Consider the following 106,783-nt stretch of genomic DNA (forward strand, 5'->3'; position numbering starts at 1 on the left):
TTGATGATCTTTCTAATAATCTTTTCAGGCCACTGGGGAAGAAATAAAACTGAACATTTTATTATCTGGCTTGCTGTGGGTTTGGGCTTGGTGTTTTTTCATTTCTTGCTTGAGAAATTCAGCCTTTCAAGGACTGTCTTCAAAATGTTTCTACTCATTTCCTTGGGTGGGGCCTTCAAAGGGAAATATAACCATGGTCATACATGCTCTACAGAAATGACTGTTGAACCATTTTTTATCCCTTCCCTGCTGAGAGGAACACTTCTCCATCCAAATGAGGAGAACTGATTGGAGTTCTTTTTAATCAGTCCTGTACCAGCTGCTATGTTGATTTAATATTCACTAGAAGAGAATTTTACCTGCTCTGGCTTACTTTACCCTGAGGTGGACAAAAAGACCTTGTATTTGCTCCACCTGGGGGAGCAATCCCATCTGAAATCATCACAGGTATTCCAGCAGGACTGATCTATCTCCAGCTTCAGCTTATGTTGTGCAAATGTTTAGCACAAGTTTATGTCCCAGAGCATCTGTTTGCTGCCAAAATTTAGTCCTAGTAATACCAAAAAAAAAAAAAAAAAAAAAAAGAAAAAAAAAGAAAACAAAACAAAACAGGTGCTGCTGTGTTTCAGTAGTTGAGTAGTTGTCAAACATTTGGGCTGGAGATGTTGGGTGGCATACAAACACCAAGAGATAAACAAAGTAAACTCCGGTCTTTATTCACATTAGGGTTCCCTGTCATACCTGTCTGTTATGGGAGAAAGCCAGCTTATTGCCTGTTTCTCCTCTCCTGTGAATCTGAATTCTGAAAACGTATGAAAAAAATCCAGCAAAAGCAATTCAAACATGAATTAAATCATGCTTTGTAAAAAAAGTGACAAATTTGCATGGACCAAAAAGGCCACACACAGAGAAAACATTAGAATGCAGCACACAGGCAATTCTCTCTTTTAGTTTAATCTCAAAATAATTTAGCTTTAGTGTTCTTAAAAAGCAAGTGTCACTGTAGAATACTGAATCAGACATGCAGAGCTGTGGCTGATGAGAAGCTCAAACAGCAGTCCAACCTGGCATTCCTGCTATTTTGCTTCATCAGACAGAGCCCCTGATGTGTCTGCTACTTGTCTATAGCAGTCATGAAAACAGCAGTGTAAGTACCACACCATCTCCCTTCAGCTTCCCTATCTGCACTGGTGGGAAAGGAGCCATGAAGCAACTGGAGACACACTTAAATTCTTAGAATCTCAAATCATTCTTCACAAAATAGGTTGAAAACCTGGAATCTTGTTTCAATCTATGGTAGCTATCAGATAACCTGATGTTTTTCAGGGCAGGTTTTTAGCTGTCTCACATCTTGGAGAAAAGCCATGGTGCAAGGAGTGTTCCACAGCCACATTTAGAAAACTGTGGTTTCAGACATAGCAAAGGACTAATCCCATTTCAGGCAAGTATAAGGAGAGGGAGGGGAGAACAGAAACCCACTTTCCTTTCTTCATCTCAAAATGCAGCATTTAATGGTGTAAGCACTGCAGTGGTCAAGTCTGGCTGAGAGCCCCTCACGTAAATTGTTCCATGGAAAAGAAAGAAGTTCAGGAGATGAAAGCCCAGGCAGGCATCACACCTGTGATTCTCTTCCCTTGGCAGGCACTTCTGGCTCTAGAGAGTGTAGGGGTCATCTTAAGGAAACTACAGCAAGCAGTGTGAATAAGTTTTTCCGTGCACTAGTTCATTTTAGATTTGCTGCCATTTTTTTTATTTGGAGCATTGCTATAACACTTTGATACAAGAAAATAATCACTGATGGGAGCTAGTAATTATCTATTGCAGAGATCACAAGGAGAAAAGAAAGAAATGATAAAACATCGGCTGTGTCGTAGCCCATTACCTTGATGCCTTCAAATTCTCCTCAGCCTTCATCTCATTTTTTTTTCATATGTTCTGCAACTCATCTCTGTGTGGCCTCCTATGGTTCCTGATCCCTTCCATCCAAAAGGCATATATTAAACCTCAGAACTGTGTCAGGCTTTTTCCCAATGAACAATTGTCAAAAAAAAAGAAGAGAAAAATATGACAAATCAACAACTTTTTTAAGTCACTGCATAACCTTACCCTCTGGCTTATCTTACTTCCAGCTCCAAACATCTCTTATTCATTTAAGAATCAAATAGGGAATATCTTTTGTTTTCATACAATGTATCTTCCTGGTCTTATTGCAACACGCATTTGTTGTCATCCTTGTAGAAATAAAAAGTGCAGCTGTTCATTATAAAAACATGAAGCTTTAGGAGAAAAAAGCCTCATGGGGCTCATATATCTCTGTTCCCTCTAGTCCTAGTCACTCCCTATGATCCTTGGGGTGAGGCTACAGACAATATGGCTGTTTGAAGGACACTATGACCTTATCTTTTCAAACCCCAGGTGGCTACACTGCTCCCTGATTAAGGCCATAAGGTGTCCTTCCTTGCAGCTGTCTTGATGCACAGATGCTTGACTCTCTCCACAGGACTGGTTTGCTGGTTTCAGGACAGACCTGTGTGCTCTGTGCCCCAGCCCCTGAAAGCCACCAAATGAACCAGAGCAAGGATTTAGATATTTAAGCAGCACACACTCTCTAGCCCTGAGCCCTGTGAATAATGACGAAGTTTAAATACCAAAGCTCTCACAGCCTCATACCTTTGTCATCATGAGTTATTTCACTTTGATAAACTGTATTAGTGCTTCTGTGTCTCTCATGACCAAAGCCAGCCTTGATCTAAAGACTCAGTAATTCTTTTGGTGACACTTATGCCCAGATTTTCACAGTGTGCTAAAATCTTTGTAATATCTGGATCCAATTATATCGAAGAGGAGATCTGGCCTCTTAATGGGTGTATCATAGTGAGACTAGAGAAAGTCTAATGAAATCCATGCTGGGATATTTCATTATCTTGCAGGCAATAAAGCCATCAAAACAAAGCCATTCATTATCTTTCCTATTAGGGAAGAAAACAAGTGATCTATATCATTTAGATTACCTCATTGTCCTCCCTGTTCAAAAATGATAGCAGCATAATGAACATTAAAAAAAGCAATGTATATTATTCACTTGTTTCTTTCCACAGTAAGAAAGCAGTGCCTTAGAAGGAAGAATAAGCTTGAGGGCTCAGCTGCATAAAAATTGCCTATTTTACAGCTCATTGCATTGTTAAGTAACATTATAGTGTAATTTGGCCTTTGGGATATAGTTTTACATAGGGTAGACTAGCACTTGCAAATTTTTTAAAATATTCTTTTCCCCCAAATATGTTACACATAACCAAATTCAATATTTGGATTTTCAAATCTGCACTAAGTGGAAATGACTATGAGCATACATGACAGTAGGCTGCTTCTGGACTCCAATTCAGAAAACATAATTGTTTCTAAAGTGATATATTAAACACTTCAGAATTGCTCATCTCTACTGTCTATCTTTTTAAAACAGATTATAGGGTCTTTATGATAAGAGCTCTGTCACATTGACATGCCATAAGGCTGTGATTGTAGTAAGAGATTTGGGATGTTAAAAAATTACAATTATTATAATAATTTTTGTCCTGTTTTCATAAGAAAAAAATTATTTCTGTGACTGCAGCATTTTTCCCTATCCCTTCTCAGTTTGTCAGTTCTCACAACTTCCAGGAAGTTTTCAAACAAGCGCAACACAGAAACCTGAGTGTCATAAATGCTAAATTCCTCAAAATCTTGTGGAAATAGGCTAGAAATGCCTAGGTAACAGGCAGTTATTACTGCCAAAAGAAACCAGAGAGTCAGGGAAGTGCATTGGCTCCACTGCTACCAAAGCAAGCCTTGGTAGGAGCACTTCTGGCCTGAAGTCACAGGCAACTGCTCTGGGCTTTCCCCTCATCTCTGATGGCAACAAGAATGCTTAAACAGGGCATTTAATGTGCTCCAAAACCCACATCTTCCACAGCTAGAACCCACTGTTCCACAGTCTAGAACACTGGGGACAAATAAAAAAACACCTCAGCTGCAGAATCGCCATTGGCAGCATGGGAAAGACACTCAGTATAGACACTGTAATGAAGACTACACTAGAAGTAGACCAAGGCAACAGTGAGGTAGGTTTAGCCAGTATTTGAATTCAACAAGGCTAGGATTTTACATCTAGGGAATGCCTTTTCACAGTTTCCATGGCATTTTTATTTCAATTAAGCCAAAATGAGATTCTGGTCTCCTTGGCTGTGGGAAGTAAACCAAAGCCAAAATATATTGCTTAGAGGCAGTAACTGAAATCAAATGGAAATTCAGAAGAATGCATCATTATATTGCCCATTTCTAGATGACTAAAGAAAACAGCATATAAAAGAGCAGAATCATATCTTTTACTTCCAGACTGGATTCTCTTACAAATAAATAGCTAAAAGTCCTGTTGGTAGTAAGGACAACCAGACTGTGTGAAAGCAAAAATGTTCCAGGTTCCCCCTAATAAGAAATTGCTCTACAAAGAACATGACCAGCACACATCATTTCTTTAAAAGCTCACTTGCAATAAGGTATTTTTATTTAATAGAAGAAATTAAAATTAGGAAGAAAATAGTGGTATTTCATCTCACAAGGGGAGTGGAAAATCTGGATTATATTCTGGAATTCAGTTCTTAATAAACAAATGGATTATTAAATAATTATTAATTCAGGCAACTAAAATGGTTATCCTGTGGTAGCACCTTAGTCTTGTATTACAGATTCACCATAATATACAAATCTTCAATTGTAAGTTGGCAGTAAAAGGTCCTTTGTGGTAACTTAGCTTTAAATCAATTAAGTTCTTAATGCCACTGTAACATATATTTTCCCTACCATTTTCAGCTTAGCTGAAAGGAGAAGGCCAAATTTTGCCTTTGGGCACCTGAAGGTGGAAGTAAGGAACGGGGTTTAAAAAACCTCTGCCTTGGACTTCCAGAGGGTGGCCTGTTCAGGACACTGGTTCAGAGAGTTCCTTGGGAAATAGCCCTTAGGGGTCCATGAAGGCTGGACATACTTTAAATAAGGAAATCTTAAAGGCACAGGAGCAGCTCATCCCGATGTGCTGAAAAATAAGCCAGTGGGGAAGACTAGTCTGGCTAAACAGGAAGCTTTCTCTTGGACTCAGGGGGGGAAAAGAGAGTTTACGGTATTTGGAAGAAGGGGCAGGCAATTCAGGCAGAGTACAAAGACGTCGTCAGGTCATGTAGAGAGAAAATCAGAAAGGCAAAAGCTCAGCTAGAACTCAATCTGGCCACTGCTGTGAAAGATAATAAAAAGTGGTTTCATAAATACATTAACACCAAAAGGAGGGCTAAGGAAAATCTGCATCTTTGGTTGGATGTGGAGGCAAACACTGTAACCAAGGGCGAGAAAAAGGCTGAGATGGAAAGGCTGGAAAATGCCTTCTTTGCTTCAGTCTTCAACATAAACATTTATTAGCCCCAGGGCAACTGAGTTAGCTGGAGGACAAGGATGGGGAGTAGAATAGACCCCCTTCAATCCAGAGGAAGTAGCTAGTGACCTGCTGTGCTACTTAGATGCTCACAGGTCTGTGGGGACAGATGGGATCTGAGGAACTACAGGCCTGTCAGCTTGTCCTCAGTGCTGGGGAAGGTCATGGAACAGCTCACCTTGAGTGCCATCATACAGGTCAACCAGGGGATCAGGCCAGCCAGCACGGATTTAGGAAAGGCAGCTCCTGCTTGACCAACCTGACCTCCTTTTATGACAAGGTGACCTGCCTGGCAGGAGAGGGAAAGGCAGTGGATGTGTCTACCCAGACATCAGTAAAGCCTTTATAGGTCTCCCACAGCATTTTTCTGGAGAAGCTGGCAGCCCATGGTTTGGACAGGTGGACTCCTCACTGGGTTAAGAACAGGCTGATGGCTGGGCCCAGGGAGTGGTGGTGAATGGAGAAACATCCAGCTGGTGCCCGGTCACCAGTGGGGTCCCTCAAGGCTCATTATTGGGGCCAGTCCTATTTAACACCCTTATCAATGCTCTGGACAAGGAAATCAAGTGCACCCTCAGTCAGTTTGTAGATGATACCAAGTTGTGCAGGAGGGAGTGTTTATCTGCTGGAGTGTAGGAAGGCTCTGCAGAGGGATCTGGATTTTTGGGGTGAAGTAGTGTTTTTATTATATCAAGACATATTGCTGGGGAAAAAAACCTAAATTTCAGGTACACAGGCTCTCCTTCAGATGACCCAAAAGCTTGTCAAAACACTTCTACATAAATATTTCCATTTCATGAAGACAGTTATATCTGCTATCAAGTTTGCTTCTCCTCTAACTTCACAGTCAAAGTGTTAACCCATGTGCAGAGTCAGCACAGCAGAGGGTATTGGTTCAGACAGCAGCAGACACTCATTCTTTTATCAGATTTATGTTCCTGAACACTACAGCAAATATTACCAGAATTTTTTAAGCCTGTGCAGTAGGAACAAAAATGACATAAATTAGCAGCCTTGTAAATTAGGGCTCCTTATTGTTAAAGAACAAAACAAACAGACTGAGTCTTTTATCTTTTTCACGCTCACATATTCTTCTCACACAATGAGACGACCAACAGATGTTGAACAAATCATCTTGGAAAAAGCAGTTTCAGAGGACTGCCACTGGCACATTTTGTACCTAGATTTTTACTTTGCAGTCATATTTTAAGCTATGATCTTGGCTGAACTTTTACATTTTTATGTACATAAAAAGTACATAAGCATGAACTTTGTGTGATTCCTCTGACCCGCCCTAGTAAGCTTTCTGTCAAAAGTCTCAAATAACACAATCGCCGTTCTTCTACACACTTCTCCAATTAACAAGCAATCATGTCTTTGTTCCCCAGCAAACTCAGAGTAAAGAGCAAATCATTACATGTATAATCTCATCCCTAATTCAATTAGTTATGTGAGTAGCAAACCTCCTACTTCATGCCCCTCAGGAGGTCTGATTCTCTCTAGCTCACAGTATTACACTGCTCTCTAACTTCATGTAGTTAGAGGAGAGCTCTGTATCTTCAATGAGTTGGAGAGAAACCTTTGTTGGTCAAAACCTTTCTTTCTTAAAGCTTGTGTAAAACTGAGGAGAGACTCTCAAGAGTGATATCCCTGTAAATTTGTAAACAAATGTCTGGCAGTAAGATAACATACACAGAAAGACCTTTAGATTTTGAACCTGCTTTATATTCCACTATACACTAGCACTGACCAAACTTTGTAAAAGATGGCACATTATGCTCCCAAGACTAAACACAGGGAAAGCACATTAGCCAGCCACAAGCCCTAGAAGTCAATGTTCAAAATTTTGGATGCTTTCTCAATTTCTCAAACCTAGAGACTCAACCAAGGCATATTATTAGGCAGCTATGTCAAGAAGAGTTCAAGCTCTTCCAGGCATTGGAACGACACTGAGAATAGTTTTCTTTTATGTGTACAGGCTTCCTTCTATCCCTTTTTGGAATAAACTAAATTAAAATCCTGGGTAGGACAGATGATGAGTAGCATATCCAGCAAAGATAATAAGCTAGTGCCTGAGGCTGGCACTAGCAGAAGTACAAGCTGGCACAGGCTCTCACAAGCCAGCAGGAACAATAACTGGATGGACAAAGCAATGATGCAGCAACTTCCATCCATAGGAGAGAAAAAAGAGGTGAGGTGCTATCACTCCTTCCTGTTCAGTCTGTGCCACCCCAGAGAACAGGGTTGAAGACTTACTTGCCCAAAACCAGAAAGACTTTGTTATGGCACTGGTTTAACAAATGAGAGTTCTGTGCTCTGGCTCCTTTTCCAATCACAGTTTCTGTCTTTTGTTCAGTATCTACTTAAAATTCATACACAGTCTAAAGACATGGGCTCAGGTGCTCTCCCTCCCTCCCAAGGAACCTCTTGTTGCCTCACCATATGCTGGCTGTTTCTCCAACACAGGACCAGTGAGGAATTTGGCAGATGGTCCTGATACTATGAGAGCTATGAATGCTGGTACTGAGAACTGGCTTTAACCTTGTGGAGTGGGCAGCCCCCAGAGGAGAGGGGGCCTGGCTGCTTCTGAAACTCAGGAAGAAATTGGTCATGTCTCCTACATCCTGGGGGAGTGCTCTGGGAAAAGGATTATTATTTGTCGAGGGAGGAAGGCACTGCACAATAACTCATGACAACAGACTCTGCTGCTGCTGTGTCTTGTGTGGAGCTGGTCCCAGCAAGGGCGGTCAGAACGTTTACCCAAGCACCCACACTGGGGACACACAGGGACAGGCCCCTGGCTGGGCTTCAGCAAGAAAGGGTTGCTAAATTCCAGACTTTGACTAGCACGAAAATGGGTTTGAGGCCCAAGAGAAGAATGAATTTTGTACTCTGGGGAAGTTCAGGCTCTTCAGGGGTGAGACTGTAATACTGTCCCTGCCTGGCTCCGTGGGGTCCCGCGTGCCCCCACAGATGCACGGGTGGGTTCAGTGCTACAGTCGGCAGCAAAGAGTCGAGAAGGGCATTTGTGTGCGTTCTGCCAGGAGCATTTATTGCTGCTACACTGTCAAAGGGTGCAGAGGCAAATCCAAACATGATCCCAAAACTCAGTTTTATCTGGGGGTGGGGAAAAGGCGGGACTGGGGAACAGGGACCAATGGGGAAGCTCTGGGGGAGTGACAAGGGGTAGAGGCTGACAGGCAACCGGGGAATCCAAACTGGGACAGATTAACATAACAGAACAAGCATCCTGGGAGAAGCCTTTCTGGTCACCCTAACATAAAGTGGTTCTTGTGGTACTGGGGACTTGTCTTACTGAGAACTCTCTGTCCCTTGTAATGTATGTTCACTGGCCCACCACAAGACTGCTCAACTGAGCCCCCAAAAACAAGGGAGACAGATATATCTAGCTGATTAGTAACAATGAGCTGATGGTAATGACTGATTCCCAGTTCAGCACCTATACATCAGAAATAGAATCATCTCACCAAACGTATGTATCTCAGACATTTAGGCCAGGCTCTTTAGTAAGGTTCATGCCAAGAAAAAAACAATACCCACAGGTGATTGATCTGATCTGCTAAGGATGACTGAAAAGTTCCTGGTTTGTCTGCCGAGTACAAAAGGAGCCTGTGGTGAGGAGCTCATATATAGGCATCAATATTTAGGTGCTTATGTAAGCCTGGCCCACAAGGCCCACAAGGACTGTCTGTGATGCTGCATTTTGCAGTGTCTCATCACTCAAGTAGGACACTTACCAAGCTCAAAGAGGACTCAGGTCAGGGGACTCCAGGATTGTGCTGCCTGGTTTCTGGTCTTAGTGAGAACACGTCCCCAGCAACTCAGAGCATAGTGCCTGTGTGGAAGCTTGAGGAAGCTTTCAACAAGAACGACAAAACAAAACAAATCAAAACAAAACAAAACAAAACAAAGCTGATAGGAAGGTGAATACAACACCCATACAGGATAGAAAACATTTTTGGGTATCACAGGAACATGCCATGGTTTGAAAGCTTTCTATTGGCACACACTCACTGGATGCACGTCAGAGGCATCTGTGGCAGTGTTCTTTCCTTGGGTGGGTTCAGAACCGAATCACACCAGGTTTTTGAACGAATCTTCGAATTTTATTTCCTCTGAAAAGATCTGAGGTCTGGTGCACAACAACTGCTGTGGGAAATCAATCACATGAAGTAAGACAGTTTGCTCCAATACTGCACTATTTCTCCAAATTGCAAATCTATACTGAGGCAATGAGGAGCATGTTCTAAAGGTAGCAAAAGTGTTATTCAAACAAAAAGACGCCTAAAGTCGTGGTTTTATTGCTCTGATTGACTCTGTGATATCAGGGGTTTATTGAAGCTGCTGTTGGATGAGGACATGTTATTCAGAAGCTCAGAGCAAACTATCCTAACTACTCCTTTAAACATATGGAGTCTTGGATTATGCTTTAATCCAAGACTTGGGTCAGTACTTAGGTGTCTTGGTTTGAAAGACAGGTGTCTGCTAAGGAAGGCAGAAGCCTCCCTTGGAATGGGAGATGCAACCCCCTTCCCTCCGAATTATTATAATTTTGAAATGAAGGGCTTTTAGGCAAAGATGTGGGAAATAGGAATAACAGTTCTTTGCTATTATATATCTATATGTGTATAACCAGTCAAACAAGCAGCAATAACTCTGGCAGTAACAGCGAACAATCACAAACCCAGTCCCAGCCTTCTCGGCTGTCAGGCCCTTTCCCCTTGGGTGCAGTTCCGCTCGCAGCCGGCAGGGGCGCTGGCGGCTCCCGGTGAGCAGGGCAGGTGCGATGGTTCCCCCGCGGCTGCAGGGGGCGCTCCGGAGCGAGCTCGGGGAGCACGCGGCACCGGTGCCCTGGGATCCCGGGAAGGGATGGGACAAAGGCTTCACAAACCCCTGGGCAGCCGATCCCGGTGTCCGGCCGGAGCCTCGGGAACAGCAGGCTGGAACGGCAGGGACGAGCACAAATCCCGGGTGGCAGACGAGATGTATCCAAACGGGGAACCCCCGGAGGTCTGGGCAGGCAGGGTGAGCACGGCTACAGCGCAGCGAAGGCTCGAAGCAGCAGCGGGGCAGGGCGGCCACAGCCCGGCTCCCAGCAGGGCAGGGAAGGCGGGCTTGGGATCCTGGGCTTCTCCAGTAGTGAGGAAAAGCAGCCGAAGAAGCAGACTCCTTCTCTCTCTCGAACGAAGAAACCAACTGCCCCCACACCCACGTGAAACGAAAGAGTAGCCAGGCGCACCCCACCCCCAGTGGGTAGCTCTTTGTTTTCCTTAAGTACCCAGCGATTTGTCCTCTTAGCAACAGTATGTGGGGGGGGGGGGAAATTCCTTTAACAGAAAAAAACTAGAACTCTTAAAGCCCCAACATTAGGTTATCCAAACTATGCTATTGTTAACTTCTCTAGATTCTTCCAACTGTTAACTTTCTTAAATTATTAACTTAGGGTCCATAGGACTAGAAAAGATAGCCTTACCTTTCCAGGAAAATTCCTGAAACACAGAATGTTGTCCACACTTCAGGAATAGCTGGTTTTCTAGACTCTGATCCAAATTTGTGAGAGCATGTTACCAGGAGTCCAATAAAGCAACCAATTTCTCTAAATGAATTAGGATGTTACAAGCAGAGAAAATATTCCATATACAAACAAATCATCAAAGTGTAAAGACTAAAGTACACAATTTTTACAAGATGAAAGACATTTGAATAGACTTTATTCTAGCAGTAGGTCAGCTAGATCACAGCAGGATGTCAAATCCTGCAATCCATGAGGTATTTTAAAGAGCAAGAAACCAAACAGTGCTGAAGATTACTTACTTTTATACGAATAAAAAACAATAGAACTGGTCCACTTTTGTGTTTTAATGAAAAGTTAATTCACATTAAAAAAAAAAAAGGTTAAAAAAATGTTTACAGATAAAATCAAGACAATCAACCAGAGACTGGAAAATCAGCATTTCTGGAATTGCTATTCAGAGGGAATGTCCAACTGAGGCAACACAGACATTTTCTTTGGACATCTAATAGTCACTGATATAAAGATTCTGAATCATTTTAGGGGAGCTATACAAATATGAGCCTTCTACATAGTAAAACACATGTAGACTCTTTTAATAGAATTATTTTAGATGAGTTCTTAATTCATTTCACCCTGTTAGAACATGGTAGTTACCAATTCAGACACAACTGAACACCTGAAAAATCTAGACAGTACCCAATAAAGGGAGAAATATCTGAGATACTAAGTTCACTGTCATCAAAAATACAAAGGCTACTACCTGGGAAACTGTGAGAAATCCTTGAACAAAGTCCCAACCAGTGGGGGACAGGGTGAAGTGGTAAGAGGAAGAGTTTGTCTGGAAGTTATCACAGAGCTAACAGCTACCAATTCACTTTGCTAGCAGGGAAAAACTAAGCACTGTATGGGATAAGATGCCGAGGCACAGAAATACACCACAACTCCCATGCAGACATCCCAGAGAAGAAGCGTCCTACTTGTGTGCAAGGATGAGGTGTTATTCAGCCCTAGGTACATAAACAATTGTATCATTTGTTTACTTTCCCTGTCATGTTGCAGTGAGTTTCTGCAGGATGCTGGAAGAGGCCACATGTTCTCCCAAGGGCAATATTATTCTGCTTCCCCCTTGCTCCACCTCGCTCCCTTTCTCAGCAGATTTTGGTCACCTCATGTATGCAAACAGTGAAGTTGTGGGAAATGAGCTTCAGCCAGTCCCACATAGGTTTGCATAGCTCCTGTTCACTTCTGTGCTGATCTGGCTTTGCTGCCAGCTCAGAAGTCCTCTAGGCTGGAATCAACACTCCCTACTGTCATTGATACACACAGGGTTTCAAACTTTCATTTGTATTGCCATGGCAGCTGTAACACAGCTCTCATGAGGAGGTTAGCTCAGGTTGGTAAGTCATTTGTTGCTTTTACACTTGACTCTCCCTTATCTCTTCCACATCCTTTTGGGCAGCAAGCCCCTGCCCTTGTGATTGTTGACAATCTGCCTTTTCTTTCCCAAAACCTTCCTTTAGCTTGGGGCTGCAATTCCTGCTTACACAGGTTCTTGCAGAGATCTCAACCTCTACTTTTAAGGCATTGCTAAAAACCTCCAGTGTCTTCCTGGCAAGCCAGGGCTTAGATGCCTCTAGAGGATTTCAGGAGAAGTATGCCAGAGTCCCATGAATCTTGGGTCACAGAAAGTCTTCTTTGGTACTACTCTGAATCAACAGTCACACTGATATTAATACAGCTTCAGAAAAACAGCAACCTAATGCAGCATCTGGCCCACCCTCCCACAAGAACTGCCTGGTGAGGAATAGTCTGTTTGGTCAAGCAAATCCTCCTCAATAGATCCAACCTCTGCAGGCATTAAACCCTAGCACATGAAGGTTATCTCTGAGCAGGTAAATAAGGGAAGGAGGAGTGGACGCATACAAAAGATCCAAAAGGACCTGAGGTCTGGTGCACAACAGTTGTTGTGGGAAATCAATCACATGTAGTAAGACAGGTTGCTCCAAAACTGCACTATTTCTCCAAATTGCAAATCTATACGCAGGCAACAAGCAACATGTTCCAAAGGTAGCAAAAGCGATATTCAAACAAAAAGAAACCTCAGCTCCAGGGTAGGACATGATAAGTACGTTAGGCAGGTGTTAAAGGACCCCACCTGTAAAGCTGACAGTGAAACAGGAACCCATGCTGCTGAGATGCAATACTTGACTGGAGATACTCACTTTCTCACAGACAATAAAACTGGGACATGATTAAATGATGAATTCTCTCCTTAACACCACAGTTCACAAATGGCACCATGATTCTTTAGTAGATACCCAAACACTTCCGAATAACACCATTTATTGAAAATGTTTTGAAAATACATTTGCACATTACAGACAATCTTAGGAAATCCTTCACTTTTCACAAAGCAGTGGCCAGTGTCTCTCATGGGGGAAGACATACAGTGACACCAATTCTGCTGTCAGTACTTCTAAGGCACATATTCACGAACTACTTGAGGAAAGTGCTGCCATAAAAATACATTTTGTTTCATTACCATTAAAGCTTCTTTTAGTGAAGAGACAAATTTACTGTGTAACCTGAGATTTTCGAGAGCAATGCACAGCCCTCAAACTCGCTGTTTTACAAAGCTGTAATAATGAACATGGTGCTTTTTATTTTTGTGCAGATACTGACTTTTGATGAATTAAAGAAGCCACTTTGCCCAAAACCAAAATGAAACACAATGGTCAAAATTCAGAATTTTTCTGTAAAGTATGTTCCAAGCATCTGGAGCCCATCAGTTCAGCTGATGTGACACGTTTGATGATGCCCCACTGCTGATGGGATCCAGCCTTACACCTAGAACAGCACCTCTCACCTTACTCTTCTGTCCCAGTGGCTCAGGCTCCAGCCCTGGTTTGCAGGGCTGCCTGCAGTTGTGATGCAGTGGAATAACCTGTGATTTCTAAATTAAAATACATCGTTCCAATCTACAGGGGAATAAGTGCCACGACGATGGAGTGGTCACAGGATGCAGGAAAACAAGGGTGAACCTTACTTAATTTGCTTCATACATATTTACTGCAATTAACTAAGTGTGGCACAGCTGGAGCCCAGATAACACCCCAGGGTTATGATTGGTTTTTCTACGACTTTCACACAAGTGTTCAAACTAGAGTTTAACATATGAACATATTTACTTTCTCTCTTACAAAACACAAATACAAAACCACCTTCTAATATCACTTCTGTAATTTTTGTAGGTCAGAATTACGTTCAGTATTATCAGGCTTCCAGGAGAAATAGAGCAAATGAATTTATATGAAATTAAATTGCTTATCAAAACAAAGTGAAAAATTTCGTATCCAACATTAATTATTATAATCACAAAGAGCTGAAATACAGCAACCATTTTTCATTTGTACATATTGAACAGCAAATAAAGTAAACAATATATATACAAGCTTAATAGGGAAAAAAACCTGAAACAGTTTTCTACTGCTCAAGAATACGACAATCTTCCCTTAAATGTTTTAGTGCATTCCCCCTCATTCCCAAGAACTAATGCATTTTGTCTTCCTGTTCTAAGGCAAACTGAAACCAGTCAAATTTTCCTTCAAATCAAGAACAGCTGTGAACCAGAGAATTGATACATATTCACCTGAGATCACTCTGAAATACAGGACAAGATGAATGATGATTAACAGCTAAGGTGCACAACTGTTTGGTAACTTTTGAAGAGAAACAGCATTTATACAGAACAGTTTTTGCTACAGAACAGTAAAACTGTCATCTGTAATGAGAATTATTGAAAACAGTAGACGAAGAAACAGTATGAGGACTGCAAGCATCTTACTCTTCTACTTTTGTCTATTCAACATTGTCCTGTTCCCAAGTTTCTGTAACATAAAAAGAGGGAGAGGAAGGAAAAATCAATGCAAAAAAAAAATCAATTATTAAAACTATTTCATCTGTAACTCAGTTTATTTCATGCCTTTGTAATTTTCACTCAAATTTGTTGACTGATTTCAAAGTAGTCCTATGTAAATAGCACAAGTAGTTGCATTTCATCTGGATCAAACAGCAAAAAGCAAAACCATGAAGCTAAATGCAGTCTACATGTGTATCCAGCTCTGATTAATGGGTAGAATTAATCACGAGATAAAAATAAATGAGACAATGCTTCTCTCATTCTTTTATATCTGGATTTAGTTATTTAATCCTTTCTAGAGTAATTCTGTTGAATACAATTGGTATCCACTAGTGACATGTTCCAACAAAATCAGCTTGGCTACGGATAACCATTTAAAAGCATCACAACAGTACATTCATCCAAGCACTGAGCAAGTCACTCTGAGACTGTAAACAGAGAACTACCATTCATAAATTCCATTGAGGGAAGCAAGGGCTTTTCCAGAGGGACTATTCTGTACCTTGTGTTGCTCTCAAGAAACAGAACCATTGTGATATTTGGACATGGGAAGGATCCAGGAAAGAGTGAAAAGGAACATTTTGTCTACTTATTTATTGGTTATTTTGGGACAGGCATCAGTACTGTATGTACATGTACCAGGTCATTAACTCATTCAACATTCTGTTCTTCACTCTCATAGTTTGGGGATGGATAATTATCTGTAACACATGGTACAAGAGAGCGAAAAAATTCAATTGAAAATCACAGAAGAAACCCATGCTGCATCTAAGGACTGAACTCCAATTTCTAGTATCTCATGCCACTACTTTGATCAGGAGACCATCAGGCAGAAATGCATCATTCATATGTAGCCTTAATTGTCTGCTTGGCACAGCTGCTTAGCATCTACACCATGTGAAACATAATCAGAGGGGAAAGCTGTGCCCTCCTTACAGAAGTGCTCAGAAATACTGAGAAGCTGAATGAGTGCCATACCAGCCCCAGCTCTGACGAATCTGCATAGGAAAAATAAAGTAAGACTAAGTTTCAAGTCCAGATCCTGCAGAGATCAGGTGTCTCACAGGAAATACAACCTCCAAATTGAAAGGAAATGTATTACTACCATGCTTACAGGTGAATAAACAACCAATCCAACACCACTCTGGCAAAGCCTATGGCAAACAAAGCTACAATTTTATAAAACTTGTTTGTATCTCTATCACTGCAGATTAAAACCAAGCATTTATGTTGGGATGTCTTTGTGGTATCAATGCATCAGATGTAATTACAGGTGAATATTAATGCAAAATTCAAAGTCATCTCTATATAGTGTACTTGAAGTGAATCCAACTTGTAAACTGAAGACATGAACTGTCCCCGTTCCCCCCCCCATAATTTAAAAATGTATTTTTAATGTATTTTCAAACTCTAACACATCTTGGTTTTGTACAGCATCCTACATATAAGATGTACCCAAAACACTTAGCAGATTTTAGCACCTCAATTGCAGATTTAAGCAGCAGAAACAAAAACAATTAAATGCTACAGACAAGAAAGAAGACATAAGCTCTCAGATGGGACTTTAAACAAAATTACAAGAATTAAGTCAACTTTATCTCCTGTTTTAAGTCTAGAATAAATCAGTGTCATAAAGGAGTACCAAAACATTTCAGCTTACCTCAATAGCATCATCCATTTCTGTGCTCTCATACAATCATTTCAGCTTGTGTCAGAATAAGGAAACTCTTTTTCTGGAGAGCTGTCATCGCTTAGGTCACTGTAGCTGTCACTGTTGGAACCAATAAGAATTCAGAAGGATCTAAACCAAATATTTTATTACAAGCCCTCCAACCCATTATGCATATGAAAAACACTTTCCTCAAATGCAACCCATTTCCAGAAAACTTTTTTAAGCTCATGCTTGAAGTACGGTATTTTAGAACACCTTCCTCTAAAGGAATGGGGTGAAGTTTGGAGTTTAAGACCTGATGCGAAAGAATGTTCTACCTAATAAATAGTATGTTCAATTTCTTTTTGCTTGGCTCCTGTACTTTCGTTCTCCATTTTTCTGGTACTGTGTGTCTATGATTATGGTTAACAACATAGAGAATAACAGGTATTCAGAGCTAAAATAAAAGGAATTTCTCCCTTATGGTAAAGAAAATCATTGTTTTAACAAAAAAAAAGTTAAGACAACTTTATTAGCTCAGAATTCTTCAATTTACACTTAAATTATAATTCTTGATCTTCTAGTCAGAATTCAAATAATTTTCATTGCACCAAGCAATATCCTGACAGCTTTTCTAGAGGTTTTATTCCTTTTCGCTGTGTCCTGCAAGAAGCAGACTGGTTTTCACAGACCAAACTGCCATGCAAGTGATTGTTTTGTAAGCAGCGAGAACAAGGAAACTGTGAAGAACAGGAACACCACAGTGACTGAGAGAAAGAAGTGCCCACAAACCACATTTTCAGTCAGTATGATGTTTATTGGATCTCCAAGTTTATCTTAAACCCAAGTGCACTTCAGAAGTGCCTCCAGCCTCAACCCCTTCCTACTATACTAAACTTCTACAGTCTGCTTCCCAGATACTTGAATTTCCCCAGATGAGAAGCCAGCAAAGGGAGCCCAGGAAACTGACAAGTACATTTGAGCAGCAGTAATTCTGGTCAGTCCTGTGACCCTTCAGAGCACATGGTTATCAGCACAGTACAGGTGGGGATCTCAGACCTCATTTGTGTGGGAACATTGTGACAGCCTTGGGTACCAACTCTACTGCACATCTGTCTTGTCACATCTCCCTTTCACCACACACCCCTTCATCCTCCAGACAACAGGAGCCCACTCATGTCGAGTTCTCCATCTCTGGGGATCTCCTACTGAGACATCAAGCACATGACCCACGCAGACAGAGCCTTATCATTGGATCCCAGTGACTGCCTGCTGGGTAGTGCTTCAAAGGAGCCATGCAGCCCCACAGCTGGAGATCTTTGATCGAGACTGCACTGTGGAACAGTGAACAAACTGCACTCAGCTACTCTGGTGCTTGTTACTGAGCACTGCTTGGTAGCCTGAATTTCACCCCCTCTTCTTTGAGAGAAAAGGAAAACCAAAGAAAGAATAGGTAAAAAACCAGACACTTAAACAGAGTGGGACAGGAGAAATGGCACCAACAGTCACCTTGTTTAATTTCTACTTCTGTTAGGAAAGTCTCCCACAGTTACAGCAAGTCACTGTACCAAATTTGTGTAAAACAACACAGATATTCTGGCTGTCCTAACATTAAGACTTTGTCTACAGCACTCTGCCCTTTCTCTGCATGCCACACACACTGTTGATGTGGTTCTTATAAAGAGTGTGTCATATCAGGCTAGTGTGAAATGCTCAATTTGATCATTTCACCAGCTGGTGATCAATTACACAGTTCAAGTGAGGAAAGTGTTGTTAACAGTATGATCAAGCAGGCCAGATGCACACAGACAAACACAACATCACCAATGTTCTACTTACTTTTTTCTGAAAGTATCCATGGAAACAGGGAACAAAAATTCAGTATTATTAAAACAGTTTTGCATTTTCACATCACAGCAAAATAGCAAATACTGTCCACAGAACAGACAGTAAAACCAATTGTAGAGAACTGCATAATCTTATGACAGCCCTGATTTAAGTCCAAAGTCTTCAGAGAACTTCTCTTTTTTAATTAGCTCTGCTGTCCACTGGCAATAGCAGCCCAAAAACATGCCAGAGCTCTGTATACAACACAGTATGGGAATCAGATGTTCAAGTAAAAGTGCCCATGGACCAGTGAGGTGAGTGGAGAACTGCCAAGCTTCATCTCCTGGAGGCAGTAAGGCGCTGATCCCCACCCAGCACTCTCATCACACGTCCTCCCCCACTCAATGACACAGGTTTTAGAGAATTTGCCCACAGAAGCAGTCATACAGCCTGGATTCCTCTGTGATTTCACTGACTTACCACCCCAACTTCCTAAGCCTGTTTTCAGTTTGCCGAAGCTGAGGCTCACTTGGCCACTAGCACAGAGGCTGAAACACTTACTCAGCTGGTGACAATTTTGCTCCTGTTCCTACACTGCCCAATTTCTGTACAAGATCTGACACCACATCCCAGAGAAGAGCTGTCATCATCACATTCTTGACTTCTGCAGTAGTACCTCACAGTCTCCCCTACTTTAGGGCTGCTCTATGGGGTGTAAGTCTCACAAGCAGGCCACAGGGCAAGAAAGGTAGGGGAAATACCCAGGTTAGGATCAGCCCTTGGGCTTCAGAATCAGGTAGCTGTCAGTCTCTCAGTTTCAGCTGCTTGAATGATATCTCTAAGCACACCCAGAACCTGTGGCATCATCTTAAAAATAACAACTTGGACCCCAAGGAAACCAGAACTTCAAGAGTTAAGCTGCCAGTGGACTTGAAATCAAAGAGGGACTTGTGAAACTTGGCATACCTACATCTGTGTGTTACAGCTTCAAACCAGCACTGGTGTCAAGTTTCTAAGATTTATTCTGATGTCAAACATATTAAACTCACGTAATCTGAAGGAAAACGGCAGGTGGCATTAACCATAAACAAGCCATCTTTTCTCTTTGGAATAAAAATGTGTACTTTGTTCCAAATTACAATGAGTTGTATACAGATACTAAACACAAAACCCAAATCGATGCTTCGTGCTCACAGTTGGTAATATTAAGTTACCTTTAAATCTGCTTGCTGTGAAAGTGGTAGGGGTGAGAAATCAAATAGACCCAGCTTCCCTTTATGAAATTCTTTTTCACACTGAGCCAACTACTGAAGAAATATACTTACATTTGCTTCAGCAAGTTTTCTCTCAGTTTGTGTTCAAATAAATTATCTTTGGCAGGAGCCTGACACCCACTTCATTTTATTTGTGACAATTCTTACAACAGTGGACTCCAACAAAAAGAAGCTGCTGAGCATATTTGAGGCCACCAGTCCTAAAACCTAACCCAAATGGGTTGGTTTTTTTGGTGGTTTGTTTTTTTTTGTTTGGTTTTTTTTTTTTGGGGGGGGGGGGGGGGTTTTTTTGGTGGGATCTGGAGTATAAAGAAGTGGCCAAGGATAAAAAAAAATAACAAAACTCTATGCAGTGTCACTGCATCTAATCAGTCACTTTAGTTTTTAAGATAAAGAATTTTGGTCACTTTGCTCCTGTAAAATGGGTACTCTTTGAACATTCTGTTTTTCACTTGGAAAATCCAGATCAATATTCTTTAGAAACAAAGCATTTGGCAGTTTCAGGGGAGCTTTTCTTTCATTCATTTTTAATGTAAAATTGACAAATAACTCCTTTTCCAGAAACATAAGGAATCTAAACAATTATTCAGTAATGCTATGCCCTGCAAGGAGCCAAGCAAAGTGCATTTCTTCCTCAGTGCAAATTAAAAATACATGAAGTACAGATAAATTTAGTGCAGGCTGCAGTTGTTTAAGTTGTTTAGCTTTTGAGGACTCACTGAAAGGAAATCTGTAAATTACTATCATTTATTTCTCCCCAAAAGCTGAATTATTAAATCGTTAAAACATTATTTTGAATAAATGCATACTTGATTGTGCAATTGTTACAACTGCAGTCACCCATATCCTTGGTGTGTATTTTTATGATCATTATGTGGTCATAAAAATCATAGATATAATTTATGGTCATAAAAATAATATATATCATTTATTATGATGGTCATCATGATACAATCATATGCTTCCATAAAACATCATTTCATTTTGGAGTCCCTCACCACATACCCAAGACTCCCCAGTTCTGACCTGCCAGCCACCTGCACTCACATAACTGGACTTAGGATAACATCTTCATCTGGGATAGGCACCAGCAGCTCCCTACAATCACTGGAGAGAAACAGGCACTTGCAGCATGTAATGCATAACTGACCCACAGAACAGTTATAATGAGCTATTTGCTTCTTTAAAGTGCATTTTCACTTAACAACTACAGAAAAAGACTTGAGGTGAGTAGCTCAGAAGGGTTTTCACTGTAAACATCTAACATTTAAATGACAAAGTTAGCTGACATAACTAACCATTACTAAGTACCGGTATGGCTCAGAAAGGATTTCCTTTAAAACTTTTCCACAGTTTTCTGTAAGAGCTCGGAGAGTAACAGGGTCTTCGTTGCCCCAACAGGGTCCTTGGTGCCCTCACCTGGGACCTGCACCACTGGAAGGTCACTGGAGCCAGAGCACTTGCCTTCTGTGGTGATTGTGTTACTGACTCCTGCTGGTGAGGATGCCATCCCTACCAGGACAGCTCCCACCCCCGGCTCCTGGATTGCCTTCTTTTGTGGAGCAGCCCTTCCCTTGCTGCTCTCTTGACAATCTTCAAATCACATTTCCTTCAATCATATGTCTGGATTTGGCCAATGCCAGAAGCATGATGCTGTGCCAAATGTGTTCTTGACTGGGGACAACATACAGGGGACATCAGGCACCAGAACATTTCACACGGGTTGTTTTCTGTTCTGTTCATAGGTGCTTTCCTCCACAGCTGATCTGGGAGATTAGCTGGACCATGATAATGCAGTAAGCACCATATGGGCAAATTTTCTGAGTTTTTTGGTGTTTTATTTAATGCACCACTCCTTCTGTCCTCTGGCCACTTTTGTTCCTTGTCTCTGAACACAGCTCATATGTCATCTTTCATTAATAACCTGCCCAGAACTCAAGAGTCCTCTGTGACTAGATGGCATTGGATTGGTGCCTCACATTAGCATATTCACTAATGCTTTGCCAAAGTTTCTTCTGGCAGCAGTCAGAGCTGCCCACGCTTACTTGCCTAGGAACACCTCTCACTTCCTACATTTCCTCCCATGTACTGGACATTTGTGTTGAAATTATTTATCTTTAGCTTATCCTCTTCCTCCAAAGATGTCATTATATTCAGCAGAGATGACTAAATTCCCTACATATTTTTTTGTTATTTCTTTGTTCTGAATAGCGCTTTCAGCTCTAATTCAAATGACATTATTTGAAAATATAATTAATGCACTCTGACTTACTCTTGCAGGCCATTAATAAAGGTGCTGGTTTTAGACAAAGAAGAAACAAAGCCTGCTGATGCTAAACTGGATAAGGAAAAAAAAACAAACCAAACCAAAACAAGCAACATGGCTTTATTGTACACCAGTGGTTTTGCAACCCACATTACACTGTTCCCAAAGATAAGTCAGTTTTTATTGATTTTTTCAAATGAAACTATGTAAGTCTCAGTAAAAGCCAACAACATTACATGTGAAGTTCTCCTCTTCATCCACTAGTTTCCTGTTAAAACCTTTTGTTTTCTCTTATAAAGCAGTGTATTTTTGGGTATTGTACACTTCAAGTCTCATGTGTTTTTTTCTCTGTCCTTGAAAATGCAAATGTAAACTAGCAGCCTCCCACCATCTTACTCACTTCTCTATGAAATGGAAACTTCAGTATTTCCATGGAAAGGTTTGGAAAAGGTCATGATCTAAAACCATTCACAAGGAAATGAAGTGCGCAGCATTGTTTGATGGTTGGGCACTCGTGCCATAAAGCACAAGAGGCTGAAACCACAAAGACAACTTGGGTGCCCAACTACCACTTCAGGTAAATAATTAACAATTAATCATCAAGTTACTCTGATCCTTTTGGTCAGTTCTTGACTGCCTCTATATACACCCAAGTTTCTGGGAACTAAATTTACCCCAGAGAATGCATTCCAGTCTCAAACTAGGTATGCTCATGCCTATGTAGGCCTATGTCTGTACCAGACTAGGCCTCACAAAAATTTAAGAGAAGGTTTATTCACTTTCATTTATTTAGGGCACTCTCCTGGAAGTTGTAATGCATCTTTAAATTTATTATTAGCTTTGCTTACAAGCTAGGGCTTCTGTCCAGGTGTCAAATATTCTAAAATTGCACCCTAATTATGGGGCTGTTAAATGTTCTGGAGTAATAGTTTCCTGTTAAGACACTCATGCTGAAATACATATTTCCTTTTGTCTCAGGACTTCATCATTCACTCTCTTTTTAGTGTTTATGGTAGCCTTGCATAGGTAATCTGCTCAACTTGCTGGTCTCCACAAATTCTCTTGCAGCTTCCTTTGCTCTAGTCAACAGCACAACCACAACTCATGTGGGCAGTGCTGGCTGAGGTGTGCAGAAAATCCTCTCCTCAGATTTCTTTCAGCCTTGTTATGACATGCCTTAGCTTTACAACTCAATGAAATCATCAGCATTCCGGGGTTTAAGGGTTTACACTGGCAATCTTTCCACTCAGCAGGTGGGTATGTTAGTATGACTGGGTGTGCTGTAACTAGCACTGACTCCCTCCTGAACATTCTTCCCTACAAAATGTTCCCCTTTTGGCCTCAAAATGCTTTCCTATTCCAGTGCTCTTTCTCAAGCCAGAGGGGTTTTGCTTGATTGCTGTGTAACTAGGTAAATAGCAAAATCTGTCATTTTAGATACTAAGTTTTGGGGTGTGGATTTTTGTCTTTGCTAAATGTTTTAAGATTTGGTAGAAGTTTATTCTACGAATACGAAGAAAAAAGAGATGGGTATACATTTTGAATGGTTAATTCAAGTAGGTCTGAGTGGGGCACATTCAGTAATGGCTGAAACTTTAGGTCAAGGTTAGATAGCATAGCTGCTATAATGCTAAGGGATATAAATTAGCAGGACACATGCAGATCACTCATTAAAAAAAAGTAATTTTTCTATATCTCAGAGAAATAAATAGGTTTACTTATGAGACAAAGCAGTGTAAGGAAGTATACTGGGAGCTATGAAGCAAGATGAATTGTGAGCCAGAGTGCCCACCAAGAGGGTAAGACTGAAGATAACTGTGATGGAAGACTCTACCTTGCCAAGCACCACAAAAATTTGATCTGTGTATTGCACCAGCAAAGATTTTAAAAGGTAGCTAACATTCTGACCACTACTAACAATGGCAGGCTAAGGTAACAGGAGTGTTTCAATCCAGCTGTAGTTCACAGATCAGAAATTCATTCTCTTTGTATGTACATCATTCCACAACTGGGCAGAGTGAATAAAGGAGTAAGGAACCAAAACAGATTGGTCTGGCCTGGCTATTTTCCCATTACTACTCAAACTTGAATAAAGTTTCTATTTCTCTCTTAACAAATGGACCTCATTTTAATAAAACACAAGACTCAGGAAAAAAAAAGAAAAAAGCCCAATCCACAGCATTAATAAGTTTGGTGTCTTGTTTAGAGGAAAAGCCAACATGCCAAAGTTGGATCTGTTCAATGTTATTATTCAGTCATTTTATGATTTTTTTTCATTTTTTGTTATTGTGCCCAAGGCTTCCCTCTGACTTATTATTGCTATTATAATGAAATAGTAACTGCTATTAATATCATTGAAATAAACAAGAATTAGTTAACCCTGGCTAAAAAAAAAACCATTGCCACATTCAATAAACCAAAGCCTCTGTGTCCAAGAGACCAAGGACAGAGTTTTGGCTGAACCATCCAGTTCTGACTGAGATCCAAACCCTGTAAGTCTAAAGGTATCCCAACTGTTTTATTTAAGGCCTGTCTCTGAAAGACAGTATTTATTATTTAGCTACTGCAAAATAAAATCAGTGTTTTCTTTGTTATTGCTATCATCATTCAAGTACAACTAGGTAAGAATTTCACTTCATTGCTTGATCCTCTAGCAAATCTCTTTCCCTATGAAGCCATGGAAGTTAACACAGGAGGCTGCTATCTTCATTTGAATTTACTAAAGGTTTTTTACTTTTTTTCTGATTGTAATGTGGGGTTCTGGCTTTAGCCCTAATAACCTCTGAAAAGGAAGAAGTGAGGAACTGTACTTCCTGCTTACAGGTTACTTTACACCTGGGTTTATGACAGGCACACACAGCAGCAAGCAAATCAATACATCCTTTTCCTCTTCTGGGCTTCTGAACTGAAGGATGGGATAGTCCCTCCAAAAATGTGACTGTCAAACTGCAGGCAAGCAACAAAGAAAGATTACCTTGGAGACAATTTACATCCACGCTGCAGGTATGCATTCAGTGTCCCAGTTGCTGCTAGCAACAGTCCAAGGTACGGAGGTGAAGGCTTCATAGGTCTTGAGGAAAATTCTGGGTGGAACTGAACTCCCACAAAATATGGGTGATCTACAAGACAGACATCAAGGAAAATTACACAATTTAGGAAGAAGATAGTAAAAAAACTTTCAGGAAAAAACCTTATTGAAGATTTCAGGCAGGTGTCCAGAAGCCAGAGCAGCACATGTCAATTTAAGGGTGAGGCAGCAGCAACCTTCTTTCCACAAAAAGCAACTGACAATAGAGGCAGAAGGTTAGTAGGTCAAACTAAGGAAAAATCATCCTGTGATTCATAAAAACTGAAAAATAAACCTGTACCAACATGTAAGGGTGGGAGGAGGGGGGCACAAGTGGAAAAGTCACAAAGTTTACATTTATTTATTTCAATTCCCAGTATCTATTTAGGCATGTCTATTCAGAACAATATGCTGCTTCATCCACTCTTACATCTTCACCTGTTTCTCATGCAAAGCACCTTTTTACTACTGCTTCTGCTTCCTTTCTGTCTTCTTCAAAAGAATAGAGGAGGAAGAAAGTTTTTGTACTCTTTCATGCTGGGAACCTGTTCTTTCTCTGTTTTAAAGGAGCTAACATTAACCACTTCTAGTTTTGTCCAATGCCCTGGCACTAACTGCAGATTCTTGTTCAACAGTTTCCAAAATAATTCCCAACATTCAAGGAAATACTCTGCAGTACAGAGTAAGTGATGAGAAGAAATCAGGGGTTTTCTTCTAGGAAGGTAAGCTATATGGTCTAGTATACTGTTCTCTCTGCTGCTGTATATTAAAGAGAACCTGGATCCTAAATTTATCCCATAACTTCAACAACAAAGCACCAAATATTTCCTGTGGGGATATTTTGCTTAAAAGTATGGCCTAAGCTAGCTGGTGTACTGTTATTTCTATGCTTCTACTCCAACCCACTCTACTCCCTATGATGATTGTTTTTCTTTAGTAACCCATCTCCTTGCAGCCCATTGTGAAATAATTTCAGATTTTACTGCTGCTTTTCTTTCTTCCACAGTAACGTGCAATTTAAAATTTCTGCCTGATTGATTTCTCAGTGCTCTCTACAGAAGTTTTTTCATGCAGGGCAGACAAAATAACCTCCCAACACCAGCACGTGTAACAGAGATAATCTGTCAGGAACAAACTAATCCAAGAACATCCATGACAATTAGTAGTTCACGAATTCACATCTATCCTTTGCTCTCAGATTACTCTCTGTGGCACAGTTGCTTGACATTATATGTCAGTGTCCATATTCCAACCCTGGTTCAAAATCACAGCACTGTTCTTCAACATACCATGGAATGTACTAAATGAATTCTCAGGTGCATCATGCCACAAGTAGCACTCCATAGGCTAATAATGTATTCTGATTATGATTTTATGTTTCTGTGCATGGAATTTATCTTGACCAATGGCAATTAGGGGTCACATAAGAAAGGGGAATAAAAAAAACTTGTAGTCTGCATCTTCAGGTGCCTGATAATTATCTAGCCAACAGTGACTTAACACTAAGGAGTTAATCAAACATCCAATTAAAATCAAAAAGATAGTTTTGAAAAGCTACTCTGTGTACCATTCAACGAACATATGCAGTGTAACTCTTTTTTTATTTCAGAACCTTTTAGAGAAGACATCAAGTCTTACTTGGTGAAGGAGTATTTCCAAAGTATCAAATACTCATCTCTCTGAATCTTCTTCTTCTTTCACTTCTGTGAAAGAAAGGAGCTTGCTTTCTATCTGACTTTCATACTTTCATTTATATGATTCTAACCACAGGGTAACTGAAAGAGACAAAATGATTGGATGGCACGTTGGGAGGTCTCTATTCCCTACCTCCAGCTCAAAGCAGGGACAAATTCAAAGTTAAATCAGGTTGCTGACAGCTTTGTCTAGTCAAGTTTTGAAGGTCTCTACTGCAAGGATGAAGATTTCACAGACTCTCTAGGTAATATACTCTGTTATGACAGCTAAATATTGTGCCTACATGTTGTTTAACAACCTATAGTTTATACAGTTTTAACAGATGAATAAGTATTACAAACAAGTAAGACACTCACTCTCCAGTTCAATAATTTCCATCCTGTTCCCTTCTGTATCATGGCCAACAAATTTCAAACCTTTCTCTTCAAAGCAGTGAGTCAACTCAGGGTTCACCTGAAACATTGAAAGCAATAATAATTGTCGTTCTGTTTATTTTTGGATTTAACAAACAGTAGCAGTTAATTGTAATGTTTTTTTACATGCATACAAGAATGAAAAGAATTGGGTAAGGGTTGGGAAATTTTCCTTTCCTGTTTTAACAACTCTGGCATAAATTTGTAAAAGTGGGCATGTTTATTAAATAAAGATATTAATCAGTAAAAGTTACTATGCAACATTCAAAAATTAAAGCCAGGGTCCCTTCTGCTTGCTGCCCACCTGAATCCAAGCAGCCTGCATTCCCCCTTTTTTAAATGGCCCACTAGATGTAGGTATAGACTGACCTCCCCTTCAAACACTGCATTTCAGTGGTTATGACAAAAGCTGTGATTCAGCTCTTCCTTCAAACTGAGGAGCTCTGCAGTGAGCTGTCTCATTTCCTTGATGATGTTCTACCCACTCAGTTAACAGCCAAACTTTGCGCAGGTTTACCACCATCACACTTTCCTCCCTTTTAAGGAAGGTTAATACTGTCTGAATCAGTTATAGCATGCACCTATCTGATAGTTCACCCCTTTGGAGACACTGATGGAGTCAGACCCCTTTTGAACTACCTCAGAGATAACTCCAGAAGTCCACCTCTTGCCTGCCTCCTTGAATGACAATATTTTGAAAGTATTCAGGCGCCTTTTCTCAGATATTTGCACACAGAGGAGTGGTCCCATACAAAGGAGTTGGATGGCAGGAAGCAAGTGATCTGAACCAGCCTCTGAGCTGCAGATGCCTGAAGTCTCCCCACATTTAGACCACAAAAGAATGTGCACTACCCAAACATAATCTGTGCCTTTAAATAAGCCAAACTGGCCAGCACATTTAAGCATTACAAGCCTTTACTTTTCAAATATTTCCCAGAAGGCCAAGCCAGGTAATCTCTAACACTGCTTTCCAAGACCATTTTTCTAGATACTGCATCTTCTCTCCCACAAAAACTGCATACAACATTATTCCCCTCTACTGAACAACTGCAAGAACACCTCAGCAATAGCTTGGGTGGTGCCAGGCCCCTCAGCACAAGAAAGAGATTGACATGAGTCCATAGGAGGCCCAACCACAATGGTTAGGGGCTGGACCACATGCAACATAAGAGGAGACTGGATGAGCTGGATTTGTTCAGCCTGGGAAAGGGAAAGCAACGAGTGGATCTCATGGCTGACTTCAGCTATCTATGGTATAAAGAAACTCTGCTCAAAAATGCATAGCATGTGACTGAGACCAAAAGAGAAACACTCAAGGAAATCTCCTATTAGATACAAGGGAAAAGGTTCACAATGAAGTGGTTAAGCGTCGGAACGAATTGTCAAAAGATGCTGTGGATTCTCTCTTCAAAGAGATTCAAAATTAGATGGAACAAAATCCTGAGTGATCTAATTTTACAGATGGCTCAGCTCCAAACAAGGAGTTGGACCAAAAGACTTATTGAGAGAGGTTTCTTTCAATCTAAATTATACTATCTAACCACTACTAAATTTTGGTTTATGTTTATGTAAGAAATCTCCCACTAGCTTTTTTTCTGCCTACCAAGGGAAACACAATATGTCAAGCTTTACTTTTGAGCACAAAGTACATTAGCAGTGCTTACCTCATATCGATGCCTGTGTCGCTCCTCTACAAACATTTCATCACCATAAAGTTTCTCTGAATATACAAAAGAGAAATTAATGCCAATGTGTTGCTTTAATAGTTACTACAATTATTTCTTGTAATTTAAACCTCAAAAAAGTCACATTTAGCACATGTTAAACATAACAAGACATTATTCATCTCACTGCACTTTTCAGTTTTTCCTGACTGATGACCAGTTTCTTTTCATTTACTGTTACCTGAGTTTATTCAGGATTCATATTCAACATTCCTTGACTCAAAATATCTTAGGCAGACTAGAATCTAAATAGGCTTTAACTAATTTAAATTGTAAAGCTCAAAGAAATAAAAAAATGTCTGAGTGAACCAGCAGTGTAAAATCCCTTTAGGGTTTTACAACAGTTGCGCACAAAAGATTCAGGGAAGGAAGCCTTAGCATCTGTTCCATTTTAATAGATTATGCATGGCACCTGGCATAATACCTCCAAAGAACAAACAGAGAATATTGCTTTTCTCTGTTTTCCTGATCTCATTACCCAAATGACTCTTGCAGTCCTCTGTGTGTAATCTTGAACACTCCAAATTTCACAGCAACAAGGAGCAAGTCAGAGGTAGGCAGTAAACCAGATCTTAATCATATCTCTCACTTATCATCATGGCTCAAACTTTGCTCTCAATTTATCCTAAGATCATTAGGATTACTACCTTGCTAGGGGGTTGGTACAAGAACTAGACTGCCAGGAACATCTTCAAAAATTGCAGAATAATAGTACTGCCATTTTTAAAAAAAATGGTGTATGTCTTAATTTTAAGACAAATTACTTATGGGATAATACTTTTTTTCAAAAGTATTATTTCCATTCAAGTTGTAGAGCATAACAAAAAGAAATCAGATTTCCTGATTAAACTACCAGAACTTTTTGACTCTTTCTAAAGAAAGATCTAAACAGACCTAAACAGCTCATAACATTGGTCAAGAGTTACAACACATGTTAATTTTTATTAACTTTTCCAAGAAGTGCTTAGGCCACAGAACAACTTGGACATTGTGATATATATATATATCTGTATCACATGTAGGCAAAGCATCACCCAGGTTCGTTAGATCACTACTATGGCCATCTCTAGAAACACAGATTTTTCATTAAATGTGCGTATTTATTACACTTTGGTCTCCTGCTGAAGTAGATGTCATTTTTACACACTCAGAAGGATATATTCCTTAAGTTCAACATAGCTTAATAGAGAACAGTTCAGCTCAGTATCAGGGGCAGGGCAATAAAAGAAATATGCACATATTTAATCAATAGACAAGAAACTACATTTGACACAATTGCAGCATCACCTGTATTACTACTGTATAAAGGGCTGATTAATAGGAGACAAGTATTACTTCAATTTTAAAATACACATAGATCAAATTAAACAATTTGTTCCATATTCTGGGGTTTTTTTATTTTGTTATCTGAAGCATCCTGTTACAGCAAATCATGTGCCTTTCCTGCAACAGATACTTTGCTTTCCCGAAACAAGACTGCTTCCAAGGCCAGGCTAGCAAATAGGAAGAAAGTGCTCTGACCTTCCCAAGAATATAATGAATTAAACTGCCATGAAATTAATTTCAGTTTTCTCAACATTTTACTCATTGTTTTTAAAAAAGCATTAGACCCTAACTGACAGTTTCACTGGGAGTTACGGATGTCTCTCATTTCTTTTTTACATTCCAATTCTCAATAAATGTAAATAACAGGATCAGAATGAATGAGCTCAGGGAAGCTGTCACTCAACTGTTTGCTTTAGGTTATAGCATTTTTGATTTTCCAGGTTACAAAGTTCCTATCCAAAAGGCAAGTCATAAGAGCAGAAAAATAACTTACTTAAAACAGAATTTTCAGTTTTGAAAACTGTCCTCCTCTTCCCCAGTCTCATTGTTCCTCCCATATCTCCAGGATTGTGTTCTGGCATGTCAATAACCTGTAGAGAAAAGTTGTATAGACACTGTTTCATTCAACAAATAAAAAATCCCTAAAACAAGCTTGCCTTGCAAGCTGCACAGATGTGTAAGTGGAACTTTATGTATTTTACCTCCAATTCCCAATTATTATTTCTCTTTGGTTTTTCTAATGCTTTGTTCTTCAGTACTGGCAGTGTAATAGACTGACATTGTTAACCAGTTGGTGACAAACTTTTTCAATTAATGTTAAGGTTAACAAAAGCAACTTACTAATTTCTTATTTTAATTTTTGGGGTAGAAAAAAACCCCTTCCTTTTAAATATAATACCCAAATGTTACCAGTAGGATAACTCTGCCCAAAGCTATTCTTTGTGCTAGGAGTCCACAGATTTTTAAAAATTCAAATTCACAGACCAAAAAAATCCTCCAAGTGATAAAGACACCATCTCTGGAAAAACAAAGTCCCTGAACCTCACAGTGTTAGACGCTGAAAGATTATCCTGAGCAAATATTCCTGTAAATTCTGCCATTTCTTATATTGCTCTTTCTTATGCTAAGAGGCCCAAACAGCTGTGTTATCAGGTGAGAAGACAATCTCCTTCTTGGGAAGTGGGAAGAGGGAAAGGACAGGCAGCAGCAGAGCGAAGAGGAAAGAGGACACTTGTAGAGAGACTGTAATGTTGTAAAAGCAGAGTATGAGAAGAGGTGACTCCAGTATGTGTGTGCTATTTCAGATTAGAGATGTAACTAATTTATCACAGGAAATGGAAAACCATTCCCCCCCTGCATTCACCTCTACTAAAGGGTTTCTCAGCTTGCTGAAGAGTTCACAGAATACTGGGTTGCCTTGTATGAAGAATATGCTTTTAACATAAAACTTAAAGACAAGGATATACAAATACTGGGTTTGAGGACTGAAGCAGATGGGTCAAATGGCTGCTACGTGGGTCAAGTGAAACCCAGGCTGGTGGGATTCAGGGTACATGAGAAACCACAGCTTAGTGGAAGAAGTGCACTTAGTTTTGCTCAGTTTGAAAAATCCTGCAGGGTCTCACAACCCAGTTTAGAGGAAACCCGTCCAAGAGAGGTAAAACAATTCAAACTTGTAGAAAAATGAGCCAAAGCTTTGACCTACATACTTGTATTCACATATACACGGTCAGTGAGGAATGTAATTGACAAAGAAAAGTTCTAAAAATACAAATATTCACATATATGGGTAATCTAGAATAGATTTTTATTAACCTTAATTTGCCCTCTGTGAGTAATGAAAACAATTTCTGATGATACACTTCATAAAGTGAAGTTATTCAATATAGGAGGGATGGTGGAAAGTGCTTAACCTTTGGCCTTGTGCCAAAGCATTTCAGCTGTGTAATTATCTCTGTACAAGCTTATTCCTTCAAAATGTTATTTATAAGCTATATACTCATTATAAAATGCTATGAGCAGGAGTTGTGATCAAACCAATGGGATATTACAAATCCTTCAATTACCACTCAAATCACAAAGGTGAGGACTGTGGCAAGACACTGAGCTACCCACCCTTCCACAAATTCAAAAAATATAAGAAAACCCGTTAATTGAATCCTTATTATTTTAAAAGTATGAAATTTACTGAATTTATTTTATTTCCTTTCATTTAATTTCACTTTTTTCCTGAAGTAATGGCCACCAAAAAAAGAGGGTATCAGAAACAGAGCATCTGTTCTGCTGAAGCCTTCTGTCATCCTCTGGGTCAGACACCAATGTGGGGCTGCAAGCCCTGCAAAATGGCCTCATAAGGAAGATTCAGGTGAGTTTCAACACCAAGTGTGTGTGTGTGTGTGTGTGTGTATGTGTTTTCAGCTCTCCATCTTTCCCAATACTTTTAGATTTACAGCAAAAAATGGACAAGGTTTGACATATTAACTTTTGTAGTCAGGTGACAAAAGGAGCTACTTATGAAGTAACACCTTGGAACTACTTTGGCTGTGTGGCTCAGATGAACTCCAGCAACTACAACAGCACAGCCCTCAATGTTTACGTATTACTTGAGTTTCTCTGCAACAAAGTCTGTGGAAGAAGCTTTTGAAACCAAAGTGGCACTGCTGCTCTACAGCCCAAAGGAAGTAACGAGAATCAGAAAAGCAACTCCTATTAATGAAATATTTTGCCATATTATACAGAATTTATTTGATCAGAAAAAGGTGAGCTTTCAAATAGTGGTCATTTTGAATAACTGTGCAACTGAATAGATTCTTCAAAGAGCTTATGCTTCCTGGCACAGAATAAATCAGCTCTTCCTATGCATTAATTCTTTGAAGGGTAGAGAACAACACAGAACAGGCACCACAAGCAACAAAAAATATCAGTAGGGAGGATGTAAGAATAAACATGGCATCAATTAGGTCTTTTTTACCCAAACCTCAACTGACAACACTACAGGGATTTTACAGAGAACATGTATTATACCAGCCAGCAAACATGAAATTAAGAATGAATCACTGTAACACCATACAAAGCACATTCTAGATATAAAGCAATTTGATCAGTATTAAATCATGTTACTAATGAATAGTGACTTCAACTATTCATGAATAGAAATCTTCTTTCAGATATCTACTGCTTGGATTGTTTCATTGCTGTTAGAAAACATATAAAAGCTAATGAGAAAACCTTTCAAGCCCTGACACACAACATAGAGCAGCCAAGGCCCTGAAAGCCCCACACCTATCATTTTAGTAATCACCCCAGGACCATTACATTTTATCTTTGTTTTGCCTCATGTCTTGCAATGCCATTTTGAGAAATACATCTACTCTGGTTACCTTGGCAGGGGAAGAGAGGGTGTGGGGGGTGTCTGGTTGGGTTTTGTTTGCAGGCCTGGTTTTTCAGGAGTTGGGGAGGGAGACGAACATTACTTGATTTGAACAACTCATTGCTGAACAGCTTTGGAAGCATGTTTTTACAAGTTTGGGGTCTGGGTTTTTTTGTCTTTTTACCCTGCCCTTGACTGGTGAGCAAAAGATTTATCAATGCTGAAATAAATTACTACACATGTAAGTGCTGATCAAAGCATCCGGAGATGCCACGACCCTGGAGATTAACTGAACCCTGAAAAGAGGCTCTAAACACTCAGCACACAAGAGATGTGTAGAGAGAAAGTTGACAGGAGCAGGGAATACAGTGACAGGTACTGATGAATACTAATCCCTGCTGAATACAGCTGTGAAAAAAAATGCAGCAGCACAAACTGACAAGGACTCAACCCAAACTTAAGGAACTAATCGTTTTATTGACTCTTCCATCATTTCTCTGCAGGATTTGTCAGGACTTGCTAGATTTGATCTGATCAATCAATCACAAGTTCATCAGTAAACAAACCCAGACACCTACAAACGGGATGTTTGTATTAACATCTACTCTGTTTTAGAAACCAACTTAGTACAAACATTTTAAAGAAAAAGCTGACAACTGCAACACTACTACCAGTGGCACTGAGAGCTTTCAACTTGGCAAGGAAACCAAAAAGACAGACTTTCCCTGTTCATTAAAAAAGAGGGTTACATTTTCAGTTACTGAAAGAATGTGCAAATATTACATCTGCCTTTTCCCCCAGAGATATCCTAGCTCCAAGCAAACCCCATCACTGCCCACCTATCTAAAGCACTCAGCCCACTAGGACTGAATCAGCTGCCAACAAAGCCACTTGCAGATTTCAGACTACTCAGTGCTCCATTACTCTGACTGACATAATTCTGTTTTTAAAAAGATGACCACCATCATGTATAAGATCAAAGCAGAAATCATCAACAGCTGATCCGTGCAGTTACATACTGATATGAGTAACCAGCTTGAAAAGTCCTGTTCTCTACTCTCTTTACTAAACTACAGCACAGTATCCAAACATTCCAGCAAATACCAGTTTAAATTTCTTAAAACTCCTAAAATCCCATAGATTACTACTGTCAATTATTTTCCAGTTTGGGTGATCATCTTCTCCACAGATTTGCTGTTTCCTATTTTAGAATTAAGTAACTGCCATGGACCATTTATTTATAAAAGTCTAAAAGCTCTCTAAGGATTCTCTCTGAAAAAGCAGAAATTCTGCTACAGAATGTTTTGTAACATTTTCTCTAGAAGAATTCATAAAGGGTGTGGCTTCTTTTCAAACAGTGCTTACTCACTTGTAAGCAGAGTGCAGCGAACTGAGGAAGTTAATGGAGATGTTGATATGCAAAGCCCATACAGATATTGCTTAACAGCATTTTGAGAACTCATTCAAGTTATTCCAAATGTATGTCACAGAGTCAGCTGAAAGACTTAATCAAGCAGAAAGCTTCAGACTGTTAGCATTAGTGAAAGGCACAGGACTGGATAGTGCTGGCTATAGAAACACACTGGAGTGTCAGTCACGCCATGCCACGAAGGGCAGGATTTGCCACAGACTTGAATAACTAAAAAGAATGTGGAAGAATGTTCTCAGACTTCAGACTGGCCCATCTCACATTATCATTAATCACTGAATACTAATTTAATTTCAGAAAGATCAGCAAATCTGTAGCTAGGAAAAATCCTTCATCCTATCACATACATCTTTAAAAAATTAGAACTCTGTTACTGTTTTTGAAGGGGACTTAACCAGCTGCAATTCCTAGTAGGTGAAATTTTGCCCTTACCAAATTTTACCCTTACCCTTAAATCTACATCAGGTATATCAGAAAGAGGAAAGCATGAAGCAAGTCTGTGTCTCTGAGCATCCTAAAGCATCCTAGAGAGTGAGATAGAGCCTGGTGCTCTCGTCATCAAACATCCCAGCCACAGTGGTGAGACAGGAACAATCAAACACAGCCTGTTTGAACAGTACTGTGCTTGGATGGTCTCTGACTCAAGAGAATTATTATATCCTGCAGGCAACTGCCATGGAAGACAGCGCCACGGACAAGCCCCATTACCTAAACCACAAAAAGTAGCCACACAAGCACGAGATTGTCCCTGGTAGAGACAAAGAACAGCACGTGTTTTACCCTCAAAACTGTCCAGTGTTCTATGCTTGCCCTTCCCCGAGTTATCATGCCTGAGCAAGCATCCATTCCACTTGTTTCTCGTTCACTAATAGAGCTGTGCTAGTTAGAACAACTTCATTATCAGTTATCTCTGCCTTCTGCAAGCAAGACAGAAGGAAAATTGCTTACTTGAAGGAAAGTAAGCAGGAAAACAGATTATTTCAAGTGTCACTGCTCCAGACCTTCACTGAGGAGAATTACTGAGATCAGCTTTCAGGAAATGCTCAGTGCCATGTCCTACACTATCCTAGTACTTCTTGAAGAAATTCTGTTCATCTGTCGTAAAAACGACTATCCTCACAGGGAAGATGAGAAGAACTAGCAACTGTTCTTCATCCCATTTCCCTAAAGTAATGACACCACCATCAGACTTTTAAGAAAGACTGCCTGGATTCCAACCACTGATCCCCCTCACAGAATGGTGTCACCAATCATTCTGATATTCTGTCCACCTTACAAATGTGCTCAGTGATGATTTGGTACTTGATAACCAGGGACACAGAAACTGAGGCATTTCTTTTAGAAAGCAAGTGAATGGGCAGCAAGTAGAAAATTACAGATTGACCCATTTTAATTCTTATTCTAGTTGGAAAGTACTTTTGTTGCAGTGTAAAACTTCCCAGATAAATGTAGAGCTGAGAACAAATCCGTGAAGGAAGTCCTGGATCAGCTGAAAGACATCCATGGACTATTTATTTTATTTACTGGATATGGAAAAACATCCTCTCAAAAGCACAAAATTCCTATTTGAATAGGAAAAAAAAATATATATAAGGTACCTTAGTTGAAAAGTTGAGAAACAGACTGGAAGTTTTCAAGTAAGAGCTCTACTCACACAAGAAAAAAGTGCAAATGCTATCTAGAGCGTGAAATCCATGTCAGTTTTAAGAACACAAACATGAACATCTGTACTTTTTGTGGTTTTGCTTCAGTTTTAAGAGAAATTACTTTTTATGTTTCAGCCTGATAAATTATTTTTACATTATCAGACAACACATGCTTGATTGAAGATTAAACAACTTCTAGCAGCTAAAGTGATTTCACCAACTAGGTTTACTTGCATCTGATTAATATATCATTAAATTGAGGTTTTGAACTGAAAGAAAAAAATACACAATCACACTGGTTGGTACTGACAAAATAAATTGCCTTACTTAAAATTTGGAGTAAATTAATGAAACAGAAAGAAAGGATTCTAGCTCCATAAGGATTTCTCTGCTACAGATACGTAGGAAGCAGCCCAGCACCACTCCTAATTAGGATATCTTGCTTCATATTATGCCCAAAGATCAGTGGCTGACCGTCAGCTTAATGGCTGATTGATCACCTTTTGAAACAGACATCAGAATTTAAAATCTGACATTTCCATATTAAAAAGAATTTTCTACTAGTTGGACTAAATTGGTATCTCTGATGAACATTCTATGAAAATCAGATGAATAGAAGGATAAACAATACATTTATGCAGAAAAAAATGCTAATTTTTAACTCTTTTAAGAACAAAATACCCATAATACAATTCAAGATCCCAGGGAAAAGCAAAGTAGTGAGAAAATATCTTGAAATGTGTTAAAGACACCACTGAGCAAGCATGCTAAACTGCTACAAGGTATTTTGCAGGCTGTATGTCTTTGGGAAAAAAATCCCACTAAAGATAACTTCAGACAGTTGTGAAAGTAAATCTTGATCTACACCCAGTGCCAAAATCTTGCACCAATCTGATTGCTTTAACAAGCAGCTCAGCTGAGTCCACTCTGGAAAACCACACAAAGCAGCCAGCTCATGCCAACCACTGTAACCTTTAATTGAAGCAATTTGTTCTCATACACACGTCTATTTTCTCTTCAAACTGTTCTTTTACATTTAAGCTGCAACTTTTTAGAAGTGAAAATAGATGTAGATAACGAAGCAATGTAGATAATGAAGGCTGGAGTAGTTCTCATACTAATTTACAGTATAGTCATGCCTCTTCCTACCTTCCACCCCATTCTTTTCTTCATTTACATCTTTGCATTTTGAAACAGCATCTCACTAAGGATCACAACCAGGAAGAATACTGTGCAAGCTAAAGTAACTGGTGTGGAAAGGCATGCAGGATCACTTCAACTGTTTAAACCAATTCATATCTACCATGTAGATATCTTGAAATATTTTACATGCATTTTTGTATTGTCATCCTTCTCTCTTCCTCTTTGAACCCCCCTGGTTTGGTTTAAATCCTGTGTCATGCCAGATGTCATGCCAGTTCCCTCTGCTACCTACTCCCCATAACAAAGCATACAAAATGAAAGGCCCTCTAGAACTGAACCTGACCACTCCATTATTTAGGTCCTCCCACTCAATTTACTAATTTGAGAAGTTCTAGTAATGTTAATCTTATGGATTAAGAGCAGAACAGACATATTATAACAGGGAATTTCTAGGAAAACATCACTCTGGCACAATCACTCTAATTTTAATTACTATTCTTGTCTTCCATTGCATGCCCAGAACAATAAATGTACTTTGACCTATCGGCTCCTTCATGTCTGTAACTTTTCCTAAATTACAGAGAACATGAATGCTGGGTGTCTTGTTAGGCATACAGTACTGACATTTATTCTTCTGGAAAGCTCTCCAGCAACAATGAATGGGATTTTCTTTCCCCTATGAATTCAATAGCAGATTACTTCCATGAGTCCTTACCCTCCCTCCCACATATACATCATCATGTCTCTCATTCCAGCTGAAGAACTGGGAGAACTAAAGGAAGAGCTGGATATCATATAATGGCAGTCAAGGTGCTGACTTGTAATTCTAGGATTTTCTAAATCCTATCGTTTCCTATTGTAAACTATATTAGGAAAAAAAGATAGCATAGGGGGATAATTACAATGCCACAATTTTAAACAGATTATCTTGCAAGTAAGTACTTTGGCATTTTCCTTACTGTCTATCCAGTAACAGTAAACATCAGCTTCAGAAAACCAAAAGTAATGATATAGCTTAATATCATAGCAGAGATTAATTACCTTGATTACCTCTGCCAAGCATTTCAGGGATGCTTTGAGACACATGCTCTACTTTACAATTAATAGCTTCCTGCTTCCACTTCGGAAAAGCTTCAGTTGGCCAAAGACCATTGTGTCTGAAAGAATCTTAATTCTGGTAAAATACACTAATTTTTATAAAATTCTGAAAAAAACCATTTATGACCTACAATCCAATTTTTTTTTATTTCAAGTAGAAACCATGATGTTTTCCTTCTGAGCAGGATCCCTCCTGTCTCACTTTGTCTGTCCTACTTCCTCCAAAAACCTGATAAACATCACTGTTCAGATCACAATTTAATTCTGCACTTCCTGTGATCTTTTCCACCAGCACATTAACTCTATTTCCTTCACCATGAAATGACAAGAATTCTTTGGAATTTGCTTTCCTTAACTGTGTTTATAGGGTACATCAGGGGGTCAAGTTCAGACAGCATTTAAAAGGACCAGTTGCACCCATGCCACCTAGATCAAACACTAATCGCTTCCTCCCCCAAAAGGGCACCAGTCAGCACCACTGGGATGCCTGGATTCATGTAACGAGGTCCAGAGTTAACACGACAGTACTGACATGCCTTTGCAGTTCTTGTTTGCCAACAGAGCATAAAACCAGAATTGCAAATCTTCATATTCATTTTTAGGGATTAACATGGTACACGCTTTTAAAATATAAACCAATAGGAAGAGCTACATGTGAGGAAGTAAGAAGAGAGAAGCAGAGAGGATATGTGCATGCATATGGCAAAAAGGTCAGAGAGGAGGAGAAATGGATCTTCAGATCACTTATTTACCAACGAGATGGTGAAAGCCTATAGGAAAAATTTTACCAATATTGTTTCCAATAAAGTAACAACTATAGAATCAACTTATACTAATGCAGATCAAGCAGGCATTTAATTAGCATGACATCAGCCCAACACACCCAGCAGAATTCCAGACACCCTCTGTGAAAAGTGTGGGTGGCCAGGTACAGATTAATTCAACAGATAACGCAGTGATCTACTCAAATGCTACAAATGTTTACTAAGCAACCAAAAGACATTGCCACACAGCCAAAGTTCCAGGCTGTGTAACCACAGTGGCACACAGCAGGCACCTAGCACAGCCAATCTCACAAAGACGAAGTTTTTCAATGGTGCCCATACAAAAATCATTTTTATCCTTCACCTGCACCCCACATAGTCTCCAACAGCGGAATGAAGAGTCAGAGAGCGTGAGAAAAAACTTACTTTAAAAGCACAGATCTACAGTGAATCACTGTCAAACCCATTGCAAATGCAGTTCTGTTGTTTAGTGCCTAACTCTCCAGTATGGAACATCATATTATCACATACCATGAAGGATGGAAGGCAAATAAATACAGAATTAAGAAAACAGAAAACCTCACTAACAAGAAGGTCCTCCTTTCGGGGAACTTTCATACTTTTATTCTATTTCACGTTAATTTTCTTCCATCAGATTAATTCCGAGGGGGGGGGGGAATGGGAGAGGGCAGAGTATTTATTAAAAATAAAACTTTAGCTACTAGCTTCTCATTCATTTTTAATAAAAATTAAATACTTCACAACATAATGTACAAGCTCTTCGCATCTCATAAAATACACCCTCCAAAACAACCATTCAACTGATTTGAATCCCTTGGTTTTTATTGCCCATGCACTTCCAGGCACATGTTCAATTCCAGTACTCACTCCCAGGTGTCTACAAGGCTATTAGGAAAAGGGTGGAAGTCCTCAGCTGCTGCACAGACCTTCCTCTGCAGCTACCAAGCCACTTTACAAAAGCAAGTGTGTTTCATTTCCTCCATTTGGTATGGGAAAAATAAGGTAGATAAAACAGATTTTTTTAACCTAGCAGAATCAGGACTTCTGTGATATCTAATCTTGTTCCTACACTTTAGAAACAAGGCAGCTAAGAATACAGAAACCACACATTCCCCAGTGAGCTTCTAACAAGGCCAGTGCCTTAATTTAACTTCATCCCTTATCTAGGTTAGGGAAGCTTCTACAGAAATGGCATTCATAAAATTGGAGAAGACTTCACGCAGTTTTCAACATATGAACTCCAGTAACGTATTGAATTATGCAGAAATCTGTGAACAGGCAACCTAGTTCATGTTCCTTAATTTTTAAATTTTTCAGTAATACATAATTTCTGCAAGCTTGTTTTAAGGCCAGTGGGTGGAGGAGATGTTTTGGAGGTGTTACATTCATCAATATAATCCCATCATTAAGGGATCTGGACAATCCCTTTCCAAACTTCCTTTCTTTACATTATTAACTTGTCAAACAGGACAATGGTGAGGAAGTTGTCACTAGTTAGACTGCTTCCCCTGTGTATGGGAATCATCTCACATAACTTCAGCTGCATAACCTTTAGATAAATAATTTAAGGGAACCACCTGAGTGCTTCTCTCTGTAGGGACCAGAACACAGACAGGGGCCAATACATTCCAAATCACACCAAAACATGTGGCAGCTTGAAATGCTCATCTAAGCCATGTGGTAAGGAGTGCTGTTCTGCCCTAACATGTACTACACGCTTGCACAAAAACAGATTTGTGAATGTCCCTTCAACATCCATTCTTTGTCAACACTATATATACCATCCCAGAGCATCCTTAGTTCATTCTGAAGTGACACACAATATATTGCAGCATTACCAATGCAGACTTGGGCATACAGCTCTACATTAAATACAATGTTCTCTGCTTGTTAAATCAAACACTGAGAGACACTCACCTATGTCCACTTCATCCAGAAAAATGTTTTGTACGTAACATAAATTTCCCTATTTGTTTTACAATTAGCTACACATAATTCGTTTTGTAAGTACTGGAAAGGGCAAAGCTTTTTTGATAATTCGACATGCAATTCTTCTTAGAAAAATGCTTTTTTATGAAGAAAATCTTAAGAAAGGAAAAAGGTGGGAGGTTATTAACAGGAAGAAGGCATTTTTCACAGAAACTAAATGTCTAAATGAAGAAATGCAAATACCTTTAAGTTAAAGATACAAATACCAAATCATTAATCTCATCCCCCAAATATTTAAGAAGAAACTTGTAAAAGGCATCAATAACTGAGATTTTTAATTATTTTCATTTGTTTTCATTTAAGGACAAAAATGGCATTGTGAAGTTAATCAATTATCAGGACTAAAAGATCAAACTCATACTCAGAACTATGACCATGGCATAAAAAACATGAGCATTCTGCTTGTGTGCAGTGTCAAGGAGTTGAAAGACATTCCCAAGCTAAAACCCATCCTCAGGGGAAACTTGGATGTGCCCATCTCAAATTGGAGTGTTAAAAGAAGTGGTTCCAAAACAGACAGTAAAGAATCACTGGAAACAGATGGTACTCATTCAATTTTGAGGCAGTGGAAGGGTGAAACAGCTGATCCAGTACCTGTGGTGAGTTAACTGCCCATTGGCCTTGTCACCCAGAGCTGCCCAAGTGGCAAATGCCTCAGTGGAGACACAGAGACCCACAGTCTGAACTACCTGATGGCCATGCCAGGCAATGTAGCTGATGCTTTAACAGAAATGTAGAAGTACAGGGCACCTGGGCAGCTATAACAGTTTGGGACACTGCCAACATAGATTTTGTAAAGGGAGAGACAGGTCATGGGCCAAGTGGGCCTTTGGTCTAGATGGAGCTGTGGTCTTACCCAGTGTGCTCTTCTTAAAGTAAAGGGGATACCATAATATGCCCTGTAGAACACACGCATTGCCTTTCTGTGATATAATCATAGGTGTGCTTAGCTCACAAATGTATTTCATCAGCTCAGTTTGGGTTCTAAGAGAAAAGCAGGGTTCTCTCCTTTTAATTCCTTATCCCAAATAAAGGTCCTCCCAAGTGCTGTTTGTCACTTGACGTTCAGGTTTTGCTGAGTTTGCAAGTATGTGGTGGAATGAAGAAAATAAGTTCACTGACAAAAGGATTTTTAGAAACTTTTTCAGTTGTTTGCTTAAGTATTGGCTCTCTTAATGCCTCCAAGAAGACAGATTTTATTAAATGTCTCATTACTTAAGTTTCAGCTCAGAAAATGCAGGTAAAAATGAGTTAAGTTGTATGAGAAGGTGATAATATAAATATATTCACCACATAACGGCGTTAATGATACTAAATCTCAAAAATGGTAATTTACTTTGTAATAGTGAATTCATGTATTTTCTTTATAGTATCACTTACAATTCCACATTCACAGTGAGAGAAACAGCAAGACAACACAAACCTTGCAAGAACTCTAATTATCTCTACTTAGAATGGATTATTCTGAGAAAGATTAGAATATTTCTTTGCCACAAGACAAAAAAGTTGTGCACAAAGTCAAGCTGTGCAAGAAAGCACTGTCACTGATCTGTGTTGATTGCAGACACAGCATGTCTGCTGTGATTTGTCAAAATTAATTTCTCATTTTACAGATTGAGCAATACTGAGGTTTTGGTGTTTTTCCCAGGCTCTTGGGCAACTATTGGGCTTCCTTCTCATCAGTGAAGACCAAAGTTAACAGTTTCATGGCAAGGTTACGTCTCTGATGCCTACACAGGCTCTCCCTAATTAGCCAGGCCAAATGACAATGTCAGTAGAAGCCACGGCTAATAAATCCTATTATCTTTCAGCTGAAATGCAATAATCACCAAGTGGTTTTAGACATATATTTTCCTTATTTTCAAATTTATAATTCCAGACTCTTCACAGCTAGATATTAGGGCTTTTTAATACTAGGATCCAGTGGGCAATGGAAGGTGACTGTGCAGAGGTGCTGGGAAAAACAGACTTTAGTAATGCCTCAGAGGAAAACCAATGTTTCTCCTTTTTTGACATTTTGGCATAGCATGCACAGGTATCTTGGGGTTACACATCAGTTCCAAACTGATGCCAGCCTTAAGGCTGAGCTCCACATGGCATCTGGTGCACAGCCTTACAAGCTACAGACACTTAAAACTTCCTTATAACATTCTCTCCACTCTTGATTTTGAATCCTAATAAATTACTTAAGGCTCCAATTTGTTACAGCTTAGCTCTGAACTCCTGTGTATTACAGGAAGGAAAAAAAAAAAAAAAGCAAAATCCTTTTGTGTTGAAGTGAAGACTAGTCACTAAACTGGCTTTAAGGTAAACTCAACTTAATTGATAGTTGGTTTCCCCACCAGCACAGCCGAGAAGTGACTTATGGCTGAGGTGGATAATTTGTTAATTTCAGTTTACAACAAAATGCAAATTTACTTCTTCAGAAGTTCTAGTTTACAGATGTTTATAAATTCCTCACTTGATGCAGTTGTGTAAACTGAGAAATTCCAAACTGCTACTGCTGTTACTTATTGAACTTAGCATAATTTGATTTTGATTTAATAATCAAATTGGGTAATTAGAAAATCTAAAATTAAGATAGGTATACAAGCATTATCCTTTCTTGACTACAATTACTGTAAGTAGCAATAACTTAATTTCTTTCAATAGGCCATAATCACTTATAAAATAGTTAGAAAACTGATTGCTCTATACTGTTAGTTAGACAACTGCTACTCTTCTCATAAGCCTCACTAGTCTCTCTAATTTCTTCAATTTTCCCTCATATCCCACTCTTAATTGGTCAAAACAGAGGATGGGGGGAGACTTTTCTAGCAGCTTCTTGCTTCCATTGTCCTAAATTCCCTTATCAGAGAGATCTGAAAGTTATTAATGGTAATTTTGACAGTTTTCCTTTGGAAGTAATTTAGCAAACATCTATTATATCTAGATATTGATACATCAAAATGCTAATAGATGAGGGATTTCTATGCCAAAGGTAAAGCCATTAGTTTGTAGCATCATTTTTGTTATGTTTCCCATTGGTAATGAAACATACCCCAGAATACCACTAATAATCTGATTTTACGTGGCATGGCTTACTTGTAGACTACTGACTGAGAATTAGTAACTTCTGGAGCTCTACTGGTGCATGTAAGTACCTCTTTCTTTGAATCAAAGAGAGAGCTCCACAGTTCTTACCACTGTCCTATTTATTCCCCTGCCTTTGCATTTTGTGCTGCTGAGTCTGATCAGGCCAGCAAGGGTGACCATGCAGGTACACAGCGCTGAAGGTGAAGAAATTGAACAGAGATTCAGATGTTTCTAGCCAAAAATGACCTCCATTTCTTTCTCCCTAAGGGCACCTCTCACGGTTGCTGCTGTTTTCCCAGACGTACCTGTTCGCGGAGGAACGCAGGCGGTCATTATCTAGCACAAGCGCCTTTAGCTCAGTGTTGTGGCACTATCTCAGTAATTCCCTTCCACTTCAGCAGCAAAGTCAGCACAGCTCCAGCAGGGTCACAGGGACTAAAGGGTCACTGCAGCACAACTCTGATAAAAGACCTCAATCTCTGATTTCTAGGGGCTTGAACATTGTTAAATGTGCTGAGAGCCCCCTGTCCCTACCCGGTTTACACCCACAGAGGAGTGCACACTGGTCCATGGGGTCAAAACACCAGAATACTCATTCTCCTAGCTTCTGCTGTTTAATAGAAAAGCCAAAATTGTTTTAGAGAACCCAGAATCCAGGATTCCTCATCTTTCCCACATGCACACAAAGCGAATCAAGAGCATCCTATCATGTCACCATACCATCATCTCAAACTGTAGGCTTTACAAAAAAGTTACACAAACTCAAATGGTATCAGATTCCTGTCTGTCAAATCACTTTAAATAAATCCTAAGAATACAAAATGGATTATACCCTTCCAGGATCAAGACAACCAGATACAACATTTCTGACTCACTAGTAGGATTATTACATTAACAGACAGTAGTCCTGGATTCACATGAAAACAGATTATAACTATTTCTAGCTAAAAAGTATGTTGGGCAGGGGAGTTTCTTAGCAGTACATTTCCCCTTTTGAGAAGAGGCATCTCAGTGTCATGTAATCCCTAAATTATGTGCCCATGTGCCTTATTAGATGCACCTCTAGACCTCTTTTAAATAATCCATCAGGTTTGCATTGTTCAGAGCAACAACATGCTCTGAAAATGAATTACAAACTTGATTCCAACTCTCCTCATCGATTCTTTCTTCAGGATGAAGAAAGGTTTTCAGATAAAGCTGTGACATCTAGAGACTCCAGGCATCTCCAGTGTCAAAGGAGAGCTGAGAAAAGACCTAATCTCACCAGAAATAACAAACTCACTAGTGCCTCTTGTACAGCATTACCTTAACTTTGCCCTACCTGAAAACTCAACCACAGTCACTCCTCCATAAATCCATGTATGTTTTGCCGGAATGGAGATTTACACATTTTTGAACACTCTAAAGAATTTCGAGAAACAAATCCAAGTTTAGTATGGAACAAAAAGGTTTAGGGTTTTAGCAACTACATAACTGTAAATTTCAGCTGTGGCAGTAACAACCATATTGCACTGCTGCACAAGTCAAGGTTCACAAAACGGAAGGATAAAATCTGTTATTGAAACACATTCTCCCTCAAAACTATCTTGTGCAATATAGAATACCTACCTCACAGGGAGTTTCAGCAATAAATTAGTCTGCCAGATGTGTATGTATGGCAGCAACAGCTGACACATATAGCTACAATGAATAACACATCACCAATTTAAAGCTGACTACAAACAATGCATCTTATTAAATCATTCATCCCCGTAGCAGTCGCACCCAGTCCTGGTTAGGGAGACACCTTCAACAGCTCATTAGGTATATGTCACAAGGGAGGGTCTGCAAGAGACTCTTGTCAGGATAACCCATATAGCTCAAGTTTAATTTGTGAGATGAGACAACCCTTTTACACGTCGCCACTACAGGTTTTACAAACAATGACAATTTTAACATAGGGAATGCATCACCTGTGACACATAAAGGATTTTACAACTCATCCCAACTTCCATCTAACAGTTCCATCCCTCAAAGCAATGCCATGTTCTCTACAATGGCTGTGGTGCAGTTTGCTGAACTTCTCACCCATAATTATTTCATCTTTTTCAGAAAGTTTGTTCACTGGATATTCTTTTTCTCTCAGTCAGTCCTTTGTCTCCTCCTAGACTAACAGTAAGAACCAACTGACAACACTGAGAAGTTCTATCACAACTCCCCTATTTCCACTACAGAGCTAGTTCCCACATCTGCCAGCCACCACACATCTTGAAAAAGTTACCCATGTGTTAGACTGGCTCTCAGTATCCCAACTTTAAAGCCTTTTCCTTTTTGCAGACAGGTCAAGAATGTCTGAAGATGACTGCCTGCAGTTGCAGGACTGATTCTCCGCAAAACTCACCAAAGCCCTTAGAGCTGAAATGAATACATCCCGTGATAGTAGCAGACATCTGCATTTCCATGCTTTTCATTATTTGCAAATTATCTACAGTACAGTGCATCCCATATTTAACTTCAGATGCAGCGTGGGGATCGGTAATTTACACAGGCACAGACACATGTACATTGTTTATACTAGCCCTAGTTCTATACAAATTCTGCTCTGCTTTTTCACTCAATAAGAACCAAACTTACTTGACACCTGTGCAAGATTTCTTTGCAAATCAGATAGGACTCGTATGTTCCACAGAGTCCCTGATCCAACCCAATTTACTTTAATTGTCCCATCATCTTTCTCCCACTACAGAAAACAAGCAAAGTCAACAAAGGGCTTTGATCTAGCGATGGATGTCTGCAAGCTTGAGATGATGCACAAGCACTACATAAGTAGAAATAAGTGAACACTAAGCACAAAGCTGCTTCCTGCTCTTTCAAGTGCTCAGCATCCACAAAGGTATGTTCTCCATTACAGCAAACTTCACCTTGACAGCAGGTATTTCAGTACAGTGGCCAGGCTGTAACATAAACCTCACAGAGATTCCTCAACTAGCTTTAAAGCTGCTGGGGTCACATACGAGTAAGCCTGGTGCTGCTACAATAAAATATACCAAAGAAGGTGGAAAAATACTGGAGGGTTAGGGCGTTAACCCATCACCAGGGGATTAAACAAGATAATGTGAGATAGTTGCTGCCCTCAGGTGACGGCCCCACCCCTGTGGACAGTGCCCTGTCCCTTCCAACAGTGTCAATGAATGGCATAGAAAACCACTTGCAGACCAACCCAATTTATAGTCCAGTACATTAAGGTAAACAACAAGCACAGATCCACATAACATTCAGCCATCAGTGGTGGCAGGAAGGATGTGACAAGGGCAAAAGAGACAGCACCTGAATTACCATCCCATTTAATCTATCGTTAAATGCACATGACTGTGATGCCATAAACTTCACCCCTCCTACCACTAGTGGTGTTGCCCAAACTTCAGTCATCCTTGCAGCTTGTGTTCTCTTAAGTCTCCAATGTGACTGGAATTGTTTACTCCAAATATGCCAACAAACCAGTTTACTAGAGAAATATTCACCAGTGGCCAGTTTTGAGTGAATACTGAATCTGCACACACCATCACTGAAAGAAAATTACACACAACCATCACAGGGACATGTGATGTGCATCCCTAAACAAACTTAGAAGACATCACCCACTTAGTCCTCTTTTTGCTAATGGCTTTGTGTCTAAACTAAAATAAAAATGTCAATTCCAAAAGGATACTGTGCTTACTAATATGACTTCTCTAGCCCAGGGCAAACCCAATTGAATTATGTCATGGAATGATGTATTTTCATACATGCAGGAATAATATATTTTCATACAAGTGAGAAAGAGCAGCAAGGCACTGTAACCAAAACTGGATTGCTGCTTCTATGCTGGAAGTCAGCTTGCACAGACTTAAAAGCTCCAAGTGCTGTTCTTTAGCACAGATAAATGCTGCTGTCTGCTAGTCACACATCATCTAACAGCAGCAACAGTAACATACTATCTTCCTCTACTTTTGTTCAAATTCTTAGTGAGCAACCAGAATTCCTTACACCTGGATATCATTCTGCCATTGCTGGGCTGTGCTGAGTAAGACGGACGTATTTCAGAACAGCACTTAAGTCCTACAAAGAGGTCTTCTGGAAAAGACAATGTACTGGGGCCTGTCAAACTGAGTTCTGTGGCTGATTCCAATACAGAGTTCAGAGATGCCACAAACTATTGGAGGAGGGCACTGCAGGCTAAATGAGAATGAAGAGAACAAAGAGTCAGGAGATCAAACTCTAAATCCCAGTTCCACCAGTCTTTCACTCAAATAGCCTCATAGATTACAGTGCCTTGTGAATAAAGCTGATTTGAGGATACTGGATTCATCCCCAGATTTCGCACACAACTCTTGAGGAAATCACCCAAATTTCCAGACGCTAGTCTCTCACTTTCATGGGAAGATGTTTCAGTCAAACCGGTTACGCTATTTTGCAATTAGGTGGTGTTCTTTAATCAACCCTTAGCAAATTAACAAGGCTAATGTGCTGAATTTCCCGAGTTGTGATCCCTCGAAATGCAGCTTTTTCCATACTACTAAGCATCTTACTACTACATTTTATACTCAGGGAGGTGCCTTAGGTACAAAGAGAAGTCATTTGAATACTTAAAACAAATCTTGCAAATACTGTAATGTCAACAATACAGAGCAGGCACACCAGCTTGCCAGCACTGCTTCCAAAAGGGATAAAGCAGTAAGGATGGTGAGGCTACAAGACTGGAGCTGCAAGGAGGAATTAGCACATCACCTGGTCATGCAGTACTACTAAAATTTCACCACCTACCAAAGGTGGAAAAGAGGATGAAAGGAGAAAGAGACAGATATTTCTTTTTCATTTTGTCAGCAGAAAGAAAAAGAAGACAAAAGGACTTATGGTTATCTTATTGTCATGAATGACCACAGAGTTCATGCCCCAGTTTGATGTATGGGACTCACCCTAACCCATACAATGCATTCCAGGCCATGAGTCCCACACCTGCTTGCACTGCTACTCCCATATCCCACAGCAGCAGGAGAGGTTCTGCAAGTATAGACAGCAGAAGCTCCTGAATTTCTGTAGAGCCAAAAAGCAAACACTGGAGAAAGTGTATTTCCAGCTTTGTCCCTCAACAGGACTGGACAGATACTGGGGGATGCCTTGCCTCAGTTCTGCGAACCTCAAGCTAATGCCAAGCTTTTGCAACGAATATGTAATCAGTGTATTTGTTCTCTCCACAATCTTGAAATTAAGTGTCAAGAAACTTGACAAAGTCTTCCACTGTTAAAAACCTGTAGCTGGACACCTCTGTGTAAAATAACATAGAGATTGTTCTTATCAACCAAATGCCTCTGAACTATTTAAATCTGCAACACCATCTGCACCCAGAGTGGTAAACAAGTGGTACAACTTTGGACATGGCATCTCAGGCAGAATAGGAACCAACGGAATAAAGTCAGGAAGAAATTACCAGATCTAAGAAGCAGAACTCACAAAGGAAGCCCAAACCAGCAAGGATTTCTGAATCAAAAAAAAAGGAGGACAGGGAATTTTGCTGATGTCAAAGGCCATTTTAAGAAGGAAGATGATAGGTCTGTTCTGCCTATCTGTGGAGACAAGGAGAATCAAAGGGCTTAAGTGCAGCAAGGCTTGTGGAAATAAAAAACCCACAAGGAATAGACCAGATAAGGAGGTTGTGGATTCCCCATTATTTAAGGTACTTAAGTTCAGCAGACATCCAGCACAAATATTGGTGATCCCACTCCAGGTAAAAGGAAAGCATTAATTATATGATCTCTAGGGACTCTTCTAATACTCTTCTGACACTTGGAAGTCAGTACAAGTACATTCAAATGGGCAGCTAATGCAAGGTATCTATGTAATTCATCTACCAACGTTTGCCTGGTCTTCTCAGGAAGACTCTTACTATTATGGAATCCTACATCCATGCACCTGCAGTTCCAGAAACAACCCTTCTATCCTATCCATCTCCTACAGACCCACAAAGCTCTTGGTTTAGAGGTGTAAGTGATGCAATGACAACTGATTCTCAAGAAGTGATGAACAGGGTGAAAAATCTAGTCAGTGGGTCTGGAGCCAACCATAAAAAAAATTACAACAGACAGCAGGCAGATTACAAACCACAAGGAGAAACCACAGCCAGAGCCAGCAACTCAGTAGTTGCAAAATTAACAGTGTTGGGTCATGAAGCATCAACCACAGGCTGATTATCAACTCCAGGATGTTCCACAGAGAATCAATGGAACACGATAAAACCACTGGAGCATTTGGAATGGCACATTCAGAACCTGCAGAACACAATACTCAGTTATAAAGGTGTTCCTGAGAAGGGACTGTTTTTCTGAACCTTACATTCAACTCTCTCCTTTAGAACGCTTCTGGTTTTTTCCATTAACATCATGGAATATTTTGATTCTTAACACTAGCAACCAGAATTTTATTCCAGAGGAAATTCATCTCTTTCCAGTGCTAAGAAATAGTACAAAATTTGGGTGTGATTATCTACTCATACAAAGAGTGAGTAGCTTCTTAATATTTTATTTACATATCTGGATATTTTTAAAAAACCCCTTATATTTGCAATTTTCCAAAAGGCCACTGTAATAACAAATGCTATACATATCCCCATAGGAGTCTTCTTCACAACTCTTTGAGTGTAGTTCATCTTGAAGTGAAGAATACACAAATTCAAGCAAGAAAACCTCTCCAGCATCACCTATAAAGACCAAGTAAATATACATCAAGTGCAGTGGAGGATGATGACACATTTCAGAGATAAAAAAAATATTACTCATTTCTACTGCTAAAGTATCCAATTCCTTTGACTACTGAAAACACAATAACTAGTGCACTGACTCAATGACACATGCTAGTTTCATAATTAGGGTGGAGCATGCAAGCAACTATAAAGGTTGCCCCAGTCTGAGACTCTCACTGCTGGATACATCTGAAAGCTCCAGACTCTGAGTGAGGTAAGCATAACCTAAATATATTGGGTCTTTCAAATCCTTAAACCTAACTTAGATCATTTCCTTTCTTGGGAAAGTTGATCAATTTTACAGAAGAAAAACCCCAACTCTTTTCATCTAGGTTAAGTATTATTCATTAAACGGTTAACTAAACAATGGAAAGAGTGTCAGATATATTTCAAATTCTGATTGTTACTGTCTGCTTTGTTTGCAGTTATTCTTCAAGACAACATCTGAGAAAACATGGAACATCTACTCAACGAAAACCTTCTGAAGTATTTTACCCAGTATGCTTTACAGGAGGGCAGCACCAGTGCACTGTCCATTGATGGGCTGAAGAATCTCCTTCAGAATCAGTTTGCACAGTACCTGAAGGTAAGTTTTGCTCTCACTGTATTCACTGTGCTTCCATGAAATGCATAGAAAAAGGAAATACAGGCAATGATGTTCAGGGCAGATTACTGTGCCCAAATGGTTTCACTAAATCCCTAATTCTTAAATAAGGTTTGGCTTATAAAACTTCATTTACAGTGATGAACAGTAGCTCCAAACAGATATTTGAGCACAGAGTTTTAACAAAGTCCTATGAAACAAAATGGAAAAAATCTAAGAAGATGTTCTGTTTGGGTTTGGTTTTTTGGTGTTTTTTTTAATGCAAGCCAAATTTCACCTGAAATATTGTAGCTGAATCTTATAAAGTATTTTTCATTTCAGTCTAATTAACTAATCTTGAATCTATAAAATATATAGGAAAAATATCTATAAATCAAGTAAAACAGTAGAACACATTTAAAAGCAAGAGACCTCAGCCAATTTCTATCTAGGTTAAATTACCACCATCACAAAATAAAAAAAGTTTTGCCATTCCAGAATGATGCCAAGTAAAGTAATGAGATGCCACCAAGCTAGAGAGAGAAATACTCACTTCCTTTAGCTTGAAAAAAAATATATGTTCTGATTTTAAATATATCCTCTGCCAAATCTTTCCTGAACTGCATTAGGACTCAATTTAGATTCTTTTGCTAGACAAATCTCTAAATACTGTGGTTTGGATATCTCACAAAAGCAATTTTTGCTGAAGATCTGAAATAAGTGGCACTCCCATAGAAAAATATGTATTTTGAGAACTACAATAATCCAATTTAGTCATTTCAATTAACGTGAAATGGCTTATTAACAACAGACTTCCCAAAAAACTGTAATAAAACACAAAGGGTTTTTTCTTTCCCTTAAAAGACAGCTTAGAAATTAACTGCCAAAAATTAATAGAAATGTGATGGCAAATTCAGAAAAATAATGCTTTTTGTGTTAGCTGAAGACAATTCAGCATCATACCCATTTTCCCAGATATGTGGAAATGGAACTGTTCAGAAAAAGCAATACTGATGTTTTCTATCTGGACCTCAGACATTTTCAAGCAACCAGTCTGTTTGCAGACATTTATGGCACCATAATAAATCAATATCAAAACATAACAGGATGTTACAAAACATGCAGAGATTCATGGTATGAAAAAAAGAAAACATTTTAAGAATTTAAATTATAACTCCAGATTTGGTTGATATTATTTAATTAGCCTGATCAGGGTTGTTATCAGAATATTCACTGCATACATAAGTGCTACATGCACTCTTACCAGACACAACAAATAAAAGAAGCTACTAATCTAAACTAGATTTAATACATCAGCAAGATTTTTTTCAACAGTGAATACAGTATTCCTACTAAAGAGGGGGGAAAGGGAGGGAAAGAGACCCTCAGATCCTGGCCCAAAGCATAAAGACAGTAGCAGTATGTTTTTCAAATAGTGCATGCAGGGCCCAATTTAATACCTAACAAAGGATTAGGTGGCATGCATATTAATTTTTACTGGTGATTATGTACCTGCTGCAGCTATTTCACCTGCTCTGTTTCCCATATTCCAAATTTACCCAGAAGACTGAAGTAACCCATCTGAGTAACACTTCATATTTCTCAAATGGTTATTTATCTTTGTTAACATTTTTGGCAGGCAATAGCAGACACTGTCCTACTAGTTTAACCAGTCAAACTAGTAAACACAACACCACCAGTAACACCTTCAAGTAACACTGTTATTGACTGAGTCACTTCTTGGCAACACTCTTCATAAAAAATGCTCATGGAGATCTAATTATTTCATTCTTTCTTTTTTTTAATTCTCTTCCCATAAAAACAGGATCAATTCTCACTTGATAACATAATTAAATCGTTGGACAAAAATAAGGATGGATCTGTCAGCTTTGATGAGTTTATGATGATTGTAAAAAGGATAACTAGCACAGGACAGTGAGCATCTGCAAGAACAAGTATCACTGCTTTGAAGAAGAGCCTGGCATTTGTTTACATTGTGTGTACATCTAAACCCACAGATTTGTTATTATTTTGAAGCATATGGAATAAAGATTTAACAGATAACACAGTATGTCTGTATTGTGTTTCCTCCACAGTCACCAGCCACACATTCCAGATGAAATGCCTTCCAACTAGCTCAGAACTACTGTTTCTATTTCACGCTACATTTGAGACATTATTTAACAAATCCTGCTTCACCTGGGCTATTATTTGGACCTCTAGAGAAATTCAAAGCACACAGTTTCTAAAAAACAGTAAGAAAGGTGCAGCATTCCATTTCAGGAGTGTTTCCTAGTGTATACTATTCAATTGTCCTCCCAGTTCAGTTTCATCATTCACAAAAGATGACACTTCATACAACAAGCAGTTCAGATTTTTAGAAAATGAAGTACTTATCTTCAATAGCAATGTAACAAGGCCAAGTATGATAACTGCAACATTAGATGCTCATTTTAAATTATATTTACCCAAGTATGTACTTTTTTTGTTATGACTCTGTAAATGGGAACACGAGTATTTATTTATAAACTGTTGTTGTAGTTAAAATTCATTAGCTTTATTTGGTGCAGTCTTAACCTTTTCATTGCATGATGCCTGTAACAGATGTGTTTTCACACATGTGATTCATGGGCATTATTATTTACTTCAAGAAGAAATTAGTGAAAGAGAAATATGAAGAACAGACATTTTGAAGACAAGTAATCAGTGGATTAGGCACTAATCCTACTAGATAACGAATTTTGGACTGAATTTTAACACCAACATCATCCATTATCTTGATAAATCACTTAGATCTCAGAGTTACTTAAGGACTTAAAGACTCAGCTTAATTACAAAGCCTGTCAAGTGCATTCAATATCCCATACTACTGTGGTTCCTAACCCTGAATTTCTCCCCCATTAAATGAGAAATATAGTACTCCACACCAGTGATGCATGAATAGAAGCCCTAAAAATATGATCTTTAAATATGCTATGAATGTCCTAACATGCTCCCAGGCCATTCTTTTACAAAAGCCCTTTAATTCATGAAATGTATTATTTCTTGGAAGAAAGAAAATCATATTTATTACTTTTTTTCTGGTTTATGAAAATACTCTAAATTAAGAATATGCTATGATTTCAAAATTAAATACACTACATGCACATTATGTTGACTAAGCTCCACTAGGGACTTTACACACACACCTAAGTACAGTAACAGAATTTTAAGAGGTGCTTTTGCATGTGTGAGACATACATACCTTTTCATCTCTTAGACAACCTTAGAAATTTTGGAATTCAATCAGGTTACTGACACCCTGAATAAGAAACATGGGCACCAGGAAACTAACATGTTTTAAGAGTGTCACCTACTGGCAAAATATACTTCTGCACAATTTCTTGAACATACAGAAAATGCAGTTATTTTACCCAGTGCACTTAAGTCCAGGTTCATGATCCTATACAAGGTGGTCATGAAGAACAACAGTCACAATTAAAATTAGTTTTTTAATCAAAGAAAAAAAAAAAGGAAAATTATTTCCAGGAAGAGTCTTTTTTTATTTCAGAACAGTATTAGATGCAGTTGCAAAAAAATTGAAAAAGAACATAATTAAAAGGATCATTAAAAAAAAAAAAAAACAAGTTTAATAGTAGAGGAAGATGAGGGAAATGGAACAAAACAAATAACTCTTCATCCATCCAGAGAATCCACTTCACTAGCAGTTCAGACTATACAGTTTCCCTTTTAAAGGAGCTCTTTTTGAAATTACCATTTGCATGAGAAAATTCATACCAAGCTCTATGCTCAAGCAAATGCATTACTTTTCTGAACAGCCATCCTCTCCTGCAAAGAATACTAAAAATTTTAAAAAGGCTAGAAAGCAAAGCAGAAAGCTTAAAAATACATAATGGGAACATCACCTGCAAATAACCAACCAGGATGAGAACAAGAACTTGGGCTGTGCTCAGAGCTCATGTACTTCCCTCATCTTCCCTACCGATCTAGGGCAACACTCCAGGCTTGGGAAAGAGTGGCTGGAAAGCTGCCCTGGGGAAAAGGACACTGAGGTGCTGCAGCATGTCCAGAAAAGGGCAACAGAGCTGATGAAGGGTCTGGAGCACAAGTCTGATGTGGAGCTGCTGAGGGAGCTGGTGCTTATCCTGGAGAAAAGGAGGCTCAGGGGTGACCTTATCACTCTCCCACAAGTGCCTGACAGGATGTTGTAGCCAGACGGGATCGGGCTCTTCTCTCAGGCAGCCAGTGACAGGATGAGAGGAAATGGCCTCAAGCTGTGCCACAGGAGGTTCAGGTTGGAAATCGGGAATAATTTATTCATTGAAAGGGTTGTTAAGCATTGGAATGGGCTGCCCAGGGACATGGTGGGGCCATCCTCTCTGGAGGTGTTCAAGACATGACTGTACGTGGTACTTAGGGCCATGGTCTAGTCAACAAGGTCGTATTTGGTTTAAGGTTGGACTTAATGATCTTGGAGGTCTTTTCCTATCTAAATGATTCTGTGATTCTGTGTAATACTGAGTTACGTGAGTACTTCATAACTTGTAGTTTTTATTTGCAACAAAAAGGTTCAAATTTCCATAGATGCAGACAACAAAGGAAAACAAAGGAGACCGAAATATTTTCTAAGCCCTTTAGAGGAAAAGATCAACTTCAGTAGTACAGTTCTGAGTACCTGAATGCTTAGCAAATTAAGAAGCAATGTAAGCAGCTGCATAGTTTATGATGCTCCTCAGTTCCCCTGCCAAACTACGTTTCAAGTTTTGTCTCTTTTTAAAAAATAAAAGGGAATGTAACTACTGCCTCACCAGTACCTTTCTGCTCCCTCTTCAGTTTCCAAAGGAGGGGAAACCAAAAGAAAAGTACACTGCTTCAGTCCTAAGTTAGCACACAGTGGCATCACAAGATATTATCAATGCTGATATATTCCAATTAACTTTCTTGGATAATGAAACATCTACATCAGTTTGGTAGCTCACAAGCTTCAGTAATCTGCTTCTCTCCCAACTGTTTTTATTGATTATATAGAATATCCAAACAGCTTTCGCACAAGATGGACTCTGCTAAGGCAGATTATTTAGCAGCTCTAATTACTGGTAGTGCAAATCTCCCACTTGGAATGATTTACATCTGTTTCTTGTCCAGAACTGAGGTGTCAAAGATCAGATTAAGATGCTGAAATATGACTGTCGATAACCAATTTCAGAACCTTACTGTAGCTCAGAAAAACAGAATATCCATTATACATACTGCAATGATGACACTTCCATTGTAAACAATGTTTTACTCTTCTACAACACATACCTTCACTCCATTATTTTCTTAACTTTATGTCCACATAATTTTCTCTTTAACATATCTACCTTACTTGCCCTTGAATGCAAACTGCAAATCACCCAAACACAGTTAAATAAAACTGGCACTCAAAATGCTCTAGAAACAAGGATGCCCCAGAATCAGTTTTCTATTTTGTCTCTTCTTACAAGCTAGAATTTTACAGTAAGCTTTCAACATCTTCCACATTTTACAACATAGTGCTGTTATGAAATTGACCCCTGCAGTGAAAGAGTACATGTTTGTACACATTCAAGGAGGAAGGAAGAAAGCTCTAACTATGGCAAGGCCACAGATTTGATGCCAAAAGCAAAGTTTACCTTCACACACCTGAGGATTTCTCCAAACTCCACCAAGTTTTAGCAGCAAGTCTCACATTGAAACTCTGAAGGTCTTTAATTTACCTTCAAAAGTTCAGACTAGATTCTCTTTTCTGTGCAAACAAGCAACTTTGACAGACAGGGCAAACGCTCTGAAAACCCTCCTATTTGCAAATTTCAGACTAAGCAGACATGAAAAAAAGTATGTTTTACTTGCAAATCCCAACAAAATTCTTTTGAAGGAAATTCATACAGAAATAGTAGGTCACTGTGAGCAACCCACCTAATTTGTCTCTAGAGCAGATGTTTACGTCTCACACCAAGATAATTGCTTTATTTCACATATTTATTTCTGTTCATCTTCTTAAAAACCCTCTTTCACGGATCACTTTTAAGTTTTACTACATTAATAGTGTGACGAAATCCACTCTAAAATCCTACCATCAGCCTATGATGCAGAGAGCCCTGCCATATCTGGGGCATTGAAATTTTTGTCAAAAAATAAGATGCATGGGGAGGAGGGGTGTAGTGGTTATTTATACTATAAATGTAAAGGAAATATAAGAATTTTTTTAACCCATTCCATTTAATCCTTATCTTGTCATATCAATTTTTATTTTGGTAATAGCTTTGTGCTACACTTTTCAGTTCCCTTTTATATTTTATTCCCTAGTAAAGACAACCTAATCATTATTGTCTACTCCCAGCATGAGTTTACAGACAAGGAAACTATTAGAAAAATAACAACAATAAAGCTAAGGCAATTCACAGAAGCGAACAAACAATAGCAAGAGACTATCAAAAGAAAATAGCTTTTTAAATAATATTGAGTAAGGACTGGCACCATGAGATACCACCTCATGTCCTACCACATAAAAATATAGATAGATTTTAACTAACACAGAGGTAACTCCCTTTTTAACAAAGATGTATGTTCACAAAACACATGCAGGAAAAAAACAGTACTTACAACGGGGTTTTTTGTGTCTGGGTCAAATTCTGTAGAATTTGCATCTGGAATAGAAGTTCAAAGTAAACACAGTACATTTGCTCTACATGCACTACAAACTCGTAACAGCTCTGTGGCATTTCAAGGCTTGTCCACATCTATGTTACAATGTCATGTGCTGAAACGCATCCTGCGCCACGTTTGAAGCAACCACAGGAAGCATATGACCTCAGACACATACGTTCCCTTTCCTGCTTTACAAAACACTTTCCTCTCAGCTCTTACTATTAGAAATTCATTGATAAGTTAAATCTCTTCATACTACTACTGCAATTGCTCTTGTTTGGCTACTCTGGGAAATGAAGGCAAGTGAGAAAACCACTTCTCACATTTTACTCCTCACCGCCTGCCCACTTCAGAAAGAGACTACAGAGGTAACTCTAAGCACACTTTCTTCTACACTCTTTAGATCAAGAAGCAGGTTTCAAGCAAACTGCATAACAAAGAGTTCTTACTCCCTTGCACAGAGAGGTAGCACAGGGTACTTAGCTGAAAATCATCTTGCTGCAAGAGCTAAGTATCTAACAACCACAGGATCTGTAAATGGTTCTAATAATAGAGATACATTTCACATAGAGAATAAAAATTCTTCTAAATAAATCATATCCACACTAGCATACTAAGCTCACCTTCCCAGTTCAAACAGTTTCTTGCAAATTCCACAACTGCTAACTGCATTCCCAGGCAAACTCCTAGAAGAGAAAACAAAAACTCCAGAACTTACCAGGACAAAGAGTAGGACTAAGTACTTGCTGTTCTGTCTTAAACTTGACTGCTTTGAAATCTTGGTATTCATTGCATATACACAGACTTACAAAAAGTTAAACCAAAAGTGGCTGCTCAATGTAAAACTCACACTTCAAACTTGGCACACTATAAATACATGTGATACAATTATGTGCTTTAAGCCCTTTCAAAGGTATTTTTTTCCTCTCATCTATTTTACCAATAATTACTGCAAAGACAAACAGAAGCTGAAAGCCTGGGTATATCCAGATTCAAACTTTGCTTTGGCAACTACTCAGACACTTAAAAATAAGTAAGAAATGTGGAGTAGGAAGCAAAGCCTCAGCAGCACTTACACAAACAGCACTTAGCTTATAGGCCAGATGACGCCTTTAGACTTTCCCATAACATAAACCAGTAAATTAAAAAAAAAATCACTTAATATAGCAAAAGTGGTCCAAAGATACCTGTGATTTCTGCACACTGTTTAATAAAGGGAATGATACTGATTTAATTACAATGAGAAGCAAAGACTCTCCATTTTTGTACGTAGCAAATTAAACCTTTGCAGTAGGGATTGTCTTTTTTCCTTCCTTAAACAGCAGACGTGGTACACAACTATGATCTTGGGGATTCCTTACATGGCAGATAGTCACAACAGCACACACACTTCCCAAAGACAGGATCCCTCCCTAATGTGGGGATTTGGGGGGCTTTTTTGTCAAATCAATTAGTTTGCTATACATCTCCTAAACACAGTCATTTCTCACACTAATGATCTTACCAAGAAAAGGTTTTTTCTTTGTTCTTGCCCAGGAGATAGCTTGGAGTTTGCCTTCTGTTCCCCTAATTCCAAAACCTCCTGGGACCAGAATGCCACTGTAATGACAGCCATATATAAAAGAACCAACATGTAGAATAAAGCCAGCAGAGTAATCCATACAACTTGAAGGCTTTTGAGATTATAACTAAGCAGGCAAAATGCATGAAAGGCATGTTTTATATGACCACTCAGAATACAAAATTAACTCTAAATTTGGAGATTTGTTTCATCTACCCACCCTGATTCTCATCTGACCAATACCACACTTCACAGTGAAATTCCCGCTGCTTAAATAAATACTGCTCAAATAAACTAGCTACATATTCACTACTTAGAATCTTAACACCCAAAGTTTAGATCTTCTAATACCAAAAAAACTGAATGCATCTACCCAAGAAACAACATCCCTTTAAAAATACAAATTGAAATCCTGGCAATGATTCTTAACAGAGACATTTGCAGAGTGTCACTAGCATTTACAAGCACCTCTCAATATGCTGAACGTTGACAACAAAACCTTTGTCAACTGACCTGCACTGTAAAGAAAGTCCAGATATCTCAAAAAGCAAAACAACAACAAAAACCCCCAAAATCCTTAACCAACAAACTAAAAACTACTTTTCCAACGATATTAGGCAGAGTTTGAGGATATGGGTTGATACTTTAATTTGCTGAAGCTTGTCACCAACCATGAAATCTACCCTTTAGTGTAAGTAATAGAAGTTTGGATGCATTGAGAAATTATTTGATTTATTGAAGCATTTTCATCACATGAAAGAAATATCATGGTCTGCACCTGGGATACAGAATGCCCAACGTCACTTACTCTGCTTTGCATAGTTTGTGCCATGCCTGGTGATATTTCACTGAGTTCTCTGCTTCCGTAGAACGTTCAAGTTCTGTTGAATCTATGTACTAACAAAAGAAAAATACGCAATGAAATGGTTTCTTCTTCCACAGAAAGAGCAGCAGACAGTATATAATCAAGCATTAAGAGAAATTATTAAGAGTTTCAAGTGAATTGGCCAATAAAGCTGTAACGACTTCACTGAAGACCCAGTATTTGCTTTTAAGACCGAGTGTTTGCTCTAATTGCAGCAAGCTGTGCCCCTTTCTTTGCACATACCTTAAGAGTTCTGCCTGCCTTCAGCTCTGTCTGGCACCCTCCAGGCAGGCAGACTTACTAGAATGCTTTGTAACTGTGAACCCAGGTTATCTTCCTATGGCAACCAGGGCCAAACAAGGAGTGGCGCTGACCTAACTTATCCTGTTACCCCAATGGGATGTGGCCAGGACGTTTCTTTCCTGGCTTTTGGGTGCCACAGCTTATCCCATCTTATTATGAGACTGGAAAAATCTGTATTTTCTGTGAGAAAGGAGTTCCTGAGGCCTCTTCGGGAGAAAGGGAGACAAACTCATTATCTATGCCCTACTAGAAATACTGCATTAGAATCCCCAGTGCCATTAAAAAGCACAGCTCCTGAGGCATGCCTAGAGTGAAGTGAGGGGATAATGCACTGCACTGGGAACACAAAAGATCAGAGTCTGATTCTGGGTTTTGCCAGTCTTTTTCTCAGATTAACATAATTAACCACATCCTGATGTAGAGTCCATCCTCTATAAAAATGACATCATCTGAAATGGCAGAACTCACCTGTGTGCAGAGAAATGCAACTGACAAGGAGATTGCTGAAAGTTTCCCAGACAGGACTGCTTTCTAGCAAATATTTTCTACTTTTTCCACATTCCAGAAGGCATCAAAAATACAACAGAAAAATAACTACTTTTGAATGTTGCTATTCTATACTAGAAGGATATTACAGGATAAAAGGACAATATGATACTGCAAGGTTGGAAAGAGAAACTAATGACAGTTGGAGTTAATTGTATTTTCTTTGCCAAACATACTGAGAAAGCATATTTATCAGTTCAAGAAGTATCAACATTTCATCATTCAGATTAAGCAGTTCCTTCAGAGCAAGGGATTATACTGAGAGCCTTTGGGCATAAACACTAAAATGAGGTTTGGACACGCAGGTAAGTACAGTGGGAGTTGTGTCTGTTAACATTTCAACACTGCACTGGAGCTCAGCAACCATCAGATCTCATGCTTGTTAATGCAGAAGCCCCACCAAACTTAAGACCAGCTGCACATGAAGCTTGCCATGCATTTGCAGACAGGGCATCTTTCACCTTTTTTGCTATAAGCAAAGCTATTTTTCCTATCATAAAAATTTCCCACTCTGCAGCTGTCAGTACAACACACTACAGTGACACAATAGCTCAGAAAGGACCTTAGGAACACTCAAGCCCCCCTCCCTGATCAAAGCAAGTCAAATTAGAGCAGGCTGCTTAGGGTCATTTCCAGTCAGGCTCTAAAAATCTCCATGGATCAATTCTGGCTGTTCCCACTTTCTTGTTTTTTCATGCACAAAGAAACAACTTTTTGGAGTATTTGGTACTAATCTTTTAGGGAACAAGGAAAGGCTGACCACCTGCCACTTCCCCAAATCCCAATTTTTGCGCTATTTTAAGATTGGTACATTTGCCCTTCTCTAGTCATAGAGTAATTAGACTGGAAAGGATCTCTAAGATCATTGAATCCAACTGTTAACCCAGGATTGACAAGTTTACCATAAAACCATGTGTCATGAAAACAAGTGAAATCTAACTTTGATAGTAAATACAAATTTGCAGACGAAGTCTGCTTTTTCATCAGATCCAGTTTTGGGTAACTTCAGTGTTCCTTTCAGATAAGTTTAGTTACAAATAAAATAATTAAACCTGTAAACATGTCTTTTTAAAAATTAGATGCTTGGCCAGTCTATTTATCTGCATGATCCATTTTCTAATTTTCACATGAATTAAAACTGCCTCACACAATGGGAACTAGTAGGTTACCAAAGAGTGATACAATAGTAGATTCAAAGTATCCTTGAAAGCAGAAACCAGAAATATCCTCACCATTAAATCCAGTTTGTAATTAATTGCCAGCGCAGAGTGTTCCAGAGCTTTGAAAACAGATGCATAGCAGTCACTTAGTTTTGTGTACTTGCCAACGAGAGCTATGGAACACACCTTCAGCAACCTTTCGTATCTGACAAAAACAAGTTCTTCAGTTACTACACCAAATTTCACCAAAGAAAACCATTTTAACAGTGTTTGCTTTTTCTTTAACTCAACAAAACATCTCCTAAGATTTCTGAACTGCCAATGGTTTTAAGCCCAGGCCATTCACATGTGTTGATCAGCACTATCCCCTGTCCAGTTTGGTGACTTCATAGTAGCTAAAAACTAAATTAAAGCACTTCTAGAGAAGGCAGCAGGATGTAGAATACCTGCAAGCCATTTTCTTCCACTTCATTAGAAGATCGCTTGGCTGGTCATCAATAGGTAAATTTAGCCTCTGTTTAAAATACTTAATGATGCCTTGCTCCTCCAATAGGATTGGTACTCGGTAAGTAGAAGAAACATCATGAATAAATATCACCTGAGAAAAAAAAGCAGAACATAAAAAACTTACGTAAATTTTTCATAGGAAACGTTCATTCTATTTTTGGATATTACATGCATTTTTTTATTCTACACACATTCTGATTTCTAAATACCTTCTTTCTGAATGAGCCGGACAGCACAGCTAATATTCTAGGCTCCATTAAATCTACAAGAACAAAGTTACTCGAAAGGCAAAAATGTGTTTTATTTCTCCTTCATAACATCATACAGGCTTGTCAAGCCTATCAATGCATCAGTTTCAATGCAAACATCTGGCCCCACAAGCACTCATGCTTGCTAGCACTTCCTCCCCCCTCACAAACTTGAACAGTTATTAACCATGAAAGCAAGAAAACAAATTAAATCTAACAAAACAGACCCAATTTGATTGTGATAAAATCTCCTAAATATATTTTGTTAGTGAAGTAGGCTATGTAATTACTGAGTACAGCCCATTTAAGGACCTTTTTGTTAAGAACACATTTATAAACTGCATCCAAGCTGCCAGCAATTAAGGTGATTGTGCTTGGCTTACCTGAGATCACAGAGCTCAGAATCCTGAGCACAAGTGTTCTCTTCCCTGACAGATATGAGCAGTAGAGGACACTCGCTTTGTTACCCTTGAGCTGCTTCTGTTCATCACATAACTTTGAACATGTGCATGCTGCCCCATGCCTCCCTATGTGCCCATTCAATTTGAAATGCCACATAACCACTTGCATCTGTCCTACCTTTACTATTACTCATTATATTGAAGAGTAAAATGCTCTCACTTGCAAAAATATTAAAGAGCAGTCAATTAATCAAAATTAATATTTGAATAGCAATTAACTGTGAATTATTAAGGGAAAAAATCACACATGAATTACAAAAGGACATCTACCTACACATTGGATGCATGCTTAAGGGCATAAATAGCCTACTACATGTTATCACAGTAAGAGTGCCCATGTGACTGTGACCATCCGCAGACATAAGCAAATCAGTTAGCTTTAACCACACTTTGTTCATCCATTATGATCACCTGAGATGATTTATGGGCAATAACCAACCACAGTTGTGAAAACTATGCAGTTTCATGCTATGTATAACAACTAACCATGCACTCAAAATCTATTCCTTTTATTAGCTTTTACACAATATGCATTTAAATCATAAATGACCGTTTGACATAAAACTTAACATAGATACTCCAGATATTTTGAAAATGCTGTAACATCCATAATAGCAAGACAAGAATTATAACAACAATTACATAGTTATGAAGCAGTCTGAAAACGGAAATGCACAGAAATATTTGTATACTTTCCCACATGTAGTATTGAAGTACAGACCTGCTCAGGCTCCACATGACAAAACATGGAAATCTTCTCCTTCACGGCCATCTCTATAGGTTTTGCACTTCTGCAGACTATCTGTCGTAACAGAAGGAAAAACTTCAAATATTTACTAGGCAAACCACTAGAACATCCTCAATACTTCACAGAGAAAGTAATCTCCTTTGGAAGCAGAGCACAAACAAATGTGCCTTTTTCTACTCTTTCCCCTCTTTTGGAGCTCTATGATATATCATAGCTCATAAATATCTACCTAGCCAGGCAGAAGTACATCAGTCACTTGCCCATACGGACCCATTTTCATTCATCTTTCACTGACATTCTCTGTCATACTGCTTCCTCGTGTTCTCCTTTCTTGCAGCTACTATTGTAATACTCTTTGCCTCAAGTCTAGCAGCTCTGTAAGTACTAATATGATGAATCAAAAGGAATACTGTAATCTTATTGGGATCAGATTTAAATTGAAAGCAATAATACTTAGCTTACATGCATAAGTATTTCAGCATCTTTTTAATTTACACATCATGACAAAAAGGAAGCCAAAGAAGAGAAAACTAATTCATAATTGTATGGAGTTTTTACTGGTGCAATTATTCTGCTAGTATTTTGCTGATACATTTAAACCCCAGTAATTTTAGAAAATACTGATAATTTTTAACCAACAAAGAAAGTAATTATATGTTTTGGTGTTTCTTGGAAGGGGTCATTTTTTACACTATGTACCTCCAGGCAACTAAATCAAAATGCAGGACTGCTCTATCAAAGTGTCTATTGATTACTCAGTCTACTCCCTTAAGTTATTTTGAAACCTGAAAGTATAACAGAAAGTAGGATGATCCTGTTACAAGATTAGTTCATTACTTTCCCCATCCCTCTAGCAAATTCAACTACTCAACGCATTAAGCCCTTTTGTTCAGAAACTTGCAGCTGACCTTTGATCACCTTGTTAATGCAGCTTTACTACACTGCTACTGATGGAGTCTAATTAACTTACCCTACCCTCACAAGTAATTCCAGAAACAGAAGAAAAATGCTAAGTATATGGGAAAATTAGCACACATTCAAATCAAAATGTAATTAGGAAACAATTCGTACATCCTATTCACTTAAGCACAAGTCATACTTAAAAATTTTGTACAGTTTGAAGCTGAAGGTGTAATTCATAAACCTTGATAGTATGAGCACATGACTAAACCCACTTTGAAATCTATCGTCCATCTTGTGGAGACAAATTTAAAGTTAATGCAGACACAGAAATCAAAAACATCACAATCAGCATGAAAATAACAAAACTACAGTAACAGTGGCAGAGATGCACCACAAAGGAACGTAACACACAGAAGACGAGGAACAACTGAATCCAACCAGGCAGCACTGACAAGCACATACTCTAAGTGCTGCATCAGAGCACACGATCTCTGCAGCTCCAGCGTGTTCATTTGGCACTCACAACACCCCACAGAACAGGATGAGCCAGGCTCAGCTTGGCAGCACAGCTCACCAAGGAAGCTTTCCTGGCTGCTGCTGTAGGAGCTGCCCCATGTGCTGCCCTGGCAGCAAGGATTTAAATATTGTCCTGAAGCAGAGCTCAAGGACCTTTATGAGGGCGCCCAGAGGCTGCACCTCGAGTGAGATCTGTCCCTGCTTCAGGTGTCAACAGCAGCAGTCAAAAGCCAAAAATGATACTGTGCTCCTGGCAGTCCCAGAACTGGCCTGTGCAAGGACCCAAGATGCAACACAGTGACTATGTTTGTCTATTCTCCTTTTATTATACACACCCACTTAGCAGGCTTTTTTTTAAAAAATTGTTTTTTGGAGGGGAGGGAGAAGTCAGGCCTTAAAGGCCTTCAAAAAGCACTTGCAACTTTCCCTATGCAATTAGCACTTCAAGAGGGATTTTGGAAATTAGGCCCTGAAACTTGGAATACAGTACAGCATTACATTAATAAAGGTCTCTCCTTCCACAAGCTGGTTACAATTACCATGTCACAACCATCTGACACCAAACACATCTTTCACATATCCTGTTTACAAATCCATTCGTTTTTAGTTAAAAACACACTCATTCATAAATGTAAAATGCAAGAACTCAAAAAAAAAAAACCCCAGAAAGAAGAACACAAAATTTAGTTCTGTGACTATCTTCTTAAGAATCATTTTTCTGTTTTGAGGATATACACATTGCTTCTTCTTAATAATGCATTAAAAAAATTCTGAATGTTAGAAGACAGAAACATTCTAGGTCTTCCTACAAAGTGAACTGAGATTTCAATTACTTTTAGCAGTGAAGAACTATTTTTGTAAAAAGATGCCTTAAAAAGAACATAGCTACAGTCCCAAGATATTACAAGAAATTAGTTGAATTAAGTTAGCTTAGACTGATTTTGAGTAATATGATTTCCTGTGGCTTTAATGGAGCTATGCAGCACATATTTTGCATTTTTTATAGAAGTATCTCCTGAGAGACTACGGCTTGTTCTATGAACACAGGTTATGCCAGGACATTTCTAGATGACCTATAAATAAAATTGACTCACCAAATAATAAATATATTATATTATATATATTTTTATAAATATTTATATATAATAAATATATTTATATATTTATATATATTATATACATATTATATATATATATATATATATATATATATATATAATATATTTATATATAATAAATAAAATTAAATAAAATTGACTCACCAAATCTGGAGACAAGCCTAGACCCCTCAGTGCTCGAACACTGTTCTGTGTTGGTTTTGTCTTCTGTTCACCAGTAGCATTAGGCTGGAAAGGCACATTTTGAAAGCTCAAATATCAACTAACATCTACTAACAAAGAAAGCAGCTACAGATTAAAAGAGAAAATCATTGCAAGTAACAATATTTGCAAGAAATAAACATATCCAGAGAGAGCCATAGTATGCCAGAAACAGAAATGGCACCACTGTTATTACTCGTACATGAAATACTGTGAAGAAATCACAGGGTCCCAATTCAGGTCAAGTTTATTTTGTTGTTTTTGTTTTCACAGAAAAATTTCCATATAATTGGCTCAGGTAGAAGAAGAACAATATTCCAAAAGTTGGATTTGGCTAATAAAAGGAGACTGTCCAACACAGCACAAAGCCTTCAGTGACTGTCCTTGGAATAGTCAGATGTAATAAATAATTCTGTTCTCAATTACATAGAATTAATCGTACCAATTGCTGTTCAATCCTCTAATCCACAGCTGTAGTTGGTATCTTTTTATCTAGAGGGTGAAATCTATCATCATTACAAACCTTTGCTTACCAAAATCTCCCCAGTGAGTAGTAAAGTAAAATTTAGAGTTCAAATGAAAAAGTACTTTTAGCCCTGTACAAAGAGTTATAGTGGTCTTGACTTGGCTCCAGCATGAAAGGGTTAATGAGACAAGTAAACAAACATAAAGCCAATATGGAGCAAAATTTATTTATTATAATAACTTACCTGTGGCACTAGGCTAACATGGATATTACAGAAGTTCTCTCTTTTTGCTTTGAACTGAAACTGTCTAAATGCTTCAACAAATGGCATTCCTTCAATATCTCCAATGGTTCCACCCAGCTGAAAAGGAAATGGATATGTCAGAGTGGCCGAAAGCAAAAACAAAAGAAAAAATATCTCTTATCTGTTTCAAGATGTTTTCTGAAACTTTTATCTCAAACCCCTGACAGTTGAAATTTGCAAGCATACTCTACAAAGTGTTTTCATCTACTCTGCACATTTTGTTTCTTGTGGAAAACATTAAACAACTTTCCAGTTTTGTTATGTTCACTTTACACCAGATACATAAGCTTCCCATGGGAATATGTGTGGTGCTGCTGAATAATACATGCTTCACACTGCCTTCAAAGTGGTGAACCAGTAACCAACAGTTAAGCTGATGTGGAGATTTTCATATGGAAAAACTTTATTTCCTGTCAGATTCACAAACGTTTGTGATTAACAAGAGACAGACATTTCTCAGTATTATCACGGCTTTCCAACATCAATAATTGTTTATTACCAAACCAAAATGCAAGACTAAGTCCATGCTGAAATTTATTACAAAGACAGAAATCAGATGCCTTTCGAAGACACAGTGAGCTATACTAGACTAAGCACTAAATAAAGCAGTTTTGCACACAAGTCTGATGAAATAGTTTTATTGCAGAATGATCTTTTTATGCCACCAAGTGGTTTTTGACAGAATTACATATTCCTGTTCATCCAGTACCAGAAAAACTGACAACTGCATTTGTACATCACCCACATGTTTAGTCTAACTCCTTCAGGATTTTATAATGGAAAAATGTTACAATTATTTTTAGAGTACTGAAGAAAAATAATTTTATCAGGCTGGAAGTATAAGTGTGTAACAAAAAAAACCCAAAACAAAACAAAAAAGCTGAAGTTAAAGGACTGATATGGCCATCACTTATTAATGTTCTTGTGTGACTTTTGTATTTACTTTTTCATATTTGTTTTAAATGAAATAGTTGACTCTCACTGTGCACATCATAAAAAGATCTATAGCTATACTGGTAAGTGTACTTCAATAAAGGCAGATTCTTCCGCATAAGAAACACTGAGCAATTCTGCTGCTGGGTCACAAAGTTTATGGCACTATTGATTACAGTGGTCACTCCTGGCATTAAATCTGTGACATATTCTTCTGTCAAATCCTTAAGTATCATCTTTTTCCATTATTTTTCCATTATTATTCCATTATTCTGTGATTCTGTGATTTTCTGCTGTAGTAGTAATACTAGCAATTACTGGCTTTCATCCAGTTGTCTCAGTGCCCTACAAAGGGTGGGTAAAACTCATTGTTTCCACTGTGCAAAACATCAGCAGGTTAGGTGATTAACGAAGTTGCCTCCAAAGATCTTAAAGATAACATTAGAAAGTGGGAAACTAACTTACACATTGTTCAAATGCATTCCTTTAAGCATGACTACAAGCAACAAGATGAATATTTGAAGTTCTATGGAAAGCTAGAATGTGAAAGGCTGTCCTACTGACCATAGGAGATTTCAGGTACTACACAAGTTTTCTCAATACTATTAACATTATAAAGCTTCAGTCAAACATCTGGATCTTGGAATAGACAGTTCACATTACAGTAACTGTCTGCTTTAATTCTCTAAGTTAATAAACTCTTAAGCAGCTCAATTTCAGCCGTATTCTAGAGTGGATTTAGTCAAGTAAATGGAAGCTGTAGAGATAAGACTATGCCTATCCCTTTCAGAACAAACCAAAGAATATAAAATGTGTCTTGAATTTCTGCTCTCCATAAAACTTGAGTCTGACCTTTTCACAGTAAGGAGCAAAGAGAAAGCAAACAAGCTCGTCGTGTTCACTGCAGATATACAACCTAGAAGGTTCCATACTTACCTCAATTACACAAATTTGTGGCTCTTTTTTGTCATCATCCACTGGAACTTTTGCCTGATTCATTACCCATTCCTGAACTGCATCAGTAATGTGTGGAACAACTACAAAACAAAACCAGAGCAGGCAAGCATAGCTTACTTTAGGCCCATACACTAACTTTTGCATACAAAAGGGGTAAAGAGAACAGAAAGCCAACACGAAACTACTAAGTGCTTTCTCTAGCTCTTCTTTCCTTGAGCCCAGAAGCCAAACATTACAGGAATATGCCCATATCTTTTGGAAGAGAGAAAGGAGTAAGGTGGTGCAGCACAGAGCAGCCTGTTTTAGCTGATCCCATCTTTTGTGAAAACTGAATAGACTAGTAGCCCACAAAATTAAAAATATTACCTTGAACGGTTTTTCCCAAATAATCGCCATGTCTTTCTTTATTAATGACATGCTGATATATCTTTCCAGTGGTGATATTGTTATCTTTATAGAGATTGATGTCCAAAAATCTCTCATAATTTCCTAAATCTAAGTCAACTTCTCCACCATCATTCAATACAAAAACTTCACCTGAAAAAAGAAAGTGAAAACAGTGAAAACAGACAGAAAAACAATAAAATAATCAGAAATTATTAAACACACAGCAGGAATATCACAGACATCTTAAAATAGAAGAAAAAAATTTTAAATTATATATGACAACAACACATCAATAAAGCCCATACTGAAACTCAATCTGCACTGTCATTCTATATGATTTAATATCCAAGTCATTAGTTTTACATCTAATGTCTATCCCTCAGACATATCTAGTTTTGCAAGTAAATGTAAATTATATTGCCAAAATATTTAATCAACATAAATATTTAATCAGCATTTCAACAGCAGAATAATCCTTCATAGGAAGAAAACAATCTCTAGGAATCATAAATCGGAAACAAATAAAATATTAACTCACTTGCAGGAGACAAAAACTATGCTTTTATAAGCATGAATTATTATGCATGTACAAAGTGTTTCACTATAAATTCTTGTTGTTTGGATCTATTTTAATGATTAAGGCTTGCATCAGGAGTAAAGTTATGATGAACATAAATGCTTCTTCAAACATGATCACCGTTTCTGAGTTGGCTGTTCCATCCAGTATATTTGGTTCACTATGTCCACAGCAAGGATTACTGCTGACCCTGAAAAATCTACTTAAAATACCCTTCAGGTTCTGACTTTTCTTAGCCCTCTAAAGAGTCTCTAAATTCTGAATGTAGTCAATTTCTGACAGAACTAAAGTTGCTAGATCTTGAGGTAAGGCTGGAAAGCTCTTCAGAAAAACTGTAAATATTTTGCCATGACCCAATAAATCAATGGCTAAACAAGTTATGTGACTGATGCATAAAAAAAAAAGTGGACTACAGAAATATATATCCCACCAAAGTACAACACTACACTTCAATGAACTGTGTAACGAATCACCCCAGTGTGTGCAACAGAGTGGAAGAATTATGCCTGACTCTGTGAGGCACTTGATACATCCTCTACACTAAATCATCACTTAAGCCAACAGAAACAGAGTGGAATCAACATTTCTCTTAAGCAGGCCTTGGAAGAGAAGAATAAAAAAAAATATTATTAAAAAGCCTCTACAGTTAACTGGAAACCACTAAATTAATCATATCAGTCGTATTTCTGTCAAAATGTTAATGAAGGAGGCTTGCCATTCTGGGTCATGTAACTTCCATGTACTACCCAGCAAGCGAGTGTTTCTTCACAAGTAGTAAGAAAATTTTCAGTGAAAAAAAGAATTACATGCCACAGTGTTCCCTCCTCCCTGTACCAGGTCTAGGGAAGGAATACATCCTCCCAATCTCGAGTCATCACAGGAGTCTTACAGCCCACTCAACTGCCTAAGTAGCAGCAGATGTGCTCCTTAAAGTGCATTAAATTTTGCTTTTTAAGAGAGGTCTGATGTGCTCTGCTTGGTCTACTTAAAAAGCAAAGTAGTGTTTTTTCAGTTAAGGAGATACACATATTTATCTTCAGTACCAAAAACTGTGGTGTGGACTAAAAGTAAGCAAATAAAATCCAATACATAAAAATAATTAGAAATGTCTTCTGGCTGAAGGCACTTTCAAAACCATTACTTTTAATAAATGTACAAGTAACAAGCCACACAGCAGAAGGAAAATTCAATATTATAAATGCAATGTCTTGTAACCATCAGCAATAGTCAATACAACCGACATGGCTTAGAGAGCCAACCAACCAAACTCGGCAGCTACTTTAAAATCATATCACTAGTAGGCGCTCTAAGCTTCACTGATGTTTTTGACTAGATTCTTTTTTCCTAAAATGAGAACTTAAGCTAACTCATGAAGGCACTTACATTAGAAAGCACTGATACCCAGAGAACAGCATTCTCGAGTAACTGTTAAGGACTCAAGTTTCAAGTAAGTTTTATAGCACTGTTTAAAGGGGTTTTCAATAAAGTTGAACTGAAGATAGCACTAACTGAAAAAGGCTTACAGCTAGGATTTTCCCAGTAAAGTGGTATTTTAGAGAAAGGAAGCATCTGCTCATAACAGTATCTTCAAAAAAAACAGGCCTGTGTTTCTTAACTTAGAGCAGTGTCCTTGAGAACACACAGTAAGCAATAAACTTTCAAAATAATGATAAAACAACTAGTCAACACCATACTATTGGTTTCTAAAAAAAACCAAACCAAAACACGTTATTGTAAATACCAATATTTTTGTGACAGGGAACAGCACTAATCTTCATACCATGTTCATATGGTGAAAAGGTTCCAGCATCTATGTTTATGTAAGGATCAATTTTGATTGCAGTGACACGTAGACCACATGATTTCAGAATGGTGCCAATGCTGCTTGCAATGATCCCTTTGCCAATGCCCGAGATGACACCACCAGTTACCAGGATGTACTTCATTGGAATATCAGCACACACGCACAGACCTTGAGCTGGAAATCTAAAACAACGAAGATGTACATCTGATGAACATAAATTCATGTCTGGGAAGATTACAACTCAATCTGCAAAGAATCTAAATTGAAATGACCTTCAGCAATATACAATAAAAATGACCATTTTGGAATCTGGGAGCAGGATTCACCTGTCCCAGCTTAAATACTAATATGTAAGATAAACACCTATGTTGTCCCTAAACAGGTTCTGATGAGGCTGATCAACACACAGAGTTGAGGTATTAATTTACAGTTCTATACAGAAAGGGCTGCTGGGTGTGAAATGCACAAAAGGACTACCAAAACTTTTTACTATTTATACATTTTAGCAAACAAAGGCATGCATTTTTCCACCCATCTGAAACAGGATGATGTGTATCTCATCTGTAAATGAATTCACATTCCATTCAGGTGGCTGCGGAGGCTAATCACTGAACAATTTTCGAACAATGGCTCAACACAGAGCAAGAACTCTAGAGTCAAGAAAATCTTTCCCTACTTAAACACCCAATTGATCCAAAACAACATGCAACAGCACATGATTTAATGGCCCTCATATAAATATGTAGTGTAAATCAAAGCAATGTGGCTCTTCAGCTGCTGGTATCAAGCAGTAGCTAGTCAGTACCATTTTAATGCTCCCCTTTACTATACTGAAGTAAAATAAATAAGGCCTGGATCTCCAGCAGACTGAGGTCAGGAAGGTAACAATGGTTGTTATCAATGCTCTTACATTTCTGGTAATAGGAATTAACAAACTCTTTGCTTGTCAATATGGTCAAAAGGATGACCATAACCAGCAAATGTATTTAAATCAGGAGAAAAAGGAACATCAGGGATTAACTTTTCCCTGCCATTTAATTTTAATATGTATTTTTTTTTAATAGCAAAGATTTTAAGACTTGGACCCTAATACTGTGGGGTATGCCCAGTCTACTACCTTTGTTTCAGGCTATTCCTTCAGACCTCAGACAACTTAGTTGTCAACATTTACATCATAAACCTCTAAGCCATTTTCAAAGCTCTTTTCAGGAAAACTGGGGGTACAATTTCAACAAGGGTATAAATCTTGAGTACATGCCACTTTAGAACTCTTAAACCTTGCTTACAGGAACCAAAATGAAAAGCTCGCTCTGATTTTAGCAAAAACAGCGATTTCGCAGCAGCTTCAGGAAACGCGTTTACTTGAAATAGATACAGAGAACTCCAGGTGGTCTGACAAGCCACTTGTAAAAGATGAAGGAAACAGAGTTAGGAGAGGGAGAGCTGAAAGCGAATACTGGAAGAAATCATTTTGCTGGGAAGTGGCACACGAATTACTCTCTCCAGCCTTATCTACAGGAGCTGCCGCCTCCAGCAGGGATTTGTGGGCGCTGCACCCCAAACGTGCCGCACCACGGGAGCGCTCGGGGCGCTGCGGCCGAGCAGGAACAGGCCTCCGACTTACGTAGGGGTTAGAGGCGGCTGCTCCGACCAGAGCCCGGCAGCGCAGACGAGGAGCGGCCGCTGCCCACCGCGGGGGAGCCGAGCCCGAGCGCACCGCCGCGGGGGAGGGGGCGGCACCCGCCCGGGGGGCGCAGCCCCGCGGCAGCGCCCTGCAGGTACCGCGCCTCGGAGCGCAGGCCCGGCAGCCGCGCGGGCGCGGACACGCGCGGGGACCGGGCCGCTCCCGGCGGACAGGTGCCGCGCGCCCCGCTCCGGCCGGGCCCGCCCCTTCCCGCGGCCGCTCCCGGCGGAAGTGGCGCACGCGGAAGGAGCGCGGAGCGGCCGCCCGGGTTTCCGCAGCAGCGCCGGCACGGCCCGAGCGCGGCCGCCGCCCCTGAGCCATGTTGCGCGGCCTGGGCAGCTGGCTGGGCTGGAGCGGGCGGGCGAGGAGCAGCTGCTGCCCGCCGGCAAGAGGGGCAGCCCCGCGGAGCAGGAGCAGGACCAGGAGGAGGAGGAGGCAGGGCCGGCCGGCCAGGAGCAGGGCGAGCTGCAGGGGGAGTCGGAGGCGCTGCTCAGCCAGGCCAAGGGAATCGGCAGTGAGTGTCCCGGGGCTGCCGGCTTTCAGATACGAACTTAGGAAACAAGGCTGCAAATGTGTCGTTCGGTTATCGCCTCTTTCAGAGCTGTTATTAAAGGAGCAGCACTTCTTTAAGTATCTGCTCTGTTGGCACTATGGGAGGAGGTCTGTCTGTAGAGAGAATAGGTCTGTCTACGTAGAATAATATACTTCATTGATTGCTGTGGGGTTTTGTGATTTTTTCATATGAAAATAATGGGGGTTGATGATTTTGTTGAACATGTGTGCACTCTTAGAATCATAGAATGCTTTAGGTTGGAAAAGACCTTCAAGATTATCTCGTTCCGACCCCACTGCTATGGGCAGGGACACCTTCTGCTAGACCAGCCTGCTTAAAGCCCCATCCAGCCTGGCCTTGAACGCTGCCAGGGATGGCGCAAAGCTGTAATTTGCTATAAGTAAAATTCCTGCTTTACCGTAGTGGATTCTTGGATAAAATTAATCCGAAGTACAGATCTAAAGGTTTTGGGGTTTTTTTAATTGATGCTCTGAAATTCTCAATCAATATATTTCTGGGACGTTAGTCTGAGCTGGTTCTTACTGTGCTTTGTCTTGGGCAGTCTGAACGGCAGCAGTTTAGTCTGTGTAGTTTGGTCAAATATGCCTCTAGTTGTGGTAAAGTGATTCTAATCTGCTAATTGCTCTGATTGTTCAGGAAGGAAAAAGGGCTTTGAATTTCAGGGGAAGAATAAATATTGACTATTATCTATATAAAGATCCATCCCATAATTTTCTCTGTAAGTGAAAATTTGATTTAGTGGTCCATGGGTTCATTGTCTGTGACACCAGGGTAGATTGTGGTGGAAAGGCTTTCTTGCTGTTTTACCACATAATCCTAGAAATCCTAGAAATCTGCATGGCCTACAACCTGGGTAGCTGTATGAAAAGAATCCCCTGGCAGATAAAGAACTTTACTGGTAAAACCGAAGCCTTATAGACATTATTTTTCAGTCATTATCATGCCATTATAGAAATTATGACTGTTTTGCCAATGTGAACTAATAATAGAAATCTTGCTAGATACACATTCTTAATACAGGCATAGGCTTGTAAGATGGAGGGTGAGTTTCTTAGTCATTTGAAAGTGTTATTTTCCCCCACTAATCCTATTTTTTTAAGACTAAGTACCACCCCTTCAGCAGCCTTATGAGTACCTTAGTTCAAAAGAATATTTGCACTTAGTGAAAATAAAAAGCATTTTGCTCTTCAGCCTGCTTCCAGGACTGGCCAAAACCACTTCATGCAATAATGCCAGAATATCACAGCAAATATCTCTACATATTTTGCACCTAAAACAATTGTATATGAGAGAGTTTCCAGGGCTACATGAAACAACCAATAAAAGCTGGTATGAAGTAAGCAGTCCAGTAGGCTGCTGCTTCCTCTGTTCTCATAAGGGGAATAATACATGTCTATATCTAAAGTATAGAAGTTAACCTTTTTTTTTATACTTGAATCATGTGATGGGTTGTAAACCCTGATAACAGGCATAAAAGATGCTAGTCAGTACTTGAAGGATGTTTGGTTATCCCCATTCTGTGACTTGTAAGTGAAAGTTACATGTAAAAAATTGTCTTGCTTAAGGATTGGCTAGACCTCTGCATATTTTGGTATTGATTTTGTGATATCATAACAAGAGAACATTTTATCCACTACAAAGAATACTCAGCTTTCCAAAAGGTGACATCAGTGTTCCAAAGTAACTCATTCTACCAGTGGCTAACAACCACATGTGTTAAAGGAACTTTTTTTTTTAATTCTTTTTTGCATTATAAGATTATTTTTTCCATTTCTAACCCATAGGGAAGCTGGATTTTTTGAGAGTTCTTGAGAAGGAAGGTGGTTTTTTGTTTGAAACAGAAGTGCTTGGTTTGTTTGGTTTTTTGGTTTTTTTGTTTTGTTTTGTTTTTTGTTTGATAACCCCCTGTATAAAAGTCAAAGGTGATTTTCTGGAATAACTGAAATATGTGACTCTTATTGAGCTGACCAGCAGGTAGCACCCCCTTGATCCCTTTCTGCAGGGCTGTTCTCCAGACACTCCTGTGCCAATTTATATTCATCCCACGTGCAGAATCCAGCATTCATTCTTGTTAAATTTCATTCCATTGATGTTTGCCCAAATGTTCCAATCTATCTAGATGCCTCTGCAATTATTTTATTTACTGCAGCACTGACATAATGTGTGTACTGTAACTGAGGTACTGCAGTCGTAATGAACCATTCAGATAGGATAAAGTGCTTGTGACATCATGTCATCTGAGAAATAGTACCAGTGTTTTAAAATCACTTGTCTATAAGCTGATCTTTAATGTTTCTGAAGGTTTATGATACACATCTTGCTTCTTGCAAGTTTGTTCTCCTTAATTAAAACAGAATAACACAGTGCAGATGGCCGTGCTACGTATACGTAGTTCTTTCCCTGCCACCTCTCATCACTTCAGCACTGCTAATATAAGAAAAGTGAGTCTTTCAGAATATTTGTCATTGTTCTTCTGACACTGAATATATTCAGAAAAATGAGCCAACAGGGCCACAGTGCTTTTCATGGAGATAAAGAGAAGAAGACAATGCAAAATAGATAAGGGCAAACATCAAGAGCAAGCTTCTGTACTAAGACTTTCAAAGGAAGTGTTACCTTCCTGAAATTTTTCATGGATTTGCTGCCTCAGTTTATGAGACTTTATTGTGCATGTCAATTTTCTTAAAAAATAATATAATTCTGTTTTAATACTGTGGCTAAGTTACTTTATAGCGTAATGTCTCCAAAATACTTACATGAAATCAGGAAAGACACATTGCTTCAGAAAACTCATTGGAAAGGAGTATTTCAAGGACCATTAAGAATATTTGATTTAGTAAACAAGGTTCATGTATAAATACTTGATTTACAGAAAGTTGTGATCATCATCAACATCGTTAAAGATTGTAAACTAGAAATGGATAAATAGAATTTTAGGAGTTTTTTGTAGGCCAGAAGCTGTGTTATTTTGAAAGAAACTTCTAAGTAGGTATCCAAATGTCTAAAGAGAAGGAAAAATAAATGTAAAAAGGGAACTGGATGTAAAGAAATCTATTCTCGGGTCTTTCTTTTTTTGTCTGTGAAAGGTTACCTCTTCAATTTTGCCTCTGCTGCTACAAAAAAGATATCTGAATCCGTTGCTGAAACAGCACAGACAATAAAGAAGTCTGTAGAAGAAGGAAAAATTGACAGTATCATCGATAAGGTAATTTATTTCTAGATACCGGATCTGAAAGATCTGTTTGCTTACCATTGTTACATGTGGCAAATCTGACATTTGGTAACATTTCTTTAAGCTCTCTTTAGATATTGCCTTTCAAGAGATATTATGTATCTCCTGTCATGATGATGTGACTGAAATGTTTATTCATGGTAGACTTGTCAAAAAATCGTCACCTTGCTTTTCTCAGTGCTGCACCTGTGTTTGTTCAGTTCCATCAGGACGCTGATACGCTGGAGAAAGACCAGAAGAGATGATGAAAAATGCTGATGTAGGTGGAAGGGCTGGAAGAATTTGAGACAGGCAGTTGGGGAATACCTGTCTCAAGATGTGTGGACTGGTTTCTTTTTGCTCCACAGCTTATTTAGTTGGAAAAAGGGATGAGGTAGCTTGCATCTTAAATGCATCTCTGCAGCAAAAGTCAGAATTAGCTCGGCATTGTGGATGTTGTATCCTAAGACCCTAGGGGTATACAGGTACAGTTTCCCCAGAACCAGTGAGCTAATGGAACACCTTGTTACTGTCCTGTTCTTTTCCCCACCCTGACCCTGTCACGTACTTCTTGCCCTCTCTGGTCCTTTCTGTCAGCTCCAGTTGCTTAACTTGTGCCAGCAAGTGTTCTTCCAGTGCTTTAAGCCACAAACTTGGCAGAAGGCAAAGAAAAAAAGAAAAAGGCAGCAGTAAGTGCCATGTAGTGTTCTGTGTTTGCTATTGAGAGTAGCTTGGAAGGGAAAGGAAAGGGAACTGGCCAAAACCATCCCAGCTGTAGTAGGGTTGTGCATCCAGGAATGTCTCACATAGGCAAACCCCTTTTCCTGCTCCCATCTCTCAGACAGCCCTTCAGGGAAACTACAGCATTGCCTGGTTTTTTTAATACAGTAGAATTCTGTTTCTTGATATAATTACTGTTCATCTTGTCTTCCAAACAAATCATCGAATGACATCAAATGAAACTCTATTATGATCACATTTTACATTTTGTCTTCAGATTTCATTGACAACTGTCTGTATGATAATAGCAGAGATTTATTTCTTTCTGCAGCATAGCAGAGTCTAATGTAATTTTGATCCACGTCAAAGAGGAAAAATCAAGTAACAAGGTTATTTGTTAATTTAATACACTATCAAGAATGCTCCTAAGAAACTGTAGCTAAGTACCTACAGCGTATTTTATGCCTAAAATACCATTTTCTTTTTTCTGTGAATGTCTTAGAGTAATATGAATTCCCTGTTTCAATTAATAAGTATTACATATAGGAGAAACAAGATCATAGTTGTATTATAATAAAGCTTTCTTCTTATACCATATAAATTGTTTTATTGCATAAATAGAAAGAATTCACATAACTTAAAACCAGAAGGAACCACAATGATCTGTTGTATAACTGACACTATTGTAGTTCTCTCACTGGTAGTAATCTTAAACTGAAATACTGGGATACTGAAGGGAAAAAAAAAGTATAGGAATTTTATCAGGATTTAGCTTGAACACTTCTGTGCATTTTGGCAGCTTGTTGGTCCACAGACCTCACTGCATAAAATTTGTATTTTGTGAGTGGTTTAAGTATTCATTTCTAGCTTCATCTTTTTTGCCTCTGCTTTCAACCACAGAACATTTGCATTCTTACTTCTAGATTGTGGCATGCCAAATTCTGAGACCATTCTCCACTTTTTAAAATTCTAAATTCAATGTAGGATATTTCTAAATATGATTTCTTTAATGAAAATTTGTCAACAACATAAATGGGGAAGTATTTTGTTTCAACTAAGCAGTTTGATTCTGAAATCCAACTTTACAGTTTTGGAAGTCCAGTTTCTTGAAATGGATATATTTCTTAGGCAACTCTTGAAACTTCTGTAAGGCCAATGGTATCTTTCAGTGTTTAGTGCTTTAAAAATACTTTTAAATAAGTCTGAACAGTCTGTGTTGTCTGTATTTGATATGGTAAAACAGTAAGGGGATATGCATAGTATGCCAATGTTCAAGTTATCAGCTAAGATTTTCCATCTTTTTTCCCTGTCCCCTGAACTTGATAAAACTATAAATATAATTTTGAAGCATACACAATAGTTTTAAATGTAAAATTAAATGCTTCAGTAAAAGGAAATGTATGATTGACATGAAAGACCTTTAACTTACAAGAAGAGCCACTATGGATATAAGAATATGCACTGTATTTGAAAGCACTGACTGAACATAAAATAAAAATTCACTCTTCTTATTTTTTTTTTAATTGTGATTCCCTAATGTTTATTTTAGACAATTATTGGAGATTTTCAGAAAGAACAGAAGAAATTTGTCCAGGAGCAACAAACCAAAAAATCAGGTAATGTATGCTTTTATTGGTGATGCCTGACATCACATAAGTGAGACCTTCCAGAAAGCTGGATAATTGAGCTATATCTGAAACTAATCTATCGAAACACGATTTAACGAAACCCATTGTGGCAGAATTTAATGCATATGGTGGAATAGAAAGATCGTATTTTTAAGTGAGGCTATTATGTTATCTAGTTGGCTTAGATTTGCTTTTTTAAGTAAATTCTGCTTTATGAAATAAACTCAAAGATCACCATGCTAGCAAAGTTGTTTTCTCACATTGTGTTTCATCGTTGACTTTTATCTTTTTTAATGTGTTACCTGAATGCAGTAATTTCTGACAGTTTGAATATCTAGTGACTGCTAATCTTGAAAATGAGCTGGTTTTAAATGGATTGTGATAAAATTTTTCATGGTGTCTGTACTTAGTATGTTAGTCTGGTTTGTTCTTGCAAGATTGCTTTTGGGATTGTGTTGTCTGTATTTCTGTCTTTTTGTCTGTTAGTAAACTTGGGCTTCTCTTAATATATTTCTGAAAGCTTCATGAAAATAGGTAGCTAGATTGGCCAAAGGAGGAGTAACAGATGAAAGGAGCATTAGCATCAGATATGAATCCATGTGGGTGAAAGATCTTGCTGATACCAGCTGCACGGGCAAATAAGCATTGTTAGTTTAAGGGCACAAGAATTACTTAACTGCTACAGATGCATCATATTGTCTCTGTAGGCTGAATTTGCATTGACAGTGAAGAGATTAATAAATATCTATTCATCTATGTTAATTTATTTTCCTCTCTGTACAGCCTAAAGAACTATTTTGAAAGTATCTGCATAAAGATACAAACCAGCTGAACTCAAGTAGGCTTCCTCAGTGTATAATGGGTTGTAATTCGTAACAGATTTATAACATTCTTCTCCATTGTTAAAGAATTGGTGTCTTCTGGGTGTAAGTTACTTTGCAAGCTTAATTTAGATAAAGTTTACACATTTAAAGTGAATCTGGGTATACTATTTGCAGGCAAGTTAACCAGTTGTACAGCACTACCTCAGTAGCTAAACTAAGAGGCACCAAGTTCTGACTGGTGCAAAGAAATCCCCACAGTTTTATTTTTACAATAACAGAGATCAGCAACTATTTAGTTACTACTTCTTTATCTCTGATAAGCAAAGATCCATTCCTAGGGTTTCTCTCTTATGCCATGGACTTAGTTTAGGAAAAGGCACAGTAACGTGGCCTACTGGTGTAACTCTGCTTACTTTTGGGACACTATATGTTACCTTATGTAAGGTCTGTTATTTGGAGTGGGTTTTTTTCTAGTGATACATATGCAATTATCTTCCTCCTTTCAACACTAGAAGCAGCAGTGCCTCCCTGGGTAGACAGCAATGAAGAAGAGACAATTCAACAACAAATACTGGCCTTATCAGCAGTAAGTATTTAATTTCCTCTAAGCTTTGAAATTTTCTCTTGGAGAAATTAAAACTACTGGGGTTTTTTAAGTAAGTCTATTAAATTGCATGTTTTCAAGATACTTTTAATATGTCTGTCACTGCACTGATCATGTGCAAGAGTAAATAGTTCTATCAGTTTCAGCTTGAACCAAAGCAGATCCTCAATATAGTTTTTGTTTTTATAAAGGCTTTACAGATTGCTTTGCTGCTCTTGTGTGTGAAATAAGTGTCCTTTTTCTGATATCATTTAATGACATTTAATATGTTATTCAAAGGATAAACGGAATTTTCTGCGGGATCCTCCAGCAGGTGTGCAGTTTCATTTTGACTTTGATCAAATGTACCCTGTTGCACTGGTGATGTTGCAAGAAGATGAGCTTCTTAATAGGATGAGGTTTGACCTTGTTCCCAAACAGTAAGTAATTTCTGCTGGTAACTGTATCATCATGCTTTCAATGTGTCTGTAAATACTCATAAATTACTCCCTGTTCTTTTCACTTCCTTCAACTTTTTATGTTCTTACGATGTGTACGTATACTTTTATCTGCTAGTGCCTAACACATGGGATATTGCATGTGCATTGCAGTTTAGCAGTTGGAGGTAAGAAAAGAAGTATATCTGTGAGACAGAACTAATAAGGACCTGTTGACTTCAATGTGGGAGAGGCCTTCAGTATTTCATTGCCCACTGTGCTAAATTAAATGATTTTTTTTTTCCCCTAAAGACCCATAAAGCAACAATAAAAATGTTCAGATCTCTTGGTGTAACTGACATCCCAAAAAAGTGATTACAGATAGTCAGAGACCCGCCCCCCTCCCTCTCCAAGAAATGGTAATAGAATGTGTCACCAAAAAAGCAGCAATGCAAGCAAGAGAAACTGGATTTGGATAGGAAATGGGAAAAGCTCTGTGTTGCAGAGCTTTATTCCAGAGCGGTTTTTCCTTGTCCAGTCCCAGACTCTCCTCCCAAAGGTTGTTTCACAAGTCAGCTTCCTATTTAAGTGGGAGTTCCCAACATTAGTCTCTTTCTTTAAGGAAAGAAAATCTTCCCTTGTTACATGTTCTGTCTTAAATCTCCTCCTTTTGTAAACCTTCCCAGCTCTTCATTCTATTTACCTTCTTCTCTATTGTCAGTTCTGAAGATCTTTCCCTATTATTTGATGCTCTGTCTTCAGCCTCTGGTCATGCTATCCTTGCCTTTTCTACCACATTGCTTAATTTTTTTTTTTTGTCTGTTCTTAGTCTCAGTGGTCACTGTTTGCCTGAATAGCTGCAAAGGTGACTTCACTCGTTCTTAACCTGCGCAAGTTCCTCCCCACAGATGTTGTCATTTCTGCCTTCTGTTGCCTCTCGGTTAAAGTTGGGTCTTTTTTTCTTGCTGGAGGGATTTCGAGGGAAATGTTACCTGAGGCAGGGGATAGTGTCCCACCTATCAGAGCTGGTCATTTCCACAATGGCAGTTCCTAGTTACTAAAGGTTCTGTGGACGTGCTGAAAGACATGCAGGTAGTGAAATAGTACTGCTGCAATCTAGGAATGGCTTCTGCCACCACAGATGTTCCAGTTCCACCTGATGTCTAGGGAAGATGTAGACAATTATAGTTTGACAATAATAGAGTGTTTGGCTTAGAGGGGAAGAGAATGGGGTTGTTTGGCTTGTTGGGTTTGTTTACATAATTTGTCAGGAGAGATGGAACAGTATAATATTTTTCCATACCATGTATTGCTGCATGCTGTTAAGCTTTTCCTAAAGTTATAACATTACTATTATATGTTCAAGTCAACTGCAAATGCCTTGTGAAAGATCAAGAACTTCTAAAATGATGGACTTTATAAGATGTGTTAATGTCACAGATTTCTTTTTTAAGTTTTTACTTAAATAACAGCTGTGTCTACTCCTCCTCTCTGCATATTTAATTTTATTTCACTGCTAGATGGTAAAAGGAACGATATTCCAAATGTAATAATCAAAATCTGTTTGTTCTCTCTAGTGTAAAGGAGGAGGTGTTCTGGAGAAATTATTTCTACAGGGTGTCCCTAATTAAACAGTCTGCACAACTCACCGCGCTTGCAGCTCAACAGCAAGCAGTAGGAAAGGAAGAGAGCAAAGGCAAAGAGGATAGTGAACTGAAAGGTATGGGAAACATTTGTTTTAGCACAGTTCATTAACTTAGTGTCACGCTGTTGCCTAAAATCAGAAAAAAAATTTTCAAACAATATTAAAATTGGCAACATAAAGATAAAAGATAAAGAAAGCTTTTAATGAAAGCTTTCAGTTGCTCATATAATACATATCTGCATGTGCAGCATCAAATTTTCACAATTTTTATAAGTTTAATTAATTAGCATATCTAGCAAGTACATTCAGTAGGAGAACAGTTGCCCTGGTAACCCACCTTTGGATCTGCTGCACTGGAGCCCCTCCAAGGGTTCTTAGCCCTATATCTTGTTATATCTACAAAGTATCTTATTACTTCAGCCCAGGTGCTGGTGCAAAACAGGATCTCCTTGTTAGAAACCCTTTGTCTTGAAAATAAGACCAAACAGAATTTCAATACTGTGGCATAATGTATGAGAAAGGGTAACTACTGTCCTAAAGTGTGAGGAAGTGCTAGAAACTGTACAACTATATATTAAGAAATCTACAAAGCTACAAATATTTTTAAAAAGCTAAAAATTTTTAGACATCAACAAATGCTCATTGTATACATCAGGTGCCATCACATTTTTATCCTGGATTGCCTATTAAATCAGGGCTTCTCTCACCATACTTGGTGTCTTTGTGTAGACTGGGGAAGAGGAGGCTCCTGGTGCTTTTAAGCTGTTCTCCAGTTTCAGCCAATTTTGTCAGAAGAGTGGAAATCTCAAGAGGAGAAATGTTGTACTTAGCTTGTGACAGCTCATGACCGTTATTGGTCCCAGGTGTGATTTTTGACTTGTCAAAAAGAAGTAGGAGATACCTTTGGTTCAGTTGATCAGACAGCAAGTACTAGCCAACCCAGCCAGCTGGCATGTGGCTTGCTCTTGGCTTTTGCTCATCCCTCGTGCCAAACAGAAGTTAGCGAGTGATACAGGAGTAGAATGACTGTGATGCTGGAGGCAGAGACACATGCAGGATGTGGAAACAGAAAAAATGGGGACCAGGAGGCTACCTGGGATACAGCCTTGAAATGAAAAAGCTTTTTCAACAAAGGTATCTTCAGTTACATTGATCAGTTTCTACAGGTGATTCTTACTGACCCTCTTATGAACCACTGGACCTCTTTGCATGTTAACAAATTCTGCAAGCAGGAATATTTGCAGCTTAAAGAGTACAAAGCAGTTACTGACAGAAATGCAAAAGATAACCAGTAGCTCATTAAATCTAGGCTTAACCTAGGTACACTCACCACCCTTGGTAAGACACCTGAAGGATCTTGGCAGGCTGGGTAGGCATTGGGCAGGAGGAGAAAGCCTTTGCTTCACCTTGGAACTGTTCTCATATCCCCAGTATCAATGAATTGTCATCCATGAAATCCGCTAATACTTATGTCCTGTTGACACTGCTCGCCTGACTGACAGCCAGCTGATCACTGCCAAGTTAACTTCTTTTTCCTTCTTTTTGAATATAATATCTTTCTATATAGGTATTTTTCCTCTTGAGTTGCCTTTCTTATTCTTTTTACAGACTTTTTCACAGGTCTTTTGCACAACTTGTTTTGCACACTCTGAGCGAAGGTTACTCAGGTGGGCCTTGGCTCCTTGGACAGGCAGCTGAACTGTGGGGTGAAGGGGAGGCTACAGATGGCATTACAAAGCTGGGCTTCCATGTTGCATATGTGCCTTTGTTGTCAGTTTGTCTCGTGTTTCTCAAGGATTTTGTTTGGAATGTGCCTGTGTCAGCTTAGGCAAGGTCCCCATGTAGAGTGAAAAAAGTAGTTTTCTAAAAAGTAGTTTCTTGAGTTAATATCCATGCAATGCTGACAGGACAGACTACTCCAGAATCTACTGCAGACCAAGAGGCACCCATTCCCACTACTTTTATTCAGGACAGTTGTTTATTGTCCCAAAACTATGGCTGTTTTAACTGAAGTGTCTCAACTTTACAGGAGATATGGCATCTGACCCTATTGAACAATAAAAATGTTATGTTTGAGGCATTCAAACCCTTGGAAAGTACCATTCAAAGTGAAAGTTGCTGGATTCTAGTAAAATTCCCTTTGAGACTAAAGCAAAACATATCTTCATTTAAAAAAAACAAAAAAACAAAAAAACCCCACCAACACTGCCTTTTGGCCTGTTGCAGCTTTTCTACAGTTCAAACCACCAGTGTGGGATATGCAGATAGATTTTCTGTCCTAGTGACTGTATGTGCTGTAATGGCAAAGATACATGTACCAGACTGTAGTAAATGCATGTTTTGTTTGACTCAGAAATTGCATCAATTTGGGAAGCTCTGAATATTACATGTTATTTTTGGTTTAAGTAACCTTTTTGAGGGTTGGATTCCCTAATTGGAGGCTAAAACTGGAAGTAATTGCCTTTTGGTAGTTCTTCATAATGTTCAGGGTTTCTTCTCAAAGCTGAGTGTCTATAAAACAGAATTAGCCTTCCGTTTCTCTGTCTCTGCCTTAGCTGCTCTTTTCAGAAAGTTAAATTAACGTGGTTGATGTGAAAGGAAGAGAGAAGAGACAAATGGAAGATATTCCACGTTCTAGTGTAAAGGCTATGTAAGATCTATAACAAAATGCCAAGTTCTAGCCCTTCTCTAGGTATTAGGTAGCTCTGTAGATGTAAACTGAGTTACCTTGGGATGAGAGCACACCAGCAGTGGAGAAAATGATGCCAGGCCAGTATGTCCAGAATAATGCTAATGGTGCATCAGTCACACCTGACTGGGGCATGGGCCAGTGCAGAGCAGCCGTGTCCCATCTGCATGAGAGCAGCAGGTGGGGCCTGAGGCACCCCTCTTGAACAGCAAAGAGTTACTGCCATGTCCCGCAGCTTCTCCAAGCAGGGAGTGCTAGAGCCTCTTTGGGTATGGTGGGAGATCCTCTGGAGATGGGGAAGTGGAAGGAAGAGAGAAGATGGGACAGAAGAGTGGGCATTGAGTAGAAGAGCTATACAAGCAGTGACAGCTACCAATTAGGGAATGATTTTAATTAAAACTGGTCTTAATTTTAAAAATTAAACACAAAAAAATTCCCCATTCAGAAATTGCTGAGTTATCAGGAAGAGTCCACCTGGGTACCCTGGAGGAAGCAGAGCTGCAAGCTGAGAGCTGCTTTGCATGTTTGAGCAAAGAGAACTGCTAAGCAAGCACTCCACCACTACCACAGCCTCCCCTGTATGTTAATTGTTCTTGCAGCCACCTGGGTCTTCATTGTAAGTCCTCTCTCGTGAGAGTTAACATGAGGAAGAAAGCTGGGGTGTTCCTTTACCTGCCAGGGAAAAGATCTAACCTTGCTTGTAAACAATCGTTGTCTTCCTAGCACCATGCTCTAAATACGGAATGCACAGTGAGTTTTCTTAGGAAATTGGGACCAGCTTCTAGGGTTTGTTTGTCAGTGACTTCCTTTGGCTGTGTGAAACAGGCCTTTGCAGAACACTGTTCTCCTGTGCACTTAGCGTTGTGCATAGTACATGTGCAGTCTGGTGTGCCCGAGAGCTAACCAGTGCCCATGTCAGTAGTAGTACCCAGCCAGGGGAGTGGGAGAACTGTGATAGACAGTGACTGGATTTCATGACCAAGTCTATGCATTTGTAACTTTAAAGATCTTGGGATGTCATTTTGAGGTTCAGAGAGGTCCTGTTCTTTAAGTGGAGTCATAATGAGGAAATGGCTTGCTAAATTTGTCTTAATTAAGAATAGAAAATTGCTTCTCTTTGTTTTTGAAAATGGTTCACCTGTGGCTAAATTCAGCCTTTAACCACAAGGATTCCTTAAAATACAGTATTTCCTTGTATATTTAATAGCTATGCAAATTAAATGAGATTTTTATATATTTAAATGTAATCTACCTTTTTTTTCCCTCCCTTGACAGAAACAGTACGGCCAAAAACACCACCTATTACAATCAAGCCTCAAATAAAATCACAAGAGGTAAAAATGCTGTTATATTTTATCTGGTGTTTAGTATGGGAAGCTGTTCCTTAATAAGTAATTATGCATCTTCTTGAGTAAGTTCTGCTATGAAACCATAATAATATAGTATCTGACAGTCCTAACCTGCTGCTGTTTTGCTGTATTACTAATTTTTAGCATATAGGCTTGAAACTCATTTTCAGTAGCAGAAACAGTAGTTTATCTGAAGAATGCTTTCCTTAGTATCCTGCACATTATGATAAGATGTGATTTTACTCTCAAGAGTGAAATTCCCAAAATGTTTGGAATAGAAGGTTAGCATTGCACTGAGACACTAGCAGTACCTTCATAAAAATATATTTGTGTGCCATGTTCTGTCCAACTCTTCAAGCAGTGGTCAGGCTGAAGTATTGGAAATCTAAATGATGCATTGCAATAGCAACACTGCTTTATTTCACTTTTGCTTGGTACTGCAAAAACCTTTACTTTAGACACATAATGACCCTTGTTCATTTCTGGATTGTAAAGTTGGTGCCAGAGAACACTCTTGGCAGAAGCAGAGCTGTGCATTCACTTGCCAGCAGGCAAAGATTTCCAAAGAACAGTCCTCTCTTAATCTCACTTTGGTCTAGAAAACTGTTACTGAATTGTGGTCAAATTTTTAATATTTAGGTCCTGTTCTAAACTACTCAGGAGTTTATTATTGTTTCTGAAGATTACAAAATCAGAATTAAAGTTGTTAAGAGAACACAAAAAGACAACCTAGAATGTAAAGCAGAACATTTTCAGTACAGCTGTCTTACCATTTTTGTTTGTACAAAAATACTCTTAAGGACAAATAGCCAATAAAGAAAAATAGTTGTGAGAGTAATGCCATAAGTTTGGGTTTTGCCAGCTCTATTTAAAAGCAGTCACGAGTAGAAGTATGTATTGGTGCCTTTTTTCACCCTGTCTGGGTAAGTTTATACTAAAATGTCTTGTTGCAGGATGAGGAAGAGATTTCCACAAGTCCAGGTGTATCAGAATTTGTGAGTGATGCTTTTGATGCCTGTAATCTGAATCAGGAAGATCTCAGAAAAGAAATGGAACAACTAGTGCTAGACAAAAAGAAAGAAGAGACTTCAGTAGTAGAAGGTAAAGCTACTATTACCTCTGTTTCTTACATAAAGCAATTCTAAGACAGGTTGATTTAAAAGAAAAAAAAAAGTTGCAATTCAATTTAGGAAAGTAGATCTGTGACAGTTTTTTCCAAAGTGTATGAAATGACCATCAGTGAGATATTGCAGAAATTAATTATAATCTTCCCCATGGTCAAACCACATCTTACACAGAATGTTAACTGTGAGTGGTTTAAATCCAAAGTACCTAAGAATTTTAGATTGCTCTTCTATGAAAGGGAGTGTGGGGTATTTTTTCTGTTTATCTCCTCCTTTCCTTGCCTTCTCTTCCATAGGTTCTTCTGCATATTAATTTTTTTTTCTTTAATTGACATCCTTGTAGGTAAAGTACAGTATTTGGAAGTCAGACTCTGTTTTTTTTGTTTTGGCACCAGCTAAAAAGGCAACATTTGCACCAGACTATGAGCCTGAAGAGGCCTCTGCCTATAAAGGTTTACAGTTAAAATGTAACAAATAGTTCTGAGAATCATGAGAAGAGATTAAATGGAGCTTAATATTTAAAATAGTTCAGATTTTATAAAATCAGTATAAAGAGCATAAAAAGAGTCTGTGATGATGTGGCTCTGGCCATACACAATTTACTATGTCAACACTTGTATATGTAGATGCTTATCACAACATTTGCAGAACTTAATTAAAATGTGCTTTGGATTTTGCTGAATCATTGTTTTCTGATTTTTTTTTTCTTCTGTTCAATACATAGCCAAGCTTGAGGAATTGTAATGAGTAATATCACTTTCTTGCATCTAGTTCTTTGATGGAAGTGTTTCAGTAGGTCATGAATGTGTTACTTGTTCAGAGAAATCTCAGCTGGCCGTACTGACTTGGACTCTGGAATTGCGTACCTTCCTATCTAGGCTGAAGTACCAACCAACATGGAACACGTCAAACACCCATCTCCTCCCCCACACTCTTGCCTATGATAGGTAGAGCTAATTAAAACAGAGCTTAACAACACAGGAATGCCTTCTGACTAATTTTTTTCCGTGAAGTATGAAATATGGTTACCTTTAACCCTGATTAAATGACCTTGCCTAGCTACAAAAGTCAGTGAGGAGAGTACCTTCTTCTTTGTTTTAAACTAGCCACAGTATTTGATCTTGATTTTCACACTTCAACACTTCTACAAACTTCTTTTTTTTATGGAGATTTAGAACTGGAAAAGGAGATTCAGTTGATAGTAGAGTAGAAAATTATCTTGCAAAGAGACATGCATAATGACTTAGCTGTGTATTTGCTCTTTATATCTTTATTATAGTATGCATATAGGAATATAGCCTTGTATATTAATTAATTCCTACTTGTGATCAATAAGAAGGTGAAATTTCTGATCTTGAAGTTTCTTTCATTTTTAAGGAGATTAGCCCATGAAGTTTAGGGGATATAAGAGCGATTCAGTGCAAATTTATCTAGTTTTATATAAATAAGCAACATTCAGTATTATCAGTTAAATTCTTACATATCATTTATCTCTTGTAGAAGAAACTGCTGATTGGGAAAAGGAATTACAACAAGAGCTTCAAGAGTATGAGGTGGTGACAGAATCAGAAAAGCGTGATGAAAACTGGGATAAAGAAATAGAAGAAATGCTGCAAGAAGAAAACTAAACATTTTCACAAAATCACTGTAACCCAGAGCTTTTTCGGAGGACTGACATGGATTTCTGCTTTCATATTTTGCTTACAAAAATATCTTCAGAAGACATAAAAGAATCTAAAGTCGTTATAATTCCATATGGGAATACAACCAGTATTTCTGTTCTTTATATGAGCAGTTTCTGAACTTCTATATTCTTCAAAAGAAAAAAAGAGAGGCAGACACTGCAGGTTATATCTCATAATTAAAAGTGATAACATTAATAGATGAAGCAATGGTTCAGTTTGAGGCATTTTTAGGTGATCAAGAAGCTCTTCAAAGAGATTTCTAAATCTAAGAATCGCAATTTTTTTTGTCTACAGCCTTCTGTTTGGGATGTAAAAATGGATGTTGTAAGTAACTTAGTCCTTGAAAACAATTCTCTCTTGACATTTGCACTCTGATCCCTGTATAATCTGTAAATGTGTACTATTTTTAAGGTACTTGTAGCTGGTAGATTTCACATGTATTTAACTTCCTTAATGTATGTAGCCAAAGAATTTATAGAAAACCTTATCAAATAACTTTCAAGGATTTGGTAAAACATACTAATGCAGACTCCAAAAGAAGCTGATTATTTATCAGTCAGGCAGCAAACATTTAAGCATTTAAATTGGGATAGAGTTAATAACTGCTTGAATTAAATTTGGTTTTGTTAATCATACTGAGATACTGCCTTTCCCCACAGAGAGGAATGGTTTAATGCATTCTTTCTGCAGAAGGCTATTATGTTTCCATTTAATTTTACTGTCTGAGCTGAGAGCAAATTAAATGCTTCTCCTTATTTTAAGTGCTGAAACATTTATGTAAAAACTTTTGCTGATTTGGACATCTTTATTAAATACTGTAAATATGTATAAAATTGGCTCATTTATTTGGAGGGAGGACAGTGAGGAGCAAATATACTTCAGACATAGATTTTAAAAATACAGTTTTTCACAGTGCTTAAAACATAGAATTTAAGTTTAAAAATAGGGGGGTTTTCTCTAAAAGGTTTTTGATTCTTCATAGGCATCTGGATGTTTCCTGTGGTTATACCAGTAAGTCAGTATCTTTAAATAGATAAACGAAAATTTTATGTTCTGTTTGTCACCTCTTTCATAAACTTCTATGACAAAGCATTCATGAAATTCCAGATACAAAGGAAAATAGGTAAAATTAAGTAGGTCAGAGCCATTAAGCACAATTGAATTATAGGCATGCTACGTACAGTAAGCTCTGTCTTAATGACATAATTCTGCAGAAAACTTTTGTAAAGAGACTGAAGAGATTATAGCTGTAATTACTCAGTCAATATTCATCTGTGGGAAATGAAAAGAGCTAAGTAGTTTCAACTGCTGTTATTGTAAGAAAGGACTATTTAAAATTGTCTCCATTAGCAACTTGGACAGAAAGTTCTCCTCTATTTCTCACTACGAAAAAGGAATTGTTTTAAACCTGCATACATTTGGCTTCTCAAATTAGTTTATTGCCATACACTTTCTCAACTGCAAACCATTTTGAGCACAATTTGTGTTTTTATAGTGTTTTTCACTTAGTTAACAGATGCAAGGTAAGTCATGGTAAATAAGAGGTACTTAAGGAGCTTTTTATATCTGGGATTAATTAAAGACCACAAAAGTTAAATCTGTTATGCTCATAAAAATAAGACTATTCACAGCTCAATGGTTACTCTTGACAAATACAACTGCTGTAGATTTAAGCTGGAGGTGTTAGGATCTGTCTACTGTACAGTTTGACATGACACCTTCTAAAAAGATGGGCAGTTCTATTCTGATTGTGGCAAATCTTCCCTGGATGACTGAGAGCTCCAAAATAACTGCTCCAAAAGTCCACTTTCTTAAAAAACAAGCCTGATCATTCCTAGCATTTTCAGTTGTATGATGACCTTATTTGCATGGGGCCTCAAGCTTCATCTTTCTTTTCATGTATGCATAACCTATATAGTGGTCATAGATATTAAACTCCATTTCTCATAAAAGATGGTTCCTTCATATAAAATTGTCATTTTTCAAGTCTTGTGAAAAGCAAGTACATCTATAAAATAAAAGAAACCAACCCACTGTTTAAATTTGCATTTAAAAAGACAATAATGTAACAAGGCTGAATCTGACTTTAGCTCTGATATTTAAAGTCTCTTATCAAAAGTCATATTAATATTTTCAGATCTGGGGATCTGGTTTTAAGCTGGAAAACTGAAGTAAATTCTCCATAATCCTGCAGTTTTCAGGCCTGGCCTATGCCTTTCATTTAGGTAGGTGCTACAAGTGCCTAGCAGTTCTTACTGTACATGGGAAGAGGGAAAGTTTCTGCATTCCACTTGCTACATGAGATGAACACAGGTAGACCTTTTCACATTCATGGTGAATTTTGCATGCCTTTGTACCCAAATGTGTCATAATAGTATATTACATGAGCAGGTGTGCTGGTCTTTTTTTAACAACATTGTTCCAAGCGCTGGAATGGTGCAGATGCTAAAATCCAGAAGAACAACACTGTGAAATCAGTGACCAATGAAACCAAAAATGAATGTAAATACCATCATCCTGTGGATACAGTGTGACAGAAAGTACAGTTGTTCAAAACATTGAGAAGAAGCAAACAACCAATCAAAAGATTGTTAACAAATTTTCTTAGAAGATAAACTTGCAGATTTTTTTAATTAACCTTTGAGAAGCAGGGCAAAGATCACCCAGGAATCATGTAGGTTAGCTTAGAATAGCTCTGAGATACCAACGTCTCCAGTTATTCTATGTGCTGAAGAATCACCTTCAGCTATTCATTTATAATTCCAACTGGTATTAGTTAATACCTGTATGGAACATTTTGTTTAATAATCTGTCTGGAGGAGGAGGAAAGATTGTAAAATTCTGGAATAAGAAAAGTGTAGTGAAAAGTTCCGTTTATTCAATCAATTACAGGTGATCTCTTATCAAAGTTAATCAAAGCTTTCAGTTTCCTGAATTGTTTCAGTAAACTTTGAATTTTTTTAGTTTGTTGCCTCAGTATTTTATTTTTCCTTGCTGTTTGGTGATCTTGGTGTTCAGTGGGGTGATGTATGTAGTACTGAAGTGCAGGATGTCAATTTTAACCTCATGCATTTAAAGAATAACCTTATGTGCAGGAGCCTGTTGCAGGACTGTGAGATGCATCCTTAAACTGTTGGCCACTCACATATTATTGACTTTTACTTTGCAATATCTATTGCATAGAAAGGAGCAACGTGTGTCTGGTTACTTCTCTGTGCACTGCCAAGCATTAGCAGCCGCATCAGGCCCTCAGTCCCAGGGCTGTGTCAAGAGTGTGGGTGTACCATTGATGCCTTTTCTCTGGTCCTAAAAATATGAGGCAGACACAGTTAGGGTGATAAAAAGGGGTACCTTTATATAAGGATCCTCAGGTGCACAGCTTGTTAGGTGGAAAATGATGAAGATACATACCCCGTGTGGCGCATGTACAATTTTTATAGATCCCGCGCATTAGCATATTTGACAAGAGTCCCCCAGTTAGCAACATGCCCTGTGAAGTAATCCCTCCCAGTACTAGTATCATCTAAATTCTCCCCCCATTCAGGGGAGACCAGGCCCTGTTAACAAAAATATGTCTCAAAAAGCTGGTTTCAACCGTGGTTTCAAAGGAGAACCAAGATAGCACAGGGGTCCTGGAATTTTTGTCTTTCTGCCTAGGAAAATGCTACAGCAAACTAAAAAGCTGCAAATATATGTGTAAACAATACAGAGAATATATAAAAAAAATATAGGTAAAAACCAAAACAGCATCATTTTCCTCTTTTTAAGAGACTAACAAGACTCTACCTTGTCTAGTCTCTATTTCCACATTTAACCCCAGCACCAGTTTACACAACCAGCTATCCCACCAGCTATCACAAAGATGCCAACTATACAGCTATTATGAACGCTTCTTTTATCCAGGCCCAGTTTGGTAACCATGAGGTGAGGGTATGGAAGATACGGTCGAAATTCAAGGTGTTATTTCTGGAAGCTACTTCATGTAAAATTTGAGTTCCCTTCCAAATTTCAGCCAAATCCTTCCTAATTCTTCCACTCTGGTCCACATAAGAACAACAGGTGGTATTAATAATAGCACATACATGTCCATGTGCAGCAAATAGGAAACTGAGAGCTATTCTGTTCTGCATAACCACGGGAGACAGACTGTTGGGGTCCCTCCCCCACCGTGTAGCCCTGGGAGAGGGGCCCTGAGGGCACAGACACGGGGCTTCCCTGCCCCTGCTCAGCCTCGTTCCCATTGGTTGGTTTGTGTTCCCTGCGCGGGCAGAAGGACCCTTGGTCCCGTGACTGGAACAGTTCCTGGGCAGAGCTCCGGCCATGCGGCTGGAGAAATAAACATCTCTGAAACATCTAGCAAGAATCTGTCTGTCCATATATATTTCCTTTCCACGGGACTCCTGGTTTGATATATGCGTGTTGCAGGATCCCCACTGCAACAAATGGTGGAGATTTGTGAGCAGAACGATCCCCGATCCCTAAGCGACTGATTTGTGTGAGTAAACCCTGGAAACTTTGGATTCCTCTTCTTGGTTTTGCTTTGCTATTCCGTATCTAAACTATGGAGGAACGGTGGGAAGACTCTTGGCTCTCAGAGCCGCATATGGACATTTATCTTAAAATGATTCTTGAACAACGATTTGTAAATTTTAGCTTGATTCAAGCTCAAAAAGAACTGAAACACTTCCTGGCATGGTTGTTTAAGAACTTTTTCTATGTTTCTTGGGATTTAATTCTTACCAAGGGCTTTTGGAAAACCGTTTGGACACAGTTAATATTGGAATCAAAATATATGCCGATGGAAGAATATTTTCGTGAATATTATTTAGTTACCGAGACTGTTGAGCAATGTCAGCTGTGTCCTGGCAAAGGGAAGCCTGGCGCAGGGACCGTGCGGCCCAGGCCACGTGCGCCGAGCGCTCTGCGAGCAGCAGCGAGGCAGTTCCCGTGCGCGGGCGGAGCCACGCGAGCCGCAGTGTCGGTGGCGGAGCGAGGAGCGGCGGGAGCGGCGGGACCCGGCGGTGCCCGCATGGCCCCGCGCAGCGCGTGGTGGAGCGAGCCCCATGAACGCCCGACCGAGAGGGGCGGCGCGCGGGCGGCGGTGGCGGTGGAGCGGAGCCGCGCCCAGCCGAAAGGCGCGCTGGAGCTGAGCGCGGGGGGGTCATCGCTCGGGGGCCCGGCCGAGACGTGGGTGCAGCGCCCGGCAGCGGCAGCGAAGCTGCGACCAGAGGAGGCGACGCACAGAGAACTGAGCGGCACGGCCCGGCCCGGCCCGCGCGGCCCCGAACGCGACCCCGGGAAGAGCGTGCAGGCACCAGCAGCCCCGACAATTCCAACACGGGAGCGACCGAAGGAGAGAGCAAAGACGCAGCGAGACAGAAAACAGCAGCCACTCGGAAAAAGGAAAAGATCATAGTAACTAAGACCTTAGGGATAGTAAAATGGTATAATGTTAAGCAAAATTATGGTTTTATAACAAGGTGTGACAACCAGCAAGACATATTCGTGCATAGAACTGCTATTAAAAAGAATAACCCTGAAAAATGCATCCCAAGCTTGGGAGATGGAGAAGTCGTGGAATTCAAAATTGTTCTAGGGAGAAAAGGGTTACAAGCATCGCAGGTCACTGGGCCTGATGGTGTTCCTGTAAAAGGCAGTATATATGCAAAAAATCGTAGTCATGTTAGACAATATCTCTATTGTAAGTTCCCCCTACAGTCTCCTTTTCCTAATCCCACCTTTCCCTTTTACCCTATGTCCTATTACCCCCAGTGTATTCCCAATCCGTTTTTTCATCCATGGTTTCCCTCACAAAACCATGCTTTTGCCAATTGTTTCCCCAAAAATCCCTTTCCAATGCCGAGTGGGGGATGAAAAGGGGGAGGGAAGAAGTTAAACCCTCTCCTGCCTCAGTTTCCCCACAAAGCATGCTCAGAGAGTCCTGTCTCCCTTCTGTCAGCCCTAAGATGTTCCACAGAATCTGATTGGACATTTAAAGACTCAGGAGGGTGGCTTGTTTGGTCTTAAAACTGTTCTTGTTATGTTTATCCAGTTGTTTTCATTCTCCTTTTATTAAAATAAAACGGGTGAGGTGTTGGGGTCCCTCCCCCACCGTGTAGCCCTGGGAGAGGGGCCCTGAGGGCACAGACACGGGGTTTCCCTGCCCCTGCTCAGCCTCGTTCCCATTGGTTGGTTTGTGTTCCCTGCGCGGGCAGAAGGACCCCTTGGTCCCGTGACTGGAACAGTTCCTCAGCAGAGCCCCAGCCATGCGGCTGGAGAAATAAACATCTCTGAAACATCTAGCAAGAATCTGTCTGTCCATATATATTTCCTTTCCACAGGACTCCTGGTTTGATATATGCGTGTTGCAGGATCCCCACTGCAACAACAGACCATGAACTTCTTCCTGTAAGGCCAAAATTGCAGCTGTAGTATGCTGTTCAATATGTTCAATAATGGCTGAGATGTTTACAACTGCCCTCTCCAGTTCAACTACTCCGAAAGAGGGAAGCAGAGCTCTGACTATACTATGGAAGAGTGTGGGACATGCAATAAGGGGATTAATAGATCTTTTCCTCCTTCTGTTTGGATTTTCAATATGATCAAGGGCACAAGCCTGATCTTTATCTATGGGCAGGATTTTCCAGGCCTTATTGTCACATACCCAATACCATCCTGTCCCAAGTGGTAGACCTGGTCTCCATGATGTCAGTTCCCTCTTTCTTTCAGTTCTTGGGTTTGTTCTTTTCCTGAATCTGGTCTTGCAGCAATATGAAGGAAGAATGACCTTTCCTGTGGCATTTACAAGTGTGCAGGGAACAGTATTGTTCCCACAATCTATTAAGCTGCTCAGGGGTATAGGAAACAGAAGGATCTCATTGATTCATTCCCACCGTTTGGTACAGTTCACTTCCATTAAAATGCCAATCAGTGGCCAGTTACTACTCCCATCGAGAGGTGGCACTTGGGTACAAATCCAGCAATTGTTGTTATTAAGAGCTTTGGATACATTTTGGACTAAAGTCCCACGCAGATCATGGGCCAACCCTGAGTCATGGTTACCAACTGGGCGGATGACAGACATGTAAAGAACAGTTTAAACCATATCATCCTGATTTGTATCAGTCTCTGTTTTTCTGATGGTTTCGGGAGCAGAAGCCTTCTTCACTCTGGAGTAGTGGATCCACAGTCCTTTGCCAGCAACCTTGACCGCAGTAAGAGTGGTTAGCAAAACTTGGAATGGTCCTTTCCACTTGGCTTATGAGGGTCACTGTCCCACCATTTAATATAGACCCAGTCTCCAGGCTGGAATGGATGAGCAGGTGTGTCCAGTCCTACCAATCTAGATAACACGATAAGTCTCTGGAGCTTCTGCAAAGTTTAACTTAAAGCTGCTAAGTACTTCCGTAAATCATTTCTACCCTTCATGTGAATTTCCCCGTGGGTATGTGGAACCTGATACGGCCTGCCATATAATTCATTGGGACTTATGTTGTCTCTCTGCCTTGGTTGTATGTGGAATCTCAGTAAGGCTGTAGACAAGGCCTGATCCCATGTTTCTTGACAGATCTTACTGATCTGGGTTTTAAGTATTCCATTCATACGTTTGCCACTTACTTGGGGCCTGTATGGTGTGTGTAGGTCCCAAGTAATTCCCAGAATCCTGGTAACTTCCCTGACCACTGTTGCAACAAAGTGTGGTCCCCTATCTGATGACATCCCCAAAGGAACCCCAAACCTTGGAATTACATGTTTGAGCAAAACTTACCACCTCCCTTGCTGTGTTGGTGCAACACGGGTAAGCCTCAGGCCATCCACTGAAGGTGTCAACCAATACCAATACATACCTGTATCCCTCCTTACGTGGCATCTCAGCAAAATCTATTTGCCAATAATCTCCCAGGAGATCTCCTGTTTTCATTATTCCTAACACAACTCTTTTGTTCATGTCAGGGTTGTTCCTACAATAGATTTCACACTTGCTTGTTATAGAGTGTACAGTATCAGCCATTCCTCTCCCTATTACTACCTTCCTCAGATTTTAAAAGATTTTCTGCTTCCCAGTGGGTACTTCCATGCTCTTGCTGCACTACTTCTTTAAGGAGCAGGGGTGGAACTACAACCTGTCCCCCTGGGGTGACAGCCCACCCACTTTCTTTAACCTCAGCCTTAAGAAACTTAATTAACTTGTGGTCGTCCTGAACGTATTTGGGGGTAAACTCTGACAAATCTATTTCTTTCTGTGATATCACTGCAAGAATGCCTTTTTCTGCAGCCCTTTTTGCTGTTTCATCAACAAAGTGATTTCCCAGTTCAGGAGGTGTTTTCCCCTTTTCTGCAATGCATAATGGCTACCTCTGAAGGCTTCCAAATACTCTGCAGGAGCGCAAGGATCTGTTCAGCATGCTTAATTTCATCACCTTGAGCAGTTAGTAGCCCCCTCTCCTTCCAGATGGCTCCATGAGCATGGGCAACACTAAAGGCATATTTAGAGTCAGTCCATATATTCACCTTCTTTCCCTCGGTCAGTTCTAGAGCTCTTGCTAGTGCAAGGAGTTCAGCTTTCTGTGATGATACATCTGATGGCAAGGCCTCTGCCTCAATCACCTTATCCGTGGTTGTCACTGCATAGCCTGTCACTCGCTTACCATTTCTCATGAAGCTGCTTCCATTGGTATGCAGTTCCAGTCTGGATTCTCCAGAGGCACATCCTTCAGGTCTGGTCTGCTGGAATAGGCCTCTTCTGTTGTCTGTAAACAATCATGCTCAGGCCATGTTGTCAGTTAATGTAGATGACAAAAACATTGCAGGGTTTACAACATATGTTGTTTTTAGGGTAACATCATCTTGTTCCAACAACACAGATTGATATTTAAGCTTTCTGCTCAGAGATAGCCAGTGTCCCCCCCCTTTTGTTCCAGCACAGTTATCACTGCATGGGGTACATACACGACAATGTGCTGCCCAAGGGTGAATTCACGGGCCTCTTGTATCAGGATGACAGTAGCCACCACAGCTTTCAAACATCCAGGCCACCCTTGGCTAACATTGTCTAGCTGTTTTGAAAAATAGGCCACAGCCCTTCGCTGGTCTCCAAGGTGCTGCGCCAGTACCCCCAGAGCAACATTCAGTCGCTCATGTGTAAAGAGTTCAAAAGGCTAAGGTAAGTCCAGATGCCCCACAGCTGGGGCTGACATCAAGGAACATTTCAGCTGTTTAAATGTAGCCCATGTGCTCTCTGTCCACATGATGGTTCCTTTTTTGGCTGCTTTAAGGGCTCCATACAGAGGTTTTACCAGTAGCCCATAATTTGAGATCTATAAGCAACACCAATCTACCATTCCCAGGAAGGCTTGCATCTCTCTCATGGTGTGGGGCTCTGGAAGATGGCAGATGGCTTCCTTCCATTCCCTCCTGAGTTGTCAATGTCCACAGAAGATTTCTAGCCCCAAGCAGTTTTTCTGGCAACCTGTGCTTTCTCTCTCAAGGCTCTACACCCACTTAGTCCCAAAAAGTTCAACAGACTTACAGTGAGCTGGATGCAGTCATCTCGCATTTTAGCTGTTATTAGGATATCATCAACATACTGAAGAATAACCACTCCTGGTTCTTGTCTTCTCCACTCCTCCACTTCCTTTGCCAGCTGGTTTTCAAATATTGTTGGGCTGTTTTTGAATCCCTGGGGTAGAACTGTCCAGGTGAGCTGGGTTTTCCTCCCTGTCTCAGGACTATCCCACTCAAAAGCAAACAGTTCTTGGCTGTTCTTATGCACAGGAATACAGAAGAAGGCATCCTTAAGATCTAAAATGGTGAACCACCCTAATTCATCTGTCAGTGTGGTGAAAAGAGCGTAGGGGTTTGCTACAATTTGGTGTATATCCTCTGTTATTTTGTTAATTTCCCTTAAATCCTGCACTAATCGATAACTCTTACCATGAGCCTTCTTTACTGGCAGGATGGTATGTTATATTTGGATTCACATTCCACTAATAACCAAAATTTAAGGAACTTCTCAATAATAGTTGCTAATCCTCTACGGCCTCCTAACTTCAAAGGGTGTTGTTTCTGCCTTACCAGTGTAGCCCCTACTTTGAGTGTGATACTCACAGGCTCAGTTCTTTAGGATCTCCCAGGGAAATCATTGGCCCACACTACCAGAATGACAGCATCTTCAACTTCTTTGGGAATTTCTCCATAATTCTTCTGTATGAAAATAGCAGCTGCTTCGACAAATTTAGTTTCAGGAATTATAACTTTCACTCCCCCTTCTTTGGAAAATTTGATTTCTGCTTCTAATTTCTCTAATAAATCCCTACGCAATAATGGCTTTGAGGAATCTGGCATATAAAGGAGTTGATGAGTCACCCAGTGTTTTCCTAACTTCAATTTTAAAGGTTGGAAGAAAGGCCTTGATTTGCTTACCCCTGTGGCACTGATCACATGTACAGTATCTTGACTCAGTTTCCCTTTTAAAGTATTTAAAGCAGAATATGTTACCCCCATATCCACCAGAAATTTGGCATCATCTTTCCCCAGCTTAGCTACAACTGAAGGCTCCGCTGGGGGTGACGCCTTCAGTCCCCATCAGTTCCCATTCACAGCTAATTCAGGAGCTGGGGGCATCTTTTTCACCTGCATCAGACACTCGTTCTTCCAGTGTCCCTTCTTCTTACAAATAGCACATTTATCTTTGTCTAGAGGAAAAGGAGGAGGAGGGCCCCTTCTTCGTGGGCAAGATGACGTTCCCTGATCACCCCTTTTCTTGTGCTGGTGTCTATCCCTATCTGCTGAATCTCTATTCTGATACACTTCCCAGGCTGCATTCAACAATTTACATATGTCCTGTGTCGCATCCATCTTTTTCAGCTTTTTTCTTATGTCACCTGCAGATTGGCATATAAACAAATAAGCCAGGTAGGTCTGTTCTGCAGGTGCTTCAAGGTCTAAATATGTATATTTTTGTGCAGCTTCTTTAAGCCTATTCAAGAAGTCTGTAGGGTTTTCTTTTCTGTCTTGTCTGACTTCATATAATTTGGACCAATTCACTGCTTTAGGGATGGTATGTTTTAGGCCAAATACTATCCAATCCTGATAACGTTTTAACTTTGCCATTTGTTCTGCCACATTAGGGTCCCATCCTGGGTCATTTAAAGGGAAAATATCATTAACTGACCCTTGAAGACTTCCAGCTGTAATTAGAATCTCTATAGTAGATATAACAGCCTTATTAACCATTTCTTTTTCTGTTTCATCTAGTAATGTGTCTAGCACTACATTCAGATCTTTCCAGTCTGGGTTATATATCTTAATAGCCCTTCTCACAAGATTAGCTACCTTCTCTGGATTGTCTCTATATTGTCCAACCAAGGCTTTCCACTGCTGCACTTCTACCAGTAAAAACGGTATTGTTATGTAAATCACACCTTGATTCCCCACAGCCTGCTTTGAAGATGTTTGTATGGTAGGCTCCTCCCTTTCTGATTCCCCTTTTTTAGATCTGGTTTGTTCTGCCACTGGATCTGGTGCTTCTGTGGCCAGAAGAAGCACTCGGGCTGCTTTTCCCCTCTTCTTTCTGGCTACAGTGGCTGCAGCAGCTTTGTCCTCAGTTTCATCTTCTGAAGAGCTACCTGTGTCAGAACCACCCTGCTCGCTTGTAATCGGGGCTGTCCCGCCGGTACTGGGTGTCACATCGGCTGAACGCCAGCTGGGGACAGCTCCCTCAGCTCTGGCGGGGACCGTGCAGCGGGCCGGGGGCAGCGCCCGGGCCCCGGCCCTGTCCCCACCTCTGGGGCAGTCGGGGACCGTGGCAGACCCGCCTCTGTCTCCGGCCCTGTCCCCACCTCTGGGGCAGTCGGGCACCGTGGCAGACCCGTCCCTGTCTCCGGCCCCGGCTCCGCCCCCGCGGCAGGTGGAGGTGGCCGTGTCGGGTCTCCCTCCCACCCCCACCAGTGGGGGTGGCGGTGGGGGTGGCAAGGGGGGGGTTCCCCTCTCCCCCCGCAAAGCCGGTGCCACCATATCCACATCGGGCATGTTGGATTTATCAGCACAGACTGGGCTAGGAAGAGGCTCCCCTTTTTCATCCTTTCTTTTCTCTCTTACGGCCATGTCAAAGCAGTTTTTCTCAGGTTTATTTGCCTCCGGTCTGTTTATGAATATTGCAAATAATTCTGCATATCTTAATTCATCCCATCTCCTCTGAGACCTAAGATCTAACAACAATTCTGTAATTAATTCATCTTCTAGGCTGCCAAAGCGAGGCCAGCTCCTTCCCCCTCGTAACCTCTGCAATGGCCAGATCTGTGTCGAGAGGCGAATCAATTCTTCCATGATAAGAGGTGTTCTTTCCCTGGTTAGCAAATGCCAATGTTTTAATATTAGATCTAAGGGGCAGTCACGGGGTATCTGCATGCCTTCCTTGGAAAATGCACACCCCATGTCCTTATTTATAAACAGAAAAACCGCTGAGAAAAGAGCTGCTAGTCCCAGAGTCCAGCCCAGGATTCGAACTTATATTCCCCCCTCACAGAGCTTACAAACTGATCTCTATACTACCCCTGGAGCCTACAGAGAAAGCAGGAGGAGCGCGCGCAAAAAGCTCCCTGGCTGGGATTCCAGCTGCCCCACTGACCCTTCAGCCACCGGAGCTTTACCCCCACACCGCAGGCCGAGCTGTGCACCTGCAGTCTTCATGCCCTGTGAAGAGGAAAAGGGCATCCCCCTCCCCCCCACAGCTTCCTTGCGGGAATGGGATCCCCCGCTGCAACCCCCCTGGCTGCTCCCCCGCCCTACCAGGACCACCAGAGATCTCTAAATACAGAACCCCCAGATGCTAGCAATGAAATACCCCTTTTATCGTACCTTCCTTCTGTGCAGGATTCTTTTGGAACACCGACAGTTTCGCGGTTCCCCGGACCGCCGCAAAACCCCCGTTGTAAAATGCCAACAAAAGTCCTTGTGGGAGGGGTGGGGGAGCGGGATGGTTCTCAATCCGAGAAGCTGGATGCAGAAGTCCCTCCTGTCCCACCGAAGAGTCACCAGAACTGATGCCTTTTTCTCTGGTCCTAAAAATATGAGCCAGACACAGTTAGGGTGATAAAAAGGGGTACCTTTATATAAGGATCCTCAGGTGCACAGCTTGTTAGGTGGAAAATGATGAAGATACATACCCCGTGTGGCGCATGTACAATTTTTATAGATCCCGCGCATTAGCATATTTGACAAGAGTCCCCCAATTAACAACATGCCCTGTGGAGTAATCCCCCCCAGTTCTAGTATCGTCTAAATTCTCCCCCCCTCCAGGGGGGACTAGGCCCTGTTTAAAAAAATACGTCTCAAAAAGCTGGTTTCAACCGTGGTTTCAAAGGAGAACCAAGATAGCACAGGGGTCCTGGAATTTGTTTTGTCTTCCTGCCTAGGAAAATGCTGAAGCTAAGCTACAATAAGAAGCTACAAAGCTGCAAATATATGTGTAAAGAACACAGAGAATATATAAAAGAAAGAAAGTAAAAACTGAAACAGCATCACCCTGATAAAGGGCTGGGTTTCAATTCAGCAGAAGTCTACAAGATGTATTGTCTGCCCTGATACTCTTATGTCTCACTAAGTGCTGACTGCTAGATCTGTAGCAGCAGTACAGTAACCTAGCCTTAAATAACATTATCCATTAGTAGATCTTTCTTCCAAAATACTAATTTTCAATGCTTTTCTCTTTTGGAGTGTTTGTGTGTGTTAGATCATAGTTCTAATATTTTAACAAAATGGCAAGTAAACCAATTAATTTCTTGCTATATTTTCTTTGTATGTATTACAGTTAACTATTGGAGAAAACAACAATTTCTACAGAAATATCAAAAGACATGCATGGCTTTGTTTTATTCTCAGTATAGCCCAGCATTTGCTATAGATAGATAGAGAGATAGAGACCATGCATACATATAAATGCAAAACCACATGTATCAAAGTGTCTAAATATATTAAAGAAATTATAATGTACTTTTCCATTGTTAACTTTTAACTAGATACCATTGAGAGACAAGGGGCAACCAAAATAATTAGCATTAGTTTGTCACACTATCATTTGTAATGAGATGGCTCTCTGTAGCTATTAAGAATGAAACCACTTGCTTCATTTCCTAAAAGTCTGGTTTTCATTATGGACAGGTTGGTGACATTTTCCTTTGCTAATTCAGGAATTCATGAATCTATGACAAACCTCTCCAGATAAACTTGGGAGGTATACTTAACACAAAACTACATGGGCAGATAGGTTGTCTCCGTGTGATTCTGGCAAAGTAGGGAAAACGCCTTTAGTTAAGGGCTTTATATAAAATTAAAAGAGTAAATATTTGATGCCTGCTCTGATATATGATGCTCTAAAGAAAACCATGCTTAGTGGGGGTCTTTTTACTTGTATGCCTGCATAAAACCTTAATTCCGGGGTAGTTTGTATTTCCTTGTTCTCATGGCTATGGTTTCCATATGCAAATGTGAAGGCTTCAGAGCCAGATAAAACTGCAGCTTTCCTGTATTTCCTCTCCTTCCAAAGTAAACCCATTTAACCTCACAATCAAATAATGGTCAGAGAATGGGTTGATTACACCTAGCTTCTTGTCCCACTTACTTCAGAAACGTTTTAATGCTGGCCTTGTGCCCTTTCATGACTTTGATGCCAGCAATTTAAACATCAAACAGTTTTGGTTGTGCTGTATCATCACCACCTTTCATCTTGTATCATGTGTAACAGGACTTTCAGGCCCATCATGTGTTGGGTGGATGAAAGGTCCTGCTGTAAGGACATTACTGGGGTGGAGAGGAGCCTCCACAGATATTTGTTGTGGATGTGGAAACAACAATCCCTTGGTGGGATGTAGTGTCAAAAAAATTAGTGGGCATGTACATGAAAAAGCAGGAACCATTGCCTAAGCAGGCGAAAATACTGGTGCAAAGGATCTTTCAGGTGGAGGAATGTTGTTATCCAACCCACTTGGGGTTTCTCTGGCTATGGATATACTTACTAGTCAGCTGACATGTCTGACCACATGTTGAAAACAGAATGGCTATAAGCAATTAGAAAGACCACTAATAATGTTTGCCCTGAGTAAGCTAGCAATCTCTCCATCCTGGCCACTGCACTGTTCCCAGTGGAGCTGGCAAGCAACCCAGCTTTGGAGGTCACGTGCCAAGGGGTGTAGTAGGGAATGGTCTGCATCCCTTTGGCCTGGGGAAGAAAAAAAGAAGGAAGAAAATCACCAGCACATTTAAGTCACAAGTGCAAGAGTTGCTTCTGGCTTGGGTGTCAGGCCCCCAGTCCTGGGTGCTGTTAACACAGGAGAGGAGCAGTGTTAGAGTGAGCAATGCCAGGTTCACCAGAG

The 106,783-nt window shown here is 39.5% G+C and overlaps 2 protein-coding genes across 3 annotated transcripts; one reads left to right on the forward strand and one right to left on the reverse strand.

Annotated features, from left to right (window-relative positions):
• Positions 1-13,317: 13,317 nt before the first annotated feature.
• Positions 13,318-75,008, reverse strand: CTPS2 (CTP synthase 2). 2 transcript variants are annotated; one of them, XM_010394443.2, is made up of 20 exons: positions 74,884-75,008; positions 73,236-73,441; positions 70,858-71,028; positions 70,471-70,571; positions 68,542-68,658; positions 67,775-67,858; positions 65,067-65,147; positions 63,576-63,727; positions 63,202-63,334; positions 61,064-61,152; positions 60,199-60,293; positions 59,318-59,380; positions 58,650-58,693; positions 30,647-30,743; positions 28,768-28,823; positions 27,047-27,143; positions 24,903-25,047; positions 18,401-18,406; positions 16,571-16,681; positions 13,318-14,878 (listed from the first exon to the last, which is right to left on the reverse strand). In XM_010394443.2, the coding sequence occupies exons 2-19, from the start codon at positions 73,399-73,401 to the stop codon at positions 16,612-16,614; spliced, it is 1,767 nt and encodes a 588-aa protein (XP_010392745.1). In that variant the 5' UTR covers positions 73,402-73,441; positions 74,884-75,008; the 3' UTR covers positions 13,318-14,878; positions 16,571-16,611. The 2 variants fall into 2 exon arrangements, with proteins under 2 accessions (XP_010392745.1, XP_010392746.1); XM_010394444.2 differs by lacking the exon at positions 18,401-18,406.
• A 239-nt stretch (positions 75,009-75,247) lies between these two features.
• On the forward strand, positions 75,248-94,375 carry SYAP1 (synapse associated protein 1). Its single transcript, XM_010394712.3, is given in 10 exon segments — positions 75,248-75,284; positions 75,287-75,457; positions 78,604-78,722; positions 80,998-81,064; positions 82,413-82,486; positions 82,784-82,923; positions 84,498-84,640; positions 88,530-88,588; positions 89,557-89,704; positions 91,228-94,375. Coding segments are annotated over 10 exon segments (1,071 nt in total). The 5' UTR covers positions 75,248-75,262; the 3' UTR covers positions 91,356-94,375.
• The last annotated feature ends 12,408 nt before the right edge of the window (positions 94,376-106,783 follow it).

The sequence above is a fragment of the Corvus cornix genome, chromosome 1 (assembly GCF_000738735.6).
Source record: "Corvus cornix cornix isolate S_Up_H32 chromosome 1, ASM73873v5, whole genome shotgun sequence".
NCBI classification, from domain to species: Eukaryota; Metazoa; Chordata; class Aves; order Passeriformes; family Corvidae; genus Corvus; species Corvus cornix.

Bases quoted from the DNA above. Each gene is read 5' to 3' on its own strand.
- CTPS2 (XM_010394443.2), bottom strand. From the start codon at position 73,401: ATGAAGTACATCCTGGTAACTGGTGGTGTCATCTCGGGCATTGGCAAA. The intron at 71,029-73,235 runs GTATGAAGATTA...TTCTTTTTTCAG, and splicing joins CTTTTCACCATATGAACATG to GTGAAGTTTTTGTATTGAAT. The intron at 27,144-28,767 runs GTAAGCACTGCT...TCAATGTTTCAG, and splicing joins GACACAGGCATCGATATGAG to GTGAACCCTGAGTTGACTCA.